The sequence below is a fragment of the Aotus nancymaae genome, unplaced genomic scaffold (assembly GCF_030222135.1).
Source record: "Aotus nancymaae isolate 86718 unplaced genomic scaffold, 86718_ANA_hifiasm-v0.15.2.pri h1tg000041l, whole genome shotgun sequence".
NCBI lineage: Eukaryota > Metazoa > Chordata > Mammalia > Primates > Aotidae > Aotus > Aotus nancymaae.
The window spans coordinates 7,237,606-7,342,081 of record NW_026988455.1 but is presented as its reverse complement, the minus strand read 5'-3'; the positions used below and the strand labels follow the sequence as shown (position 1 = coordinate 7,342,081).

General features: G+C 40.5%; 2 protein-coding genes and 1 long non-coding RNA gene across 11 annotated transcripts; 1 reads left to right on the top strand and 2 right to left on the bottom strand.

Moving 5' to 3' along the window:
• The first annotated feature begins 2,826 nt into the window (after positions 1 to 2,826).
• On the top strand, positions 2,827 to 15,472 carry LOC135268659 (uncharacterized). 3 transcript variants are annotated; one of them, XR_010336962.1, is made up of 4 exons: positions 2,827 to 2,983; positions 10,007 to 10,081; positions 13,201 to 13,328; positions 15,290 to 15,472. It is a non-coding gene; the product is annotated as an uncharacterized LOC135268659 (long non-coding RNA). The 3 variants fall into 3 exon arrangements; XR_010336960.1 differs by lacking the exon at positions 15,290 to 15,472 and having other exon boundaries at positions 13,201 to 14,665; XR_010336961.1 differs by lacking the exon at positions 15,290 to 15,472 and having other exon boundaries at positions 10,002 to 10,081; positions 13,201 to 14,665.
• FBXL22 (F-box and leucine rich repeat protein 22) lies at positions 3,615 to 7,432 on the bottom strand. Of its 3 annotated transcripts, none has more exons than XM_064361394.1 (2): positions 7,052 to 7,432; positions 3,615 to 5,658 (listed from the first exon to the last, which is right to left on the bottom strand). In XM_064361394.1, exons 1-2 carry the CDS (start codon positions 7,402 to 7,404, stop codon positions 5,616 to 5,618), a joined length of 396 nt encoding a protein of 131 aa, XP_064217464.1. In that variant the 5' UTR covers positions 7,405 to 7,432; the 3' UTR covers positions 3,615 to 5,615. The 3 variants fall into 3 exon arrangements, with proteins under 3 accessions (XP_064217464.1, XP_064217462.1, XP_064217463.1); XM_064361392.1 differs by having other exon boundaries at positions 3,615 to 4,160; XM_064361393.1 differs by having other exon boundaries at positions 4,086 to 4,447.
• On the bottom strand, positions 13,066 to 97,148 carry USP3 (ubiquitin specific peptidase 3). 5 transcript variants are annotated; one of them, XM_064361388.1, is made up of 16 exons: positions 95,753 to 95,943; positions 94,322 to 94,342; positions 66,418 to 66,478; positions 62,201 to 62,332; positions 45,560 to 45,643; positions 42,544 to 42,625; positions 41,387 to 41,469; positions 39,334 to 39,447; positions 36,376 to 36,489; positions 30,244 to 30,390; positions 26,701 to 26,807; positions 26,464 to 26,544; positions 16,102 to 16,220; positions 15,698 to 15,811; positions 15,472 to 15,539; positions 13,066 to 13,831 (listed from the first exon to the last, which is right to left on the bottom strand). In XM_064361388.1, the coding sequence occupies exons 1-16, from the start codon at positions 95,772 to 95,774 to the stop codon at positions 13,651 to 13,653; spliced, it is 1,530 nt and encodes a 509-aa protein (XP_064217458.1). In that variant the 5' UTR covers positions 95,775 to 95,943; the 3' UTR covers positions 13,066 to 13,650. The 5 variants fall into 5 exon arrangements, with proteins under 5 accessions (XP_064217458.1, XP_021521905.2, XP_064217461.1 ...); XM_021666230.2 differs by lacking the exons at positions 94,322 to 94,342; positions 95,753 to 95,943 and adding an exon at positions 96,934 to 97,148; XM_064361391.1 differs by lacking the exons at positions 94,322 to 94,342; positions 95,753 to 95,943 and adding an exon at positions 96,017 to 96,026.
• Positions 97,149 to 104,476: the final 7,328 nt, after the last annotated feature.

The window sequence follows — 104,476 nt, the reverse complement described above, 5'->3', positions numbered from 1 at the left end:
CCCACAGATAGACCTGGCTTACTGCTTCCCAGTGCCTGGGACTTGTGGGTTGTGCCAGGCTCTCAGCTTTTTTAGCCCCTCATGGATATGAAGATACCTTCCCCTATCCCTGACTTCCAGGCCCTGCATATTTAGACATAATCTTATAACAATGTCACAGAGAGGGTATTGGTCCCATTTTACAAATAAACTGAAGCTCAGAGAGGTCATATCTTGTCAAAAGCTTTGACAGCAAAGCTTGGAGATTGCTCAAGAGCACCCCTCAAGCTCAGCTGCATGTCTTCCAACTAGGGCTGAGTTCATCAGGTAGGACCTGGCCCAACGCATGCACAATACCCAGTAAATGCTTGTGAGATGAATTCGTTGGTGGATTAATTTAGCCTGCAGGACCCTTTGTTCTATGCTAACCTGACTCTGAAAGGGTTTTTCTTCTGTTTTTTTACTTTTTAATTTGTAAGGTAAGAGGCACGGAGCTTCCATGCCTTCCCTGGGCATGCTACCCTCCAGGAACCTCCATGCATGTAGCTCTCTGGAAGCTACAAAAGTGGTGTTTTAGATTAAGTGAGGTATTGCACTATGTTAAGTGCTTTGCTCATGCCTGGTGATGGTGAACAGTGACTGTTAGACGGTAGAGTGGAGAGCCATGAGTCTCCATCAGTGCCCACCTTCTGGGGGCACCTGAAATGACCCTTCACTTTCAGAACCCAAAGCTCCTCTGGCTTAGGTGGGGGCCAGTTTGGATCCCTAGAAACAGCACTGGACACAGCTGCGAGCCCTGCTTGAGTTCTGTGATCACTATGCCTTGGGATGCAACGGGCATTGGAGGGTTAACCTGGGAACTTAACCCTCATCTACAAAAGAGCTTCCATGGGAAAGGGAGGCCTTCAGGGAATGCAGATTACCCCATTCTAGCTCAACCTACAGTGACCTCTGCTTTACATAGTCAATCACGATCCTTACAAGAACCCCAAAAGCAAGGTTCCCTTGTTATCCTTAGTACTCAGATAAGAAAACTGAGGTTTGGAGAGGGCCTTCTGTCTCTGGTCACAGGGCTAGAAAGTGAGGGAAATGGGATGGAAACCCAGATCCATTAGATCCTGAAGACAGGATCATGTTGTTCTCCAGGCTAAGCCACCAATGTAGGACAAATAGGACATGCTGGGACTCGGGGCTTATTGGAGATGATGAAAGCAAAGCCCTCGGGTGTAAGTGGCTCTGTTGTAGACAAATATTCAACCCCCTGGAAGCCTGAGCTTGCTTTCAACAGTGTTCAGAGTAACCGGAGAAAAATGCATTCCCAACAAGGCCTCTCCAGAGTGCAAAGCAGTGGTGGGCAAACTGGGAAATCAGCCAGAAGCAGCCTGGGTCTCAAAGGCTAGTAGCAGGGTCCTGCCACGCCACTGCAGCTGCTGGTGTGACAGAGCTGGCTCTCCCAACACAGGGATTAGAAGAGATTATTCTGGCCAGGGCTTACTGTGGCTACCCTGTTTCTGGAGTAAGCACTGCCCCAGCCAGGGGCCTTTCAGCAGTCCCCAGAGGGATTGGGGTAGGTCAGGGTGCTGGTTGCCTGTTCACCTGTCCTGCCTGGAAAAAAAATCCAGTGCCCCTGGGACTTCACCTACCATCTGTGCATGGGGCCCTGGTTCTTGGTAGGTTGGGCTGAGGGGGAAACCTTCATCTCTCATTTCATCCTCACATTAATCTGTCCATTCACTGCTGCCTCCATCCCTTACTGTAACTGAACGAAACAGGTGCAGATGCTTGAATTAACAAGAGCGAGGTCTGAATTACCCAAACTAGAAAAGGGGGAAGTAATCGGATTGCTCTTTAAAGTAACTGCTTCAGTTTTTAGGGGGGAAAGTTTTTAGGGGTTTTCCTTATCAAGGAAAGACTGATAAGGAAGGTGTACAAGAACTGGGCTGAGTATGATGTCTGTTTTGTTCTGGTGGCTATCTTGGGTTTCAGTCCACCTGGACCTCAGATTGACGTTATTTTAACAATGGCCAGGTGGTTAATTAGCCATTTTGAAGTAATTTTTGGAGGTTTACAGCTGGGTCTCCAGACTTAAGATTAGCCCCTGAAACTTCTAAGACGTGACATAATTAGATAGGAGCATACAGTTAGATAAATGCAAAGGAGGCATACATGGTGAGAAAAGGGAGGGACATGGAGTCTATTTTAAGGCTGAGGATTGGCTTTTGCAGTTGCCTCAAGGTTGCATCTTGAAATCCAAGAGAAAGGGAAAAAAAGTTTAAAATGCATGTTGGAGTTAAGCTGCAGGCTACATTGCTTCTCCGAGTATCTGCTACTCGGCTTTCCTCCTCATTCACTCTGCTCCAGCCACTCTGATCTTGCTGTTGCCCTAACATACGAGCCACACCTGTAGTTCGCGGCCTCTGCACTGACGGTTCCTCTGCCAGGAGTGTCTTCCTTCTACATGGCTTGCTTGCTTGGCTCTCTGGCTTTCATGTCTCAAACGTCATCTCAATGAAGCTTACATTGGTCAACCCTTTCTCAGAGGCTTCACTCCACCCCCCAATCTCTTGCCAGCAATCCCTGATAGCCCCTTACAGCCTGCACTTTTTCCCATGATAATTTCTACCTTCTTGCATACCAGTTACCTGTTGTTTCTCCCCCGGCTAGAAAGTAAGCTTCATGAGAACAGAATTTGTCTTTTTCCTTGCTGTTTCCCTGTTTGAGCAATGAATTAAGAAACCTGTGAGTAGGGATCAAGCTCCTCTTTCACACCTGGCCTCGGATGGGTGAAGGGCTTTGTCACAGCTGGGGCTGGGCGGAGCCGGAGCGTGAGCAGCGCCACAGTGCTCCCCGCCTCTTCCACCCACCCAGAATTCTCCGCAGGGACTCAGGACCAGGCGGCTGCCGGGAGGTGAGAGCCTTCACTAAATGTGGGACGTCAGTCACTACAGCCCTGAAATTGAAATGGGAAGTCCAGGCTTGTGCTCATGGCCAGCAAATCCAACAGGTGAAAATCTAGTTTGTCATCAGCTTATAATGGTTCCATTATCAAAAGCTTAGCCAAGGCTGCTGCTTCTGTTTTTTTAAACATTTAGTTTGAGGTTTTTTTGTTTTTCCAAATCATTTCTTTTCCCTTTATGAGATGAGAACAGTAGAAAATATGGGTAACTATGCAGTTTATGTAAGAATTCAACAACTGGGAGAATTTTCTACAATCTCGAGTGCGGTCACTCCGGGAACTCATCTGCCCCAGCAAAGGCGAGCAGGCAGGCGCGCGCGGGCAAACCGCAGGGAGGGGCACCCGGCTTTCCCTTCTCCTGCTTCACCGAGATCACTACCGGGGGCCCCTGGAGGCGACGATCCCCAGGACACTCCGGGAGCCGGCTGGGTCTCAAGGGGTCGCTCCGCCCGGAGACTCTCCAGGCCCCTGCACACGGCAGCCCTGGTCTCTCACCCCGCGCGCAAGCCGGCGAGCTCCGAGTGGTGAGGCCCTCCCCACCGAGGTGATTTCCACCCAACGGCGAGCGGAGTCCCCAAGAACGGCGAGGCGCCTCCCGCCGCCGTTGGGGGCGCACCGCACAGAGCTGGGGCGGAAGCTAGAGGGGAAAGGCGGTGGTGGTGAGTGAGAACCAGCAGAGTCTTTTCCAAACATCCATTTAATCTTGCGTTCGTCCTGGGTATAAAGTCGTAACGTGAGGTAGGCATTGTTATCCCCACTGTGCAAACGGGGAAACTGAGGCTCAGAAGATGCAGTGTTGGTCTGGAAGGTGGAAGAGCTGGGGTGGAAACCAGGACGGTCTGGGGCTGCGCTCCCTCCCCGGGGGCCGCGGCGGGGCGGTATCTAGCGCTGCAGCAGCTTGCCGAGGGCCGCGGCGGGTGCGCGCGGGCGCGGGGGTTGGTCGGGCAGCATGGCGGCGCTGTGCTCGGCGCGCAGGGCCAGGCGCGGGCACGCGGCGCGCAGGCGGCGCAGGCCGGCCGCGCTCACGTTGCGGCAGAAGTCCACGTGCAGCGTCTGCAGCGCGCGCCCGTCCGCCGCCACGGCCGCTAGCGTGCGGTTGGTGACGCGCGCGCAGTTCTCCAGGCGCAGTGCGCGCAGGCGTGGGCAGCAGCGGAGCAGGCGCGCCAAGCAGTCGTCGGTGACGTGGCCGCAGCCCGACAGAGTGACGGACGCCAGATTGGGGCACCTGTGGGGAAAGCGAGGTGACCCGGGGCCCACTGGCTCGTTGAAGCCACCCACCCGCCCCAGGGGATTGGGCGTATTTATTTACCGAGGACTTGGGCCCTGCGAAGTGAAGACACTTGTCTGCGACGACTCGCAGGGTTCCAAGTCAGCTTTCTGGCCGGCCCATTTTCCCTGCTCTTTCTGCCCCTGCATCTCAGCGTACCTTCATCTACGTGGGTTCGCGGCTCGTAGCCTGGGGAGCCCCTAGTGGGAAAGCTCCGACCCCGGCTCAGCAGAGTCCTGGGGCGGCTGTGGACAGAGGGAATGGCCGGTTTCAGGAGCCACAGCCCTTGTCTCTCTGATTAGCTCCGGACGTGCTGGCTTGCAGGGGAGCGGTGCAAGGCCACTGCTCCAGTCTAACTTCAAGCTGAGGCCCCTGAATGTACCGGCGGGATGTGAGCGGGAAGAGAGATTTGTTCCTTGGAGGTGGCTTAGTGACAGGGCCATCCCAACCCTCGAGGTGGTGGGAGCAGGCGTCAGCATTGACTCCGGGTTCAGTTGGCTAGAGCTGTTCCTGCCTCCCCTGGGGCACCAGCCTGGAAAAGGGCAGGAATCGGAGGCAGCTAGAAGCAGGCCCTGAGCAGGTACAGTCAGGGACACCCAGGTCTCTTGCCCAGAAAGCTTGGGGGACCTACTTTTGCCACCTCATCAGCCCCTCCCAGCGAGAAAAGATCTTGAGCAAAGTTCGACTTGGCTTATCGCCATGTCAGTCACTCCCAGAACCTTGCTTTCCTCTGCGTGGGGGGAATAACGTCTACCTTTGGGGTTGTGAGGAGCCTGCAGCGGGGCCCTCCACAGGCGGTCATAATGCGCGGCACCAGCCGCTTCCAGTTAAGGACCGACTCATGGGCGCAGGGGGCTTGGCTCTCCGCAGCAAGAAGGAGCTGGAGTCTGGTCTGGGGAAGCGTTTCCCTTTCCCTGCTAGCCGCCTCTGCAGCTCCGTGACTGCCCCCGCTGGGCCAGCCGAGCTCTTTGGTGCCTGGGTTGGGAAGTAAGGAACTAAAATATGCTGGACCCAGCCACGTTTCACACAGAGCCAAGGCCTCTTTCAGGTTCATGTGCCTTCGTTCCTCACCCCATTGAACCTCTACACCCGAAGCTTTGTTCATGAGGAAACTGGCCCAGGGAGCCCAAGTGACTGGCCTGTGATTTATTTACGGACCCGGGACAGATGTCTGAACTTTGCTGGGTGCCACTTCCTCATCTGTCAAGTGGAGGAATTGTTACCTTCAAGGTGGTTATAAGGATTAGGTGTTTAAGCCTCAAAGGTGTTGGGTGATCGTTTCCCTAAGAACCTTTTGAATAATTCTGATGCAGGGGGGAAAAAAAAGCCAACTGTCCCCTGCCCAGCTATCCTCAGCCATTCCTCCCAACCTGAGTGCCAGAAGAACCAGATTCAGTAGACGTTCATCAGTGCCTACTGTGTGCCAGGTGCCACTGTGTCATTTAATCCTCTTACCCTGTGGGATAAGGAAAATTTAGCACATTTTACAGAAGAAATGAGGTTGCAAGAGTTTAGATACTGGAGCTGGAGTCACATGGTTGGACGCACTGGGCAACTCAGCAGAGAGCCCTGATAGCAAAGCCCTTTGCTTTTTATGTGACAGCAGGGCCCCTTGCTTGACCAGTACAGAGGCTTCGGAGAGGTCCACTCCACACCTCGCAGATTTGGGGCATGAAGCTCGGTTCTCGTAGAGTAAGAATGGAACAACTTCAGGAAGCGTTCTGCTCTGCACCTGCCCCCACCCTCAATATCACTCTCTAGTCTGATTCCTGGGCCTTGTTAAGCCTGTCAAAATGGCCTTGTCTAGCCAGGACCCAGCCCCAAGTCCATCTTCTGTTTCCTTCCTACCAGCTCAAAAGAAAGGTGGGGTCACTACGCTGTTTCCTTCCACTCCTGTCGTGCTGCCAGCAAATAGCAGCTGTGAACTTGGGTGGCAGTAAACTGGCTGAGCTTAGTTTTCCATGGACAGCCAGGCCCAGTTTAAGTGATCGAGGGGGTGTTTTTCCTTAGAGGGAGCACAGGACTGGCAGAAGCTCAATGAGAGGGTGGTTGAGTATCTCTGTTCTTGCCTGGGCGGCTCTACCCATGAGGCTGGGACGATGGAGGGATCCTGGCCTTGTGGTTCAGCATCTGTGTCTGCAGTGGGGTTAGCAGATACACACAAGATGTATTTGGGACATACACTAAAAAAAAAAAAATCACTGTTTATCTGAAATTCATATTTAACTGGATAGCCTATATATTTGCTAAAATCTGGCAACCCTAGACTGTGGGCAAATCTCACCATCTCATTGAGCATTAGTTTGCCAATTTGAAAAATTAGGCTAAGCCACCCTCCCTAGGAGTACTGTGTAAATCAGTAATTCATCTTCTCCGGGAGTCTGGTTTGGCTAAGCTGACCCGAGCACCCTGGCTCCCCTGCCTCTCCTTCCTCTGCAGCGTTTCCCACAGGGCTGTTTGCTAGGCCTAGTGGAGGGGTGAGCTGATGGCTGTACCTGGAAGCCTTTTCCCAGAGCCTGACCTTGAAAATCCAGGCCCAGATGGATCCCCCCAGCACTTAATGACTACCAGGGAGGACAGCTGCCCGAAGGGCAGGGACAGCTGAGGCCCCACTTCTTGGTGTTTGCATGAAGCAGCTCCAGGACCTGTGAGGCTGAGAGGATTAGCAGTGGTGTATCTGTCTCCTGGGGCCCGTGTTTTGGGCGGGCCTGGATGTCTGCCTTGGGCCTAGTTGGAGGCACCCCCAAGGTGGAGCCATCTTGGTCTCGTAATTTGCTCTTGCCTGCCCCCCGCAAGAGGGAAGCCAGAGCTAGCAGGGCCAGCACTGCCCAGGAGGCAAGGTGGCCTACCTGTCGCACACCCGGAGGAGGAAATCATTGACTAGGCTCTCATGCCGGCTGCAGATGCTTCTCTGGAAGGCACTCTTGAGCCAGTCCTCAATGCTGCACACCTGCACACGGCTGGAGTGCCAGCAGATGGAGAGGCTGCGGAGAGCAGGGCCCAGGAGGAAGTTGTCCTTCTGGAGTTCAGTGAGGGAACGGAAGTGCAGCAGGGACCAGAGTGCGGGGTCCTCAAACACCTCGTGGAGCTGGGAGCAGGTCCTGGCGAGGCTCTTCCTGCTGTCCTTGTCTAGGAAGGAGAAGAGGTGCAGCAGGCACTCCCGGTTGAGCTGGGTTATGTGCATGGTGAGCAGCGGCCACATGTGAGTGTGACTGCAGCTAGGGGACGGGCTGACCTGCCTCCTCTCCTCCCCAGTTCTGGGCTGCCAGTGGACATATATGGTTGAGGAATGGTGTTTATTTTTGGCTAACAACTGGTGCTGAAGCTCTGCGGAGGGGTGAGGGAAGAAATGGCAGGACCCAGACATACGTGCGGCAGTCTGTGACTCGGCTTATGTTCAGAGGGATTGAAAATCCTGGCAGAAAAGCAGCCTATTGAAGTTACTTTCCTTAAAAGGGATTTTTTTCCCCTTTAGCTGACAATGGTGCTTAGCAGCGAGCACTTTTGGCTTTTCCCAAGGCGTTTTCATTGGGAGGCGGTGTCCAGGCCAGCTCTGTCTGGGTTTGCAGTCCCTACTAACGGGGAAGGAGTCTAATTGTAAATGTTAACTGTTTTGATTTTCTAGTACATCATTGTGAATCTTTTGCTTCATCCTTAGTAGGAAGAAGCCTGTTGTGTGTGAAGAGTGAAGGGTGACAGTTGTGAGTTCTGTGCTGTAAGCAGAGTCCTTGGCTGATGCCTCATTCCTGTTATTTTTGTGCCATAGAATAATGGTCTCCAGGCTAGGCTGGTCGACCTTCAAGTCCTGCTGCCCTCCTCTAGGCAGGGGGATTTTCCTGGACTTGATCAATGGCTAGATTTTTTACCGAGTTGTTTATAAAAGATTTTACTGAAGTCGCTTCTTTCCAGAGTTGTGTTTTATTGGTTTGGTGGGTTTTTTGTTTGGTTTGGTTTTTTTGTAGTTTTGGTCAAGCAGTACTGAGAATGTCTGTGCTTTAAATTGAAGCGTACTTGGCTTTACATTTTCCCACCGATATGGCCTTCTACTTTATATAACCTGTGTTTCCCAAAATGTCAAGATGGATGAGGTAGCTCTTAATGTGAAACTGCTTGAAACAATTTTAAGTTCAATATTTTAGACCGTCTTTGCCTTTAAGCTGACCACAAACCATCTGCTCTGAGTGCCCTCCATCTCCTCTTGGAGAAACCAGCGGACCACCCCTGCCCTCTCTGACTCCACCCTAGACAAGTTTCCTAGAGGTAGTGTCGGTGATATTCTCTCTTCCTGAGTACTCAAAGCCTCACAACATGGCAGACCCTTTTCCTGATGCTGCTTCACTCCCAAACCTAGCCCCAACCTTAACTTCCCTGCCTTGAATCCCTGGCGTCGTTTTTTGGTTTGTTTGGGGGATGCTGATACAGTGCAGCTGTGTAGGCCACATTCTCCCTAGGCAATAGGGAGTACTGAGGAGAGAACGCTTTTCCTCTGCCAGCCCAGAGACCACCACCTCAGTGGTTACTTTTGTTTGTTCTCCCATTTGGAATAAGAGGGAATGGGAATCCTTTTGGTTTTTCCATGGACAGAAATGAAGCAACCTATGCTGAACCCACTTCTGGAACTAAGGTTTGGTCAGGGCTGGTGCAGCTTTGCCTTTAAAGGCAGCAGGCAATCAAGCAAAGAAGAAACTAGCCATTGTAGTCAGTGCCTTTCCTGAGAAGCCAGCCTCAGCTGCTCCCCCTGTGTCTCCATTACTGCACCATGCCAAGATGAAGTGCAATGGGGGGATTCTCTTAAACAAGGAGCAGTCAAAAGGAAGTATTTCTCAAGGAAGGGGAGCCAGCCACTGCTGCTATTTCAAGCTCATCAATTTAGTTCTAAATGATAGCTGACACTCTGTCTAGGTGTACTTCTTCACTTAAAATGTATGCTGCAATACCACACAGGTGGTGTGATTAGAAAGCCATGTTATCTCCACTTTCCCTCCACTAACCTCCTCAAACCAATGCTTTTCGGAGGGTTGACCCTTAGGAATAGGGGTTCTTTCAACTTCTTGCAAGGTGAGAGTGGTAATTGTGCCTTCCACTAAGAGTCACTGTGCTTCAGCGTGGTTTCCAAGCTGCACTACTGCAGCCCTGCTGGAATGGCAAAAGATTGGCAGGGAGAACGTTTAAAGCCTTGCCCCTCTGTTCTTCCTCCAGGTAGGCTGCAGGAAGCATCCTGGACTACTGGGGCCCGGGCCCGGGGCGGGAGCTGGCGGGGGCTGGCAGGTGGGGTGGGGGTTGGGGATGTGCTCCTGCCTGCTGCAGAGGGTCTGCCCCTTCAGCCTTCTCTGGAGCTACGCTGTTTGGCAGCAGCGACAGCAACCATGCAGCGTCTGAGCAGCACAGCTGCCAAAAGAGAATGTGCCCCATGGAACAAGGATGCAGAACAATCTGAGCTGCAGGCATCTGTGTCTTCAACTTTAGAAGACTGACAAGACCAGGCAAATGAAGAACATGGTTCTGTTTGCAGGAGGCATGGCAGCAGAGAGGTAGTCTATAGGAACTTACTGTAAGCAGGTGGTTTATTTAACAGCACTTATTTGCCTGTTTTTACCCTAGAAGATGACCAGTATCCTTTGCTCAGAGCCCCAATACTGGTGCCTCAGGGTAGAATCTAGCTCTAAAAGGGAGGGAAGGGGCCTCATTTTTGTAAGATCAGTAGTCACAAGAGACTAAGAAGGATTTCACTGGGTAAGGGTGAGTGGGACCTCAGGCACCTGACTGCAGGCACTAATCTCCTGGCCATCACTTTGCCAGTACAGGTTACTTCATCCTGGCCCAGGTACAGCAGCTCCAAATCGTGGGGATTCTGTTGACTGAGAAGGCCCACAGCTTGAGTAAGTACATTATGATTTATGTGGCTCCACTGAAAAAAGGTGTTCAGAAATAAGTCAAAAGTAAAGAGAACAGACTTTTAATGATACTTTTTAAAACAGTTGAGGTTGGTGAAGCAGAAAAGGGATGTGATTACAACTTAAATGAATCAGTCACTTGCACAATTAAACAATCCTCTTAGCATTATACAAACTGGGTTTTAATGGCAAATGATGACATCACAGCATGACCAACGCTCATGGAAGGCAGTCTAGAGTCCATCATGCTCACACCTGAGGGGGAAGGCCCTGCACCCACTAACGAGATGCAGAGACCTTGGACTATAGACACCACATGCCCACTTCTCCTTACTCACCTTCCTATGGCTACTCTTAGTCACCTGGGACCCAGGCCTTGGCTGCAGGAACACACTTTTTTCCATGGGCTTTCCAGGGCCCAAGTGAAGAGGCCACTTCAGCAGCAGAGGTTACAGGAGAGAGTTTAGGGGCTGGTGGAGGTTAAAGTGGGATAAGTGTATCTAAATAGACTTATGTACACTAAACCAATAAAGGAGAGGTTTGGCTTTAAGAAATAAATATGTCCCCAACCCCAGAAACCAAGCTGCTAAGTAGGTTCCACAGGCAAGATACACATGTAACACTCACCCGGGGCCAGTACACTTGACTGGTTTAATTCTAGTACATTTGTCATCACTATACACTGAGTAGAATACAGTGGATAAGCAAAGGTTTCTCCACCATGGAGAGAGATTTGTGTTGCCACAAACTGTTTCTATCACCCACCTGTGTGGGAGGACTTCTGAGAAAGTTTTCTTATTCCAAGGAGCCATGTGACTCAGTGAGAGGCCCTGCCTCAGCAGAAGTTCTGAGCGAGCAGCCACATACATACTGGAGACAACATGGCACAAGGGAAAAGCCCTGGAGAGCACAAAAGATCAGCTTTCAAAATAGGTGTGGTAAGGCTACACAGTTAAAAATTAAAATACAATTAGGCACATTTACATCACTGGTGTTTAAGTGCACAATTCAAATGGATCCAATCACTTTTTTAAACAATCTTCATGATATCCAGACGCTTCTGTTCAAGTAAAACCAACCAATAAAAACAAATTCAGAGAGAAGACATGTTCATCTCTTAAGCCAACACATCACCTGTCTGAAGACCACTTTGCCCGACAAAGTAGTCCAATCTGTTGCTAAAGTTCCATTTGGTATAAAAATACAGCTTCTTTTCACCATCAACTCTGCCCAGGCCTGTACTGTTTTTAAGTTATAACAGCTGCCCATTCAGAGAGACTGAAGAGCGAAGTATCAGTGTTAGAAGTTACAACTCTCTGCCTTCTAAGCCAAAGAGCCTGGATTCATAGGAAATACTTCCCAAGATCAAAGGCGACTCACATTTCAGGTTCAGTTAGATGTGGTGACGTACTGACAGGTCAGATCAGGTGGAACTGTCATTTTTGTAGCTCAGAAACTTGTCAAATAGCAGTTTCATACAGTTTATAATTTAGCATTGTGAATTAATTTAAGCACACATTTCCCTATGACCTTTTAGGACTCTAAATTGTAAGATGTAAACATGATGGCAAAGCTTTATTCTTTGAAGTTAAAATTTAGGCCAGCACTGTCTTACGCCATATGTGGGTGTTGAGTACTTGAAAGGTGGTGAGTGTAACTGAAGGAACTGAATTTCTGATTTAAATTTTAATAACCACATGTGTCTAGGAGGCATAGTATTGGAGGATATATGTTTATACATAATTGCAATTTGCTCCTTGTCATGTTAAAGTGTTTAGCCGATATGCTCTGGGAAGATACGAGATTTATCCAGTTAATATTAAAATGGAAATGGAGCTACACCTGCTCCTACAACTTCAGATATCCAACCTGAGGGACAGCCACCAGACTGGTTTTTTGTTTTTGAGACAGAGTCTCGCTCTGTTGCCCAGGCTGGAGTGCAATGGCACCATCTCGGCTCACTGCAACCTCCGCCTCCCGGGTTCAGACGATTATCCTGCCTCAGCCACTTGAGTAGCTGGGACTACAGGTGCATGCCACCATGCCTGGCTAATTTTTGTAATTTTAGTAGAGATGGGGTTTCACCATGTTGGCCAGGCTGGTCTCGAACTCCTGACCTCATGATCCACCCACCTTGGCCTCCCAAAGTGCTGGGATTGCAGGCGTGAGCCACCACATCCAGCCCACCAGTCTGTTTTTACATTCATAAGCTTAAAAACATCTTGACCATTTTTCTTTTTTAATAGAACAGTATGTGCATGGTGCCTTAGCCTGTAATCTCAGCACTTTGGGAGGCTGAGGCGGGTGGAGCACCTGAGGTCAGGAGTTGAAGACCAGCCTGGCCAACATGGTGAAACCCTGTCTCTACTAAAAATAAAAAATATTAGCTGGGCGTGATGGTGGGTACCTGTAATCCCAGCTACTCGGGAGCTGAGGCAGAATTGCTTGAACCTGGGAGGCAGAAGTTGCAGTGAGTCGAGATGGTGCCACTACACTCCAGCCTGGGCAACAGAAGGAGACTGTCTCAATAAGAAGAAAAACTAAACAACGAAAACTACTTACTCAAAATGAGATTATTTTCAACTTGTTCTGCTATCAGGATAGGCCAATGCTGCTCTGGGTTTTAACACCCCTCAAAGACTAAATTTCCTCCTGTGGAAGCAGACTCCCCTAGCGATAAACTGAAATGTAGGTGACGATTCAAGTACATACCAGAGGGTCACACCTCAGACTAAGATACCAAACAAGCAGTAAGTCTAAAGTGGACATGCAGTGACTTCCAGTGCTACAACCAAGGGGAATGAGACACTGATTGATTGAAAAAGGAGGCAGATGCCATGGCTTTACCTCACTAGGTAAGCATGTATACCATGTCAGTGATGTTTTTTAAACATTAAATATATTTGGTCTTTACTCCCATCTTACCTCCCCACACACAAGTATGCCCCAAAACCAAAAAAGCCAACAAAGAGTAATAATTCTTGTATTTGCAGGACAGGTACAACTGAACCAACAAATTTATTTAGTTAGTGCTGATAAACAGCAGCCTTGAGACAAGCAGTAATTACCTGGTCTACTTCATGATGCCCTGTTATCTTTTACAGGCAGAAAGAATGATTGCTCAGCAGTCACTGTGAAATTTTGTGGGCAACAAGTTAAGTGCACATATGATCCTTGATTTAGAGTCAACCTGATCTCCATTACAACTGTGAAAATCTCGCTTTCAGCAAGTGTGAGTAACAAAAGCATTGATGTAAATGTGCCTCAAAGTGAGAACTGAAAACATTAACATAAAAAAGTCAAATAAGACTAAGTTCTTAAAACTACATATAAAAATTGAATTATTACAACTAAAGCAGCAAATCAAAACGTCTGCTGAGGTTTTCTGGTAGAACAACAACAAAATTAGTTGGTGCCCATGTTCAGTAAGTCACTACCATTGACAAAACTAAACCCAAAATAGGAAATTGAAAAGTGCATAATGAAATTAAATCTTGGATCAAGTATTTGTGGAAAACTGGAAATGTTTCTCCGGTATGGTTGATGAATGATGATTAGGAGGAGGTATTAAAAAGTTTATCCGATCCAGCTTTGGCCTGGCGTTCCACGTAGAAAAGGATGTAGGCCTTTGCCTTCACCACAGTCTCCTCATCAGTCAGTGTTACAGTACTGTCATTGAAGTGGAACCAGCGGCCTTCGTGAGTTGCGTATGCTGTGTAATGTCCAGAACCAACCCTGTAAAGAAAAGGCAAAAGACCAAAGAAAGAAAAACCTCAGAAATCACAAAAGGATCTGTACAACTGTATCATGTTAGATTTAAATTTCAATAGGTAAAGAATACATCCCAGACTTTTAGTTTAAACTCATGTTTTTACCTTCCTCGAAATTGACCAGAACGTTTGCTAGAACACAAAGCAGATGGTCCTGGACCAATGGAGGAAACGGAGATGAGGAACTCTCAACCTAACAAGCATAGGTCAAGGCCTATGGAAACATGGAAAACTGAGTTCCAGATTTTCCCATCAGAATTTTGGGAAAAAACTAAACAAAGAAGGGCACACTTCTCTGATACCGTGGTCATTGGGGGCTCTTCCCTGTCAGCATGAACTACCCACTCATACATGGAACCTTAGACTCAGGCCTGCAGGTAGAACAGACCTTCCTAACTGCCAGGAGAACCCTGTTTAAACAATAAAGATCCATCTCATCATTTACTATGATTCAGAATAAACTACCAACAAACACCAAATTTTAAAAATACTTACTTTTAAGCCTTTGCACTCCTACAAAATCATTTTTAGGGGGAAGAAATAACAGGAAGAACAAGTAAAGCAATCAACCCTGAGGAACTGAATGCAGGAAACCTAACAGCTTTAAAATTTTTAATTAGTGCTAACAGTTTCAAAAAGATGATAGTGCAACCATAAAATAAGAATAGGCTGTTATGAAAACGTTACCAGAAAAATGTGATTGCTGCAATATAAATATCATATGGAGGAGCTAATCTTTCATTTGGATACAGAAACAGAGATGATAGAAATGATTAAAGAATATTTAAGACGTGGAAAAGAGATCTAGGAAATTCACTATGCATATCGTAGGGGGTTCCAGAACAGAGAAGAATGGGGTCAGACCTACAGTATAAACATTTTCATGAGCTGAAGGCACCAAACTAAAAGTGTCCCTACCAACTACCAAGCAGGAATACATTTAATGATACTTAAGTCCAAAGATACAGGATCCTACAAACTTCCACGGACAAGAAAGCTAGGTTCCTATAAAGTAGTGAGAATAAGACCTGTCATCTGTAACACTATGTGAGTGAGTGTAGACATTACCATGACTTCAAAGCTCTGCGGGAAAAGGATTTTCAACATGGATAGTTGTTTGCCCACATGTAGTAGTCTTAAGTTCGAAGGTAAAATAGCTACCCTCAGACCAAAAACCAGAAGGATAGACCCCTAACACAAACTTTCAGGGGGAAAAATAATGTTAACAAGATTTAAAATGAGTCTTTAAAGTAGTAGATGACATGGAGTAAGGTATTCCAAATAATTTTCCCTTTTTTGCCCCATTTAAATTTCATATGGCAAAGAAATAAGCTATATGGCATAAGGATGCCTCAGGATTTTGAGCACAAATAGACTGGGTTCAAATGAACCTTCATTTCACTTTTATATACCTTCCCTTAAGGTTTCATATCATCATCTCAGGAGTACTCTTCCACACCAAAACTGAAGGAAATTCCACCCACTTAACTGTATATGAATCCATTCTTTATGGAGTTTAGGGAGAACTATCAAGAGTGGTGCAAAACTGCAGGTGTGCTGGCCACCAGGTACTCCCATCCAACAGAAGCTGGCGGCTGTACTCACCCGGAACCATGGTGCACCACCACAGCGGCGAGGTCGTACAGGCAGCTCTCCGGGCCACTGTTCTCAGGCTACAGAACAAGGAAGAAGGCATCCGCAGGATGGAGTTATAGGAACAGTGATCAGTGACATCAGCATCTCCTATCTTGATGACTTCTACCCTCTCCATGTGATGACAGTCTTACTGAAGAGCTGTCTTTTCACCATGCTAAAACGGTAATCGCCTTACCTCTAATAAGTAGCATTTCAGGTCTAGGCCTCTCAGTGGAAACTCTACATATGTATCAACTTTATTTCTTAAATATGCTGTCCAATGAAATCTTTTCAAATGTAAGCATAGCACCTGGAGGACAGAGATGAGGTCAAAGATTGTGAAACACCTAATTTACCTTTCAGTCAAAAGTTTGATAGTATCAGTTCAGTACTACAGCCTCTTAAATAACATTTTAGCTACTCTATCAATCATTCTTCCACGCATACCTTATGCATTCATTCTGTAAAGGGTTTAACTTTTACTGAAAACCCTAGAGACAAATACAGAACAGTTCATATAGTATAAAGTTAGAGACATGGTCTTATGAGTCAAGCATTTTCCCCTTGAAATTGCTTCATAACTTGAAATTCAACACTCACCTTGGGTAGTTTTTGAATCCAAAACTTTTTTGTGGACTTTTGTTTCTTTTTGCATTTATGGCACATATATAACTCTGTCTCATCAAGCTCTTCTAAGTCAGTAAAACTGCGAAGACAATCTAAACAAATTGATTTTGGCAGCATTAAAACAAGATGCCTTTTATATGGAGGCAGTGTACTGTGGAAAAAGGACTGAACTTTGAAGCAGAATGACCCAGGTTCAAAATCTCAGCTTTATTAGCTATATAACCTTAGAAAAGTTAACCTTTATTACAAATTGAAGACAAAAAATACCTACTTTGAAGAACTATTGTAATGAAGAGAAATAACATGTGTAAAGCACCTGGCATCATGCCTGACATCTGGTGATGATCAATTATGTTGGTTTTACTATTAATGAAAATTCATCTGAATAATTCTGAGAAAATGGTTTCCTGATGAATTCAAAATTTCAATTGCAGTTATCTGTCAATGTGTTACAGTATAGAGGACAAAGCTCCAAGCTCATTTAAAAAAAGTCAAATTTAGATCATTTAAAAATAAATGTAGATCGCCAGGTGTGTTGCCTCACGCCTGTAATACCAGCACTTTGGGAGGCTGAGGCGGGCAGATCACGAGGTCAGGAGTTCAAGACCAGCCTGACCAACATGAAGAAACCCTGTCTCTACTGAAAATACAAAAATTAGGCGGGCATGGTGGTGCATGCCTGTAATCCCAGCTACTCAGGAGGCTGAGGCAGCAGAATCACTTGAACCTGGGAGGCGGGGGGTTGCAGTGAGCCGAGATCATACCATTGTACTCCAGCTTGGGCAACAAAAGTGAAACTCCATCTCAAAAAAAATATATATACAAACATGGATCACAGAAGGCTTTGCTATCAACCTTCTCTGTCCAGACTCTGTACTCTCAGTTCCTACATAAATCACAGCTACATTTCTTTTTTCTTTTAAAGATTGAATTGTGTAACCTGGGGTTTGGTAAACTATAGCCCTAAAACAAATCCAGCCACCCACCTGGTTTTGTAAATAAAGTTTCCCTGGAACACAGCCATGCCCATCTGTTTACATTATTTTTCGGCTGCTTTTACACTACACCAAACTGAGTCACTGGGGCAGAGACCTTATGTGTCGCAAAGGCTAAAATACATTGAGGAATGTCATGACAGGTTCTTGAAAATTGTTACTTTATGTGAAACGATGTATAAAGAAACCATTGTTACAACAAAAGGTTAAAGGAAACTTACTTACTGGAGGACCTCCTGTATGTCATTTTGCCTTAAACTTGCAGTTTCCAAGAACCCATTGATGACATTAAATGACGACTTACTGTATTTATTCTCTGGTCCTTTTGAGAGAGTTTGCCAATTCCTGATGCAATCAGATATTCATAAATCTATATAAAATGTACGTTCCTCTGTAGAGAAAATATGAATGCCTATGGACCCTGCACTAGAGTACTCTAGAGAATCTAAGAACCAGGGTCTCTGCACAGTATAGCATCTCCTAGAGTTGTGCAGTGGGCAACCTGTGTGGCCATGTGCTTCTTACCAAAGATCATTCCACTTCCTCTGCCCAGAAGTAGCTGTTATCCTGACTTTTATGTTAATCATTTGTCTTTATAGACCAGTTATATATCTTTAAAAAATATATTTATTAGTTTAAAGTTGGGTAGCAAGCAGAAACCTAGCTGTGTATGGAAAAGCACTCTTGGCTCTGTACTCAAGTTTCCAGGCCATAGCCTTTCTGTCTGTGACAGTAGCAGACAGCATCCCTTCAGGGAAGGTGGAGGCAAAGTGTGACATAAGACTAGACAGGCCCTGTGTATCAGGGGCCTAGACAGTCTTGAATATGCCTTTGTTGCCTGAGCCCAGTACCTAGAAGGCACATCCTACTGCCTCCCTGCAACTCAATTCTCACTTCTTTCTTTGAACCTTTCTCAACTTCCACTGGACAGTTACCATTATTTCCTCAATTTCCCACAAATACTACATTGCCAACCTGCTATTTTATGTCAATAATAGTTCCTGGGAAAGGATGTATTATTATATCTTGACATTATACTTCCTGAAGCAAGTCTCAGACACTACACACAAACTTGCAAATGGAGTGATGCTGTCCTCAGGGGCCTCCCAAGTTCCACGTCTCTGGCTACCAAGAGCAGTGACTACACAGCAGGCAGACTGGCTGGCACTAAGAATCCCTTCAGACGGATCACTATGGCACTTGTGAGCTCTGAAGCTGAAGTCATGGACGCATTCATCAGCAAGTATTTGTTACATCACGTAAAAAGCTATGGCCTTGGCAGGGACAGGGGGGTCATAGGGAAAATAAGAAATAAAGAAAGGAAAAATTGTATAAAAAACACAATTTTCCACATTTAAAATCATCATTTGAACATTCAAACTAGAAAAAAGGAGAACTTCACCATAACCAAGGCCATATATGAAAACCATAGTGAACATCACACTCAATGGTGAAAGACTGAAAGCTTTTCCTCTAAAATCAGGAAGACAAGGATGCTCACTTTTGCCACTCCTGTTCAACATAATATTTTAAGTTTTAGCTAGAGCAATCAGGCAAGAAAAAAAGCATCCAAAATGAAAAGGAAAAAGTATAATTATCTCTGTTGACAGATCACATGATCTCATGCAGAAAACCCTAAAGTTAAAAAGTTAAATTGTACCTGAAAACTATAAAACATTGCTGAAAGAAATTTTAAAAGACATTAAGACATCCTGTGTTCACAGATAAGAAGACTCACTATTAATAATGAGTCCCAACTGGATCCATAGATTCAGTGCAATCTCAAACCAGCAAATTATTTTGTGGATAGTGACAAAATTAAGTTTTACTATGGAAAGGCAAAAGATAAAGAATAGCAAATACAACAGTGAAGAACAAAACTGGAAGAATATTACTCCAAGACTTATTACAAAGCTCTAATAGTCAAGACAACATACTGGTGAAAGAAAGAAAACAGATCAGTGGAACAGAATACAGCACCCAGAAATAGACTCACATAAATACAGTCAACTGGCTTTGACAAAGGAGCAGAGACAATACAATAGCGGATGGATAGTCTTTTCAACAAATGATACTAGAATTGGACATTAACTTGCCAAAAAATAAAAAGTAAAATCCATACACAGACCTTTATATCCTCCACAAAAATTAACAAAATGTATCAAAGCTATAAAACTTTTAGAAGATAACACAGGAAAAAATGCAAATGACCTTGGGTTTGGCAATAGTTTTTTAGATGCAACACCAAAGGCACAATCCATGAAAGAAGGATTTATAAGCAGGACTTCATTAAAATTAAAATTTTTTGCTCTGTAAAAGATACTGTCAAGAGAATGAAAAGACAGGATATAAAATCACACAAAAATTAGCTGCACTTCTATACACTAACAATGTATTCATTGTTAGGCATTTCCAAAAAGGAAATTAGACAATTCCATTTATAATAGTGTCAAAAACAATAAAATACTTAGGAATACATTTAACTAAGGAGACGAAAGACTTATACCTGAAAACTACAAAATACTGCTGAAAGAAATTTTTAAAGTCCTCAAAACACCCTGCATTCACAGATTGAAAGACCTGATGTTGTTAACATGATTATTACTACCCAAAGGAATCTACAGATTCAGTGCAGTTCATATCAAAATCCCAATAGAAAACTTTGCAGAAATAGAAAACCCTATCCTAAAATTCACATGGAATCTCAAAGAATCCTGAATAGCCAAAACAATTTTGAAAAAGAACAACAAAGTTATAGGACTCACACTTTCTGATTTTAAAACTTACTACAAAGGTTCAGTAATTAAAAGAGTGTGGCACTGGCGTAAGGACAGACAATATAGACCAATGAAATAAACTCTTACATATATAGTCAACTGACTTCTGATAAGAATGACAAGACTACTGAATGGGGAAAGGACAATCTTTTCAACAAATGGTGCTGGGGAAGCTAGATATCAACATGCAAAAGAATTACGTTGGACTCTTACCTCACACCATATACAAAAATTAAAATAGATCAAAGATCTAAATATAAGTCTTAAAACTATAAAAACTCTTAGAAGAAAACATAGGGGAAAAGCTTAATAACATTAGATTTGGCAATGATTCTGATATGACACCCAAAGCACAGGGAACAAAAAAAATAGGTAAGCTGAACTTCATCAAAATTAAAAAGTTGTGTATTGAGGGACACTATAAAGAGAAACCACAGAATGGGAGAAAAATATTTTCAAATCATATATCTGGATAAGGGATTAATGGCCACAATATATGAAAAACTCCTAAAAGTCAACAACAACAACAAACTGATTCAAAAATGGGCAAAGGACTTTAACAGACATTTCTCCAAAGAGGCACAAATGACCAATAAACACATGAAAAGATGCTCAACATCACTATTAGGGAAATGCAAATCAAAACTATAGGGATATACTACTTCACTGTTATTAGGATGGCTGTTATTTAAAAGACAAAAAAGCAGAAAATAATGTGTATTAGCTAGAAAGTGGACAAATTAAAACCATTGTACATTGCTGGTGGGAATGCAAAATGGTACACACTGTGGAAAAGTTTGGCAGTACCTCAGAAAGTTAAATGGAACTATGAGGCAGTGATTCCACTGCTAGGTATATACCCAAAAGAACTAGAAGCAGGAAGTCAGATACTTGTACCCCTATGGTCATAGCAGCATATTTACAATAGCCAAAAGGCGGGAACAACCCAGGTGTCAACAGATGAATGGATAAATAGAATGTAGTATATACATACAAGAGAATATTAAGCTTCACAAAGCTTACTAATACATACAAAGAGCTTACTAATACTTACTGATACATACTACAATATGGATGACCCTTGAAAATATTATGCTAAGCCAAACCAGTCACAAAAGGATAAATATAGCATGGTTCCACTTACATGAGGTGCCTAGAATAGACAAATTCATAGAGGGTAGAATAAGAGTTACTGGGAACAAAAGTCCACTCTCCCCCAAATAGGTATTATAAAGGTGATACACATAGGTTAAAACAAATGAAAAAATAACTCACAGTTGCATTTCCTCCTGAATCCCACTTCCCTGAGATAATCACTGCGAAAAGCACAGTGTACGGTGTTTAAGAATTTTAACACCCAGGCCGGGTGCAGTGGCTCACGTCTGTAATCTCAGCACTTTGGAAGGCTGAGGCAGGCAGATCATAAGGTCAGGAGATCGAGACCATCCTGGCCAACATGGTGAAACCCCATCTCTACCAAAATACAAAAAAATTAGCTGGGCATGGTGGCCTGCGCCTGTAATCCCAGTTACTCGGGAGGCTGAGGCAGGGAATCGCTTGAACCTGGGAGGGGGAGGTTGCCGTAAGCCGAGATCGCGCCACTGCACTCCAGCTTGGTAACAGAGCAAGACTCTGTCTCCAAAAAAAAAAAAAGTTAACACTCATATGAATGTTTATCGTACACAAATGGAATTATTCTACACACATACTTCCATGGACAGTTTTTACTACACAATATTTTGTAGCTTTGTTTCTATGGCACAATTATTGGTCAACTTTATGTTTCTTAATTGCTACATAATACAGTTTGTTAAACTAGTGCCCTATTGGTAGACACTTAAATTGTTTGATTTTCTTTCATTAACGAGTGCTTCAACTAAAATCTTTTACACATATTGTCCACATTTGCAAGTGAAATTAGTATGTTTAAGGAAATGCCTATTAAAAATGGTGATCATTACCCTCCAAAAACAACTGTGCCAATTTATACTTAAAACACCATTATGAGGGTCCTCTTCTACTGACATCCATCTTTATCATTTTCACCAATCTTGTTTTTCTTTTTTGTATTTCTTTGTACCAATCTTGCTCTACTTAGTTTCTTGAATATAGAGGATTAATATTTTTAGATGTTATAATGATCATTTCTTTTTCTTATTCATATACTCTGCCCAAGTCGCCTTTTTCATATGCGTCCAAACATCTGTCTCAAGTTTATCATCTCTTTTCTACGTTATGGTCTTTTACCATTATGTAAATTTATAAAATGTTTCCCATTATAGATTCTGGCTTAGAAAGATCTCCCCTATGACAAGATCATAAAGATGCTTTCCTATAGTGTCCTGTGGTTTTATGTTTCATATTTAAATCCTGAAACCTCAAATTAATCAGGGAAAGGATATGAGGGTAGGGAGAAAATTAAGGTTTTTCCAAACTAATTCTTACTTACACTAACACCAGTTGTTGCCTAATTTCTTATTCTTCCCACTGATTTGACATTTTTTCTTTGGCATATTACAGATTTCCATAAATATTTTACATTAGCACCTGCTCCGTATTAGTAGTTCTAGGACACTTCCTATCCTATTGCTTTTTTCTACCTTACTTTCATTTTAAAAACTTCTTTACCTCCTCTTGAGAATTTCTGCTTACAGAGGAATTTTTGAATGAATTACAATAAATGTAGGAAGTAATTTGGGAGAAAATGGACATTTGTACTATATTGAGTCTTCCCATCCAAGAATAAGATGTGGCTCTTTTTATTCAGGCTTTATCTGTCCTTTTATAAAGTTTTATTAAAGTATTACATATTCCTTATTAAATTTGTTAAGTGCTTTTGAGTTCTGTTACTATGAATAGAATATTTTGCTATGTATAGAAAACCAGTTGGTTTTTTTGCTTAAACATTTTAGCTTTATGTTTAGAATATATTTATGAAAGTACTATTTGTGTTTGATTTTTAAAAATTGAGGGCTTCTAGAAAAGCAGGTGTCCTCCTGCCCAGTCTCACTCTCCATGACAACAGTTGTCAATATTTCTCATAATTTTCCAAATGATTTTCCTAAAATGTTCTAGGTATCTAATTAATCTGTCTGCAAATGTTAATATTTTGGCCATTCTTCCATGATTTATTCTTATTTCTTTTCCTCATCTGTTGCCGTGCTCTTCCAGATGTTTGAGCAATACTGTCAGTAGGCCTCCTGGCTTACTCCTGGCCTTAGTGGAAAATCATTAGTGCTTCCCCATTAACTATGATGATCACTGATAGCTTTTAACGAATACTTGTCATCAAGTTAACATTTCTATTCCTAATAAAATTTTTTCTTCACTTTTTGTTTTTGAGACAGTCTCACCGTATTGTCCAGGCTAGAGTGCAGGAGCACAATCTCAGCTCACTGCAACCTCTGCCTCCCTGTTCAAGCAACTCACCTGCCTCCCAAGGAACTGGGACTATAGGCGCCCGCCACCATACCTGGCTAATTTTTGTATTGTTGGCCAGGGCTGGTCTCAAACTCCTGGCCTCAAGTGATCTGATCTGCCCGCCTTGGTCTCCCAAAGTGCTGGGATTACAGGCGTCAGGCACTATACCCACACTTTTCTTTTCCTTTTAATCAGTAATAGATTCGGGATTTTATCAGTATCTATTTGGACCTTTTCTTTTTTTTTTTGAGACAGGGTCGGTCTCTCTCACCTAGGCCTAGAGTATAGGAGTAGTGCCAGCTAATGCAGCCCCCAACTCCTGGGCTCCAGCGATCCTCCTTGCCTCAGCCTTTCAAGAAGGTGGGATTATAGGCATATACCAGCATGCCCAGCTAATTTTCTTCTTCTTACTATTATTTTGTACAGACAGGTTCACATTATGTTGCCCAGGCTGGTCTCAAACTCTTGGGCTCAAGCAATGCTCCCACCTTAGCTTTCCAAATGCTGCGATTCCAGGCATAAGCCACTGTGTCTGGGCATTTTGCCTATTAGGGCATTTTGATTTGTTTTCCCCTAATTATATTTCTAGTATTAAATCAGTCCTATTTGATCTCTGTATATTATTGTTTTAGTATACTACTGAGTTGTATTTGCTAATACTTAGGATTCTTCGATCTATAATACAAGTGAGATCAAGCTATATTTTCTTTTCCATGGTTATCTTTGTCAGGTTTTAGAACTGGGGTTATTTTACCCTTTTGCAATATGCACATTTTTGGTTAAATAACTTCAAAAGTTATTTAAGATGGGTCTTTTTTCCTTTTTAAAGGAAAACTAAGCTTAACAATTACAAATTCAAAAAGTATACAAGTAGTTCTTGCCAAGTGGACTCAAAGCATGTGAAGACTTACTAGGTAATCACAAGTCTCCATCTCCAGTAAACAGAGAAAGATGTATGACATTCTGGATGTCCAAGAAAGAGAAGTGCCCTTAATTGATAAGAGTGGTCAACAAAAACACAATGAGAAGGTACCACACCCTGTCATCGACTTTTTAAAGCCAGCAGTAAGCTCTCTCAAATAAAAATCAAGCCTCAGGATTCAAAGTAAAGCCAACTGAGAATACAGGAAACATCTTTCCGGCCAAACCCTAAACTACTTTGGCTGGTTTGGGCCCCCTGAAGCTAATACCAATCACATCAGATTTCAAGGATTCAGTGTAAAGAAAAATACTCCCTGGGATGCAAGGCAGATGCCACGTGCCACTTTTCTTGTTTGGGGAACAATCAGCCATCTATACTGTGTCATGCACTCTCCTCCTGGATGAGCTCAGGAAGTGAGACTCTGCTTGGTATTCAAGTATTCTGGGATAAGTAGTAACTGAAATGTTATGAAAGTCAGTAAGAACCACATATATAACCAACTCAGAATGAGGGAAACGGAAGGAAGGAAGGAAGGGAAGGAAGGGAAGGAAGGAAAGGAAGGAAAGGAAGGAAGGAAGGAAAGGAAGAAAGGAAGCCTAAACAAACTAGTGTCTCTGAGTCTTCTAGCCAAAGGTCATCTAGATTTACTGAGTTTTGTTAAACATCAGAAAGTACTGTTCAGTGTAACTCCAGAACTTTGGGAGGCTGAGGTGGGCGGATCACAAGGTCAAGAGATGGAGACCATGGTGAAACCCTGTCTCTACTAAAAAATACAAAAATTAGCTGGGTGTGGTGGTGTGTGCCTGTGTTCCCAGCTACTCGGGAGGCTGAGGCAGGAGAATTGCTTGAACCCAGGAGGCAGAGGCTGCAGCGAGCCAAGATCGTGCCACTGCACTCCAGCCTGGCACCTGGTGACAAAATAAGACTCTGTCTCAAAAAAAAAAAAGAAAGAAAAGAAAAGAAAAAACAGTACTGTTCAGGCCAGATGCAGTGGCTCACGCCTGTAAACCCAGCACTTTAAGAGGCCAAGAAGGGCAGATCCCTTAAGGTCAGGAGTTTGAGACCATCCTGGCCAACATGGCAAAACCCCATCTCTACTAAAAATATAAAAATTAGCCAGGTGTGGTGGCATGCACCTGTAGTCCCAGCTCCTCGGCAGGCTGAGGCAGGAGAATTGCTTGAACCTGGGAGACAGAGGTTGCAGTGAGTTAAGATTGCATCACCCTCCAGCCTAGGCAACAGAGCAAGACTGTCTCAAAAAACAATTTAAGAAGTATTGTTTAGATATATATCCATGTATTTATAGTAAGAATAGTTTTTAAATTAATGTCATAATTACTGTTCTTATTGAAGAGTTTATAGAATGATACGGTTTAAGGCTAATTCCTTTAATTTTCACTGACTTCCACTATAAATAATCAGATATTTGTTTCATGATTAAGTTAGCATGTACTCACATGCCCTAGATATAAAGAGAAAATGTTGTGACATTTGACAATATCAAGCATACTGTGATATTTTCTTAATCTCAAATAGGCCAAAAACAGTTTTGGAGAAACATACTATAGCCCTATATTTTGCAGAGAAGTGGAGTGAATGGGGCTTTCTTAAATTTCTTCTGCATTCTTGTTCAAGGAGACAATCAACACTGGTTATGTAGGTAAGGAACAAACTGAGAGCATGGCAAAATGTTTCATATGTAGTGTTGCTCCAGTTCCTTACTGGAATGTAGTCTAGTCATCCCATGCATTGTCTGACAGATTTCTAGGAACTACCTGAGAACAGTACTACAAGCATCTGAGACCTCTGCTACTTCTAACAAGCCAAATGCCTCACATTACACAGAACATCAGTGACACAGAGAAGCCTAGCCCTTCTCCAAAAGAAAGTTGGATTTCTACTAGGATAATCTGATTCTAGAGTAGTGCTGTCTAATAAAGGAGTGCCATGCTAGCCACACGTGGTTTCTGGGCACATGTGGTTCAAGTGTGATTAAGCAACAGAATTTTAATTTAAACTTTAATTGCTACATGACTCGTGGTTATCATATTGGACATTGCAGTTTCTTGAGGGGTTAGAAAAAAGACATTCAGGTTTCACTTTTCTTAAGTTACAACACAGATTCATTAAAGATACTAACCACAAAGCACATATAGATGAAGTTTATCAATCTATTCCACTATTTGAAGAAAAATATTTTAGTACATTCAAATATCTTTACCTTGTAATGAACAAACTGGTCCATTTTCTTGATTCTTAGAGCGTTTACTTCTGAACTGACTTGGAATATCTAATGAAAGGTCTTAAAAGGAGATAGGTAAACACTGTTAAAGGCATATGTCTACTCAAAAATAATTTCATAAACTGATGCACTTCTATATTTCTCTTTACACTTATTTTTTGAAGGAAACATTATTTTAATAAAATATTATATATCCACATGCCACACATGTCTTACCTAGGAATGGATCAAACTTTCTAGATTCTGTCCCACATATGAGGCAGTTAACCTCATTTTGGAGAATGCCTCCGAATATAGCCGTGACAACAGTAGATGCTCCATTTCTAAACAAAAGCACCACATAGGAGAATATCTCAGTAAGAAGCCATCTCTTTGACATTTAAAAAACTGAAATATTTGTTAAAGCCCCTACAGATTGCTCCCTTTGAAGCAATATTTAAATCATTTATAAGTTTAAAAATAATAATAAAATTTCAAAATATAGACACATACTAAACAAAGGGTTTAATCCACTGGCCTCCTCCAATGCTGACATCCAATCCCACTACTTTCCCCAAGAGCAACTAACACTGGCCATTTGCTATCATAACACAGATCACATGCATGACTCTGCACAGGGCAACATGACTCCTTCCATTCTCTCCCCAAGATAGGTCCCAAAAGGAAGGAACTGCCTTGTACTGGAACCTTTGCAAGACCTCTCATATTACAGGGAACTCTCACAATTAACTGACTTTAAACATCCTTGGTCTGAGTTTTTAGACAGCCATCTCTCAGATTTGGGGAAAAAGAAGTAAAGGAATTTAATACAGATTTAGTAATTACTGCTGGAGGTAGAACTTCACAATTCAAAGTGCTGGATGTTACTGTCAAAAACACTTTTTAAAAAGCTCAATACTGTAAATAATTTCTTTATGGAGATGAAAGGTACACTATTTTAAGAACAAGCTAAAAACACCACTTGCTGTAATGTTACCTAAACTTTTTCCGCCTCTACTCCATCAAATTTAAAAGAGGAATACAGGAAGAGTACCCACTGCAGAGGCCCAGTGTGAAGATGAGAGTTATGTATGTGAAGTGCTTTTAGAAGAGCACTTACCAAAAATAAAGCATTTGAAGGGTCTGCCACTATGAAGTCAGATTACACCTGCTTCTTGCTCTTATGTTTTTCCCTAAATGTATACCTTAAACAGGTACCTCATTCTTCTTGACAGCTGCATGGCGTGTCACAGTATGGACATACAGTGGAAGCAAGAACCACCAAGAGAGTGTACCAGTGAGAGCAGGAGTGGCAGGCACTGATAGAACAGCACTTACTACACACAGGCTCCATTCCGAGCACATTCTTTCCATCTGTTCAGTCAATTAATCCTCACAACACATCTGTAAGGTAGCTACTGTAAGCCCCAAGTTGTAGATGAGGACACTGAGGTTAAGTTGGCCCAACGTCATACAGCTGGTCTGGTTTGAATATCTGCTCTAACATAGCTCCTTCTCTTAATTTAACTAATGTAGTATTAGTGGCTATTGAGGTAGTTTCAATTATTTGCTATCATTAATAGTATTACACGAACACTTGTCTATCAGCCTTCGTGCACTTATGAAGTCACTTGAGCCAATACATGCTATTTTTTGCTAATAGCAATATAAGGTGGTTTCTGTCACTTCAATCAATTACTCCTAAAACACTGTGTATTTTCTAGGCCACTCTAAGTTAGACCTACTGCAATGATGAAGCAGGCAAAGCCTACTCAAGCAATTCTATTTGAAACTTTTCATTCCTTTTCTGTCAAAAATAATAGGCTATAACTTTATTATTATTTTTAAAGTAGTAAGTAATACAGTATTGTTTGTAAGACATACTGGCTTAAGAAAAATTTTTTTTTAAAGTAGCATTGGGGAAGAAGCATTGGGAATTGTAGGACCTAGCAGCCATTTCAGGTTTAGGTTTATTATCTGTGTCACTAAAAAAAAGACATGGCAAAAAAAAAACCTGCTGAAAATGAAGGGACTGTAACTGACCCTTTCATGCTGATGTTCACATACAAGGTTGCCTTTCATTAAAATGGAAACTGCTTCATTAAGAAGTACATTTAGACTCAATGTAGTTCTTTCTTATAATCACTTCCTCTGAGAAATGAATACTTAGCAAGTTTTTAGCTGCTTGACATGTTTGAAATTAAGCTTCATCTATACCATGACTTAATATTCAAAATCAGTTTCATTTATCATAACCACAACTGTTTAAATACTGAATACTTGGACAGGCTATGATGCTAGGGTCCTTTAATGGGCACTGATGATTGTTGATGTACTAAAAAAACATATCTGCCACTTATTTCTTCCATACACCTCCCCCACCTTCACCTTTAGTAGGGTAGGTGTGCATGTGCACAAGTCAACAAAGACTCAGCACAAAAGACCTTTTTCTAGTTGTAGCAAAGATTCTTAGATCCTGAAATGCCTTCTCCAATGTACTGAAGGAAACAGAAGGAAATCTGAATTTTTAATATTTGATAATAAATGTTTGGTTTCTGTCCCTAACTCAGTAATGAAGCTTGCAATTCCTAATCTTTAAAGTCTCATGAAAATGGATAGCTTAATACTGAAAACTCATGAGGCACTAAAAGAACATTCTATGAGTATTACACAGTGTGATTCCACAGGGTGCCCCAGGCGTCATGTAAAATCATAAAGACATACACCCTCTCTCACCTCACACAGCCTATCCATGATAGAGCACAGTTCAATATCCTTTGTGGATGAATGTGCCATGATAAAATACAAAACAGAATTTTTCATTTAATGCTTTTTAATTTGGTGCTACCAGAAAGAACAATTCTTCCAGGTCACAGATCCTTCCCTTTCTATATTGGATTCTAACTGGAATCACAGCTACTAGGACCTAGAGGGAAAACATTTTGCGAATTATGGCAATTAACACTGGTTGCCCTTTTCTAACACTGCTTGCTTAGCTATAAGCCTGCTTTGCCATTAAAAAGTAGTAGTCCTACTATGTCTGATTTATGGACTGCCAGGCAATACTACCAATATGTTACTTTACTCTTTCTTTTTGGGGGGAGTTTGTCTTCCTGTAAATTGCTTTCCCATGTAGCTCAATACTGACAAAACTTTTCAAAAATCTGAACAAAGGAAGCTACAGTTGACCAAAATCCAGGCTGAAATAACAGTAAATCTTCCCTTCTTCAAGCAAAATAAATGTTCTGATCTCAGTGTATACTGTGGGGCTACTATACATGGGAAAGCAATCCAAAAGCTTTGTTTTGTTCATATTGAAAGGCAAGAAAAACTTCTGAGAATTTATAAATGCCTCAATTTCATTAAAGAACAGATAAACTTTAGGAAAATTCAAGTCCATAATGAAGCTTTCGGAAAGTTCACGTTCAAAATGTCTTAAGCTTTTGTTTTTAGTGAACAAATATTATTTTGGTATATGAACATTTGGAAGAAATCTTTTAAATGCTAAATTGTACAAATATTTTCTACATACTTTCAAGATTTAAAATAATCTATACCAAATAATCACAGTCAGAACCAAATCCAGATGCAAATACAAGATGCCTCTGGTCTATAAGCAAGAGGTATGTGCTAGTTCACTTGGCCACAAAGTTTAAATGCAAGAAAGTTCCAGCAATGTCCAAGAAACCCCTGCACCTTCCATTATAAATCTAACACATAGTTAACACAGACAGAAATGTCTGAGGCCCTCCTAAAAAACAGAAGGAAACTAAATCTTACATGCAACACTTGTTACTTGCAGACAGAGTAGAATTCTCCTGCAGAATTGCGGAGCGGGAAACACCATTGAAACCGCCCTGGAGTTCCAAGTGTAGATGGTCCAAAAGGTAGCGCATGAATTCATGGGCGTCCTGCTGCTGATAACCCCTAAAGCAAACAGAAACAGTCACTTGTAAGGGCCAGGGGGAAGGCTGTGTGCCGAGCCACACCAGCAAGAGGCCAAGGTGTGGGAAAGGACGGCAGCCCTGTGCTCATGAGCACAGCCAGGATTCCTCACCTTCATGCCCACAAGCTCCACAGATGACAGAATTTCTCTCTTCAATAATGAATTCTGCTTAAAGGTAGGTATGAAAACCAAAAAATAATAGAGCTAATTGGACTTGCAATGATCGCTTCACTTCAGAGGTGAGGAAACTGGGGGCTGATATGTGACTTGCCCAAAGTCCTACAGCAAGGGAGTAACAGAGATGGGACACCTGTGTTTCCTGGTGGACTCTGGCTCTTCTTCCTGCCTATATAACCTCTCAAGAAGATGCTCCAATGTCATAGTTCACCTCTTACCCTCACCAGAAAACCAGGTGTGAACCACTACTATAAGGAAGAAGGAATTTAAAATTATTAGTAACTCCTTAGATTGAAAGATACTAATTTTTAAACACTGGCTGAAAGGAAGAAAAACTTTACCAAAAGAGTTAAAGATGTCTAAACTTCTCTACCTGCATCCTAACCTCTGACTTAAGACATCTTTTAAATAAATAAATACTTTTTAAAAATGCATTGGCTCATATACAGTTATGCTCCATCCTAAAATTTGAGTTTATATAACAATATATTCTTAGGTTACTTCTTACAGTATAATCAGACAGGAAACTCCATGAAATTCTCATACTAATATAAATCAATGACAGTGAACAGGAATGAAGGCAGACAAAATGACACTGGTACAGGTAGAAGGTCTGGGAAGTTACTTGGATAAAATAAAGCAATATTATATAAAGTACTTTTATAAAACTATAATAAAAAAAGACTTGTCTATATTTTGCCAGCATGGAAGGTTCTCTTGAATTAATCTAAATCATTAAGTTTTTCTGGTCTGGTCTTAGATTCAAAACTTCCACTACTCTTCCAGGCAATGGTTCCATAAACAAAATTTCTTCCAACCAGAGTTTCTGTCAATATATATATTTCCCCTTTTCTTATAAATTATAAATTATGAAAACAATCTCCCCAATCAATGGAACTTTGGAACTTAAAGTCAGAATTTACTTTGAGATTTCACTATAGCTTTTTCTAAACTATCTAGCAACTAAATACCAATATATAAGTTCAAGTATTTCTTCTAAGGCTCAGGAATAAAAATGTTAAAATTCAGTCAAAAGCATTCAAAGTTGATAGTTCCTTTATATATCTAAGGAGGTGCCTTAAACTTATTTAATAAAATATCCATTGTTTTCATTACTCAAAGGTAAGATTAGTTATTTAGGTTATAATATCTGAAATTCTATCACTTACAAAAAACTTACTTCTCTCCAAAAAATAACCTAATATCTAAGTCATCACTTTCCTAAAATGTGTCATGAAAACCAGCACCTTACAGCTATACCAATTTGCATTTTCATCAAGTGAATACGAATCCATCCAATTTTAAAAAACAAAGTGCCTCATGTCCATTAATGTATGTGTCTAACCATACCATGATTCTCTTATATCAAAATACATTATTTTCTAGTGTTTCCTCTGCCATTACAAACACATTTTCTTTAAACTACATGAGATCACAGAACACTCAGCTATTCTATAAAGGTAAGTTATGAGTCTATTTCAACTTGTGAAATTTACTAGAGAACAGTCCGTGCTGCTTCGAAGACTGGAACTTTTTTTAATTCTGACTAAAGAGACACCTGCAATTCTCTTTTTAAACATTTAAATGTATCATTTCATTGACTTACCTGAAAGCCTTACTAAATAAATAAATATCTTATTTAATATGTTAAATTCAACAAACTTCAGTTATCAATCATTTCCCAATTGTACAATCTGGGCTTCAGAACTTACTCTGTAGTCAACTTCAGATTCTTTTGTCTTATAATCATGTTAAAGGAAACATTCTTCATATTTGGGTGCTGCGTTTTATTTTGTATACATACTTCAGCAATGGCAAATAAACAGCTGTTTGAGAATTAGTGAGGGAACAGATTTATGAAGAACCAACTAGTGTCCCTGTGACAGACCAGAAGTACAAGAGAAAAAAAAACGCAAGCAAATAACTGTGGCTCCAATTTTAACACTGTTCCTTCTCTCATTTGTGACCTCAGATAAAGATTACTCCCTTCTCTTAAACATGTCATGAGGATGCTGTGAGAAATCACTGAGGGAGAGCACACTGCAAACACAGAAAGCCTAGAAGGTCTTGAACCATCCATTCCGAACACCACTGAAGCACAGTGTACAGCAACATGCAGCAACTGTCTTTTCACAAGGTTTGGGCACAATAAGTACAAACAAATTTCCACGAATCTTAAAGAAATATTCCAATAAAAAATGATCAAATAAAATGTTACTTTGCACCTGCTTGAGTGTGAAAAGCAGATGTTCCAAATAATGAAATTAACATCCCAGAATACAGACACACACAAGAACTCTTGTGATGCCACCACACGCTTAACTGTGACATGCCTGTGGATTACTATTTCTCTGTGTTTTGGCAGTGCCAGTATATAATCTGTATGTATTGTATGCAGAAAGAGATATACACATATATAATTTAAAATACCTAAGATACATTAGAATTTTAGGTTCTGCTCATATTTAAAATATCCTTGACATTGATAAAAGAATTCTAAAGTTGTTGTTTTGGCCAAAATATCTGCAAAACCAAAATAAGTTAAATTTATTCCTACTCAGTATTTGGCAACAATCATAACTGAGTTTCCTCAAAAGAGAAACATCAGAAAACAAAAATGACAAAAATGAAATTTGTGTTTATTAGCACACAAATACAACAGTAAAAATTCTTGGCTATATGAAAATGGTTTAAATATAAAATATCAATAGCACAGTATTTAAAAATCTTTCAATAAATATCCCAAAAAGACTACTGTTAAATTAAACTTAAATTAAAGCATTATACATGGCCAGGTGAGGCAGCTCATGCCTGTAATCCCAGCACTTTGGGAGGCTGAGGCGGGCAGATCATGAGGTCAGGAGCTTGAGACTAGCCTGGCCAACATAGTGAAACCCCATCTCTACTAAAAATACAAAAAAATTAGCCAGGCATGGTGGTGCGCACCTGAAGTCCCAGTTACTTGGAAGGCTGAGGCAGGAGAACTGCTTGAACCCAGGAGGCAGAGGGTTGCAGTGAGCCAAGATCATGCCACTGCACTCTAGTCTGGGCTACAGAGTGACACTCCATCTCAAAAAGAAAAAGAAAAGGCATCACACACAAAGATCTATTTGTTGTCTACAAAAATCCTGTATGTTGTCTATAAACCTGAGAAGAGCTAGCAAATACAAGAATTATGTTTCAATAATTTATTTACTCATCATTTTGAAACATGAATTATCACAAGAACTGATTTAAAAAAAAATAAAGTTCCATCTTGGGAAGTCAAGGCAAATATATTAAATCAGGTTGTACAGAAAGACCTGATTTGAATCATCAAGATACTTTCCTGAAGAGTGTTAGCTTTAACCAGGATCCTAAAGAAAGAGATAGGGACCACAAGGCAAATCCTGTGGGCAGAAGCACAGGACATACATAGACAGCAAAGCAACAAGACAGAGTTAAGAGAAGCAAGGAGTGACGAAGGCTAGCAGAAAAGACTATCGGAATCACAGAAGCACATATCCTTGAGCCCAGCACTTCCTCTCTTAGACACCTGCGCATGTACGTAAACAACTACCGATGCAGCACTGTTTAGAACAGCGAAGGCTAGACACAGTCCATAAAGCCACCGAGAGGAGACGTGGACACAAATCATGATACGACAATGAAAAGGTGTGAGAAAGCCATTTGTATACTAATCATCTCGTTCAAGGTACATGGGCAAATCACTTGTCAACACATCTATTAACCAACTACTCAAACACCTGGACTCTAATTTCGGTCATTACCCCTACGAGATGTATAAGCTTAAACAAGTTGCTTCTCCTCTCTGCCTCAGTTTTGTCTCCTCTAAAATGGGGGTAATATTTCCTACCCTGGCTGGAATTTTGTTCTTGCTTGTTTTTTAATGAAAACCAGATGTAAAATACCCAGTGTTTAGCACACAGTAGGCATTCAAAAAATGGAAATTATTATTATATAATAATAAAACACAAAGACTAAGTCTCTATCAGGAGTCTAACTAGGGGATTATGTTAGATATTTTTTTAATTAGGTCCAGACCTGACTAGTGGTAACTTAACTGTCATCTCTACCTTTCCTACTTAGAGTCAAGACATTCTCAAATTCTTAGCTCTTTCCTGAGAGGAGATTTAAATAATATGATACATAAAAGAAGATTTAATTAGTATGATATATAAAAGAAGTTTCTTTTTTCTTGTTTTTTTTTTTTGAGACGGAGTCTCACTCTGTCACCAGGTTGGAGTGCAGTGGCATGATCTCAGCTCACTACAACCTCCACCTCTCGGGTTCAAGCAATTCTCCTGCCTCAGCCTACCGAGTAGCTGGGATTACAGGCACATGCCACCACGCCCAGCTAACTTTTGTATTTTTTTAATAGAGACAGCGTTTCACCATGTTGGCCAAGATGGTCTCGATCTCTTAACCTCGTGATCCACCCACCTCAGCCTCTCAAAGTGGTGGGATTACAGGTCTGAGCCACCACACCCGGCCAGAAGTTTCTCTCAAAACAAAGACTAGGGTTAACACTAGTTACTCATGTCATATCCTCAAGGCTATACTTTTTAGCAAGGCAACAATTTAAAGTCCTTTGAACTTAATTACCTTTTTAATATTTCTCTATATTAACAATACATCTTTTTAGGCCACGGGACAACGTAGATCGCTAAGTTTAATACAGCATGATTTTTTTTTTAAAAAAAGGAGATGGGGCTGGGCGCGGTGGCTCATGCCTGTAATCCCAGCACTTTTGGAGGCCGAGGTGGGTGAATCACGAGGTCATGAGATCGAGACCATCCTGGTCAACATGGTGAAACCCCGTCTCTACTAAAAATACAAAAAATTAGCTGGGCGCGGTGGTGCATGCCTGTAATCCCAGCTACTCAGGAGGCTGAGGCAGGAGAATTGCCTGAACCCAGGAGGCGGAGGTTGCGGTGAGCCAAGATCGTGCCATTGCACTCCAGCCTAGGTAACAAGAGCAAAACTCCATCTAAAAAAAAAAAAAAAAGGAGAGGGGATGTACATTAGGTACCAAATCTTAACCAGTAAGAACCATGACTTGCTTCAGAAGGGTAAAATCGGCAGAAGGTAGCCAAGGCTGCTGTCAAACACCTGCAGTGCCCCAAAGCTGCTATCACCTGAATCCCTACAGGGATGTCAGACCTACGAGAAAAGGCAGGACTCCTCTGACAGCACAAGGTGTTTTTTGCTCAAGCAAGGTGAGACAGAAAGCACAGGCACCACAGTAGCTCTCTGGCCAAACCAGGGTGTGGCACAGCTGCCTTCTGGAGAAGGCGACCCAGGCCCTTTACGACAGCCTTCCCAGAGCTTCCAAAGTCAGCTCTGAAAAGTTCATATAATACCACGAACTTCTACCCGTCTTACTAATTTTTTTAGCTGGGATAACAGGACGGTGTGTGATGGTAATAGATTCTAAGTTGTGAAAAAATTAAGGAAATTATGTCCAGTATGTTTTCCTACTGTGCATAAGTTATATATAAGGGCTTTACGTTGGTTACAACAGAATACCCTACCTCTTGTTAAAGACATTTCTATTGTCTATTATTTAAATAAACACATTTGTTTAGTCAGATGTATTCAATTTCTGCTCTTCTTCTTAAAAAGAAAAAACACTGGACTCTGGGCTAAATGCAGTCTGGCTGCCTTGCCAAACCAGTCTGAAGTATTTAGAATACTTAGAATACAACCACTTCATTAGAAATTATTTCATAAACAGTATAAAGACTAACATGAATGCTTTAAAATATCTTTCTTTAAATAATACTTACCTAAAGTTTGGCATAATCTTCCAAACAACATAAAATAAGGACTCTGGGCTAAATGCAGTCTGGCTGCCTTGCCATAAAGCACAGAGTGTCTTTCTAAACTCTTCTACCAAAGACCTGGAAAAGAGGAAAGGACAACGGCCTCAGAATTAGTGAGAGGCTACTATTTCAACACAGTGTCCGCTCAGCTAAAATGCATAATACATACAAAATGAACACTTAAAAAGGATTTGGTCTTCTCTGAAGAAAGTCTGACAGATAAATAAGAGCATTGCAAAAATCCATGTAAGTACCAGTAATCCCAACAAAGCTAATTTGTAACCATATAGTTAACTCCAAGTGTGCCAAAGCACCACCATATTTGTACACTGAGAACACACAAGCAAACAATACAGCACTGGGTGGGTTATAGGCCAAATTATTAAGAAAGTACATTTTTTTTTTGAGACGGAGTCTCACTCTGTTGCCCAGGCTGGACTGCAGTAACACTATCTCAGCTCACTGCAACCTGTGCCTGCCAGGTTCAAGCAATTCTGCCTCAGCCTCCCGAGTAGCTGGGACTACAGGCACGCGCCACCATACCTGGCTCATTTTTTGTATTTTTAGTAGAGACATGGTTTTATCATGCTGCCCAGGCTGGTTTCAAACTCCTGACCTCATGATCTGCCTGCCTTGGCCTCCTAAAGTGGTTAGGATTACAGGCGTGAGCCACCACACCCAGCCAAGAACGTACATTTTTAAAACGCAAAACAAGCAAATAGGCTCTCTTTCTCCCCTGTCCTGCCTTTTCCTTCTTGCCACTCACTAGCACCCCAGACTCCAGCCTGTGTCACAAACCTTCAGCAATGACTCTCAACTCCAACTCCAAATGTCAGATTTTCTCACGACCATTTTTATTCAATCTTCTCCAGTTTCCAGCAGGAATTTTCTGCTGGCGGTCTTCTTGCCACTTTCACTTCTGTGTGCACTGACCTGCTCCAGCACCTACTGCTCTCTGTACACCCCTCCCATCACCCAATATCCATGCTCTTCTTGCACAGGAATAGAACTCTCTCTTTTTTTTGCTGGACATATAAACGCTTACAATAAAAAACAGTGTGTCCAAATTCTGGGAAGTGTCTTAAAAAGAAAAAGTAGTCCTATATCAATCCCTTCCTTCTTCCTGCTAGATGGAGTGAAGATGGATTTGGGGAGCACCAACACCGTGCTGGACTGTGTGGATGGATGGGGCCTCCAGGGGTTGGTGGAACAGAAAGCCAGGAGGAGCCCCGAGGACTTTGTGAAACCACCCTAGACAGCCTCTGACTTTTATGTGAGGAAACAAACCATGGATGTTTAAGTCACTTAATTTTGGTTTTCTATGCCTGTGGCTAAACTAATCCAACTCAACTTCAACTTCCATAGCTGTCAACATAAGTATATTTTTTGATACTTGATTGATATCTTAGAGAATCTCAATATCTTCTTTCTCAACCCTCATTATCACATAGGACCTTGCGATACAAATCATATTTTTGACTTCCTAGTACTTGAACCTTCTTCCTATGTTGGAGAATCCCCGCTTTAATAGTCTGCCTCTCACTACTGAAGCTAAAACAGCCACTCACCTTCTCAGGCTCCCTTGCAGTCAGAGCACAGGTACATAGCCTGGGCACTGCCCATCTGAAGCAGGAGTTAGCAACACGAAGAAGAGTGGCACCAAATCCTCTCTAGTGGCAGTGGTGGCAAAGAGCCCCATCCAGAGAGCAGGGCAGCAGTCAGGCTGCGTCCACCAGCACCCATCTCCAGCAGCGCTGGCAACAGGAACTCTGCTGCTGCGCTGGGCACCAGAGGCGGTGGCGGCCTTAAAGGACAGTTCTCTGGGTAACAGTGACTGCAGCATTGCTGCCTTGGACTGCAGACCTGATTTTTCACTCACCCAGTAACAATTAGCTCACCAATAGTCCCTCAGTAAACTCCTTTTCTGCCTAAATCAGCCACAGGCAATTTCTGCAGTCTGTAATTCAACCCTACATGACACAAATGCATCAAGTACTACTAATTCTCCTCTTAACTCACACACATGTATTTTTTCCACTGTTTCACTGCTGTCCCCTCTGACCGGATTACTATAAAGTGCCAAGCCTCCTTGAATGCAGGCACTTTCCAGCTCATCCTAGATTCTGCTATGAAGGAAACTCCCTTCAAACACCACTTGTAGTGATGTCATTCCAGCCTGCTCCACGCCTGGCTTTCCAGTTTCCCTGCACTGTGACTCTGGCCCTATTGCCCACTATTCTGACATGTTTAGTCCTACTCTCCTCAGCCACCAAGGCAGGACAGTGTCAGATCATAAGATGGCCCTTCAGAATGCGAATGGGAGTATGTGAAAATGGAAAGGGCAGACAGAGAAAACCTTAAATATATAAGGAGTATGAGTCACATCCTTCTGAAAAAGAGCTGTAAAGATATGAAAAATGTGCCCCCTACAATTGTCATAATAGATATTCCGAACCCCAAATAAGGCAGGTCTACACCAAATGGGGATACAGGATTGGTTCTTAATGAGCACGTGTCCATTTCTCCCCATCTCCATATCAACCAAAAATTGACTTTATTGCCCCACAACTAATTTGATTTCAGTATCCAAGACAGGTTTATCTAACACTGTCAGACAAATCAGTTCACATGGACTAAGGAGATTCACAGTCGTCTATACCTAGAACTTAGTTTAATATCTAGATGCCAATTCTAGAATGCCCGAATCTGCAGAGTCAATAAGTAGAATGCTAAATTCATCCCTCCTGTAAAGACAAATAAAGGAACTCCAACAATTATTAAGACTGCCAGCTAGATACTTAAACACAATTTTAGAATTTTTTAAAATGTATGTGCCTGTTAGTTCACACCTAATGGAAATCAACAGTGAGAGTCATTTGTTTTGTAATTCAAAGCCAGAAAGGACATATTCTTATAACTCACACATTGTTATCCCCTTGGCTCCTGGTGTGGTATGTTCGTCTTCCTGCTGTTTTCCCATTCCTTAACTCCACAGCGGGCAGTTCTTTGAAATAACAGCAAAACTGCTCAATGTTACTACATTAAAAGGAAGGGAAAAAGTATTTTAAAAAGAAAAGAAGAGGACTGTAAAGTAAGTTTATGAAGCCTACATATACATTTTGAAACTGCAGTTTTTCAGTTGTCTCATTTAAATTGTGCTCGATGCAATCTCCGGCATTGATTTTCTTCATAATTCTTCCTTCACTCTAAGAAAACTGTATAGACGGATGACTTTGTAAAAAACAAAAACAAAAAACAAAGAACCGAAAACAGGCCAGGTGCAGTGGCTCACGCCTGTAATCCCGGCACTTTGGGAGGCCAAGACAGGAGGATCATGAGGTCAGGAGTTCGAGACTAGCCTGGCCAACATGGTGAAACCCCATCTCTGCTAAAAATACAAAAAATTAGCCTGGCGTGGTGGCCCACACCTTTCAATTCCAGCTACTTGGGAGGCTGAAGCAGGAAAATTGCTTGAACCTGGGAGGCAGAGGTTGCAGTGAGACAAGATCGTGCCACTGCACTCCAGCCTGAACGACAGAGCAAGACACTGTCTCAAAAAAAAAAGAAAAAGAAAAGAAAATCTATTTTCAAAAAAATCCCCAATAGGTAGTCACAATTTCTTTCTTTTCCGTTGCTTGTTTCCAGGTATTCAATAATTACCTCAGATAAAAACAAACCATGAAACCGACCATATTATTTATATACACTACACAGAATCATAAGAATTCAGTAGTAAATATAATTTCCTCTTTGACTAGGAATAGATAAGTTGAGAGGCAGTACCTTCCAGGAGAGATTAAACATGTCTTCTACTTCTTAACAGCAATATAACCTGGGGAAGATCATTTATTCTGGCCTTTCATGTTTCATTAAAATCTAAAAGTATGTAACTTTCAAAATAATTTATTCTACAAAACTCAGGTCAGCCTTGTTGACTATTTTTACCACTTGCCTCATATTTTGAAGACATCTCATCTTATGACCTTGATTAATCTGTTTATGGCTAGTGTTCCATTACTGGAACCCTAAGCTTGTGGGAGTTATTTATATCCTGCTGCTCAAGGTCATTGCCAAGGTCTGATTTTCATACAAAAAAATTGCAAACTCCAGCATAAATGGGTTAAGACTCAACTAATGACTGAAATAAGCTCTCTGAACAAGGTTCTCTGTAACCCAGGCAGGGGTCTGCAAACTGTAGCCCACAGGCCAAATCTGGCCCTCCATCAGGCAGCTCTTAAAGCGAGTTTTACATTTTTTAAGTGTTGTCTTATCTTATTATTTATTTATTTATGAGACAGAGTCTCCCTTTGTCACCCAGGCTGGAGTGCAGTGGCACCATCTTGGCTCACTGCAATCTCTGACTCCCGAGTTCAAGCTATTTTCCTGCCTCAGTCTCCCAAGTAGCTGGGACTAGAGGCGTGCACTACCACACCTAGCTAATTTTTGTATTTTGAGTACAGACGGGGTTTCACTATGTTGGCCAGGCTGGTCTCAAACTCCTGACCTCAGATGATCTGCCAGCCTTAGCCTCCCAAAGTGCTGGGATTACAGGCGTGAGCCACCATGCCTGGCCCTAAAGTGTTATTTTAATAAAGGGAGGGGAGTAGGGGAATATGTGAAAGAGATTGTGGCCTGAAATACTAAAATGTTTACTATCAGGCCTCTCACAGGAAAAGTTTGCTGACCTCAGTTCCAGCCTATTCAAGAAGCAACCGGAAATAATGCAAATAACTATTCACTGTGGGACATTGCCCTAAGTACTTTAGACAAATTACATTATTTAATCTTCCCAACTACCCCATGAGTTAGGAATGACTGTCCCCCAAATTTTCCTGATGAGGAAACAAAGGCACAGGAAATTAAGTTATCTTGCCCCAAGTCATACAACTAGAGTTAGTGGCAGACAAGACAGGAAGCCAGAGCCTTTGCTCTTAACCTTTAATGTCAGACACTTAAGCTCTGACTGTAACGTTACCTGAGTGACTGCAGAATGGCATTCATGAAACATGTGTTCCCCAAATTCCGAAGGCCTGTGGCACAAATGGCAGTGGTGCTTCCCTGTAAGTGGTGTAAGAAGAGGCTATCAGTAATGCCCAGGGAAGGCCAATAGTTTCAAACATCAAGGCTAAGTTAAAGCCTCTGAAACCCTCGCACCAAGCCAATTTGGAATTGGTCCTTTTCTGTCCAATGAATATTTCAAACAAACTCTCTTTCTCTGTATAAATGTCTGGATATTTTTAGAAGGCTGTTTCTGATCCTGAGATTGTTCTAAATGGAAGTATCTTTATTGAAAACTTATAAGGAAATCATCATTAATGAGTATCATGGAGTACACAATGCAAAAAACAGGAAAATCCTTAAAATAACATTTAAGACTTAATGCCTTTTTGTGATTCTATAAAAACTAAGAGAAATGGAAAAAATATATGCACCCCAAGTATTTTTGTCCCCAAACTTTTAACTCTAAGCCATACATAAATGACCAATACATGTTTTCCTAACGGGATATGAATCTTAAAAAGCTGCCTGAGGCCCGGCACACTGTAATCCCATCACTTTGGGAGGCCTAGATGGGCAGATCACCTGAGGTCAGGAGTTTGAGACCAGCCTGGCCAACATGGCGAAACTCCATCTTTACGAAAAATACAAAAATTAGCCAGGAGCGGTGGTGCACATCTATAGTCCCAGCTACTTGGGAGGCTGAGGCAGGAGAATCACTTAAACCCAGGAGGTGGAAATTGAAGTGAGCCGAGATTGCTATTGCACTCCAGCCTCGGTGACAGAGCAGGACTCTGTGTGTTAAAAAAAAAAAAAAAAAAAAAAAAGCTGCTTGAACTTAAAGACAGTCTTAAAAATGAAGGCTGAGTTTTCTGATGATTAAAAAATGTGAGCAGGCATTAAGAGTGAAGTGTTTTCTAGGGCAGAGGAGCACAGCAGTAATGCTGATGGGACCAAGGTGCTCACAGATGGACTCACTGGGGTCACAGCAACAATCAGCAGTACAAGTGGCAAACACTATGTAAAATACTCCAAATCCAAGACACACATATATAAAAGTCTGTAACAGGTAACATTACATGTTAGAGTTGTAACAAAACAGTGGTTATATTTGAATAAATTTTAATTACTTACATTTACTTTTAATAACTTGCTGTTTAGTGTTGAGTTTTCCAAAAGTTTTCTTTTCCTATGCCTGTCAGCTGTGAAAGCTGAGCTATTAAAACACAGATAGTGAAAAATATATTAAGATATACATGCCACACCATAAAACTCAAGCTGTCCTCAACACCTAGGGCATGGAGACCTGCCTGGCTGCTTTGTCAAGCCCATGGGGGCCCACACGTATTTAAAGTTAACTGAGAAGCTCCACTTCCTTGGAAATCCCCATTGCTCCTCCAGCAGAGGTGGGCTGGACACTGCTCCTGGCAAAGCTGGCCGGGAAGACACAGCCCGTGGGACACTCCCCACCACCACTCTCTCGCTGTCTGACCGACTATGAAGCTTCACAGACCAGAAGACTCATTCCTCAAAACAAAAGGAAATCCCTGGTCTGACACGACTGCTCTGAAATTTAACAGTAAGTCTCCATATGCTATTTCTTTCTTAATTTAGATTAAGATGTCATGTTTTGCTCATCTGTCTTAATAGATGATGATATGATCTGAGTTTGAGGAATGATAAATAAGTTACAGGAATATAGGCCCATATACATTCATTAGATGCAGCTATGCTCCAAAGGACTTTCTAAAACAAATCCTTATTAGTGCAGAAATTCTGAATTTAAATCACTCAAAATTTTTCTTGATGGAAGAGATACTTTGCTTACAATTTATCAGAAAGCTATTTCTATTTTCAAAAGGTCACTTAAAATTATTATGTCTCAGGCAAACTAACGTGAAGGAAGTAAAAATTATTGTTAAACACCACAGACTTATAAGGCCGTCAATTCTTTCCCACTTTCTCAAAGTACCAAGTTCATCCAAAGTAAATACATAATTATTTTTTCTTACAGAATTTCCACATGAATCATAATGTCTGTGAAACATCAGAAATAGTGACAGGCGCTTTAAGCCTCAAAATGTTCTTCAGAATTGTGTGTCTCTCTCACAGTACTGGTAACTGCAAATGAGGAGACCAATTCCATACGCAAAGTGGAGAAGGTAGACCACAAGCATAGTATATATACTCCTTATGACAATGCCTAAGAGTTCATTTTCAGTTGAAACCTATATAAATAAGGCATTTCACTTTAAAAAAATATAAGTTACTCCATTTTATCCTCTGTGACTCTGAAAATGGCAGTATCTTCTAGATCCACACTAATATAGTAGCCACTCATTCCACATGGCTACTTAAATTAATTGAAGTTTAAAATTGAGTTACTCAGTTGCACTAGCCACTTTTCAAATATGGCTATTGTTACTGTATTCGCGTGGATAGAGAACACTTCTGTCACTACTGCAGAAAGTTCTGCTGGACAGTGCTGCTCTGCAGTGTATGTGGAATAGTCGAAAGTTAAGTAAAACACAGATGATCACAGTTTCTAAATTTCACTACAGATTAAACCAATGTTTGCAAAACAGAAAAATGAACCTAGGCAATTTTTTTCAACATAGTAAAGGGACTGTAACGTAGACTTTTCCCTGGGACCAAGCAGATGTGTAGACAGGTGGTCTGTGACACCTTTCATCTGATGAAGTGGTCACTGGAAATAAAAGATTTCCTAACTGTATAAATGCATGCAGGTTCTCAAATGCCCCCTTTTCCCTTTGACTTAGTTCTGGTTATTTATTTCAGACTGAGAGGGTAGTCTTTTCTTAGAGAAAACTGTAAGTGGCAGAAAAAAGTATTCTGGTAGCCACCACCCACTTCTATAACGAATAATCAAGTTACTAAGACCTTTACAATGACATCACCACACCAAAGAGGGATACTACATACATTCCTTCAAAAATCTCAGACTTCATGGTTTATTGTGAACAATTTCAGAGAAAATTAAACATTCTGGATATGTGTGTCTGTATCTGTCTCTCATCCTAGATAGGGCTCATCAAATTAGAAGAGAAAAGCGCTCTGAAAAAGAGCCAAAAGATGACAACCCAAAAAGTCCTTAAGCCCAAAGTACTTTAATTGGTTTAGATTTAAAGAAATCATTATTCTTCCTATATCTGTTTTATAATCTAGTAAGCCAATGAGACATACATAATGACTGTGGTTTTAACAAACACTACACAGTATTGCCCTCAAAGAAGTTAGGTTATTTCGTTTCAGTATACAATTTTAAAACATTCTATGGGCTTTGCACTTAAGTTTGCTAAGGAACTCCTGCTTTGTGCATGTTTTCACAATACCTTCTACACACCAACTGCCAAAATAAATTAGACGGCACTTAATGATTTGGTGTGATTTACACAGATTTCACTTGAGTCAGCAGCCATTCCACAGCCGTGCTTCTATCCACTGTAGCTTCAAAGGCATGGCTTGCTGGGTTTCTGTTTATTGCTTCAATTTCAGGTCCAGTGAGTTTTATCTGACTAAGCTATTTGACTATACTAAGAAAAGTCTATTCACACATAAACTGTTTCATTTCTTATGATGACAAAGTATTTATAGCTCCTGTAATATTGAGTGATACTTAACTGTCCCTAACAAGCAAGGAAAAGAAACTAGGATCCTATGTTATTGTATAGATGCAAAGTGGACAATGTTAATTAAACCTAATTTCCCTTAAAAATGATGCATAAATCATAGTGCTTCCTAATACCTCATAATACATTTGACAGGGGTTTTTCTATTACCTAAAGTAACTGTATAATGATTTCACACCATTTTCTGCCCTTTCCTTGTACCCTCAAAATTCCCCTTGCAAATAAATAAGCTTATAAATTGTTGGTAATAATTTTAAAACAGACTCTTGGGACCTTGGATATGGTTTATGACAAATATTAAATAAAATAAAAGCAGAGCTATGATCATTAACTATGGGCCAAGTTTTAGATATCCAAAGCCAAGGTTTATTTTATCAACATTTCAATCATATTAAAAGCATGAAGTTATAAAACTCATTGACAAAAACCCCACTCAAAAATTCCAAAAGACCCTTCTACCCCATTCTATTCCCTTCTTTTTCCAAAGGCCTATTACTTACTTTTCCAAGTTTTGTAAGTGTTCTCTGACTTTCTGTACCAGTCCCAGCTTGGTGTCATTAACCACAAAATCATCACAGCGATAACTGCAAGGAAAATATTAATCAATGTGTGTAAAGAGCTTGAGGAAACCACAGTAATGAAATCACTAAAAGGCCTGGCTGCTGCCAAGATGATCACATGGCTCTGCAGGCAGTTACTGCTGGTGGTAAGTTTAAAGAGTACCTGGAATTCACAATGAAATGTTTTTTAAGAGTCTTTTTTAAAAGCCATGGAGGCAATGAACACGAGCTTCTTTTCACATTTTTTACTCAAAAGCTCTTCAATTCCTCCTTTGAAAATGAAATAAGTGGCTACATGTGTTACATTCTTTTTAGTGGTGCATAATACATGGAAAATGAAATAAAAAGCACCGAGTCTTTTCATGTAGCATTAAGTCTAAAGCTTTAAGGTAACACTTCCCAACCCAAATTAATGGGGAACTGGGGGAGGAGAGATTTAAGTGAAAAGCAGGGAAAATGTAATTAACCTGTAGGGATATCTGAATAGAAAAACTAAAGTTAAAGCTGTATATTTTAAACATAATTTAATTAAAATAAATTGAATTCAGATGAGTTGGAAGAATGATCTTTCATTCTGAGGTACTACGAAACGAAAGTATAAAATAGTGGCTATATCATTCAGGCAACTGCTAAGTGCTTTGAAGTAAAATATTTAAGGTATTTTTAAAAACCGATACAAGAGTAAGAAATCACACATAATATAAACTTTAACTTGTATACATTAGCATTTAATTTTTTCCTGGGATAAGGCCAATTTTAACAAAAACAACTTACAAACTGGCACTAAGATATTCTTTTGAATATGCAGCTTTGCATGAAACCACTTGTTATTACTATCAAAGAATAATAAAAATAACACTGTCATTTTGAGCAAACAAAACTTTGAAAGCACAGCAATTAGTAAAAATTAGGTCATTTCTAGCAGAATCCCAAAAACATCTTAGATCTGAAAACCATTTCATTAAAAAGAGAGAGAGAAAGAGATAGAAAGGGGTGGGAAAAGGTAATTTTTAAAAGATTACACAAAAAAGAATGCTTGTGTCTTTATTCAGAGAAATGAAAATTTTAAGTGAATGCTTTTGAAAACTATGTATGTAATTATTTAACACACACTCTCATCAACTGACCACCCAGGCAGTCAATCAAGATTTCTCTAACATATTCTCAGAGTCTCTCAAGTCAATGCCTAGCATTTCCACAAATAGCAGAAGCATCTTTTACATCCTGGACCATTTTCTATTATCAAAGTACTACTAGCAGGAGAAAACACTTTTTCATTGGTCTTATAGCAATCACATAAAGTAATTAAATTAGTGAAAACTTATAATCTTTTGCTCCTTCTCAGCATAAATATTAAGAGAATATGATTTATTTTGTCTGTAAATCTGGACTTTAGGCATTTGGTACCTCTACAAACCTTAAGCTTTCACTGAAGAATGAAATTGTATTGTTACTCTACTTGAATTCCTGCTTACATTTTCATTTTACTTTTGTATAAATTTATGCGTGTAGTTTGAATAAAATAATACTCAGTGTCCAAAACTCAAAATGCTAGCATTTATCTGGAAAGTAAAGTCTAAGAGCAAACTCAGATCACTTTTTATGTATTTACAGGATGCCATTAATATTTAATTGAAAAGTGAACCTCTGCCACAAATAAGTGGTTTAACAAATTATTTCAAAGTAAATTAAATAACTGATTTATTTCTTATTAAAGTAATCCTTTTTGATATGACATGAAGTCAGCCTGGGACATAATTTTTACTAGAAACAGGGTTTCACCATGTTGGCCAGGATGGCCTCAATCTCCTGACCTCATGATCTGCCCACCTCGACCCCACAAAGTGCTGGGATTACAGGCGTGAGCCACCACGCCCAGCCTTTTTCTTTGAAATTAAAAAAAATATATAGCCAGGTATCCTGTTGCCCAGGCTGGTCTCAAACTCCTGGCCTCAAGTGATCCTCCTACCTTGGCCTCCCAAAGTGCTGGGATTACAGGTGTGAGCCACTGCACCTGACCAGTTCAGATTCTTTTTTTTTTTTTTTTTTTTTTTGAGACGGAGTCTCGCTCTTGTTACCCAGGCTGGAGCGCAATGGCGCGATCTCGGCTCACCGCAACCTCCGCCTCCTGGGTTCAGGCAATTCTCCTGCCTCAGCCTCCTGAGTAGCTGGGATTACAGGCACGCGCCACCGTGCCCAGCTAATTTTTTTTGTATTAGTAGAGACGGGGTTTCACAATGTTGACCAGGATGGTCTCGATCTCTTGACCTCGTGATCCACCCGCCTCGGCCTCCCAAAGTGCTGGCCAGTTCAGATTCTTGTCCAATGTAGAAAACAATTTTAAGATGGAGAGATGAAAAATTAAATTATTTCAGTTAAGGAAATTATATTTTTTAATTATGTGGAAAAGAGTTAAAAAGATATATTACAGAAAGTGAAAAATCTTTGAGACACCAAGCAACTGTCAGTGAATAAAAGGCTTTCTAACAATATTAAAGATCAATTGTCAGCATTTTAAAAGTTACAAGTACTTTTAGCTTTAGAAGAATTTTAGAAGAGATAATGCCCAATAAATACTATGAGTATATCTGTCTCAAATGACCTTCAAATTTACATAGAAATGTCTTCATCGATTTGCAACCTTAAATTTAAAAATCAATCTTATGTTGTAGATATTTTTGAATTCTCAACATTTACAACTTTCAGCTACACGTAAAAGTCAGTTTCTAGCAAGACAATGTTCAAACATCTGTATTTGTTGGATTTATTTCTCTTACTACTTTGTTCTGCTGTGTGAAACACACTGCAAATATTTGTGCCCTGCGGCAGAGTGTATCATGGAGGCAGCTATTAAAATTGTTCAGGCTGGTGTGGTTTCATGCCTGTTATCCCAGCACTTTGGGAGGCCGAGGTGGGTGGATCATGAGGTCAAGAGATCGAGACCATTCCAGCCAAAGGTGAAACCCCCATCTCTACTAAAAATACAAAAAGTAGCTGAGCATGGTGGTGCCTTCCTGTAGTCTCAGCTACTTGGGAGACTGAGGAAGGAGAATCACTTGAACCTGGGAGGCAGAGGTTGCAGAGATTGTGCCACTGCACCCCAGCCTGGCAACACAGCGAGACTCTGTTTAAAAAAAAAAAAAAAAAAAGGTTTAGTACATATACACAAATGCTCTAAATCATCACCAGTTTATAGAACTGTTAAAAGAAACAGAAGACAATGAATTTAATAAGCACATTATTAGCTAATGTTGGTTGCTTGAATCAAACAAGAGCTTTGCAAAGATTTACAATTCTGTTAACTCTAATTCAGATTTTCTTGAAACAAAATAAATGCTTGCCAATGTTCAACAATGAAAGTGTAAAACAGGAGTAGATTTTTAGAAACCGCAGTGCGATTTACATTTTCACCCCTATATCACAATGCATATGAATTAGCTAGATCTGGAAATCCAAGGAGAGAAAAAGCTTATTTATGACCTAGCTAGACAGGTACAATAATTCATGCTAAAACTAAAGCTTTTTATAATACAAATTAATGATTATGCATTTTTCAACATGAATTAACATGCAGCAGACAGCACTGTGTAAACTGGCTGCAAAACCTATGAAAAATACAACAAATGCTTTGTTGATATGGATGGACTTAGAGTTGATTTTCAGTTTATATGATGCCCCTTTGAATTTCACATTGATAACAGTAAGTCTTCATAAGCATTAGTGGGCTTACTTAATCTGCATGGATATTTTGACGGTCCAGCACTTCTGAGTCAAATCAATTGTTCTTAAGAGATGCGTAATTTTTGTCAATACAGATACAAATATTGAAGAAAAATGATTTGTTTGGTACTCTATTGTTAAACAATGTTTGAAACAGTGTGAATCTACTTTTGTAACTGCAATTTTTATGAATCTAAATACCAAATATTTTTTATGAAAATTTCATGAGTTGAGATGTATTTAAAACATAAAATACACAATGGATTTATTTCAAAGAGTTCATATAAAAAAATGCAATCTCTAATAATTTTATATTGATTACATGTTGACAGTATTTTTGACACACTGTTAAAAAAAACACAATCAAAAGTAATTTCATCTGTTTCTTTTTGCTTTTTTAATATGGCTACTAAGAAATTTAAAATTACATATGTAACTTGCATTAATTCTCTCTTACATAGCACTGGTAATGTAGGGAATCTAAGATACTATAACTGCTCCAAAATTCTGTAATACTACACGCTAGCATAAAGAGATAACAAATATAACTTTATTGAACTATAAGAACTCAATTTTATAGTCAGAGGTGGTGGCATGTGCCTGTAATCCCAGCTACTCAGGAGGCTGAGGCCTGAGAATTGCCTGAACTCGGGAGAAAGAGGTTGCAGTGAGCAGAGACTGTGCCACTACACTGGGCAATAGTCAGACTCTGTCTCAAAAAATAGAAAGAAAAAAGAACTCAGCGGGGTGCGGTGGCTCACGCCTGTAATCCCAGCACTTTGGGAGGCCGAGGCGTGGGGATCAGAGAAGATCAAGAGATCGAGACCATCCTGGCCAACATGGTGAAACCCCGTCTCTACTAAAACTACAAAAATTAGCTGGGCATGGTGGTATGAGCCTGTAGTCCCAGCTACTCGGGAGGCTGAGGAAGGAGAATTGCTTGAACCCGGGAGGCGGAGACTGCAGTGAGCCGAGACTGTGCCACTGCACTCCAGCCTGGCGCCTGGTGACAGAGCAAGACTCTGTCTCAAAAAAAAAAAAAGAAAGAAAAAAGAACTCAATTTTAGGCCAGCCTGGGCAACACAGCAAGACTCCATCTCTACAAAAAATTAAATAATAAAATATTCACCAGACAAGGTGGCTCACACCTGTAATCCCAGCACTTTCGGAGACCAAGGTGGGTGGATCACTCAAGGTCAGGAGTTCGAGACCCGCCTGACCAACAGGGTGAAACCCTGTCTCTACTACAAAATACAAAAATTAGCAGGGAGTGGTGGTGTGCACCTGTAGTCACAGCTACTCAGGAAGCTGAGGCAGGAGAATCGCTTGAACTCAGGAGGTAGAGGCTGCAGTGAGCTGAGATCGCACCACTGCACTCCAACCTGGGCAACAGAGTGAGACTCTGTCCCAAAAAACAAAGCAAAGCAAAGCAAAAATAAAATAAATAATAAATATATAATTAGCCAATTAGTCCCAGCTACTTGAGATACTGAGGTGGGAAGATCACTTGAGCTCAGGAGTTAAGAGGCTGTAGTGAGCTATGACTGCATTACTACACTCCAGCTGGGTGACAGAGACCCTGGTCTCTAAAACATTTAAAAAAATTTTTTGTAACTCTTTTTATTTTTTTGAGACAGGGTCTCATTCTGTATTTTATTTTTTTGAGACAGGGTCACCCAGGCTGGATTGCAGTGGGCCCATCTCAGCTCACTGCAGCCTCCGTCTCTCGGGCTCAAGGGATCCTTCCACCTCAGTCTCCCGAGTAGCTGGGACGGCAGGCACGCTACCATGCCTGGATAATTGTTTTAATTTTCTGTAGAGATGGGGTTTTGACATGTTTTCCAGGTTGGTCTGGAACTCCTGCCCTCAATCAATCCAGACACTTCTGCTTCCCAAAGTGCTCGGCCTACAAGCCTGAGCCACTACGTGCCTGGTGCTCGCTGGCTCGCGTGCTCTCTGTCACTGTCTCTCTGAGACAGGGTCTTGCTCTGTCATCATGTCTGAGGTTCAGCAATGCTTTCACAGCTCACTGTAGCCTTGATCTCCTGGGATCAAGCAATCCTCCTGCCTCAATCTCCCTAGCAGCTGGGACTACAGGCATGAGCTATCATGCCTAATTTTCGTACTTTTGTAGAGGCAGGGTGTCACTATGTTGCCCTGGCTGGTCTCCAACTCCTGAGCTCAAGTAATCCTCCCACCTCAGCATTCCAAAGTGCTGGGATTACAAACCTGAGACACTATGCCCAACCATAACTTAATTTTAATTTGGCTGCATTTGTTTTTCACTGGTTTGACAAAGTTTTTTTAGGTTTTCCCAAATACCTCTATTCTCAATAGCCAATTCTAGGTGTTCCTATAGTCACCAAGAGGGACATTTATTTTAAGAATATAACTTTTCTACTTTTGAATTTACATCATACAAGTCGTCTTTATTACTATTATTGTTACGGCTATTCTTTAAGGAAAACAGCTGCTTCTACAGGTCAAAACTTGTAAGGTGAGAGTGCCTATCACATGGTAGAGGATTAGTAAATGTTCCTTTCCTTCCTCTGTGTAACCGCTAGCCTCACAGCACATTCCTCTCTAGCTGCCTACATTCCCCTGATTTGATTTCTTTTTCCTCTCTGGTCAGAGGTCAAAAGAAAATAAGTAGCAAAGGTGGAAAATAAATGAAAATGTAAATGTTGCCAGGTTGCTTTAGTCTTCAGATGAGACACTACTTTCAAACTGGAAATTGTCCCACTAATATTGGTGTGTAAAAAGGCAAACAGGGCCAGGCGCAGTGGCTCACGCCTGTAATCCCAGCACTTTGGGAGGCCAAGGCTGGGCGGATCACGAGGTCAAGAGATCAAGACCATCCTGGCGAACACGGTGAAACCTCGTCTCTACTAAAAATACAAAAAAAATTAGCCAGGCATGGTGGCACGCGCCTGTGGTCCCAGCTACTTGGGAGGCTGAGGTGGAAGAATCGCGTGAACCCAGGAGGTGGAGGTTGCAATGACCCGAGATTGTGCCACTGCACTCCAGCCTGGTGACAGAGCAAGACTCTGTCCAAAAAAAAAAAAAAGCAAACAGATGGATTTAAAAGTAAATTCTAAAAACCTTTTCCTGATTCACAACAACTGTATTGAAGCTTTTTGGTCAGAATTATGCGTACCTGACACTGGGGAAAAAATTTAGCCTCTCCTCTTAATTTTCCTTTCAAGAAGATTACGCCAGAATAAGTAGTACAAAAAAGTACGTAACTCATAGGTCATGTTTCAAAAACGTGTAGATTGGTCTTCCAAAACCTGGAATGCATATCCCACTTTGAAATAAATGTTATGAAACATATTTAAATGTTCTCGGTGAAAATACATGTAGCTGAAATCCATAGTATTTGAAAAAGCTCAATTTCTCCTTTCTTCTTTATATATTACTGGCACTGAGAAACTGTGACAGGAGAGGCCTAGGCAGGATTCTGATAATCTGACTGGCCTCTAGGAGAGGAGGTCCGAGCTCAGTATTGTCATATAAATAGGACTTCATGTGATAAACAGAAGTCAGGGACTGCCTACATTATATGACCAATTTTTAGGCTATAAAATTTATACCTAAGCAAGTTTGTACTTAGTGATTTTAAGTGACTTTTTAAGAAAAGATGAGCTCTACTTTTTTTTTTTTTTTTTGAGACAAGGTCTGGCTCTGTCACCCAGGCTGAAGTGCAGTGGCATGATCTCAGCTCACTGCAACCTCCATCTCCTGGGCTCAAGTCATCCTCCTACCTCAGCTTCCCGAGTAGCTAAGACTACAGACACGTGCCACCATGCCCAGCTAGTTTTGTATTTTTAGGAGAGATGGGGTTTCGCCATATTGCCCAGCCTAGTTTGAACTCTGGGGCTCAGAGCCATCTACCTCCTTAGCCTCCTAATGTGCTAGGATTACAGTCATGAGTCACCACACCTGGCCTAAAGATAAGCTCTACTTTTTGTCAGATAAGAACTGTATGTAATAGAAAGAAAGAAGTATTTAAGAAACAGTAAGGACATTGAACATTAAAAAGACAAAATATCTGAAAATCATATTAGGGTACATATTAGAGATGTTAGATAAGGAAACAGGATATAAAAAGGGAAGGTAAGAAGGAGATTGGTTTCTTTCTTTACTTTTAAGACTGAGACAAGTAATATAATCATCTTGGCTATGTAAAGATTAGTATCAAATTCAAATTCTTTGAGCCAAATATCGTCATAAAATAGTTTTAAACTTATTTAGGCCAATAGCTAATAAACCCCTAATTAAATGTACAGCATGGTATAGTATACATACTGTTGTTAGGATATATACTACTGTGCACTGAAAAAAGATACATCAAGTCGAAGGCAAATTTTCATAAGAAACACAAACTACTTATTGTATTACATAATTAGGGAAGTAAACAATGAATAAAATTAGAGCTTGAAAGTTATTTCAAATTCTGTTTACAAGTAATAAACAAAAATGAAATTGTTCATTTTTTTCATTACACTTATTCTTTTTTTTTTTTTTTTTTGAGACAGAGTCTCGCTCTGTTGCCAGGCGCCAGGCTGGAGTGCAGTGGTGCGATCTCGGCTCACTGCAACCTCCGCCTCCTGGGTTCAAGCAATTATCCTACCTCAGCCTCCCGAGAAGCTGGGACTACAGGCGCGCACCAGCCACCATGCCCAGCTAATTTTTGTATTTAAGTAGAGATAGGGTTTCACCATGTTGGCCAGGATGGTCTTGATCTCTTGACCTCATGATCCTCTCGCCTTGGCCTCCCAAAGTGCTGGGATTACAGGCGTGAGCCACTGCACCCAGTCCACTATATATATGCCTTTTTTTTTTTTTTTTTTTTTTGAGACGGAGTTTCGCTCGTTACCCAGGCTGGAGTGCAATGGCGCGATCTCGGCTCACCGCAACCTCCGCCTCCTGGGTTCAGGCAATTCTCCTGCCTCAGCCTCCTGAGTAGCTGGGATTACAGGCACACGCCACCATGCCCAGCTAATTTTTTGTATTAGTAGAGACGGGGTTTCACCATGTTGACCAGGATGGTCTCGATCTCTTGACCTCGTGATCCACCCGCCTCGGCCTCCCAAAGTGCTGGGATTACAGGCTTGAGCCACCGCGCCCGGCCTATATGCCTTTTTAGATAACAAGGGGAGAAATACCAGATATGGGTGATGGGGGGATGAAGGCAGCAAACCATCTTGCCATGTGTATACCTATGCAACAACCCTGCATGATCTGTACATGTACCCCAGAACCTAAAGTACAATAAAAAATAACCACAAAACTGAGTATCCACTACCCTCTCTCTATATATATATGTATGTATATGTATTTGTATTCATAAATTATATATACAAGTAAATATAAATTATGTATTACAAAAAGAGGAATTTTTAAAGAATGAGCTAGAGATGAAATAAACTATTTCAAATGTCTTGCTATTCACAATTATCTTCATACTATTATTAAACTAATTTCCTTTTTTTTTTTTTTTTAAAGACAGGGTCTCCCTATGTTGCCCAGGCTGGTCTTGAACTCCTGGGCTCAAGGGATCCTCCTGTCTTGGCCTCCCAAAGTGCTAGGATTACAGGTGTAAGCCACCATGCCTGGTCATAATTTCTCAAAGTACAATATACGTATAAGGTAAAGGTTTGACATTAATGACAGTGAATATAGACTCATACCTCCTATCATCTTTATGTTAATTTTTAAACATTTTGTCCAACTTTTCAGGTCTTATTAGTGTGTGTTAGAGAGCTAACAATTTTATCCTATAATGTGTTTGGTAAGCACAGAGTAGGAAAATGTGTCCATTTGCCTTTTTCTTGTTAGTGTTTACATCATCGTCATTATCTTACAGAATTTATAATCTTTTAAAACGTGTGCCCATTTGGCTAAACATGTTATATGGAAGGAGAAATCCATCTAACTAGGCAGATATATAATGCAAAATGCTCAAAGTAAACAGAGTGAGGACACCACAGGTGAAACTGATTTAGGAGACTATGTGTAGCTCATGGCACACAATCATCAAATCTACAGACCTCTGGCAGCGCGTGTTAAATATTTGACAAATCTTTTCTCCCCCTCCCAAATAAGAAGGTGTAGTAGTTCTAAATTTTCTTCTCATACCGCCAGTGAGTTACTGTGGAGACCACCGCACTAAAAACTAGGTCCTTGGCACATAGCAGCTTCTCAACAAACGTTATTGAGTAAAAGGTTTTTTTTTTTTAACGCTGTTCACGATATGTTTGAGGACCATCATGTAAACCAGGCTCTGTCCCAAGTAAACATTTTTTTTTTTTTTTAGATGGAGTTTCGCTCTTGTTACCCAGGCTGGAGGGCAACGGTGCAATCTCGGCTCACCGCAACCTCCGCCTCCTGGGTTCAGGCAATTCTCCTGCCTCAGCCTCCTGAGTAGCTGGGATTACAGGCACGCGCCACCATGCCCAGCTAAATTTTTGTAATTTTAGTAGAGACGGGGTTTCCCCATGTTGACCAGGATGGTCTCGATCTGTTGACCTTGTAATCCAACCGCCTCGGCCTCCCAAAGTGCTGGGATTACAGGCATGAGCCACCGCGCCCGGCCCTCCAAGTAAACATTTTGAAAGTAAATACTGAGGGAGAAAAGGACTACTTATTATAGTATCAAGTTTTCTTAATAAGGGTCATTGCCTTCACTTTGTACCTTACTTTAACACATTTATTTCAAAACTATTGGCGTAACCAATAGTTTTGTCGTTCTGTTGAATATTTTTGCTTGGTCATTTCCATTTTCAACTGATGACTACTAATAAAGAGAAACCTATTAGTTTGTGTATGTTTCCCACACATCAGCTTTCCAAAATGTCTTCTTAATTCTCGCTAAATGTCATCTTAATTTCTACTAGAGTCCCCCTGGGCTTTCCAGCCATTCTATCATATAACTTGAAAGTAGAAATAATTTTTGTTTCCAATATTTATGCCAATTATTTGACTTATTGTCTTACTGCAATGGCTAGAACTACCAAAACAATCCTTAATAATAGTAACGATCATGTAAATGATGACAGGAAGTAGTAGTCTTGTTTCTGATAAAATAGAAATGGCTTTAGCATTTCATTATTTAGAATATGATGTTTGCCTTCTGGTTTCTGGCAAACTATAACAGCTTAAGTTTCCTTTTATTTCAATGGTATTAGTTTTCTAAAATGAGAAATGGCTTTATTTATTAATGTATATTTTGCTTCTAATGGGACAATAATCTGGAGTTTCCTTTAATAATGAATATATTCATAGAACTCAAGTGAAATTAACTCTACTTGGTAATTATATAATTTTTCTTTTTGATATCGTACTGGGTTAGATTTGCTTTAAGTTATAGTTATTTGCAACTACAGTATTTTAATGTGTAAAATTGGCTGATTTTCTTTTTGGAGTTTCTGTTAGACTTCTAGCTTAAGATTTTGAAAGCTTATAATTAATATACTTAATGTTCAATGTTAATAGTTTGAGGCTGCACCATCCAATAGTAGCTATGAGCCACATGGGGGTATTTAAATGTGTATTTATTAAAACAAAAAACACTCAATTCTTCACACTAGCCACATTTAATTGCTCAATTGCTACCATACTGAATAACACATGTCATACCCAAAACAGAGAAAAATCTCTACCTCTTTCTTTCTCAGCTTTAAAATTCTAAGTTTTTTTTCCAATTCCTGTTGTTAGTGCTATTGAAGTTACCCAAGTCATAAGATTTCCACATCATGTCCTTGAAGAACTAATATTCTCAAACCAAACCATCCTTTACTCATCTGAAACAAGAAGGAATCATCATACAAATGAAACCTTTCTTTATGCAATAGTAAACAAACAAGTCCTTTAATTTACTGGCTACAAAGCTATCTTTATACAGTAAACCATATTAGTACCAAAAAATATATATAAATAAATAAAACCTCTTATGCAACAAATACCCCTCAAAAAGTGACAGATCGTTCATTAAGTTTCAAGCTCCTTTTCATTCACTTCCATGACAGTTTGATATTTACAGGCAAATCTGACCTCTGGGTTTATTATAAATGACAGCAATACTAAAATAAAAGGAAGCTGATATTCTAAAGACTTCATTTCTTTCTTTCTTTTGAGATGGAATTTCACTCTTGTTGCTTAGGCTGGAGTGCCATAGAGCAATCTCAGCTCACCGCAACCTCCACCTCCCGGGTTCAAGCGATTCTCCTGCCTCAGCTGCCCAGCTAGCTGGGATTACAGGTGACTGCCACCACACCCAGCTAATTTTTTTTGCACTTTTAGTAGAGATGAGATTTCACCATGTTGGCCAGGCTGGTCTTAAACTCCTGACCTCAGGTGATCTACCTGCCTCTAAATTCTGATCCACTGCCATCAAATAAGCCAATTATGAAAAATTAGAATACCTGCAGAGAAAACCCATATCTTTGGTTAAAAGTAGACAAGTACCAGCATCTTAAGGAAGAACCTTTTATGTGTTTACACTACCCTCTATTAGAAAGTTTCTTTTTAAACTTCATTTTTATTTTATTTTTTTTTTTGAGATGGAGTCTCATTCTGTTGCTCAGGCTGGAGTACAGTGGTACGATCTCGGCTCACTGCAACCTCCGCCTCCCAGGTTCAAGCGATTCTCCTGCCTCAGACTCCCAAGTAGCTGGGACTACAGGCACATCCCAACATGCCCAGCTAATTTTTTGTATTTTTAGTAGAGACGAGGTTTCACTATGTTAGCCAGGATGGTCTTGATCTCCTGACCTCGTGATCTGCCTGCGTTGGCCTCCCAAAGTGCTGGGATTACAGGCTTAAGCCACCATGCCCAGCCCAAAATATTGTCTTTAAATAAACAAAATCCTCCCTGTTGTCTAATTTTTTACACTGAAAATTTGTGTCCAAATAGTTTATAAAAACAGTTAAAAATCTTTTTTTTAAATTTTTAATCACAACTGCTGTACAAAATGATTCATTATCTGTTTAAACTCACAAATTAAGCTTTATTTCTGTTCATTTTAATTAAAATTGCTATTTATTACAAGCGCTTAAAATTTGAAATGAAAGCCTCTTTTCTAGACAAATGATTCACATTTCATATTTCTTCACTTGAAAGGATGCTTTAAAACATTGCCTGCCCTGAAGGAATATACTTTTAATATTCCTTTCATAATTCTTCATTCTCAAAAATTCAGCTATTATTGATAAGGATATCAAAGTTGACAAGACTATGTCAGATGTCAAAAAATTATTGGTTCATTATTTTAAATCTATTAACTCCAAAGGTCTACCTCCATAAAAAAATCACAGTTCCTAATTTTAATATTTGTTTCTTCTCAATCACAATAGTGCATACCACATACAATTCCATTTGTATTGGTTAGGGAAGGGAAATTGGGATGGAAGTGAATGAAATATTACTTAACAAACAGTACACTAAATACTAGATCTCATGTGAAATCTTGGGAAGATTTTTATTGTCATCGAAATCTTAATTTACCGTTCACTTTCATGTTAATCTGTTTATCTCCTTAAGAAGTGGGTTTGTGTCAAATAAGAATCATTCCTTTTGGCACTGCTTTCTCTCTTATGAAACAGTAACCTGATTTATACTGTTCTGCCTGGTTAATGCATGCATCCTCCCTGGACCCCTGCTTACAACAAGGTAGAGGGAAAGGAAGTAGTTCACCTATATAATGATTTAAGTCTTCTGCAGGAAAAATGTTCTGAGGCTCTTTAGTCTTTCAAGATGATCAGAGGACACAGTATTATAGATTTGGTGTAACCTTCCCGTTTCTGAAAGACAGTTAACACAATTCAGTCTTTCAAACATATGTTGCCTACTCTGCACCAGACACTGCATACTAGGGAAGAATATAAAGATCTGAGATATGGTGTCTGCAGTCCCCAAGGACATTTACAAATAACATGCAGCAGGAAATTACAAGTATTCCAAGAGCTTTGAGTGCAGGAAAGATTACATCCAGCTACAACTGGAGCTGAAAGGAAGAGAAGAGTTCAGTGATAACTTCATAAAGGATTCCAAACACAGGACACGGGAGGGACACTTGGCAAGGGGAAAGTAGGGAAAGAAGAAATGCAAGCCTCAGAATATAACTTCTCTAGGGCACAAAGCATACTGCAGAAAAGGCTTTGACTTTAGTCAAGATACTTATCATCAAACATGTTAAACCTAATGCACCCATGTTTTACCTCTAAATTAATCATTCAGTCTAACTACAATAAATTAGTGTACAAGCAATTGAAGTAAAATTACTACTAAAGGGCACTAGAAAACAACACACGCACATGCCACACAGAAACAGAAAATCTCTGTTTGTTTCTTCATCACAGTGAGGTGTGGAAGGAATGTTAATTTAAACTACATCTTCATCAATTTACAACTATCACAGATTCCTTTCAGGCCATCAGTGTAATGCTACAGGATGATTCCCTGGCATTTTGTTCTAAAACCCACAAATGAGACGATAATGCGACCAGCTGCAGCTCCCTTCCTGAATGCAGCAGCTCTGGGTGTCCACACACTTGCAGCTCTGTACTATTTCACACAAAAGCTTGGCAATTGGCCAAGAAGACTCCATCACAGTGTATACTCCCCAAGGTTGAAGATTTTCCATTTAATTCCAATTCCGCCATGAAACAACATACACTTTCGCAGACTATAGCTATATAAAACCAATTCAATTCCCATTTCTAGTCAATAAAATATGCCCCTAAAATGCAATATAAAGACATTAAAATATAAAATCTACATTTTTAAGGGCCTTGAATATAATTCCACTCCATCAAGGTAATTCTTAAAATTTTCTTAAAGAGTTAGTTTCCTCAGAATCTTATCAACATCAAGACAACAACAGCAACTTGTTATAGCATACAGCGATTTAATTGTATTTCCAAAGTACCCCATTAACCAATTCATTCACATTGCTAACTGAAAATCAAGAATTAATGTTCTCAATATCTGGTACTATAGGTTGACGTAACCCATGACGATGTGAGACAGATACTTCAAGAATGATGTTAATCTCTGTTGTCTAAAGCAGAAATACAAACATACAGAAACACAGTTCTGCAAATTAGGTAGCCACATCACTCTAGTATGTAAGTTTCCTGAGGGAAAGGGGGAAAAAAAAAACCTGAGGGAAAGGGGAATCAAACACTTTAACTGCCTGGCTAATGCTTAACTTTGGTAGGAGTGTTTCACAACAGCAAATAACAATAAACTGAGCACTAATTCTTGTGTGAAAATCTTGGGAAGATTTTCATTTTTACTGAAATCTTCACCTGCCTATAGCTTCTCTCTCTCCAGGTCTGGACACCTTCCACACAAAGGATCACTAAAAACAGTAGTGAACTGAATGTTTAACCATTAAGATGTCTATTCAATAGCCAAAATTTAGTGGTGTTGAACCTGTAAAAATGTAAAAGACCTGGCAAATCACTGACTCTTTCTTCTTCCTTTTGATGGGCACCTTCCTATGATACAGTTATTGACTAAAGGCAATGTAGAAAGGATTCTCACACCACTTCAGTAGAAAGTGAGTTAAAAGTGTTATCTGGACTTATCTAAATCCACATCTCTACCCAGTAATGCCTTCATGTAACATTCAAGGGCTGTATGGCAATAAAAAATATCTCCAAAGTGATCCTTTAAATGGCTTATCCCCACCCCCCACCTTTAATGTCAATAGCCTTTCGAATCAAGGGCAAACTGATTAAAATAAGAATTATTCATCGCAATTTACTAGTCACAGAAAGAAATCTGCTTTATACCAAAGCTAAAACTGCAAAATATACTTTGAACATAACCAAATGGATATGGATCACTAAGCATCACTCACAATCTAAATAACCTAGTTCTGAGTAGTCCCAAAAAACAGATAACTACTTTATTGTCATTTATATGAAATAGACATGAATATTATATTACAAAGAGAGAACAGGACCTGTTGCCAGCCTCTTTTTAAAAGATGAGATACTTAAAAAAAAATAAAAGCACCAGGTGCGGTGGCTCATGCCTGTAATTCCAGCACTTTGGGAGACCGAGGCGGGTGGGTCACCTGAGATCGGGAGTTCGAGACCAGCCTGACCAACAGGGAGAAACCCTGTCTCTACCAAAAATACAAAAATTAGACGGGCGTGGTGACACATGCCTATAATCCCAGCTACTTGGGAAGCTGAGGCAGGAGAATCACTTGAACCCGGGAGGCAGAGGTTGCAGTGAGTTGAGATTGCGCCACTGCACTCCAGCCTGGGCAACAGGAACAAAATGCTGTCTCAAAAAAAAAAAAAAAAAAGCCTGTAAAGCTACATATCAAATTCTTGACATTCACCTTTGGGGAAGTAGAAGAGGAGAGTGGAACTACACTGGGAGAAGGGAGACTGTCAGAACTTTTTTTTTTAAATAAAGCAGTTAAAATTTGTAAGATTTTATGACAAAAATGTTAACTCGACAGGGGAGACAGTAGGAACATGGGTTTGTTCAGTTCTTTTGAACATGGGTTACCACATTATTCCTCAATCTAAAATAATACAAGAAAAAGAAATTATAATGAACAACAACAAATAAATAGATATATTTCCCTGAAGCTAAGATGGATGAGGAACAGGAGGTGGGAAATAAGAGGAGGACCAGAAGTTGAAAGGAATAATACAAAGTGAAATCTGAATGAAGACAGACAGACATTCCTGATGGCTCCAGTTCCCCATGAATCCTGACAGGACTTAAAGGAGGTAATGGCAATAGTAACTGGCTTAGAGACTGGGGAAGGGACGAGAGCACACTTGCACACACATATTAAGAAATATTATTTCCAGAAAATGTTAACTTACCAGTATGTACTGTAGCTACTGCAATCCATACATACTGTGTGTTGAGCTTTATCCTGCTTTTCTGATTTCTTATGGTTGGTTAAGGGTACTTGTGCATCTTCATAATGTTTTTTTGCATGGCCATTCACATACCTTACAAAAACCAAACGAAAATTTACTTTAAATATTGCTTTGGAAATTAGAGTAAGAGATAATAAAATTAAATGTTAATCAAATAAAAATAAGAAAGAAATCTTATAACAGCAGTCAATCATGTAGTGACTTATTAAATTGAATACTTAAAATATGCTCCTTTTTTTGCAACCAAATACTAGAGTCAACTTTTAATTATATACAAGAGTAGGCCCAGGCATGGAAAGGCATAATCTATGCAAATCGGTTTCAATACCATAGATATTATTTATAAACTCCTTTGCAGCTGCTTTCACTATAGCTTTTTTTTTTTCTCTCAGACCACTAACCCCCAACTCAGGCTATTATCAAAGACAACAAAATTACTCAGCCACTTCCCACAGGGTTGTTGGCTCTGCTCAGGTTGCTACTTAACAGAAAGTGTGAGAGTCAGAGAAACAGGACAATGTTTGTCTCTCATCAATATAGCTTCCAGTCTTTTATCTGAATGCCTAAGTAATCAGCTCCACTCATATGGAAAAATGTTTGTTTAGAGATAATCCAAACAAAACACAAATTACCTTAAGCTTATAAAAACTGCTATTTCTCTACATGGACAAAGATAATCAAAAGTTGATTATGTTCCTAAAAATTCTGTAACATATTCCAACTCAGATTTAATAAATCATTGTATTACAGCAAGCACAATGAAACTGAAATAACGCTCCATATGCACATGGTGTACACGAAAATTCATCTACACCTTCATCTAGAGACTGCACAATTCTGTCACTGACCACCAATGTGAAGACCCTTAAGACGGAACATTTCCCAGTTCCTAGAAAGCAGCCAATTTGCAGAAGGCAAGGCCTACTTGAAAACTCAGTCAAAACAAATGTTGTTTAAATGGTTCCAAAATAAACAGATGCAGAGTTAGACGACATTTTCATCATGAGGCACCTCAACTGCACCAAGAACAACACTTACCTTGGGGAAAGTAGGATAGTTATGGTATGTGAGAAAGATCAATTTCAAACCTAGTCCCTCTACCCAGGAAAACTGGGCACATTCAAAGCACTATTAACCTCAACTCAGAATATGATTACGTTCTTTCTCCATTTTTTCACTGTACTTTACACTTCTGCATATACCTGAGTCCTCTGTCCACAAAACTGTACTATAATGAATTTTAGAGTCAACTAATGATTAAGAGGATACGCTCGAAAACTAGACTACCTGGGTTCAAAAGTAGGATTTATCACATCCTGGCCATGAGAGCTTAGATGATTTATTTAACCTCTCTGTGCTTGTTTTCTCATTTATAAAATGGACATAATAGTACTTTGTGTTTCATGGGTTGTTAGGTGATTAGATAATCCATAGTTCATAACAAATGAATGTTAGCAATTATTTTATTAGCATTCTTATTTCTATGCTTAACTACTTAGTCAGAATCCAAACAATTGCTTAGGAAGCGGGCACATTGAGCACATACTTCAAGATAACATGTAACTGTATAGGTCAAGAAACACGATTTAACAAAAGGTAAGGCCAGGCACAGTGGCTCATGCCTGTAATCTCAGTACTTTGGGAGGCGAAGGCAGGCGGATCACTTGAGGTCAAGAGTTCAAGACCAGCCTGGCTAACATGGCAAAACCTTGTCTCTACTAAAAATACAAAAGTTATCTAGGTGTGGTGGCACATGCCTATAATCCTGCTCCTCAGAGGCTGAGGCATAGGAATCACTTGAACCCAGGAGGCTTCCAGTGAAGGTTGCAGTGAGCCGAGATCACCCCACTGCACTCCAACCTATGTAACAGAGCAAGACTTTGTCCAAAAAATAAATAAGTAAATAAATATAAATAAAAGGTAAACTCTAAGACATCATATAGGTTCAACACCTAATCATCTTAATTGCCTATTCTTATCGTATATATATATATAGTACTCGACCATGAAAAATAACAGTAATTCACTGCTATAGTAATAATATTGAACGAGTACATTACCACCTGCAAATTTTTGAGAACTCAACATCTTTACATAGTACATATAGTTCATTTAACCACAACACTGTAGTTTCCAAATGTATTAGATGTTTAAATAGTTCCAGTACATATTAGAGATAAAGTAAGAAGTATGATTACTGATGATATCAAGATTAGCAATGTTTTGCCTAATACCCAAATACATTATTAGTCAAAGAGGTTCACAGTTTTGTATACACTAGCTAAAACGAAATTAAATATTTCCCTCATCTAGTTTTGGATTTTAACTAGACATTTTGGTCTACAGCACCAGAGGAAAAATTTTACTACATGTCACAAATTTCTAACAACAATCACAAAAATTTGAAAAATAACTTAAATGGGATGAGGTCATGAAGATCAATAGAATTTATAACTTGTATATGCTACTGATAAACTATATTTCCTAGTGGGAAGAATATTCACTTTATGACTTCCCTAAACACAAGCAGTCTAAAATTACCAAAAAAAATCAATAAATTTGGCAATCGACACCTGGGATCACATGATAAAAGAATATTAACCAATCAGCTTCATAAAATGGAGATCCAAATTCAGGCTACTCTGAATTTTCTATTTAATCTACTTAATCACATTTCTCCAAAACTATGTCAAACTTCTAAATTTAAGCTTGTTTGCAATTGGAAACAGTCCACCTGCAGAGTCAAGAAACTTTTCAATTTATTTTTCCAAAACCTACTTTAGTTTGTTGTTTGCTTTAAGAACGTTAATCTCTAATCTTTCAGTTTGTCAGGTCTTTTGACTGGCACATGACCATCAAGATTTAGGTTGTAGAGCACTATGAGACATCTGGAGAACAGAACTACATAAATTTTATTGGATTATAATTCTCACCTCTCAAAATCTAGGAGAGGAATCTGTCTCTTCAAGTGCAGAATTTAAGTGCTTCTATTTTTCTTCTTTTTTTAAAAAAAGTTATCTGTACAAAGTATTTTCAGGTTCCCCAAATCCTAGAGATTTCAAAACCACAACAGCCACAATTAAGAAATGCAGTTAACATTTTCCAAAAGTACTCTTAAGTGCACATGGAAAAAATACTCAATTCCAAGATTCAAAATGTGAAAAATCAAAACTTGACTGAACGAAGAAAGATGCTCTCTTCATGCAAGGAGAATTTAAAAATAATGAAGGGGAAATATTCCAGGTAAATACAATATAGATGTCAGCCTACGGGACTCAGTATTATTGCTCATTTCCTTACTGCTCAGCTATTAATTTCTAAAGTAAATTCAAAGTAGATTTTCTAAGCTAGAAGAGCAGTAGAAATAAATATGCTGCTATCAGGCAAAAAACCATAGACAATATTTATTTGAGTTTGTGCTAGGAGAGTTGCTATTTAAATAACATTATTTTGAGGCCAAGAACTGGGAAGAAACACTCAGGTTTAAACAGGGTGGGGTGAGGTAGAAGATGTTGTCCATAGAAAGTAGTGTTTTAATGGAACAATGAAACATTTGGGATATCTTAGACAGAAATTAATAATCAAAACTCCACAATGAGATCATTTTCAAAAGGAATTCCTTTATCTGTAAATATTTTCAGCGTTTTTTTCTTTCCCAGAAGAATGATATCATACCTGGGATTTGATTCAAAAGTCAGAGATGGGGATGGGATAGGTAATAGGTGAAAAAGATTGGCCACGTGTTGATAATTGTCGATGCTGGGTGAATGGAACATGCGGTTCAACTATATATACTATCTCTATGTTTGTATGTGCTTAAATTTTACCCTAGTAAAAGGTTTAAAAAACAACCATTAGGTAAATTATACTTCAAGAATTCCCTTAGCTCATTTTTCCACTCAAATATTACTAGCAGATTGTCTTGGTCATCAAACTTATTCTTCTGAGTATCAATATGAAGAGTTCTTCTCCCCTAGATGTTTTCCCCCGTCATATCACAGAACAAAGGGATTCAATTGGAGAAGGAAGTCCTACAGAGCATTATGCATTGTGATTAACAATGGTACTAAATTCAAATCAATAAAACTCCGACATAAATCCTAAACACAAATTTTAAAAAGCAAACAGGGCAGTGAAGTAATAAGTATGTCACCTACCTTCCACAGTGGACACTTGAACAAGTCAAACAGACCCAAGGGCTTTTGTTGGACCGGCACACTAATAAAAAGAAAAATACACAATATACCAATTGTATCATGTTATTTCCCAATTTCTCCCCATTTTCCTGTGATTAAGTTAAAAATTCCACGGCTATGTAGGAGTGCTGAAGTTGCAAATCCGTGCTTTGTGAATGCATTTGCACAAAATGGCCGCCTATTTAAGTTATATTGAAAAGAATTTAAATGCATGCCCACAACAGGGGCTCATTTTAATTGCTGACTCAAACAGCTTAACCACATTAAACACATATACACTTGTCTCTTCTATTACTTATTCCCTTTTGCTGCAGTCTTCGACAAGTTAACGACAGCCTATTTTCCCATTAAAAACATTTTCTTAAAGTCTAGTCTTGTAATCACATGTCTTTGCCATGTAGGTCATACACCACTATAAATGACAACTCTTTCAGTTTATTTACTAAGAGGCACGACGTAAGGTTACAATTAGGAAGTCTAAGCCTAGTTTTCCCAAAGTAATTCTTAGTTGTATAAAATATAAAACTGCACCTAATTCTTGCTGATGGTATAATCAAGACATTAATTATTTTAGTTTATATATTATAGTGATGGGGCAGGCAAGAAGGGGGATGGAAATGAAATACCGATTAAAATTTTGCTTGCTGTCTACTCATTCATTTTTTAGTAAGTCCTATATAAGTAACAGTGATATTCAAAAGGGAGGGGTATCAAAATCACCTGGAAAGCTTTTTGAAAACACCTATGTTCTACTCAAAGATATCTATGTTGGGGTGGGGAAAGAAGTAAAAAGAATATGTATATTTTGTGAAAAGTAGCTTCCCAGGTGACTTCCTGATACAACCCCTAGAGAACTGCTAGTCAGCCTCCTAGAGGCATGGGAGGGGCACTGCAGCACAACCACACAGGATCATAACAACCACCTGGAATGTTGTAGATGCTCAATAAACATCTGTGGAAGAGAAAGTTTAAATATCTTAGTTTAGGATATCAATCTCTTCCAAGATCTTGTCTCTACCCACATTTGTTGTGCCTCATCCCATATCACAACAGGCCTTTCTCACTGTTAAAAAAAATAATAACCAAAATTGGAAATAAGGTGAATGGAGAACTGTAAGCCCTTTCAACGTGTACTGAAATGCTGTTTAATAGCTCCTCCCAAAGATAATTAATTATAGTACCACTGACATGTTTACTTATTGACTAGGACCCAAATTCTATGAAGTTACAAGTAATGTACATTGTCCAGCAGACTCCAAAGGTTACAGTTATACTATCCTACCCTGTAGGATATTAACCAATTTTGTATCTAGCTTAGCAATTTTATTTCAATGCTTTTTTCTTCACTGTCTATACACATTCAGTTCCCAACTACTCTTGGAGCCAGCTTTACCATCCTACTGGTTCCCTCATTAATGAGTTAAATAAATCTTTGACTATGTTCATCCTGTATTTGTATGAAGAGGAGACAGGAGGTGAGAACAGGAGAACACAGTGATATACCACCTGAGAGACTCTACAGGTTGGCCAGAGCGGAACTTTAGTTTTGAACGTAAAAGCTTTGAGTGGTGAAATCCCCTTTTAGTTGCCAAAGGCCTTCCTTTTCCTTAGTGCATTCACATATTTACATTCACTATCAGGGTCATCCTTGAAGGCAATGAAGGCATTTTTTACTAAACTGGGTCTAATTTTGTAACATGTACAAGTAAACTGCATGACAGAAAGGTGTGGAAGAATACCTACCAACCTGTTAAAACCACAATTTTAGGCAGGTACCTGGAAGACTATTGTGAGGGAGGCTGCTGGCTTTTTATTTGTACTCCCCTATGATGTCTGCCTTACAGCAATAAGAATATGATGTTTCTACAGTTGAAGAGAAAGCTCAATAAAATTTATATTACAAAATAAAAAGTAAACTAGTACAAGGCTTACTTGAACAGCTATTCATGGTTTGAGGTATGATTTGGAGGACTGAGATATTATGAATATTAGTATTTTGTTTCTCCAGGAAAGCTTTTTTCTCTTAGTAAATATTAAGAAATACTGGGGCCAGGTGCATGGGCGCATGCCTGCAGTCCCAATACTTTGGGAGGATGAGGCAGGCAGATTGCTTGAGTCCAGGAGTTCGAGACCAGCCTGGGTAAAATGGTGAAACCCCATCTCTACAAAAAATACAAAGATTGGCTAGGTGTGGTGGCACGTGCCTATAGTCCCAGCCACTCAGGAGGCTGAGATGGGAGGATCAATTGAGCCCAGGAAGGTGAGCTGCAGTGAGCCATGATTGCACTACTGCACTCTAGTTTGGGTGACAGAGCAAACCGTGCCTCAAAAAAAAAAAAGACGGACGGATGGATGGACAAAAGGACAGACAGACTGATGGATGGATGGACTGTAAATCTGGGAGAAAAAAATTGTTATAGTTTAACATTATCCTGAAATAATTATGTTGCAATAGTAAGTTTAGGCCCAAGGTTATATTTTTGTTTTCTTTTGAGACAGGGTCTCTCACTCTGTTGCCCAGGCTGGAGTGCAGTGGCATCACAGCTCACTGCAACCTCCGCTTCAGAGGCTCAACTGATCCTTCAACCTCCGCCTCTAGAGTAGCAGGGACTACAGGCATCCGTCACCATGCCTGGCTAATTTTCTGTTTTTCTTTTTTGGTAGAGACAGGGTCTCATTATGTGGCCCAGACTGGTCTTGAACGCTTAATTCAAGCATCCTCCATGCCTCAGCCTCCCAAAGTGCCCAGATTATAGGTATGAGCCTCTGTACCTGGCCTAAGCCCAAGTTTTTAACTACTCAGAGATATTTTTTTAATTATGGAGGATTTTGTTCCTCCTTTGTACAAGGAAAAAGGAATCTAAAGTAGAATCCCTGTGTCTCTGATTTTAGTATGTTTCCTACCAAGTGTTCCTTTCTTCCTCACTTTAGGATTGTAAACCTACCCACAGTACACACAATTCAGTGATCTCCTTTTCCCCACTTAAGGTACATTAACACATATCTTCACGTTACTGCATTTAGAACAGTGTATTATAAAGCTAGTTTTTTTTTTGTTTTTTTTTTGAGACAGAGTCTTGCTCTGTCGCACAGGCTGGAGTGCAGTGGCGCAATCTCAGCTTACCGCAACCTCTGCCTCCTGGATTCAAGAGATTCTCCTCCCTCGCCCTCCCAAGTAGCTGGGACTACAGGCGCATGTCACCATGACCAGTTAATTTTTTTTTTTTTTTGTATTTTTAGTAGAGACAGGGTTTCACTGTGTTAGCTAGGATGGTCTCAATCCCCTGACCTTGTGATCCACCCACTTCGGCTTCCCAAAGTGCTGGGATTACAGGCATGAGCCACTGCACCTGGCTATAAAGCTAGTCTTATAATATCAATTATCTCACAAGGCTTTGTTAATTTTTTTAAAATTTCTCAAATAAATTACAAATTTTAAAAAACAAAAAACTCTAAGGCTGAGGGGGTCAAGAGAATGGGAAGTAACTGCTAAATTGAGATAGAGTTTATCTTGGGGTTATAAAAATGTTTTGGAACTAGACAGAGATGGTAGTTGCAAAACAACTGTGGATATACTAAATGCCACTGAATTTAGTTCACTTTACGATGGTTAATTTTATGAGAATTGTGCATCAGTTAGACAGACAGATGCTTAAGGATGAGAGAAAGTAAAAGGAAATAAAGTACTGACTTTCAAAATCATTGGAAACAAGTAAACTGTAGACTGTGCCTTTTAATATATTTCAAAAAAAAAAAACCACTTTTTACTACCTGCCAAGTGTGGCAGTGACTGCATCTGTAGTCCCAGCTACTTGGGAGGCTGAGGCAGAAGAATCACTCGAGCCTAGAGTTTGAGGACAGCCTGGGCAACATACAGTACTCTCTGAGGGCATAATACAGTCACACCAGATAAACATTTGAAGCCTAGAAAGATACAGAGGATAGGGTATTATGATTCTGAAGCCAATAAATGGCACTGCTTTGGGGAATATCCACTCTGTTTATACATGCTTCATCCAAATTAAGAACCTTTAATGTACCCAGGACAAATATAAAATAGAATGAAAAACACTGGCTTTAAATTAAACTCTCAATTATTGTTAAGAATAGAACAGACTGTACAAATAAAAGAATACTACAGATAATCCGAAAACAATTTATTTTAATCATCTTTAGGGGGACTATCTTATTATAAAAGGTAGTTTCAATTTATAGATAGATGAGATTCAAAAGTTTATCTGTACAATAAACACATTTCCCATGGAAACAGTATTAAAGGTTTCCAGGATTGTCTGTAAAGCCCTAAATGAAACATAATATAGCTGAAATACTCATATACACACACATACTTATACATATGCTCACACAATAAAACCAGTCAATAAAAATATTTTTAGGCTCTGAATATAGTATCTATTCAGCAAAACACAAAAATATTAAACCAAAGTTTTTTTTTTTTTTTTAATCTTAATTGCTGGTACTTGAGAGAAAGGGTGATAAGGATAGATACTTGTGAAAGCTCAAAAAGTTAAATCTGGGAATTTATAAGGGCTTTTTAATACACCCAATTACACTTCAAGGTGATGTCACGGAAAAGGAAGCCACGTAATTTATTTCTTACACTGTTACACTTGGCCACAGCAGCGTGATTTGGAGTCTCTTAAGTGAAACTCATCTTTTACTCAGATTGTAAAATTTCCTCAAACCAAGATACCCTGTCCTCCAGCAAATTTCTCCAGTTTGCTTGGATTCTTCCACTCCTGACCACAGTGTCTCATCTCTCAGCCCAGAGGCTGGCACTAACTAGGCTCCTTTCACTGCCTCCTCTTCAGCTACAGCTTCAGAACCTTCCTCTGTTCCTGTTCTCACCTCAGCCACAAATTCTTCAAGTTGGCAGGAGGGCCCCCTTGTCTGGAGGAGATGAAGAAGCTCTATCCTCTCCTGAGCTAGAGCCATTCGCCAGAAGATAGAAGCTATCACATATGCTGGGCCATGGAGAGGGTGGGAAGAGCCCCAGCCTCTAAAATGTGCCTCGGACTCAAATCTTCCTCCTAAAACCACCTAAACTTTTAACTCTCCTGAAAACCAGATGAGAACCAAAGGCACACAAAGGCATCTAAGTGATCTAGAAGCCAACAGTGGTTTAGTCTGTGCTATACTTCTGAAAGGAAGAGCAGGATGGTCGTTTATCAAGAGAGACTGGAGCAGAAAACCAGGAAGTTCTGTGTCTAAAGAAGCCTAGTTACACATGATTCTTTTCAGATAATGTTCACAAGACAAGGAGTTCTTACAACAAAAGCACATCCACACTGAATATAATGTTATCTATACCTAGCCATTGATCTTCAGCATCATCTTAGTATGCATACAATCTCATAATAGAGGATATTTGATATTCGAGGCCTACTAACAAGTCTGGAATTCTAAATTTTTGGACAAAACGTCATACGTGACTGCTCATGACACAACTTCATCACTGTCTCTACACAGAATAGTTCAAGCAAACAGCACTGACAGGTAAGCCGTTTATAATGCATCCATTATTCACCAGTTGTTTCAGTTGGAAGAAAAGGCTCTTTATCTTCTCAAGATGTCAGAAAGGTGAGGATCAGGTGACTGGGATTCTAATTCTGGGTCTACCATTACTAGCTACAGAAGAGAGAACATCACTACCATTCTGGGTCCTATTTCTTTAGTGTAAAATGAAGAGCAGGTGATGACCATGTTTCCCTCTATTTATAAAATTATTAAAAGAACATGCTGGGCGCAGTGGTTCCCACCTGTAATCCCAGCACTTTGGGAGGCCCAGGTGGGAGAATTGCTTGAGCCTAGGAGTTTGAGACCAGCCTGGGCAACACAGGGAAACCCCATCTCTACTAAAAATTTAAAAAATATTAGGCAGGCATGGTGGTGCACATCTGTGGTCCCAGCTACTCTGGAGGGTGAGGCGGAGAATCCCTTGAGCCCAGGAAGTCAAGGCTGCAGTGAGCCGAGATCACACCACTGCACTCCAGCCTGGGTGACAGACCAAGATCCTGCCTCAAAACAAAATAATTTAAAGAACTTAAGTACTGGCAAAAGTTAGATGAAACAATCATATCATCCTCCCCCATAAATAAAATCCTTCCAATTCTACTTTCTGCCTAAGTCTCTTAAAAGGCTTAACAAAAAGATTAACTGCTAATATAGGATAATTTTCTAAACCAGTGGTTTTGAGGTTTTTTCCTGCCTCCCATTATCCCAGAGACGCAAACACATTCCTACCACATTGTCCATCAGTAACAGCAACTCACTCCAACAAGGGCGTGGGAAGTACGTGGAATCGCTGTCCAAGATCATTACAGACAAACATGCTGCTGCAACAGTGAAACTCAAAAACCACCACTCCACACAATTTTTAAAGTGCAACACTCTAAAAATGTTAGCAACCCATAAGGAAACATCTGTGTTTTTTAAGCAAGTTCATTTTCATTGACTTAACACTTATATAGTACATACAGTGTGCTATATACAGGCGCTATTTAATCCTCTACAATCCCCATTATTTGGCCTGTTTTACAGATGAGGAAAATGAGGCACAGAGCAGTAATATAACTTGCTAAATTAGTAAGTGATAGAGCTGGAAATTAAACTCACTGAGTGTTTCAAGGCACAGATCGTTGCAAAGCAGTCGTCCAGGAGACTAAAACTTTTGTTTTAAAAAGATAACATGCTATTGTCTCTGAGTCTATATATGTATTACAAACCTGCATATACATTTTTTAAAGTCTGGAAGTAGCTGTTATCAGTTATGTAAAAGGAATGAGATGTGGATAGAAGCCACTACACTGTTTAAAGTTTTTCAAAAAGCATTATTTCTTTTATGATAAAAATTAAAGTGTTTTAAATTTAAAGATACTAATATTATAAAGTTGTCCTAAGGAAATGAACTTATTCTAAATTTTTAAGCATAAGTGGAAAGATAAGTCAAAATCCAAGATCATGACTCTATAGATTTGTAATATGACAATGAAAATTTTCACATTTTGCAGCAGTTATTAAAACACACATACACCATGAAAGTATCAGTAGTAAAAGTGCTATTCCTCTTAAAACTGGAAGATAGGGCAGTATCATCATAAAAATTCTATAAACATTCCAGTACATATAAGTAAAAATATATTCCAGAAGGACCTAAGTTACCTTCCAAATGAAATATTTTTAGATGCTTAAGAGCAAGACATATAATCTTCTGTACACCATAAATCCTCTCAGCTGCATATTCACAAGCCTATTCTATACTAAAAGTTCAGAAGTGTCTTCTAACTTGAGTCCCCTGAAATTATTAGGGGGAGGAGTTGGTGAAGTCACAAAAAGACAGCAAGAACTGAGCCAAAATGTAATGCAAAAAAGAAGAAATCAAACTGCAGGAAGCAAGTGCCAACATGCCAAAGCAGCCCAAACGCAGCCAAGAGTGGGTGGTAGGCTCCCAGCGAACAGGGCCACAGGATGGTTCTCGTAAGAGCAACAGGAGGTACTCAGTGTCAAAGGGGTGAGCAATGCAGAGCTTGGGAAACCAAGCAGAGGTCCAAATAGTGGGGAGGAGACCAGTCATGAGCATCAAATCCAAAATGGTCAGAAGTGCCAGCCTGGGATTCAAGGCCAAGACGACAGAACCGAGACTCCAGGTCCAAGGCAGGAAAGACAATTATGATTTGGTTGCCTTTCTACTTTCCCATGAAAATTTTTTCCACTTTCCTCCTTCTAGAGGCTCTCTTTTGCCTCTATTCCTTTCTTATTTCTTTTTTTTTTTTTTTTTGAGACGGAGTTTCGCTCTTGTTACCCAGGCTGGAGTGCAATGGTAAGATCTCGGCTCACCGCAACCTCCGCCTCCTGAGTTCAGGCAATTCTCCTGCCTCAGCCTCCCGAGTAGCTGGGATTACAGGCGCGCGCCACCATGCCCAGCTAATTTTTCATATTTTAAGTAGAGACGGAGTTTCACCATATTGACCAGGATGGTCTCGATCTCTTGACCTCGTGATCCACCTGCCTCGGCCTCCCAAAGTGCTGGGATTACAGGCGTGAGCCACCGTGCCCGGCCCCTATCTTATTTCTGACAACCAGTCTCTTCCAAGTCATTAGGTAAGTCAGACTTATATTTGCTGGTAAAGTCAGTTCAGCATTTCTCATAACAATCCTCTCCTTTCTGCTTAATGACGCTGTGGTAGATTAAAGATGGCCACAAATTCTTTCACATTCTTCCCATGAAAGACAGGGTCTATATCCTCATTCTCCGAATATGGGCAGGCTCTGTGACTGCCCCAACAGACATTTTATGGCAAAAGTGATTCTATGTCAACCTGCAAGTCCAGGCCTTAAGAAATGTACAGCTCCCTCTTGCTATTGCTTGAACTGCTTGCTCTTAGGAAAGCCAGCCGCCATGGAAGAAGTCTAATTATCCAGAGACCAGCATGCTGAGAAAAGCCCAAAACATGTGCAGGAAGACTGGGGAGATTATGACACTACTGGGGGACAGAGACTCCACGGAGCACAGAGGTACTGGACAGGTGAGTTAAGAAGACCCTAGAACATCCTCTTCCAAAGTGTCTTCTTAACGCACACGTCTGGTAACTCTGTGAGCCCACATTCTTCACCTGATGCAATCCCAGCCAAGTTCTTCCTGAATTCTTGACCCACAAAATTAGAAGCAAAATAAAACAGTTGTTTTAGGCTTCTAGGATGTATGGCTGTTTGTTATGCAGCAACAGATATCCAGAACACCACTCACAGAGGGAGCAGTATCAGTGGTGCAGCATCCTCCATACTCACCAAACAACTCACTGACCTGACTCAATGACTGGCCTGTTGTTTAGGACAAGTGAGGATGAAAAAGAAACTTAAAGAGGTTTTACCCAGGAGGATTCAAAGCTATCCAACGACTATACTATTCCCTCCACAACAGAAGTAGTGACAATAAAGACTTGATATTTATCTTCAACTAAGCCACCATCGTCCTTTGGACTGGATCTTTCTGTATCACATCAATATTTTAATAACTCAAATCTAGGTGTGCCACCACTACCTCAAGACAACCTATTTCTTGAGCACAAATATCATTCTGAATGTTGCCCTATATCGTGAAAACCATAACTCAGTAACGAGTAAGTTTAGAACCTTCAAAATTTCAAAAGAACTATTTCCACAGAAATCCCAAATTTTGGGTAAAGATCCTTAAGAAAGTGCCATAAACAGTGGCAGAAATTCCTTTTCTCTTCATTAAAAGGTACAAAGCCTTATCCTTTGTTCCTTTTGCTTCCCTGGATGATGTTATTTAATAAGCATTCTAGGAAACCCCAGGTTTTATTGAAGGTTGAACTTGAAAACCGGCTTCTAAATAATAAGAGTTGAGAATATTACTCATTCTGTTTCTATTTCTCTTTACCCCAAGAGCTCTGACATATTCCTCAGCCAGCATAATTAGATCCCCATCATGCCTAGCAATGCCTGATCCCAGGCCTCTGTAGCTGGAACTACTCACAATTTTTTCACAACTCCTAGCAAACTATTCCACAACTGACCTAAAAAGGAAGGGACACAGTGATCACAACTCGGCTCCACATTGTTTTGGTTGAACTAGGTAAATGCCTTTATCACCCGCCCTTGAACCCTTCCAGAAGAATTCCTTCCCTCTCTTACACAAAAACGTACCAAGCAGGAGAGATATCCAAGATGGCCGATTACTAGCAGCTCAAGATTGTAGCTCCCAGTGAAAGCACAGAGAACGAGAGGACGCCACACTTTCAAACGAATTTTTGTTGCTCATGGACCAGGAGATTCCCAGCAGAGGAGCCCCACAGGTTGCCAGTGTGAATCTTGTGGCCAGCACAGTGGTTCTCGGTGCACAGTAAATGGGACTGGGTCCCCTTCTGGTCGACGTTTGGAGCTCAGGGAAGGCATAATCGCCCATTCAGCTGATTGAAAAAGGGACTCAAGAGAGAAGCCAGACTGGAGATTCCCGGGCAGAAAAGCACCATGAATATTAATGCCACTGTTTTAGCTGGCGCAGCAGGATGCTCAGATTCCAGCGCTGGGAATCAACAAGTTTGACATCCACTCAGAGACCTAATTTGAAAGTCGGTAATTACAAAGACGACAGGTAGATAAATTTACAATGATGGGAAGAAACCAGCATAAAAAGGCTGAGAATACCCAAAATTAGAATGCTTCTCCCTCTACAGGGGATCACAGTTCCTCATCAACAGGGGAACAAGGCCTGACAGAGAACGAATGCATTCCATTAACAGAATTAGGCTTCAAAAGGTGGATAATAAGAAACTTCTGTGAGTTAAAAGAACACGTTCTAGCCCAACGTAAAGAAACTAAGAACGTTGAAAAAAGGTTTGATGAAATCCTAACGAGAATAGACAATTTAGAGAGGAATATAAGTGAATTAATGGAACTGAAGAATACAACGAGAACTCCGCGAAGTATGCACAGGTTTTAACAGTCGAATTGATCAAGCAGAAGAAAGGATATCAGAGGTCCAAGACTAACTTAATGAAATGAAACGAGAAAACAAGATTAGAGAAGAAAGAGTAAAAAGGAATGAGCAAAGTCTCCAAGAAATATGGGACTATGTGAAAAGACCTAATTTATGATTGATAGGTGTACCTGAATATCATGAAAAGAATGAATCCAAGGTGGAAAATATTCTTCAGGATATTATTCAGGAAAACTTTCCTAACCTAGTAAGGCAGGACAATACTCAACAGGGAATACAGAGAAAGATATTCCTCAAGTAGAGCAACCCCAAGAAACATAATCGTTAGAGTCACCAGGGTTGAAATAAAGGAGAAAATTCTAAGGGCAGCTAGACAGAAAGGTCAGGCTACCCATAAAGGGAAGCCTATCAGAGTCACAGCAGATCTCTCAGCAGAAACCCTACAAACTAGAAGAGAGTGGGGGTCAATATTCAATATCCTCAAAGAAAAGAATTTTCAACCCAGAATCTCATATCCAGCCAAACTAAGCTTCATAAATGAAGGAAAAATAAAATTTTTTGCAAACAAGCAAGCACTCAGAGATTTCGTCACCACCAGGCCTGCTTTACAAGAGCTTCTGAAAGAAGCATTATACACAGAAAGGAACAACCAGTATCAGTCATCCCAAAAACTTACCAAAAGGTAAAGAGTATCTCCATAATGAAGACTCTATATCAACTAATGGGTAAAACAGCCAGATAGCATTAAATGACAATATTAAACTCAAGAATATCAATATTAATCCTAAATTTAAATGGATTAAATGCCCCAATCAAAGACACAGACAGGCAAATTGAATAAAAAGTCAAAACCCATCAGTACGCTGTATCCAGATCCATCTCATAAGCAAGGACACACAAAGACTCAAAATAAAGGACTGGAGGAAGATTCACCAATCAAATAGAGAGTAAAAAAAAAAAAAAAAAAAAACCAGGAGTTGTAACTTTCGTCTCTGACAAAATAGACTTTAATGGTCACAAAGACTAAAAGAAAGAAAGAAGGACATTACATAATGGTAAAAGGATCAATGCAACAACAGGAGTTAATGATTATAAATATATATGCACCCAATATAGGAGCACCCAGATATATAAGACAAGTTCTTAATGACTTATAAAGAGACTTGGACTCCCGCACAATAATAGCGGGAGACTTTGACACCACACTGTTAATATTCGATGGATCAACGAGATAGAAAATTAACAGGGACATCTATGATTAGAACTCAGACCTGGGACAAGTAAACTCAGTGAATATTTATAGAATTCTTCACCCCAGGTTCACAGAAAATACATTTTTCTCAGTATCACATTACACCTATTTTGAAAGTGACTACATAATTGGAAGTAAATCACTCTTCAGTATTTGCATAGCATTTCACAGACTTAAATGAAATATTGGTTGGCTGTTTGTTATTTTCTTCCCTTATTCCTTCCTGTTTCCGCTGTTAAGCACAATTATCGGCATAAAAGAGGTTTTTAATACCTATTTTTAGACTGCATTCCAGCCTGGGCAATAGAGCAAGATTCCTGTTTTCTCTCCCTCTTTATCTTTCTTTCTTTCATAAAAAATAAATAAATAAAACAGTGCCCTGCATATGTCATCTTAGTTTATCAAATCACGTAGAATTGAATCAAAATACACAGTCTCCGCCCTCAAGGAGCCTAGTTAAGGAACAGGACAGACACATGTAAGACAATTGGCCATGTAAGCATTAGAATATCAGCGCCCCCTACAGACCTGGTGCTCCAGCCAGACCCAGTTTCCTGCCATTGCCTTACACCCTCTTGCCTTTGCATAGGCTGTTCTTTCTGCCTCCAAGTCCCCTCTTTGCTCCCAGAATCCTTAAAAAAAGAAAGAAAGAAAGAAAAGAAAAAAAGAAAGTACCAAGCAGAATGAGTTGCCTTCATAGGAATTTGTTCCTCCATAGACTCAAAATAAACATTATGCAGGTCACGTGACATAATGAACCAAGCACAGGCTTCAGAACCAACTTTCTTAAAGTTGTAGCTCTACCATTTTATTCTATAACCTTAAGCTAAGTTAGTTCCAGAGCCTGCTTCCTCTCTGCAAAATGGGTCAAATCCCACCTTCTACCTCACATGGCCTAGCCAATGGAAAGCACTCAGTGAATGTCGGTTCCTTTCCCTCAAACTCCTCCTATACCAGACCTAAAATTAAACAATATTCAAAACATCAAATAAATACTCAATTTCAATAAGCTTATTTCAAAATTGAATTTAGATTCAGTCTAAAATCAGAATCATTAAATTTTAAGTACCTAGTGTAAAATAAATATTTCAGGAAAAACGTATTTTAGAAGCACATTTTAAGAGATAAGGTTTAGACAACAACAGAATGCTATTCAGGTAAAACATTTAAGTAGAGAAGCAACTCAAGTGTCAAAACTCTATTAGAATACATCAAACTCAGAGGTATTCAGAACAGATACTAAATCCTAGTACACTAATCTAATCAACCAAAATATACTCTGGGTATCTACTCTAGTGCACTGTTGGTATATTATCAGTATAGTAATCAATAAAATGTCAAAATTCAGACTAACAAAGATGCTAAGTTCGTTAATGTGAACTGTTCTATATTCCAATATCCAATAAAATGAGGTTACAAGCCAAGTCATTTAGAAATATATTTTAATTTCTAACTTTTGTTTTAGCAAAGAAGTCGGTAAGAATTTCAAATCACATCACGTTTAAGATATGGTTATCAGCTTATTTTTATGGACAATTAGGTTTTAACCTAATTGTCTACCTAAATAATTCAATTTCTCTTCACCCTATTACCTAGTTCTCTTTAAGGAGCAGAGGCTAATTTTGAGACTGTGCTCTAGCCTACCTTCTGAACCTTTCCCATGTCAGGCCACGCACAGAAAGTAACATCTGTATGGTACACACACATTAACTGAAGAGGTTTCTCATGGCCAGAAATGATCTGTCCAGGAGTACAGCCACCTCCAGGCTGAGGGGATCATTTATTTCAACATGTATGTAATCCATTTGTGGCCCCTCTATTGGGAAGCTATGCTAGCCAACCTTTTATGCGGTTATCTAGTAATGCAAGAGGATGTCTCCCTTCTACTCCAATGTTCACTAGCTGGAACAAAAGACTATAAGTCATTAATTGCCTGAAAGGGCTGGGCGAGGCAGCTCATGCCTGTAATCCCAGCACTTTGGGAGGCCAAGGCAGGAGGATCACTTGAGACCAGGAGTTCTGGATGGGCCTGGGCAACATAGTGAGACTGCGTCTCTACGATGGGAAGATAACTTAAGTGTGGAATTTCGGGCCTCTGTAAGCTAAGATTGCACCACTGACTCCAGCCTGGGCAGCAAAGCAAGATCCTGTCTCAGACAAACAGATCACCGGAAGCATCATCTGGGAATCCAAGATGCCATTCCTCTGAGGATCTACAGTTCATAACCATCCATCCTCTGAGACCTATCAGAGAAAACAGATGCTGAAATCCTTATTTCTATCCCATGTATAACTGTCTTGTCCTCCTGCCATTCTATAACCCCAGGAGTGGCCAGTCAACAGTTCAACATGAAGGAACCTATTGTGAATTAAATTAAATGGAAGGGAGAAGTATCCGAAACAGCTGGTCTGAGCCAAGGCAGTCGAAGAGCACTGATGAGTGTGTATAGGAACAGTTAACTGCTTAAAATGAATCCTGACCCAGGGCATATGATCAGCTACTACTTGACTAAAAATGTCCCAAGGCCACTTCTAGCTCTCTAATATCAAGATTTCCCAAAAGAAAAATAATTATGATAAAGTATTTCACTTCAGTAGCCTTAGATACATTTGTACGACCACAGTGGAAGGGAAGTTTGGAGTAAGCAGGCAAAGAGCTTGAAGTATTATCTTACACATTACTGCTCCCACAATTAAAAAGTTAACTTTGTGTTCTTCCCTGAAGATACCCGATAATACAAACATATCTCAGTACAAGGCTATTAATTGCTACATTATTTGTAACTACAAATATTGGAAACAACCTGAATGCCCACACATAGGACACGGGTTGAATTCACTGTGGCACATCCACAAATGGAGTACTAAAAAGAATAAGGAAAATGCCTACAAACAGGGAGTGACATCCAGCATATACTGCCAAATGAAAAAAACGAAGTCCAAAAGAGTATATGTGGTTTGCTATCTTCTGTGCAGGGGAGAAAAAGAAAATACCCATCGGCTTTTCTTTACAAAAAGAAACACAGGAATTAATCAGAAATTAATGAAATTGGTTGTCTACAGGGGGTGGGTAGGAATGAGTGGCAGGTATTACGTAGTCATATTGCTTAGTACAGCTTTTTGGATAGTTTTAACTTTTGGAACCATGACAACATTTTATATACTCAAAAAGCAAAATAAAATTAATAAAGATGAGATTTTAAAAATCTAAAATGGAAATCAAACACAAACAAATGAACAAACTTTATGTCAAATAAGTGTATTAAAAGGGAGATAAAAACTAACCCAAATAAACTTTTAAACATAGTACTTTATATGTTGTCAGTATACAAAAAGAACTGTTAACAAATTTGAACTCTAGTTATAAGGGGGTTTCTTTACAATGGTATGGATTAGCAATTCTGGAATTATCTTCTCTGATTATAGAACTGAGCAAATGAGTACATACTCATTGTAGATAATGGGAACCAGATTTTCACCGTTAAAGAAAGGTGTTACAAATATGGAAGGGGGCAAGACTAGGCCCATGTTGTTGAATGCAATTGTAGTTATCAATATAAAATCATGGTGATAAACACACAAATACACACAGAAATAAAATAGATGTAGATATGTTTATTTATTTATATGTATTAGCTCTTCTGTGCTGAGAGATCTTAGTTTATAAATATTATTCCCAGCCAAAAAGAATGAGGGCTACTTGGAGAAATGGCTAATTCCAAGGCTGGAACAGGCTAAGTACAAGATGAGCCTGGAACATCTTGTGCCAGAAAGAAAGAAAGGGCTCAAATATAAGCTACTTTGAGCCTCAAAATAAATAATGCTAAGAGTGCCACAGAATAAAAAAAAAAAAAACAACCCTATGAGCCCTTATTAAGTAAGCAAATTAATAGTAAGTGAGGGAGAAAGTTCTTATAGTAGAATACCAACTAACATGTAGAAGAATTATGAGTCAGAAAATCACCACCTTGCAATCATCCTACTAATAACTGATTCAGGCAAGAACTATCAATGAATGTGAAACTACTGGGTAAAACTTTGGTAAGAAACAGGGTATATACACAATCTAAAAATATTTCCCACAAATTCTTTTTTTTTTTTTTAGACAAGAGTTTCGCTCTTATTACCCAGGCTGGAGTGCAATGGCACAATCTTGGCTCACCTCAACCTCCGCCTCCTGGGTTCAAGCAATTCTCCTGCCTCAGCCTCCCGATTAGCTGGGACTACAGGCGCGAGCCACCATGCCCAGCTAATTTTTGTATTTTTAGTAGAGACGGGGTTTCACCTTGTTGACCAGGATGGTCTCGATTTCTTGACCTCGTGATCCACCCGCCTTGGCCTCCCAAAGTGCTGGGATTACAGGCGTGAGCCACCGCGCCCGGCCCACAAATTACTTCTTAACAACAAAGGAGAAAATAGTAATTTTACAGCTGATTAACCTACCAAATATTGCCTTAATAAAGTAATCAAAGTTAGTATTACCAAAAACAAGACAAACCAAGACTTGATATGATGCCTGAGAAGACACAACATTACTTCTGTGGTATTCCTACAAAAAATGCATTTCCTGAATCTAATCATGAAGAGACTTCAGAAAACTCAAATTGAAGAACATTTTATAAAATAACTAAAATGAACTCTTCAAAAATACTAAGACATTATGATGTTGGCTGTGGGTTTAGAATAGGAAAAAAAAAAAAAAAAACCAAGACATGAAAAAGAAAGAAAGGCTGAGGAACTATTGGAGATTAAAGAAAACTAAAGAGTTATGACAACTAAATATAACACATGATCCTGGATTAGATCCAGGGTGGCTGGGTAGGAAAACAGAAAGGAGTAATAGCTATGAAGGACATTGTTGGGACAACTGAGGAAATCTGAACAAGGAATGTGCATTAGGTAACAGCATTCTATCACTATCGAATGTCCTGATTTGACCAATATTCTGTGCTTACTGAAAAGAAAGACCTGTTCTTGGGGAAAAAACAAAACTATTTATGGATAAAGGAGTGTTATAGCTGTAAATTAACCAGGGGAAATATATAAACAGAAGGTACATATATAAATGATAAAATAAATGAGGCAAAACGTGAGTGACTGGCAAATCTAAGTATACAGAAGTTCTTTGTACTATTCTTAGCAGTGTTTCTCCAAGTGTAAAATTATATCAAAATCAAAAGTCTTTTTAAATTTTGAGAATGTTAAAATTTGAGAGTAAGTAAATCTGTGTTGTTTACTACCATTTAAAAACATACTTTTTAAAAACCAAAACACAAGGGAAAAGGTTAAATTACCACAAAGAATCCTATAAACCTGGCACTAACTTCCCTTCATTAATGAATGATGAACTAGTCCAATAAAAGTATTACAACGCATTAACTGCAGTGCTCCCAGTGACCTTACAACTGTGTTTCTTTCATAGGCATACACCTATACAAAGCCTGGCATGTGATCTGGCTTTCCAAGTAAGGTCAAACCCCTTGGGCTTGCCTATTTTCTCTGCTGACTCTGATTGTAGCAACAATCAGAGAAGGTAAATCTGAATATGAATTTTTATTCAAATAGATTAATGTAAAATTTCACTTTAGTGGTTTAACTCTGAGTAACTAATAAGATGCATTTCTGATAGGGCAAAATGCCCTAAAAACTGGATTATTAATGACATACATTTAAAAATTGACACCAAACCAAACATGGCAGACAAATTCTCACTTAGCTCCTCTCTCACCTAAGACCCACTTAAATGAAATAAAGGAAAAAAACAGATACAAACCCACAAAGATAAAGAGAACATGTGAGGTAACCAAAGCAGACAAAAGATTTCAACAGGTTTTTGGAAGTGAGAAAGAAGTCAGGGAAGCAATAACAATCTTAGCAGTGCAGAGGAAGCTATGGCCTAAGTGTCAGCCAGGAAGAACACAGATGGGAATAGCTCTGGTTACAGGGACACAGCAGACACCAGGTAAGGACAGGACTGAACACAAGGAGGCTAGGGGTTCTAAGGACAACTGAGTTGTGGAAATTCTTCAACCTGATCTCAGAACATCAGTGGCCAGGTGCACACCCCAAAGACGGAAAACCGAAAAACTCAATGGTACCAGAAAAAATTCTCAGCACAGATATGAGTGTCTTCCTCCAATAAAGAAGGTGGCTTGCTCCCCATCTCATAGTGAAGCACACTGTAGACAAGCCCCACACAATTACAAAGCTTTTTACATGAAAAAGTTCACTCTTATATGAAAAGATAAAGACAAAACAGATCTTTACAGAAAATCTCCAATCTGAAAGAATCATTTTAAAAAGAAAAAGAGGAACGCAGGAGAAATAGAAACAATACAGGCAGCACATAAAAACTTCAAAACCAACACACTCTGAACTGCTAGAGTGGTAATAGAAGATACTGCAAAACAATAGCAACAGGATGTGTGAAAAAGGAATGGCCAGGAAATGAGAAAGAGCTCTTAAAAATTTGAAATACAGTGATCAATATTCAACACAAGGGATGGAAGAAAAAATACCAAGGAAATACACCAGAAACTAGAACCAAAAGGTAAAGAAATAAGAAAATCAGAGACTCCACCCAGGACACCCAACATCCAACCAGTAAGAGTTTCAGAAAGAAAAAAAGAACAAATTGGGGGATATAAGTATGGGGGGAGGAGCATGCCATCAAATTTATAATACAAAAAAATTTCTTTTAACTCAAGGATGTGAACCTCCAGACAAAAAACCCCTTGAGTATCCATTAAAAATAAAAGAAAATATAAGAAAAACTACCCATGCCCAGGCATATTTTGGAATTTCAGTTACCGAGGATAAAAAGAATACCCTAAAGGCTTCTAGGAAAAAGAATAAAAGGACATATATGAAGGAGGAAATCAGGAAGGCATCAGTTTCTCAACTGCAACACAGGGAACCTAGAAACAAAGCAACAATGCCTTTAAAACTCTAAGGGAAATTATTTTCTTACTAATATTCTCTATTAAGCCAAGCAATCAAGTATAAAGGCAAAATTAAAATGTCAGACTTGGAAGGAGTAAAAAATTTACTCCTTAATGTGCCATGGAATTAGAGAAAAAAATTTACCTCCTGTGAGAAAAGAGCTTGATGTACTCCAGCAAGACAATGAAATAAACCAAGAAAAAGAAGACATGGGATCCAAGAAATAAGAGATCTAATATTATAAGAGAACAACAGGCCAGGTTCAATGACTCATGCCTGTAATCCCAGCACTTTGGGAGGCCAGGGCAGGCAGATCACGGGGTCAATGTGAAACCCCATCTCTACTAAAAATACAAAAATTAGGTGGGCGTGGTGGCGTGTGCCTGTGGTCCCAGCTACTCAGGAGGCTGAGGCACGAGAATCACTTGAACCAGGGAGTCGGAGGTTGCAGTGAGCCAAGATTGCACCACTGCACTCCAGCCTGGCAACAGAGCAAAACTCCGTCTCAAAAAGAAAACAAAAAAAACAAAAAAATCAACAGAGGAAATCACAGGATAAAAACTCTCCAGTAGGCCTGGAGAACAATTATTTCAAATGAGAGCAAAGGTCAGAGGGTTCTGGAAAGGTTTTTGGAAAAGAATTAGTGTGGGGAGATAATCTAATCTGTTGAAGGGGTTGAAAATAATATTCACAGACACTTGACAGGTTTAAAGGAACATTTAAGAGAAAATGTGTCTAAGGTAAACTAAGCAATTTTTAAAGCAGCAATTATTAACTCAAAAAAATAAAATGTTGGGCAAGAAAGAATAATTAATCACTATATTAACTAAAATATGTAATCTAATTATATTGGGAAATGGAGAGACAGACGGACAAGTGGTGCTAACACTAGTCTTCATTTACCACAGCAAGATATCACAGAGTAATGCCTAAAAATGACAAATTAAGAAATCACAGAGCATTGGTTAGAATTCTGTAGGTGAACATGAGACAGAAAGCTAAACAGAGCTTAGAGAGATTGTCTCTGGAGAGAAGGACTGAGAATGGAGGTGAGGAAGACTAAAATTCTATTTTAAGTCCTTTGATACTATTACCTAACTCTGTATTACAATTTCAGAAATGTGTATTACTGTTCTGAAAACATGAATTAATCTTCAAATGGTAAACTGATGTAACTCATATCAATTCATGAAATTCCCCAAACAAATTTTATCTTTTTAAAAAAATGTCTAAAATCTATTATACAGCATAAAAATTAGAATAGCAGTTTATCATTTGGGGTCAGGCACCTACTGAATTCCTTATTCCCACTGCAGAGTTAATGATATGTGCCCTCTACTAGCAAATGTAATTTCAAAGCTGGCCAAAATTTGTCATCTATATGTTAACAGATCCAGATACCTACAGAGCCAAAGAAGAGAGGGGCATCTGGTCCTGCTGACTTCCCACACAGAGGCAAATTCTGGTCCACAGGCTGGTCCCCTCCCCCTACTGGCTCTAGCATTTTACTCTATTTTTAAATGGATTCCTTATGCTTTCACCATGAAACGGAAACAACACATAGAAACAATGTGTGTGAAACAACATATTCTCAAAAACTGTAATGCACTAAACAAATTTGTTACGGTTTCTTCTACCACAAATTCAGACTTGTTCAGATCTATTCTGGTGAAAAACACCTAATGAAGCTATTATGCTACTCCTGATCTTCAGTTTAAATACCGGAACTGTGTAGTGGGGGGAAGGCTAAAAACCACTAAAGCCAAAGCAGATTACTACATCAGAGTCAAAATGGGCCGTTTTTGCCTTCGGGAGACCAGACACAAATAGTTACAAAAAAATTTCCAGGAGCTCAAATTATTTCAAAAATAACTTTCCCTATGAAGCTGATCATATACAGAATAAAAACAAAAGCCATGAACTACTTAAAAATTCTGACATCTAATGTCTCCATTTATTTAATACAGCAAGATCTGATGCAATTATATGCTGTTGTCAACAAACTGAGTAAGCAAGCCCATGGTTAAACAGTAGTGGCACTTCAAAAGAAATGAATCAGGTTATAAATGTAAATACCATACAACTATTATTTAAAAATAATAGTTGCAAGTGTATGCAATATAAGAAAAGACTTATATATATTTAAGGAAGCACTCCCTCCCACAAGTAAATAAAATAAGAAGTTTAGGGATCTCTTAACATCAAAGACTTTCCTTGGCAAACAATAGGCTAAATATCTGCATTGTACAATTCTCTTCCTAGTTCTCTGTGGTTATGTAAAAAAGGTTAACACTAAAGTACAAAGTGGAAGGGGGAAAAGTACCGCACTTGTACTTACTGGGAAACTCCTTATTCTTTTAAAATCAACAGGACTCATTTTGAAGAAACACAAAAAAGAAATACAAACTTGGCAAATACTCCCTGCCCGAGGGTTAGATAATCAATATTTCAGAAAATAGGCACATGCAAACTCCAAAACCATTAACTATTTTAGTTTTTTTAGCTGTCCTAATTATTTAACCAAAACCACGAGTCTGAATTTCCTTTTACAATCAACAGATGCAATTTTCAAACATGACCCACATTTTCCCAAAAATCTGTATTATGTGTTCAAAGAAAAAAATTAGAAATACATATATTTTTAAACGAGGCTCTAAAAAACTATACACAAACAAAATATTCAAAGTGACTAAAATGAAATGAACGCACTTAGGCTCTCAGAATTAAATTCTCATGGTACAAATGTTGAGCTCTGGCAGCTACTTCATACACTTAAGGTGAAGTTTGATCCTTTAGTTGTTATAAAGCAATTTCTCCAATGCTGAAGTATCTCACTATTACTATCCAAAATAATTCACATGGAAATAAGAGTTAATCTCAAACCAAATAACATTTTACTGTGTGTAACTAAAATTAAAATTTGCTCAATCAGCAATTTTTACAATTGTCGGTCCCATAGTGTCTATATTATACAGTTATTTTTTAAATGCCTAATATCATAGTAGAACATTTTTCTAACATATTGTCTATCGATTATCTCAGGGAATAATTCCATGTCAGAAATTTGTTTTCTAGAAATTTAAACTTGATCTTCAAAAACTTTAATCAAAACATTACCCCAGTATTGTGCAACAAATGTTCAAAACAAAGTAATGAACAATTAAAAAATCTACTATTTAAAAAAGAAAACCCAGCCAGCCTGGTGGCTCACATATGTAATCCCAGTACTTTGGGAGGCTGAGGTGGAAAGATGGCTTAAAGTCAGAAGACCTGGGCAACATCCAGATCCCACCTCTACAAAAAATTTAAAAATTAGCTGGGTATGGTGCCACATGCCTGTAGTCCCAGCCTACTTGGGAGGCTGAAGTGGAAGGATCACTTAAATTCAAGAGTTCTAGGCTGCAATGAGCTATGATTGCACCATTGCACTCCAGACTGGGTGACAGAGTGAGACTCCATCTCTGAAAAATAAGCAAAAATAAAAACCTGAGCTTGGTCATCAAGGACAAGGATTGAAAGAAGCTAAAATAACTATACTTTCTTATAAGCAATTAAGTTAAACCTGAAGAAAGATGACAGTTAATTTCCGGCCGGCTTTTCTGGTGGTGACACGATACAAGAACAGTTCATAAAATTAAGAGTCTTCAGGGTGGATCAAGGATAAACAGACAAGCAATTTCTACAAAGAAGGCTGTCTTAAACCCAGCTAGAACAAAGAAAAAACAGGAGAAAACTTCTACTCAAGAATGGAAACATTTCACACTGATAGAGCTATTCAATTCTAAAGCAGAGGCCAGGCGCAGTGGCTTACAACTGTAATCCCAGCACTTTGGGAGGCAGAGATGGGCAGATCATAAGGTCAGGAGTTCAAGACCAGCCTGGCCAACATGGTGAAACCCCATCTTTACTAAAAATACAAAAAATTAGCTGGGCATGGTGGAGTGCACCTGTAATCTCAGCTACTCAGGAGGCTGAGGCAGGAGGATCACTTGAACCCAGGAAGTGGAGGTTGCGATAAGCCAAGATCGCGCCATTGCACTCCAGTCTGGTCCACAGAGCAGTCTCCAAAAAAAAAAAAAAAAAAACAGAAAAAACACTAAGGCAGAGTACAAAGTCTCCACATAAAATCTAGTTAGTTATAGTATCTTTGATATAACCTGGCTTATCATAAAAATAAACTCTAAATTCCCTCTTCAAAGGGTCTTATAAAATTATATTAGCTAGTATTTATTGTGAGGCATCTAGCTAACACAAACACTTAAGACAATTGCAAATCTGATTTTTCAATGTACAAGTTTAATTTCAACAGTTTTCAAAATCTGAAATTGCCTTCCTAAATTCATCTGCATTTTATACATCTGTAAATAGCACACATTGAAGATACACTTTTCATTGTATCTTAAGAAGGGGGGAGGCTAGGTATGGTGGCTCACACCTGTAATCCTAGCACTTTGGGAGGCTGAGGCAGGCGGATCACGAGGTCAGGAGTTCCAGACCAGCCTGACCAACACAGTGTGAAACCCCATTTCTACAAAAAATACAAAAATTAGCCGGGCATAGTGGCAGGTGCCTGGAATCCCAGCTACTCAGGAGGGTGAGGCAGAAGAATCGCTTGAACAAGGAAAGTGGAAGTTGCAGTGAGCCAAGATCGCGCCACTGCACTCCAGGCTGGGCGACAGAGCAAGACTCTGTCTAAAAATAAAAAAGGGGGAAATGTGTCTTAAGATCTGCAGTTATTATAGTAGTTTTTATAGTCTAAAGACTGTAATTTTTACAGAAAATACAATTGGAAAACCTTAGAAAAACTAAATGGAATCAACAAAGTATACTGACTAAAAGCAAATATTTCAAACAACCTCTGAGCTACCAGAAGCAAATGCAAAATTCTATACCTTAAGAATTCTCTCCCTCCTCTACCCTACAACAAATCATCTCCAAGAAGAATCTTCTAACAGAAAAAAATGAAAAAATAAGGGGGGTAGAGAGACATCAATAACTGAAACCCATTGTTAAAATAACCAAAAGCTAATTGCATTTGCATTTTATCCATAGCTATAGTGAGGAGACTGGTTTATTATGTCTGAACTAATGCAATATCAATTTCAGCCTACAAAAAAATTAGATCTGAGCGTAAGGTTGACATTTAAAACAGTTGTTTCTTCCAAAGTATTTCACCAATTCCTTGTTCCAATTTGCCAGCACTTTAAACATTAAATTGGGTGAGGGGGTAATCAAATACCAAATTTTAAAATAAGTAATTTTTGAGATATGGAATTTAAAATACATTTTCATGTCAAAAATCTTCAAAGCAATTATTTAAAGTATGGGTTCCAAACATTTTATATTCTTTAAACTGTCAAACATTAAGTTACTGAATGACAAAATGAAGACTCTGCTTTGAAAAAAAAAAGGCAAGCTAAAAGTCTGAATAGTATTAGAGTTTAAGATTTGGACTATCTTTAATACCTCCCATGCATCTTAAGCAACTCGTAACCTTTGTCTCAGTTTCATAATCTATAAAACAGAAAAAACTACCAAGCATGCATAGTTAATTAAATTAGTCAGGATTAAATGCTAGCAAACTACTTTGAATTTACTTTATGTTGTTCTCAGTTATCCTCCTACTCAGTAAAACTAACAGATGAGAAAACATCTGGAATTACTATAGATAATCACATCTGCAGACTCACAGCAGTTAAAAAGATGATCTCTACAAATTTCTAAGCCAAAGTTCATTCAAAAACCCCAAAGATTTTAAGATACAATTGCAATGAACAATTTTAGGTGAATTTTTTTTCAGTCTTAAGGATACCTATGCTTACCTACATTCTCAAAACAGACCACTACACAGAAATCTCAGTGTATCTTGAGAGGTCTTGGCACAAGACAATTCTAGGTAAGACCAACAAGCTGTTACTGTCCTTAATACTATTCTCAGCATTCTAAATTGTCAATCAAGGTAAGCTTAATCATAAATACACCCTCCAAAAAGTACTAACCCCTACTGAGAATCCATCAAAGTACTTCCTTCCAAGCCATCTGTCCAGGAAAGCTGTATTAAAAACACCTAGAATGCAATTGCTCTCCTGTCTAAAGAGGCTATGAATAAACATAAAATATCAAAATATGTTAAACAGCATACCTTTTCCACTTCAAACATTGATAATCTACCTACTAAATCTATTTCAGTGCCTTGGTTGAACACAAACCTGTATATATGTAGGTCAGAAACTGCAGCTTAATCAAAGGAGACTAACGTTTTGTTTTCAAAGAAGAAAAAATATAAAAAAAACAAGGTCAGGAAGGGGAGAAAAGCTCAAAAAGGAAAAAAAAACAGAGCAGGTTAGGTTAGGGGAAATAAATGTACATGTAAATTAGTCCCTGATGGAAGAGGGACTCAAATTTTAAAACAGGAATTTAAATTACTCACTGAGCTACACAGTAAATTGCTCATTGGTCTACTCACTGAGCTGCAAACACTATAAAACATAAGTATTTCTAAATCTAGCTTGAAGAACCCAAAATCAATCTTTTATATTCCAGTGGAGAAGGAAATTACATCAATTTCAGTAAGGAAAAAGTAGGCTGTTAAACGAGCCTAAGGCTAATGGTGTACAAGCAAAGAATGAGGAGAAGAAATTATTTTGGGGATAAATAACAGGAAACCACACCAAAGAGTTAGAGTTCTTCCCCCAACTCCATCATTTCTTCTGCTTAAACCATGAAGGATGTTCTTTACACACTATTAAGCATGTTACTAGGAAAATAACTTCTGATCAATGTGTCAAAACTTCTTCACAACAAGGAAATGTTAAGCTCAATCTCTATACTGCAGCCTCTTTAAACAAAACACATACGTGGAGCACATTCTGAATTTCACACATTTCACATCCATGACCAATCATTTAGAGACTTTGGAAATAAGCTGAGACTGCTTTAAGATTCTGGGAGGCGGGGTGGGGGAGGAATACTGCAGAAAGACTAGAAAGACATTTGACTTCAGCTTTATAAATATTACCAACAAAGTTTAAATTCTTCAGAAGGATATATAAAACTCAAATACTAAATTTTAGAATTAATGTGAAAAAGTATCACCTGTCCACTGATTTTTAACTACCTTATCCACATTTACAACTAAATTGTCTACCTGCCCATCTATAAATACAGACTACCAAAAGAACACAAATTCATTGTGATAACAACACTGCAGATGGTCATTTGCTCACAATTCAGCTTACACTGGAAGTGCAGGCCAGTGAAAGCATTCTGGGGGAAAGTCCACTTACTCTGCATTTATTTTCAACATAAAGACCCTTCCAGCCATATCTAAGTGAAAGTTCCTTTATTTAGTAGGCAAATATTTACTAATTGCCCTATTAAGTGTTAGGCACTTAATAAATACATCATAGAATGTTACTAAAAAGCAGTAAATGCATTTGACCTAATGACAAGCAAATGACTGACTGTATTTAGAAAATTTAGTCCACTGGGCAAACAAGAGTGTGAAATGTAGGTTGGGGAGAAATACGATACAAAATAACCCATCACTCCATCAAGGTGATTTCTTACCTTTATCACAACCTGATCAGTCCATTACAAATTTATTACCACTGACAACCAATAATCAACACCTAATCTTACTGAACAGATCCCTTAAAAAAGAGTTTATCTCCAGTATCCACCCAAAATTGCATAACGTTTACTTGATCTACACTTACTTTTTCTTGGGTACAGTAATATGAGGCAAGTGTGTACTGAAAACTTAAAGAGGTACTCTCAACTCGCTGAAGAATTAATCAGAGAAAAATTATCATGCCTATCCTACTAAATCTCTCTAATTTAACTGGCTGTTTAACCCAAACCCTTGAGTTCAAATGCTTGGTCTTTGGCTTTCCTTAGTTATTCAAACACTTGTATTCAGGGCATCTTTTTAAACAATTTGTGCTTTTTCCCACTGGTTAAATTCTTTTACCCACAAAAATAAGGACTGCCCAAGCCTCCAGCTTCTGAAAATAACATCTGATATGTGCACATAACAAAAAGCTTGAGAGAATGTCCTAGCTTTTATTTAAAACGTTTTCATTTAAAATTAGAATCCCTTAAGCAACAATTAGACATAAATCAGCCTTTACGTTATTAGGAGATTGCTATTTTCAACATTTACCTTAAACCACAACATGGATTTATCTTTTAGTTAGCTTCCTGTCTCTCCTCAGCTAGATTAGACTGTTAACTTTTTTGAGAGCAGAGGACTACTAATCCCCATGGTCTATTTCCCAGCTAATACACTTCAAAACCTCAGGTCTCTAAAGAAACATAAAAATTGCTAGCCTTAAGGATTTCTCTAATTATTTAAAGTTATTCTGATATGAGCAGGTATCCTTAACTGTTAACTATAGCTTACACAAGTGGGTTCTCAAAATGTGGTCCTGGAACCTTTAAAGTTTCCAGGACCTATTCAGGTGGTCCAGAAGGTCAAGATGATTTTCATAAATAATATTTAAGATGTTACTTTTGTTTACTGCCATTTTCTCACAAGCATGCAGTGGGGTGTTCCAGAGGCTACATGATGTGTGACATTTCAAGAGACTGAATGCAGAAGCAATGTAAGAATCCAGCTGTCTTCTATAAAGCTGAACAAAGAGTTACAAAAATGTAAAATAATGCCACGCTTCCTACTAAATTTTTGTTTTGAAAAACATTTTACATAAACTGTCAACATATGTTATAGATAGTGGGTCTATTATTATTTGTAAGCATATTAAAGAATACATATTTTAAGGTTTTCTCAGTTTTAATTTCTAATGTGACAAGTATCAACCGATACAGGCTACATAAAGGCTCTTTGGGTGCTCAACAATTTTTAAGACTGTAAAGGGGTCCTAAGAACAAAAAGTGTAAGAACTGCTGTAATACATAATTATATAACCTAACACACAGTGCTTTCCAAGGATAAGAAGCTCATGGTAATTCTGAAGTAAAATTACTTCTTACTTCTTGTAATCTTGTTGAGTTCTGTATCTCCCTGTAAAGCATCATTCAGCATAAAGCCAGTCTGTTCTGGTCCCCATTTAATGGGCTTTGGATATTTAATTATTCAGAGTCCTCTTTATAAAGATGTTCTGACCTCTAACACCACCTATTACTTGAATAGTGTACACAAGTTTCACAAAGTTTTCACAAAAAATTACCTTGTTCATCATAACAGCCACCTGTGAAGTAAATGCAAAGTATTATCCTTTTTTACAGGTTATATAAGGAAACTGATACTCAAAGAAAACAGAACTATTTGTTCAATTAGGTACTGTTAACTGATGGAACCCAGAATGTTATGGGATTTTGCAATTTGCTTGGCTGTCTCGCTGTGGTATAATTGCAAACTCCCAAAGAAAATAAGGCAAGGGCATTACTTTCATTGTCCCAGTGCCAAAACAGGGATTTTCCCCTCCTTAATAAGAACATAATCAGATTCGATACCCAGTCACAGTATTATTCAACACATCAGCTACCCTTTCGGTCCCCTACCAAAAACAATAAAATAAAATAAAATAAAGAGTATGGGAGAAAAACATACCAGACTATATAACACTCCAAGATAACGAGTTAGTTAAGGACTCACAGATTTGCTAATCATTTAATCACAGAAACAACAGGCACACAAGATCAAGCTTAATACAATAATGCTAGATTATATCAAATGGGTTGAACCTACATGAAATGAGTTCAATTCAGAGTGTGGACTCACACGAAGTTGCAAAACTAGCTTTATTGGTTCTACAAATCCAAGCAAGTGACTAGAATCAGGCTTGCAAAGCTTTGTCAGGCACACTTTGTTGCAAGACGCAAAGATGCCATCTTACTCCTTGGACAGAAATCACTCCTCCCTTATGGCTAAACATACTAGTTCGTTCTTGTTATCAGCACATCTCCTTATGCTCCACTTTAACTTATTAAGTTCTTCAAGAGATGCTCAATTTCCTGTATCTCTTTTACACTCAAGTGGACTCCCTGACTGATAGAGGCAAGGCTGACTCACAATAGGGTATCTGCCATTTGCACAATTATTTTCCTTTTTTTAGATTGATGTGCCCAGTGAAGCCATTTTTAAGTCTGATGTGATTTTATCTAGAAAATGCCAGAAGTGTACTAATTGTCCATTTTGTCTTTCTGTAGTTTACTACAGATGAGCAAGAGTAATCCAACCATTCCCTGTGAGGTAGGCTTTTCCTGGCGTTTACTTTGGTCTTTTTTTTGTTTTCAAATTTCTTTGGGGGAAGAAAGTTAAGTAACAATTATAGCACCACACCAGTAGCTAGTTGTAGCTAATGTACCACCAACAACCAATCTGTAAAGTAGTGCCATACACCCTATTTGCTGTTCCATACTCAACATTCCAACAGATTTATAGGTAAAAGGTAATTTACACAAGTTTCTGCATCCTCACAAAAGAACTGCAATACTACTCTGTGAAACCAATTAACCGGTTAATTTTTAAAGGCTTCATGCAGAAAAAGATATCTGACTTTACAAAGGTAAGCAAAGCATCAGATGTCTGAGCGCGCCAGGAAACCGCAGTTATTTCTATTCCTTATCCCAGAGGATATTTTTCTTTGTGGACCTACCAATGTTTTTTTCCAAGGACATAATCACTATTTAAGAAGCTGTCAAAAGTGTTAAGGCATTCTTTAAACTATCTTCCCAGCTCCGGCCCACAACGAGACATGTCACAGCTAAATCATACCATCGCCGTTTTTCTACATTTCTTCAAATGAACTTAAGATTTTTGAAGTGAATAATTCGAATTGTACACTATTAATATAACCCAAGCTACCAGTGATCATCTCAAAGCTAATAAACAAAGACTAGCGGTGGCACAAGGGCCCTACCAGGAAGTAATCAAAGCCGTGTGGCCGGTGCGATCCTAAGAAGTCGCTTAGAGCAGACAATGAGAGGGCACTGGGGCTTCCAAGGGGGCCCGCAGGAGGAGTTAAAACGCTTAAGCTACTCAAAAGCCTTACATAAACCTAATAACTGTTTCACAACACAGGAACTCGGGAATCCCAACGCAATTTCGGACAACCCAAAAGGTGTGAAAAGCAAACTCGAGCCGTCCCCTCCAAAGCAGCTGTTGGCTCAGCCTCCGAGCTTCTCAGCCAGCAGCCTGTTTTCAAACTTCACCCTCCCAGGCGGATGAAAGACCCCGACCTCCGCCGCTCGAGCTCCGAGCGCCTCTCGGGGTTTCGGGGTGCCGGAGCCTGAGGAGAAGGGAAAGGAAAGCCGGGCCGGGGCCGGCGGCGGAGAGGAGCCCCCGCGCGTCCCGCAGTCCAGACAATGCTGCGCCGGGAGAGCGGCGATCCTCCCGTCCTGTACGCGGAGGAGCGCGGCGCGGGCCCCGCCACACGTGCGGCCGCCCCTCGGGGGCCCGACACCCGCCCCACAGGCGACCCCGCGACTCGGACGGACACAGCCCCCGGCCACGGCAGGGCGGGGCAAGGGCGCGGGCCGCGGGCCAGGGTCTCCGCCCGCCGCTGCCCCCACGCGCTCGAGACCTCCGAGGACTCCCGCCCCTCGCGGGCCTCTCCTCCGCCTGCCCGGCCGTCGGGCCTCGGGAAACAAAGGAGCAGCCGCCGCTCCCGCCCGCGCCCGCCTCACCGCGTACCCTCCCTAGCCCGCCAGGCCCGGCTCGCCCTCGCCCTCGCCCCTCCCCAAGTCCTTGCGCCGGCAGCCCGCGGCTCCTAGACGGCAGGCCCGGCAGAGCCGGGGCCTCGGGTGCGCGGCGGGGCCGGCCCGGGGCCGCACTCACCGCTGCAGCACCAGGACGATGGGGAGCCGTTGGGAAACTTGGCTGAGTCCGGAGCGATGCAGACGCTGGAGCTCAGGTGTGGACACTCCATGGCCACGAGGAAGGTGGCTAGGAAGACCGTGGCTCCAGGACCGGGCGAGGTGGGGGCGGAGAAACTCCGGAGGCTCCGTCTGGGGTCGCTCCTAGCCGGGCGCTCGGCCGACGGCGGCTGCGTCTCGAGCCCTTGCGTCAAAGAAAGCACGGGCTTCCGGGCGCCGGGTTTTCTCGCCCGCCGTCTCCCGGCGCCCCGCTCCGTAGAACGTGTAAATCCGAGATCCGGGTTCTGCAGCCACCCCTAGACTGGAGGCTTCCGCCTTCCCAGGCCGGCCCCCTCCCCGCCCCGCCCCCGGGCAAGCCCCGCCCCCTGACCCGCCCCCGTCCACCCCGCAGGGTGGGGTCCCGGCGCGCTCCAGCTGGTGGCGCAGAGTCCGGCTGCGCTCCGAAGTGACTTCCCTAGTCCCGCCGCTTCCCCGTAACCGGGAAGGGTGGGGCGCCGAGCGGGGCACCCCAGGCCGTCCGCGGCGTTTCCTGCGGTGGGCGGAGGAGACTGAACCTACGTTGTGCTGGCTACTCCGCGGCTATGTGGTAAAAATCCCGCCGCATAGCAAAGTGTGAAGAAGATTAAAACCTCTGGGGCAGACTGGCACCGTGGCCTTCATGTTATACACGAAGAAACAAGCTGGGGGAGGGCAAGGGCCTGGCCCCGGGGAAGGCGGGCAGCGGGTTTGATGGGTGCCAGGGCATTTCTGACTTAGCTTTCGGCTCCCTGCGGCAGGTGCGATCCGGAGCCCTTTCTAGGTTTTGAACACGTGGCCTTAGCCAGCCACCTAGATGCTGCGTAGGCTGCGCCCGCAGGGGCGCCCATGAACCTGCGTTCAAACCCTGTCACTGTGACTCACCTTTTGCGTTACCTCCAGCACGTCGCAGGACTTTCAAACCTGGAAGTTCAACTGAGATTAACGTAGCCTGGGATTGCTGGGCAAGCTAAACTCCCCTCCAGGCGATAAGAAGGGAAGGGATCTAGCACTTATTAGACACCTTCTACGGTCTCCCAACCAGGCACTTCACACACCGCATTTAAGCCTCGCAACACCCTACCAGCTAACTGCTACCGTCCCCTTGTTACCGTCCCCTTTTTACCGCGGGGGAAACCGAGTCTGTAACTTGTTAATCTGTGCCATGATTGGATCCGTGACCCTCTGACCTCTTTTTAATAAGGGTCTAGGGGAGAGAGCAAGCCTTAAGGGGCCGCTTGGGCCGGCGTACCCAGGATCGAGCCTGCGACCTCACTGGGGCACTTGAGGACGTCCGGGGCTATTACAAATATTGCTTCCAAGTTGGGGCTCCTTGTAAAACCCGGCGAAGGAGCCTCGGGGCCAGAAGGGGAGCAGGAGGAGGGGGAAGACTGATGTGGCAATCTTGCGGCCAGGGCGAGAGGAGGAAGGAAGGTCAGGAAATGATTAACCGGGCCGGGCAGTGGTTAGAGCCGGCACCTCCCTGCAGTGCAGTCCTAGAGCAGCCAGGGACGCCCCGTCAATCACTTCTCACTCCTCCCTACCTCCCACGCCACAAGTCGGCTTCTTCCGCATAGACCTCTGCCTAGTGGTATCCACTCACCGGGGGCACCTCTGCTCATCCTTTCCCCAGAAGTATTTCTGATTCCTCAAAGATCTGTCCTTTTCCAAGTGGTATTTGATTGCTGTTAGAGCAAGCCTCGGCCTGGGATTTTAATGGCAGTGAGGCGTTGTGGAAAGCGCGTCTGCTTAGGAAGGCAGGCCGGCATGTGTTCAATCTTAGCTCTTGCTACCTACTTGACGGCCAGGCTTAGCAAGTGTCTCTGGCCGTTCCAAGCCTTTTCTAGATCTGTAAAACCGGAAGAATACTTCTCTTGCAAGGAAGATGTGAGAATTCATGAAAATTGCCACCACATACTAGGTGGCCAATAAATTACAACTTTTTCTTTGTTTTTAATGACAGTAGATGAACGCTGCTATCCTGGGAAGCTTAGGAGGAGAAACAATAATATCTGCCCTTGGCTCAAGCTCTTCCACCCATCTCTCCCTGTCAACCTCTTTGTCTTTAAGGCCTTGCTCCACCAACCTTCTGTTTTCCTCTGGACACCCACCCCCACTTAGCAACCATAGCTCCTTCTTCAGCCCTGGAGGTGACCTCACTCAAGCCATGCTTCATACTGGTATGTAGTATTTCTCCACTCTCTCAGAGACTCATTTCCTAATCCCCTAGACTTCACTTTAAACATCACTTCCTGAGGGAGACTTTCCAGACCCTGTCCCACCCCCAGAGTACCTCCCAGTGTGTGATGCCCTTGTCTGCCCCAACACCGGCTTTTAAAAACACTTTATTTGGCCGGGCACGGTGGCTCACGCCTGTAATCCCAGCACTTTGGGAGGCCGAGGTGGGCGGATCACCTGACGTTGGGAGTTTGAGACCAACCTGACCAACATGGAGAAACCCCGTCTCTACTAAAAATACAAAATTAGCCGGGCGTGTGGCGGGCCCCTGTCATCTCAGCTACTCAGGAGACTGAGGCAGGAGAATCGCTTGAACCTGGGAGGTGGAGGTTGCAGTGAGCCAAGATCGCACCATAGCACTCCACCCTGGGGAATAAGAGTGAAACTTTGTTTCAAAAAACAAAACAAAACAACAACAACACATTATTATTACTATTTTTTTTTTTTTTTTTGAGACAGAGTCTCTCTCTGCCTCCCAGGCTGGAGGACAGCGGCAGGATCTTGGCTCACTGCAACCTCCGCCTCCCAGGTTCAAGCTATTTTCCTGCCTCAGCCTCCCGAGTACCTGGGACTACAAGCGCGTGCACCACGCCCAGCTAATTTTTGTATTTTTAATAGAGACGGCATTTCACCATGTTGGCCAGGATGGTCTCAATCTCTTGACCTCGTGATCCGCCCGCCTCGGCCTCCCAAAGTAATGGGATTACAGACATGCACCACCACACCTGGCCAAGAACACTTTTTTTAAAAAAAAATAGAGGTGGGTAGGGAAAAACACTCTTCATGCATGTAATTATTTGTCTAATGTGTCTCTTCCCCTTGGAGTTCCATCAGGTAGCAAACAAGTCTGTCTGGTTTTCTGCTTTATTTCTAACATGCTCTGTAGAACATGGAGGATGTCCAATAAATAAATGAACGACTGAGTGTGTGGTATGTTAGCCATGTCTGCCATGGGCAGGAGCTTAGCAAGTAGCCCAATATTTGCCAATATTTGACCCCTAGAGATGATCTGTAAATTTCCTTTCAGTTCTGACTTTATAATTTTAACGGGGTCAGGAACGTGAAAGTACTTTGTAAGGTGTAAACTATTTTAAGGAAAAAAAAAAAGTTTGTATTAGTGACTTCTCTCCCCAGCTAGAATAAAATCCCCTGGGTGCAGGGGCCCTAATTTAGTCCCAGATTGTGATAGTCCCCGGAGGGTAAATTCTATCAGGCAGTCCGGAGAAGTTGGGCAAAATCTAAGAGGCCCTCCTGGGGCTTTTGCTAGATTTCCCTAAAATAGCGAACTTTCCTGTGTCTTTGAAAGTTTTCATAATAAGAAAAGAGTGGAGAAAAAGATACCCGCAGTGAGTAAATGAGTCAAATGGGGGAAGACCATGAGGCACACTGGGAAATCTGCCTTTTCAGTCCCTCGTTTCTTCAGCTGCATTTAATAACATTCGCGTTTCTGTTCTTGGCCCGCATCCCTCTGGCACTGAGGAGCTCTGACTTAACATCCCAGCGAGCCCTGATGGTGACCATCCAGCCTCCCCAGCTCCCGTGCTCTTGAACGCGCTCGCGTGCTGCTGCCTCTGGACATCCAGGGGCTGGGAGGGAGGGTGGTTTCCTCGGCCAAACCTGCCCGAATTGGCGGGCCTGTTTGAAACGTTTGCATTTTTCATTGGGTAGGAATGCAAAATTGCAACCGTACAATCAAATGTTTCTCTCCTAAAGGATAATTGTATGTACATGGAAGTGGGCCGGGTAGTGAGGGGAGGGCGAGGTCGCATGTTGCAAGGGAACCACTTCAGGAAAGGTCTCAGGGTTGCCGCGATTTTCCTAAAACCCTAAACTTATGACTTTTAGCAGAATTAATGGTCCTTAACCGAGAATTACAAGGCAGACCAGGCCCTGGGGAAAACTAGCTCTGACTATTCCCCTCTCAGGGGAAGGCTCATTGGAAACACTGCGAGAGATGGATTAATTTTTTTTTTTTTAAATTGAGACGGAGTCTCACTCTGTCACCAAGGCTGGAGTGTGGTGGCGCGATCTCGGCTCACTGCAACTCCTGCCACCCGGGTTCAAGTGGTTCTCCTGCCTCAGCCTCCCGAGTAGCTGGGATTACAGGTGCCTGCCACCGTGACCGGCTAATTTTTGTATTTTTAGTAGAGACGGGGTTTCGCCACGTTGGCCAGGCTGATCTTGAACTCCTGACCTCGTGATCCAACTGCCTGGGCCTCCCAAAGTGCTAGGATTACAGGTGTGAACCACCGCGCCCAGCCAAGTTGGCTTAATTATTAATATTTACCATAGAGATTTTTCTAGGAGCAACGCCTCCTTGGAAAACCGAAGTTAGATCAAGAGGAGGCTTTTGGTAAGTGCTGGGGGCGGGGAATGGGCCGCTGCCGCTCAGAAATTCTTCCGTTGCCTGGTTTAATTTTCCTAGTGGCACCTGATATTTCCTTGCATGTTGACTTGCTTATCTATTGTCAGTCTCCATAAGAACAAAGACCTTGCCAGTCCTGTTGGTTGCCTGATTTCCAGCTCCTGGAATACAGCCTGATAGGTGGCAGGCCCTCAGTAACTACTTGTTGAATGACTAAGTAATTGGAGAGGGGTGAGTGTGGGCTCCAACCACCCAGCCCTCACTTCCTCACTCAGGAATACCGGTGGTGTATTCTCCCCACTTCTTCCCATTCATCCCTCTCACATCATCTCCCTGCTGGAATTGTTATGTGGTTTCTCATCTTTTGGATAAAATCCAAAACCCACTGCTCTCACAGGTACCTGGCCCCTCCCTCTTACTACAGCTGCTGCTTTTTTCTTTTTCCCTTGTTACAGAAGTACTTCAAATAGTCTCCTCATAGAAAATGTGCTTCCTCACACCTCTGCGTCCTCCCCTGTCTTGTCTCCTTCTACCTAGTTTGCTCCTAATCCTTCCCCGTGAAGCACATAGCCTCTTCCAGGAAGCCCTCCATCACTCACCCAAGCACACTTCTCACATGGTGGTTATTTTCTGTTCACATTTCAGTCTCTCTTGGGAATAGGTGTTTATCTTGTCATCAGAGGATTCTCAGCACCTAGTTCAGCAATAGCAGATCTTAAAACATGATTTGTCCACTGAATATTGTTGGAAGTGCTTCTTTTTAAAGCGATTACAGCAATAATTACGTGATATGGTCCTCTACGTATTAAAGGACCTCCACTATTTGAGAACAGAAACTTACATTTTATTGGGTCCGAACTAGGTGCCTGATACTATGGCAACTAGTTGGGACCCAATAAATGTTACGGTTTTTATTTATTCTTTAATCATCCCCCTCCCCCCTGAGAGGTAGATATTATCTCCATTTTACTGGTGAGAGAACTAAAGCTCAAAGAATGTTAAAAATTGCACAAATTTACACAATCAATAACTGGTCTTTTATCAAAGAAGGTAAAGTTTCAGCCCTTGTGCACATGGTCATGTGAATGATTTCACAGTATTACACAGGAGAAGCCAAAGTTCTGAATAATGGAGATGCTTAGTGACCACAGGACACAGACAAGCCTCTGAGTAACTGAAGAAAGATTTGTGTTTGGTGCCATTGTCTTAATTACCATATCATCAACATATTGACTTCTATTGCTTTTAAGGCTTTCCTCTTTATCATTGTAATCTCCCTTTATGAAGGAGATGAAGGCGTTGTCTTGTTTAAAGACCTGCTTTGCAGATAAAGCACTGACAGATTAAGCCAAACAGCGTGGCTCTAGCACCAAACAACTTTTTTTTTTTTTTTTTTTTTTTTTTGGAGACAGGGCCTCTCTTTGTCACCCAGGCTGGAGCACAATCACAGCTCACCTCGGCCTTGAACTTCTGGGCTCAAGCTATCTTCCTGCCTCAGCCTCCCAAGTAGCTGGAACCACAGGCACGTCCCACCACACCTGGCTAATTTAAAAAAAAAAAAAAAAAAACTGTAGAGATACGGTCTCAGTATGTTGCCCAGGCTGGTCTCCAGCGATCCTCCCACATCAGCCTCTTGAGTCGCTGGATTACAAGCATGAGCCACTTTGCCTGGCCCCAGACAACTCTTTGATAGTGAATAAGTGACTTCTCTCTGGACCCCAATCTTTCTTTCCATCTGTAAAATCAGGGAGTTGAACTAAATGTCCATTGAGGGCCTTTCCAGAGAGAATCCAGCAATCCTGTGATAGCTCACAGTCATCCAGTGACACCAGCAGAGGCAAGACTGCCTTTGTATGCTGTGGGGAAGAGACTGCTGTTTACCCCAAATCTGTTTTCTTTTCCTCTTGGTTTCACAACTCGAAATTTCTCAGCTTCCCTTGTAGCTAGGTGTGGCCGTTTTAGCCAAAGATGTCTGAGCAGAAATCACAAGAAAGCCTGGCTAGGGCTAGGCATGGTGGCTCACTCCTGTAATCCCAGCACTTGGGGAGGCCGAGGCAGAAAGATCACAAGGTCAGGAGATCAAGACCATCCTGGTCAACATGGTGAAACCCCATCTCTACTAAAAATATAAAAATTAGCCGGACATGGTGGCGGGTGCCTGTAATCCCAGCTACTTGGGAGGCTGAGGCAGGAGAATTGCTCTAACCAGGGAGTTGGAGGTTGCAGTGAGCCAAGATCATACTAGTGTACTCCAGCCTCATGACAGAGTGAGACACCATCTCAAAAAAAAAAAAAAAAAAAAAAAAGGAAAGAAAGAAAAAAAAAGCCTTGGCTGGGGCTGTGAACAGCTGCCCATGATAAAAATATTTCAGTGTCCAGTTTTGTTTATCAATAACACAAGGGGGAAATGGGAGAAATACATTAGGCCAGGTCTAGAATGAAACACGGGCCTTCTAGGCTTATAGTCTGCCCTTTTTGTGTTCCCCCTTCAAACATTCATTTACTCGGCATATCTTGTCTGTGCTCCTACCATTACCAGGCACTGAAGATTCAGCAGCTCATTGCTACATGGGTCCTCTATTCTGTTGACATCTCTTTGCCACTATCAAGATGGAAAGTATTGTGGTATCACTTATTTCCCCTTGCTCATTAATTGCCTGATTAGACATCAGAACCTCTGAGTTTCAGTCAAAGGGCTGTCTAGACTCGGAACTTTAAGCCTTTTAATTGTGAAAATGACATCACCAGTAAAGGGCCTGGCCTGGTGCTTGGCACACAGTAGACCTTCCATAAATGTCCGTTTTGTTGAGATCTTGGCAAATAGGAGGATTGATGTGGGAGGTGGCATAGAAGGTTAGATTTTTGTCCTTTTAGAGAGATCTAAGCT

Bases quoted from the DNA above. Each gene is read 5' to 3' on its own strand.
- FBXL22 (XM_064361392.1), bottom strand. From the start codon at position 7,404: ATGTGGCCGCTGCTCACCATGCACATAACCCAGCTCAACCGGGAGTGC. The intron at 4,161-7,051 runs GTAGGCCACCTT...CTTTCCCCACAG, and splicing joins CTCCTCCGGGTGTGCGACAG to GTGCCCCAATCTGGCGTCCG.
- USP3 (XM_021666230.2), bottom strand. From the start codon at position 97,024: ATGGAGTGTCCACACCTGAGCTCCAGCGTCTGCATCGCTCCGGACTCA. The intron at 66,479-96,933 runs GTGAGTGCGGCC...TCTTTTTATTAG, and splicing joins ATCGTCCTGGTGCTGCAGCG to TGTGCCGGTCCAACAAAAGC. The intron at 15,540-15,697 runs GTAAGGCGATTA...CTTGTTCTGTAG, and splicing joins TGAAATGCTACTTATTAGAG to CCTGAGAACAGTGGCCCGGA.